The sequence below is a fragment of the Varanus komodoensis genome, unplaced genomic scaffold, assembly GCF_004798865.1.
Source record: "Varanus komodoensis strain SLA01 unplaced genomic scaffold, ASM479886v1 scaffold26, whole genome shotgun sequence".
Lineage (NCBI taxonomy): Eukaryota > Metazoa > Chordata > Lepidosauria > Squamata > Varanidae > Varanus > Varanus komodoensis.
Genome location: NW_025335684.1, coordinates 9,426,995 through 9,571,173, shown reverse-complemented (window position 1 = coordinate 9,571,173; position 144,179 = coordinate 9,426,995). Strand labels below are relative to the sequence as shown.

At 44.0% G+C, this 144,179-nt stretch overlaps 3 protein-coding genes across 4 annotated transcripts; all 3 read right to left on the bottom strand.

The window, feature by feature from the left end:
• Positions 1-29,097: 29,097 nt before the first annotated feature.
• On the bottom strand, positions 29,098-38,569 carry RPS15A (ribosomal protein S15a). The gene is made up of 5 exons (XM_044433630.1): positions 38,480-38,569; positions 34,097-34,234; positions 32,354-32,433; positions 29,613-29,698; positions 29,098-29,232 (listed from the first exon to the last, which is right to left on the bottom strand). The coding sequence occupies exons 2-5, from the start codon at positions 34,227-34,229 to the stop codon at positions 29,139-29,141; spliced, it is 393 nt and encodes a 130-aa protein (XP_044289565.1). The 5' UTR covers positions 34,230-34,234; positions 38,480-38,569; the 3' UTR covers positions 29,098-29,138.
• A 3,170-nt stretch (positions 38,570-41,739) lies between these two features.
• On the bottom strand, positions 41,740-50,682 carry ARL6IP1 (ADP ribosylation factor like GTPase 6 interacting protein 1). The gene is made up of 6 exons (XM_044433619.1): positions 50,581-50,682; positions 47,631-47,764; positions 45,361-45,480; positions 44,739-44,856; positions 44,323-44,407; positions 41,740-44,216 (listed from the first exon to the last, which is right to left on the bottom strand). Exons 1-6 carry the CDS (start codon positions 50,614-50,616, stop codon positions 44,098-44,100), a joined length of 612 nt encoding a protein of 203 aa, XP_044289554.1. The 5' UTR covers positions 50,617-50,682; the 3' UTR covers positions 41,740-44,097.
• Positions 50,683-52,825: 2,143 nt separating this feature from the next.
• Positions 52,826-128,172, bottom strand: SMG1 (SMG1 nonsense mediated mRNA decay associated PI3K related kinase). 2 transcript variants are annotated; one of them, XM_044433855.1, is made up of 62 exons: positions 127,911-128,172; positions 116,558-116,721; positions 115,273-115,428; positions 114,707-114,843; positions 112,696-112,754; positions 110,693-110,906; positions 109,840-109,965; positions 109,679-109,751; positions 108,120-108,217; positions 106,247-106,420; positions 105,213-105,437; positions 104,548-104,649; positions 103,659-103,928; positions 102,594-102,724; positions 101,828-101,989; positions 101,124-101,242; positions 100,115-100,202; positions 99,928-100,029; positions 98,013-98,153; positions 96,775-96,986; positions 95,373-95,569; positions 93,657-93,821; positions 93,113-93,267; positions 92,208-92,353; positions 91,358-91,559; positions 89,523-89,632; positions 89,217-89,364; positions 88,521-88,680; positions 87,376-87,496; positions 86,679-86,927; positions 85,556-85,840; positions 84,638-84,782; positions 83,123-83,258; positions 82,011-82,241; positions 81,730-81,907; positions 80,234-80,395; positions 78,909-79,126; positions 78,551-78,705; positions 76,692-76,914; positions 75,623-75,869; positions 74,722-74,951; positions 73,870-74,118; positions 73,057-73,305; positions 72,591-72,809; positions 72,092-72,282; positions 69,604-69,776; positions 68,943-69,222; positions 68,132-68,404; positions 67,664-67,898; positions 65,439-65,662; positions 64,097-64,247; positions 63,823-64,012; positions 62,361-62,830; positions 61,828-61,965; positions 61,251-61,403; positions 59,340-59,519; positions 58,759-58,986; positions 57,825-58,036; positions 57,293-57,399; positions 56,157-56,336; positions 55,921-56,027; positions 52,826-55,255 (listed from the first exon to the last, which is right to left on the bottom strand). In XM_044433855.1, exons 1-62 carry the CDS (start codon positions 128,006-128,008, stop codon positions 55,178-55,180), a joined length of 11,001 nt encoding a protein of 3,666 aa, XP_044289790.1. In that variant the 5' UTR covers positions 128,009-128,172; the 3' UTR covers positions 52,826-55,177. The 2 variants fall into 2 exon arrangements, with proteins under 2 accessions (XP_044289790.1, XP_044289791.1); XM_044433856.1 differs by having other exon boundaries at positions 96,775-96,974.
• Between the last annotated feature and the right edge of the window lie 16,007 nt (positions 128,173-144,179).

Below are 144,179 nucleotides of genomic sequence, written 5' to 3'. Positions count from 1 at the left end.
TGTGGAAGCTTACCTATGCCAGGCGGTGGACTGGCCGTGCAAGGACCTGTCCGTGGGGTTGCAGCCACTTTGGAGGAAGGGCTCAGTTCAGACTAAAGCCAGGAGTGGCTTCGCTGCACCCATCAGCCTCCTTTCCATCAGAATAGCAAGACTGATCTAGTTTTCATCTGCCAGGAGCAGATCTTCAGTTAAAGGTCGTGGATCTTAATTGTGGCCAGAGCTGGACGGGGTCTCCAGAGATCTGGGTTTTATTCCCCATTAAGCCGTGAAGTTGCTGGCTGACTTCAGACCAATCTTGGCTCTCAACCTAACCTACCTCACAGGGTTGTTGGGAGGACAATGTGAGCTGCCTTGGGTCCTCGAGAGGAGGAAGAGGAGGAATTGAAATCAAATAAATAAAAACAGTACTAAAGCAAAGCGTTACATTCCAACGAGGGCCAATGTTTTGTGGCCAAGAAAATGCGTCCCTGCACAACCAGCGGGAGGAGTGAAGCTGAGCTCAGAGGGGGCAGGAAAGCCTGAAGGGGGGCTGGCAGGGGGCCACAGTGCTGGTGCTGCATCCCTGCACAGGGTGGTTCGATTCTACTTCTGCCCTCCACACAAGCAACTTTCCAGGTGGAAGGGGCCAACGCAGAGGAGGCCCTTCACCTCACAGTGGGCCAACCCATCATGGCCAACCCATTATGGTATGGAGAGCCAGGCCTCCCCTGGAACATAGAAAACAGGGCAACCTCTATGGGAAAAGGCCATTTCTCAGACAAGTATTGCAAGCTCATCTCTTGGACCGATCGTCTGTCATTCTTCTTCGTGTTTTTATTCTGCAACCATCGCTTGCCGCAAGCTTCTGATCACCTCCTCTCCCTTTTAACCTACTGATTAAAAGGAAGCATCTGATTTATCACTACAGTTCATTAAAAAGAATAGTGGGGGAAGGGCTCAAAAATGGGAGAAAGAAGAGAGGGGTTCCTTATTTGCATATAAATGGCATGTTTTATGCCACTGCCACAAAATCACGTATTTTCCCAATGATCACAGCACACAAAATTAATTTTTGATAGCCCTTTGTGAGTTGGTCGAAACATTCACATTTCTTGCTTTCTTTTTTCCTTTCCTTTCCATTCTTTTTTTTTTTTTTTTGATGCATTAAGAACGCACTGCATCCATAGCTATTCACACTCAATTTTTGATAATGAAGCAATTAAAAATACATGGATTGAAGATCTTATCTCATTTTTCCTCTGGCCCATTTCTACTTCATTATTCATGAACGGATGTGTTTAATTCAGAGTTAGGAATTGCAGATATTTCTGGTACAAATTGTGACTTATATTCTTGCTCACACTTCAATTTATTTTAGCAAATAGATCTATGGGGAGAATGGAGAAACTGCATGGCCATAAGAACAAAAGAAAGAAAGAAATCCATATAGGCATTGGCAAAAACAACTGTATGGTCACTGCATCAGAGAGCAAAAGTTCTACAAAGCAAGCTAATATGGACAAAATAAATCACCTTGTGTTAATATTGCTGCAATTTTGATATCAAATGGATGAATTAAGAAGTTTGTGCCTACATTTATGTCTTTCATTCACTGATTACATTTCTGTACCTCCCAATAGCCAAAGCAGTTTACAAAGATGAAAAGACTTAAAATATAATATTATGTATAATATGAAAACGGTTTACATACAAACCTACAAACTGATAACGCACATAAGCATCCTAAATGTTTTAGGAAAGAAGAAAAAGAAGTCTAGGACCCACATTTAAAGCATGCTTATATTGACTGAGCAGGTTTTTTTTGTTTTGCTTTTTCTCTGATCCTCAGCACAGGCTAACTTTAAAAAAAAAAAATCTCTTTCCATGTAGAAAACATCCTGATTTATTTAGTGTTTTTATCCCACTCCTCAGCCAAAAAGACTTGCATGTAATTAGAAATACAAGTCAAGTCCCTGTCCACAAGCATACAAACCAAAAAGACTCAACACACAAGGAAAGGAGGAAGAGGTGGGCAGAGGAAAAAATAAACCGCTTTGCAGCAGAACTGTTGAGAAATCGCCATCTTATATTCTACTGTACAGCCTGCTGGAATGACGGCTTTTTCTCCCTCTTCCCCTCCACTCAGGAGGTTGCTGTGGGAAAGAAGCTGCCCAACCCTGATCCAAGAAAGACAAGGAGTAGATTAGAAAAGGAGTAGATTAGAGAAAACATTTCTCAGTGCGGCACTTGCAGAACCCTCCCTTTTGGTAAAATTACCTTTGGTGCTGAAAGAGGAACATGCTGAACAAGCCCTCTTCCGCAGCCCCAAAGAGTGTTACACGCCAGGAGCAAGCGGGTGGCAGGCCAGACAAGCGTTCCCACAGGACCCCGGCCCTTTCAGGGATGTTCATCCAGACTCCGTGGAGAAAGCTCTCGATGAGGATGGGGAGCTCAGGTGGCCCAAGGTCCTGGGATGAAAGTGGAGGAGAGGAGCGGGTGGTCTCAATGCCGGGTCGTTCCTGAGCGTGGCTGGAGCGGGCAGCCAGTGGGAGGGGCTCCAGGGCATGAGGAAGGCCCAAGGGCAGCTCACCCCCCTCGGAGATGGGCCCCAGGGCAAGCGGTGAGCAGGGGCAAGAGGCCCAGCCAGAGGAGCTGCGAGCAAGAGAGACGTGCTCATTCCCAGTGTGGCCTCCCGAGCGGCTGGGGCACAAATGTGCCCATAAAGAGAGTTCTGGGAAGCAATCTCTAGCTTGGGTTCAACAAACCACTTTGGGTATGCCCAGAGACTCCTTTTGATGATTTTGCATTTGGACGCAATAAAGCGTGTGGCCTGCAATTGGGGTTTGAGTGCTGCGGAGGAAGCCGAGGCTTTTATGCACGTGCACATTTTAACTCTTTGTAGGTATTTCCTGCAATTTACATGCATGGGTGTTTTGTCCGTGATCTGGGGGCATTTCTCCTCTCCATGCGTATGTTTAATTTATTACACTGATGTCACACCTTTTTTCCTGCAAGGCTTGCAGGGCAGCTGACATAATCTTCTTCTGCAGTCTCCACAACAACCCTGTGAGGCAGGGTAGGTTAGGCTGAGAGTCAGCCATTGGCTCCACGTCATCCAGGGAGCTTCTCAGCCGAGTGGGGACTAGGACTGAGTTCTCTGGAGTCCCAGTCAAACCCTGCAACCCCCAGACCACGCCAGCACTGTCTTTTCTTCTGCATCCATGATTTGTCTTCGCTGCCTGTGTTTTGTCTCTGTGCAGGGAACAGAGCAGGTTTGCCTCTTGTTTCCTGCCTTGTTAGCCAGCTTGGCTTGGAGGCGATACAACAGTTCAAAAATAAAAAAGGAATACTGCTTCAAAGAAGCACCAGCTTATGTCTGCATATCTTTTTCTGGTGGACAAGAATCAGATGAGCACCTTCCAAACCATGAAGATCTTCCATGTGGTTGTGACCTTGGTGTCATTCCTGTTTATTATGACTTTGCGTGAACTTTGCATGAAGGTTGCTTTACAAAGGAAAATGAGAACAGAGAGGAGAAAGCATCAGAAGAAAAGAAATGCTCTTTAAATCATGGGTGGACTGTTTTCCTTTCTCCTGAAAAGAGAGGAGAAGTGTGGGGGAAGAGAGGGGGAGAGGAATGGATGTGAAAAAAAAGTCATTTCAGGACAACAAAGACAAGAAAGGGGAAAGGGATGAGAGCAAACACATGTCTATTAATTCTGTCAGAAGCATTTGTTGGAGACGACAATGGGGTATTGAAAAAACGTATGATCTTTGTTTTAGTTCCTGTCTTAATACGGTGGCTGAAAATTACTCAGATGTTAGCAGGGGAGATTGTTTTAATCAAGGAAACTGGCAACATAGCTTTGTTGGACCATTGTTGCAGTCAATAGAAAATCTAGCAAACAAGAGACATTCAAGTTTTAATCAGTGTTGAACATGGGAGAGTTATGCTATCCTTTTCAAGGAAACTCAGAGATAAGACTTCAAAACATGAACTGTTATTCCCATCTCCTGAATCAAGGACAGTGCAGATAGATATCAGTTACTATATCATCACTAACAAACACCAAGATTTGCTGCTGTTTTGTGCTGGGGCGCTTCTCTCCTTTTGCATCCTGAGTCTTTCGTATTGTTTCGCTTCAAGGGATGCTGCTACGAATGGTGCCGGGTAGAATTTTGGCACCCTTTTTGCAGAGAGAAGCCCATGTGGAGGCCTGATTATTGCCGCACTGAAACTTGGGGGATCTGGTCCTTGTTCCCACCTGGCATTGGGGGTCACTGGATGCTTCCAGCAGCGGCCGACTCCTAGACTGACCTACCTCACAGGGTCGTCCCAGGGTTGAAATGGAAAGGACGAGTGGATTCTGGCGCTTGGACAGGTGTGGTTCATAACAGTCTAGGAGGAACTCCTCTGGTTCAGATCAATGGTCATTCTCAAGGGCGGACAACTACCACTCCCATGATCCCTCATCATTGGCAATGCTGGTTAAGACTGATGCTAGTTGTAGGCTGAAAGATTGAGAAGGCTGTAAGTGGCCCTCTTAGCATCCTTTTCCCCAAACTGGTCAACCTGAAGCCTCCGGAAAATCCCCAAGAAGCATGAAAGGTCAACAGCCACCTTCCCCTGTTTGCTGCCCATCCACTGGCATCCAAGGTAGACTGCCTCTGAAGCTGAAGGTTCTATTTAGCTGTTCTGGACTGCGAGAAGGTAAGACAACCCCTGCGGGGTCAGGACAAAGGCCATCTACTGCCATGTCCCGAGTCCCACAGTGGCCCACCAGATGCTTCTGAGAGGCATGCAAGAAGGCAAAGTCCGCAAGAAGCCCTCTCCCACCAGCGGGCCGCGTTCAGAAGCATCCTGGCCAGGAAATTTCAAAAGCAGGCAGTGCCCATTGGTGTGTCCCCAAGGGGGACCAAAACGCAGGCAGTGGCCTCCATCCCAGCCAAGGAAGCCGCACACCAGGAGCAGGCCTTTGATGAAGCTCCTTGTCCATCCAAGCCAGGCTCCCAAAACCTTGCATCACGACAAGACCCTTCCAGCTGTGGCAAACCGCCCAGAGAGCTTCTGCAGCTGGGAAGCATAGAGAGGACGACAGTGAGGATGACAGGTCGTCCCGGAAGGTGCAGCTAAGCTCAGGGGGAACAGGGAGCCCTGGAGAGCTGGCAGATCCCATCGGCACCCCACTAAGAAGAATTCCTGCCACGAAGGCCACCGACTCTCAGCCTGACCAGCCCCACAGGGCTGTTGTGAGACCAGGACCCTGAGAATAGCGGATGCTGGTGCATATTGAACTGGCTGTCACGGGGTTACAGGTGACCCACCTGAAAGCTGGCTTTAAGGAAGATGTGCGCACACACACACACACACACACCCCAAAGCAAAATGCAAGCATGAATTCAGGCATTATGCATACTAAGGGAAGTGTCACCCTTCACAGTGGGAAAAGGAGCTCTGCTTTCATTACCGTGTCGAAGGAACACCAACTCGGTATTATTTTCTTAATTAAGCAATTTTGTCCATTGCGTTTTCAGAACTGATCACTAAATGAGGGAGTTATATCCTCTGGATTAATTTAATTTGAGGACTATGTGCGCATGTGCTTCTGCTCCGAGACTAATTTGGAGTGCTGGGGGACATAAAAAATAAGAATTACTACTTCAAGCCATGAAATCAGTTAAGCAATAAAGTTAAAATTAGAGATAGGCTGATGTGCAGACACCCAGAATTAATCTTCTGTAATGTTGGAGCACTCACGTTGGTAGACCGGTACCCGCAGATTTATTGTTCACGAGGCGCCTCTAAAAATATCTAAGTGGTTGGACAACAGCACATTAGAGCATTGCTAAAGAAAAATGGACGCAGAAATGGAAAGGGAATGGAGCAGAAACAAAAAGCTACGTTAACTGCTTTGCTCCCATGCAGCTCGGAAGAAAGCCAGGCCAACCAAGGTTCCTGCAAGCATGGCTGGCCCAAAATATTTTGCTGGTTCCCAGACCTTGCCTTCTGCCAAGTTAAGGTGCAGCTCCTAAAATTCCACAAGTGACTCTGTCTCTGTCTCTGTCTCTCTATCTGTCTCTGTCTGTCTCTCTCTCTCTCCCCGGCTGCAAAAACACAGTAATTATCAATCAAGATCACACCTCACTGATCTGTCTTGAAACCTGAAATCAGCAGCCGGCATCAGCAGCGTCATTCTGCCCACTGGTAGGACTAACCCTGAGAGGTGCAGCCGCTCCAGTCGTCCATCCTTGATGAGCAGCAAATGAAGGAAAATGTGACTTAGTCTACAAAACCTAAGTGATCTTTCTGCTGAACACATGCAGACTTTCCCCCACAGGATCAGGCTGCCTCGGACACATCCTGAACTTCTTGGGTGGAGGGGAGGGGGTGCAAAGGATGTCTGGAGCCCCAGTTCCAAAAACCAGGGACCTCAATGGTAGGACTCCAAAGTCTAAGCCCCCAGTTTAGAGACAAGCTGTCCTGGATCCAAAGGGCGGGGGATGTGGTATCACTCAAAGGCTGTCACAAAGAGGAAGGTCAAGATCTCTTCTTGCTGATGCCAGAGTGCAGGACACGGAATGATCCATTCAAGTTGTGATAACCCAGATTCAGGCTGGACATCAGGAAAAGCTTCTCACTGTCAGAGCAATACAACATTTGAACAAGCTGCCTGGAGAGGTGGGGGGCTCTCCCACACTGGAGACATTCAGGAAGAAACTGGGCAGCCCTCTGAGTGGGATGATGTGACTTGGTGTCCTGCAACAGCAGGGGGTTGGACTCAATGGTCTTCTGGCCCCTTCCAACTCTCCTATTCGATGACTCAAAGACCACTGGGCAGGGCGGACTGATGGCCTGAATCAGTAAAAATGGGCCTCAAATGTTTCCTTCCATGACGCTGTCCCTTCAGCACACTCACATTGACACCCCCTCAGCCCTCTCTGCCTGCGCCCTGCAAGGTGTGGCAGCAACCGGCTATTTTCCCACCGACTTTGTTGAGAAAATTGCACACATTCAGCTGGACGGGGTTGTTACAACTTGTGAGCAGCGCTAAGCTTACATGCCCTTCTTCTCTTCCTTCTGAAAGCATCTCTCTGCAAAGCACCTCATCACCATGGTAATTTCCTTAATGCTTTAAAATTTCGTCGCAGAACTGAAAGGCGGCGAATGTACGGAAAAGAGACGACATCTCCGGAGGAGAACAGCGTTGTCGCAACCAGCTGCTCAGACGGTCTACATGAAAGAACGCACGGCTGCGTGTGTGGCACGAGGCAGGTGGCAGCACCGGATGGATGGAGCCGCAGCCTATTTCTGGCCTGTGACGACTGTGCTGGCGTTCATTCATAAGTCCTTGTTCAGCTGCCAAAAAAAGCCACTCCGACGTTCAGACATAATATATATTTCAAGACGTATTTTCCACAGTGCTATAGCTACGAGTAATTCTGGGCCCTGAAAGCTCTTCTTTGACCAGGGCAGTCTTTAAGGACAACCATATATAAGGTTGTGAAGTTCACAACTCACTCTTTTCTACTCCCTTCACAATAGTCGTTCCTTGTTTGCCAACCCTCATTTTAAATAAATACTCTGCACCTGGGTGGTTGTGCTTTAGGACCAATTCTCCCGCATGGTCCCGTGAGGACTGCAAGCTTCCACATCATTTACAAATGAGTTGAAAGGCTCTTTCCCCCATATCCATGACTGTAGGACCCCGTGGTTTACACCTCCAAATTGCGAACTTTTACCATTTATTCCTCCTCTCTACTTTCTGTTTTTCAACCAATTGAACCATGTGCCAGAACCTCTCCTATTTTCAATTACTGCTCCGTTTGCTCAGAAGTCTTTGGAGAGGGACATTATCTGGAGGTGTAGCCAGAAGACCCATCACGATGAGTGTCTGCCCTTCAGCAGAGACCATTCTTCCGTGTATATAGGAGAAGGGGAAGAGCATAGAGGTGGAGAACCCCCATTGCACTGGGAGGGCTTTGGGCATCTCCAGTTAAACGATCTGGTGGCTGCCAGGGCTTTGGGGAAGTGTAGCCCCTCTAGGAAGCCCCTCCAGCATGGGAGTGGGGATCCTGGGGGTTCCCTGGGATCAGCTCCCAGGTGTCCAGCTTGCTTGCTTGGAGCTGTGAGTCCTACTTTCTGGTGAGCAGACTGCTCACTGGGTGTTGAGCCCCACCCGACACCTGCACAAATGGTGTCCCACACTTGGTTTGCGCTGCTGCGTGTGATTCAGAAGAAGGTTGATGGTCGTGCCTCTGGAGCATCCGTGGACTTGCTTCCTGTGAATGGAAGAGTGATGGATTCCAGGCAAGAGCATCAGGGCTCTAACCCACTCAGGATGTCAGTGTGAGCTTGAACCAAGCTGCCCAGGGGACGTAGTCCTAGTCCCAAATAGCTTCAGCACCATGGAGAGTTCCCTGGACGTTCTGGCTGCACCATCAAACACCCTGCTGATGTTGAAGCCGGCCGGCTGCATTGGTTCAAAGGGTCTTGTGCCTGGCCCAGGACCTTTCTCTGCCCAAGGGCTCAGAAAGCCACTGCTAGATGTCCGTGGTGCCTGAACTGACATGGGAAAGGTGTCTTTTGTTCCTGTAATTCTGGAGCCAGCAATTTGGTGCCCTGCAGATGCGTTGGGTCATATGGCTGGCCCTAAGAGATCTTGGGAACCATAATCCGATCTATATACTGTCCCCAGAGAGAGAGTCTTGAAAGCCTCGCCATCATGCAGATACAGGAATTAGTAGAAACAGTTGTTCTTTTGTGTGATGCTCATCGTTATGTGCCACACAAAGTTGCTTTGTTTGCTTTGGCGGCAAAAAAGATTGGGAAGAGATCATAAGAAAATGGCTGTAAACTTGCATTGGAGGTTCAGAGGAGTCAAGCTAAAGATGCATTTGTGTTCGTGGTATGTTTTCAGTTATTTATAGTTTATATTGCTTGAAATTTTGCTATGTTGTCGCTTAATGTGCATATATTTGCTATATTTGTCATGGCCTTTGGCTAGTACAATAAATGTTGGTTGACAGAAGGGGAACTGCAGTCCAAGCCATCTGGGGGGCCTCCAGCTTTCGAGCCCCGCTGGATCTCTCCCGTTCTTCCAGGCCTGTGTCTCACGTGGCCAGGACTGACTGGCCAAGCTTGCAATCAAACGGAAGAGGTCATTTGAGCAGGGACTGCTATGAGAGCACTGAACAAATACTAGTGCAATGTACAATCAAGTGCCATTCAGCATTGTTACTTGATGACTGATATTCTGTTGGGGCATTTTCTGCTCCCATAGAGACCCGGGTAGTTACAATCAGTGCTCTTGTGAATTAAACGCCGGAATACTAATGTCGCTGGAAGAGGAGTGGAATAAGCCTCCAGGCAGATATTTTGTGGGGAGGAAATCACTGCAGAAAAACAAGAACATAAATACAGCTCTCCTAATGTGTTTGGATGTAATTGCATGACTTCGTAGTGAGCTATTTGGGTAGAATCCCGCTTGCTTTCCCTTATATAGCTCCACAACTAACAGTGGAAATGTCTCCCTATAATAAAACCAAACAGAACATCCAAATTGAACATTCAGGAAAGGGGCCTGAAATATTGCCCAGGAAAGAGAATTTCAGTCCAGCAGCCAGCTTCCCATTTCATTCCTGCCCCCTGCCTGGCAAACCGTTGAAGAAAAGGGGTCCCGTGCGTGGGAATAAAAGGGGAAGAGAAGAGGGGGAAAGAAAAGGGGGCAAGGAGAGTGAGGAGGAAGTGGGAAGAAGGAAAAAGGGAGCAAATAAGATTTGGTCTGTTCTGAATTCAGCCCCTCTCACTCCTAGCATGAGGCACCTAGACTTTGTGCAAAAGTGAAGGGGACCTTTGGGCTAAAAAAAGGCGCGTCCCACCTGCTCGAAGTTGGCCGCAGGGAATCCGTGTCTTTGCATGCTGCAGTCCAACCTTTTTCAGCCGCAGGCTGAATTCATTTCAGATTTCAAGGACTCCCAGTGGTGAGTGGAACTGAAGACAAAGTGGGCAGAGAAAATAATACAACCCACACCCGCCCCCAGTGATTTTTAGCTTCAAGCGCCTGCTGCCAGTCACTAATCCTTAGCAGAGTTATCTAGAGCTGCATAGATGCCACCAAAGGAAGAGGGACTGGGGGCAGGGTCGAAAGGAAGGGGGCTGGCCATGGGGCGGGGGGCTGGACTGTCCAGATCAAACACAGTACTTGAAATTGGAGTCAGTCTAATCAATACTTGGGTGTCTGCCTCTTTAGGACTTCTGAGGAAACACACCTGGGACTGGACTTTGCAGAAACTGGCCTTCTGCCAGGACAAATTATCTGTCTCTCAAACTCAGTGCTGTTTACTCTGGGTGGCAGCAGCTCCAGAGGGTCTCAGAGGCGGGGGGGTCTTTCTTTTCTATCTCTGCAGTGAAGTCAACCTCACACTTTTTGCCAGCAAAGCATGTGTGTCTCGCCACTGAGCTACAGTCCTTCCCACGCGATGAAATTTGATCAGCCAACTTGAATAAAAGAAAAAATCCAAGGCATCTGTGAAGGGCTTCTGTTTCAGATGGGAGGGTCAGGGGGTCCTCTGTGCTGTATCCGGGGTTTCAGGGTTCTCCACAAGAACCTGGCTGGATCAGATTCTGCGGGGAAGCGAGATGAGCAGAGATCATCACCTTGGAAGGCTCCCACTGGTGCTGGGGCTGGAGGCCGGATGGGGTGGTTTCTAGGTTGCTCCAGCAAAGACTGCACCCTAACAAGGAACTGGCCCTCTGAGCCTTCGGCTGCTGAGCTCCAGCTACACACTCGTTGAGGCCGTGTCTCTCCAAGGGGCCCGGCCTGCCTCAGTTGCATCCCACCGTGGTGATGTGGGTGCGGCTAGGAAGTGTGAGCAATCCGTCCAGACGAGCCCACTAGGCAGGGTCTGAGTTCCAGGTGAGTTCACTCAGCATCCGCAGGGCGCTGGCCAGGAATCACGCCCCACACACTGTGCAAGCCGGGCCACTCTCGTGCTGCTCCTGGCACCTAAGGAGGCGGGGGGGGGGCTCTCCAGGAAAGCACCCCCTGTGATGGCCTCACAAGCAGTGACCCTCTTCCAGCCTGGCTGCAGCCCCCTTCTGGGCAGCTTAAGCTGCCACGGAAGAAGGTCGCTGGTTGCACGCCTGGAGGCCCACGGTCATCTGTGGACCTCCTCTGGGCTCAGCTCACTTTGGAAGACCAGGCCAAGCACAAGCAGAAGCCCCTGGAAGCTTGAAGGATGGATTCCAACAGGGCTCCTCCCAACCCTGAGTGGCTGGCAGCATGCAGGTGTCCTCGAAGTCCAAGTCAGGCCAGGAAAGCTCCTCCTTTTGGAGGACTAATTTCTGAGGAGGTGAAAGCATCAGGTCGTCTTTCCATGCCGGCATCCTCACCCTGACCTCTTACCTCCGTGGAGGACCAGGGATCAATGTTCTCTGAGCAAGAAGGTCCAAAATCCTGGTCTATGACACCAAGATGCTGCTCCAGCATTGCAGATTAAGTGCTGGGTTGGACCGGGTGGCCTCCTAGGGCCTTTCAGCTCCAGATAATTCTATGGAAGGAAACACAGAAACCGAGAGGTCTTCTTCCTAGCAGGACCTTTCTGCACGCTCTCAGTGGACGTCTTGTTCTCCATAACCAGCCCTTCTGTGAGATTAGCTACCCTCAGCATCCCACCAGCTAACCAAACCATGATGTCTAAATAAGTTTAAAAGTATTTAAGCCTTTAAGCCCATAGATCTCCCTCTGAAGGTGTCCTACTCCGCTTTTCTAATTCATTAGAGAATATATCTGTGGTAAGCAAAGTAAATTAGATTCAGTGACATTCTGCTAATTGAGTCATCCCCCCCCCCCCTTCCGCATGGCTTGGCTAAGTTTTTAATTAACAGCTAATCTCATCAATATGGCGGCTGATTGGCAGCATGCAGATCACTGTACCACCACCAGAGCGAATTAGAAAGAGATGTTTACGGCTCGCTGCTTGACCCAGGGCTGCCTCCTCAAGCACACTGGGATAAACGGAATAGAATGACCTGAAAACAGAAGAATACAGGAGTTAATTGCTGTTGCAAAGAGATAAGAGTGGAATGGAACTGGAAGTGCAGCTGTAGCTGGAAGACCACCAGCGCCCCACCCCCAGCAAATAGATAAATAAATAAAATAAAGCAACATTAGAGAAAAGGTGAGGCAAGGAAGCATCATGATTTCCTGAGCACAAGGTCAGATGGGGCCCAGTGCCAAGCCATCTAAGGAATCACCCCACACCAGGTCTCCACTTGAATCTCCACTTCAGTTTTTCCTAAAGAGGCTCAGAATCTTTTAGTTCCTATCAAGTATGGGCTGAAATCTGGAGTGGATACACCACCCCACTGACATTGGGTATGAGCTCTGTGCTTTGATTCTGGCGTAATGCACCTGGCTGTAGAGATGGGGCCCATTCTCCAAGCTCAAAAGCCTTTCAGGGAAGTGGGAACAGGTTCGGAGTCACAGGAGAACTGGAATCCGCAGCTGAGATGCCATGCAGAGCCAGCCAGCTCTCACTCCTGCAGGGAGAAAGCTTAATGGGCATGCTAATAAGGAAGGCAGACCAAGCATGATTAATCTGAAGGTAATGAAGGGTCAGGCACTCCAAGCTTTTGGAGCAATTGGCCTTTAAGCAAAACGTGATGTTTCCAGTGCAGTAGATGCCACAACATCCATTTGCTAAGGGCTTGATTAAATCAACCCATTGTTGGAGGTGCAATGCAGCTAATGGCTCTCTTATTCACATGGCTTGGTGATTCCCAATGGCTGCTTCCATCTGGGAGGAGGTAATAATTTGGATAAATTCTGTGATGGAACGCTTGTCCATATTCAAGGATGCACCTGTTCTTTTGAATTAGCTCCCTGTCCCTTAGAACTTCTTTTGAATCAGATCTCTTGGAACTTAAGGCAAGGTCAAAATAAATGGATTTTGCACACCCTTTTGGCTGCTAAAAGGATGATATTATCACATTGGAAAGATAAACAGCCACCTGCAAACACATCCTGGATGGAGGACGTAATGAAGCTTTCAGTTTCTGAACAGGTGGCCTTTAGGCATGAAAAACAAATGGATAAATATGCGGATATTTGGGCTGCTTTTGTTGAAGTTTACACATATATGTTTTTAATAATGGCAGTACGTTCTGCTATATAGAAACTTATAGATATATATAAGTAAATTAGTATGTAGTACATTGGATCTTTCTACATTGCATTAAAATTACAGTAATTCAATTTTGTTCCTTTTAATGATGCAGTCTGGGGTTATATTGCCCAATTTTTAAAGAAAAATGAATAATCTTAAAAAAAAAAAAAAAAGCAGAAGGATTGAAAATGTGCTGTTTTAATTTCAGGTTTGCAACGGAGGAGAAAGATTCCATTTCAAACCAACTTCTTATCATTGGGTCACATTTCTAAAATGGCTGAAGTTCAAACCTTGCTTGTTCCACTCGTTATTGACTACTGCAAAACTGTTCTTTACAGCTAGCCTGGCTGGTCAGCAAGAACAATATAATGCCTTTTCACTAGAAGGACGAACCCCTGCAGAGGAAGGCAGGACGCGCTCCAACGGAGCAAAGCTCAGGGAGCCAAGGTTCCATTTGGATGCCAGGAAGCACTTCCTGCCAGTTGGGACCCCGAGGGTGTGGAATGGGCTTCCACGGGAGGTGGTTGAGGCCCCCTCGGTGCGGGTGTTCAAGGATAGGCTGGACATGGTGGGCATGTTGTGAGTAGAGCCGGCTGGTGCCGGAGGTCAGACTAGAAGGCCCGGGAGACCCCTTCTGACTCGCTCTGTTTCTATGTTGTCTGAGTCTGCTTGGAAGGAGTGGGAGAAGGACTTCAACAGTGGCTCAAGAATCGTTCTGGTGCCATCACCCATCATCCTCAGGCAAGAGCTGAGGCCTGGCACTTGGGAAGGGTCCTCCCATGCTGCAAGGGGCCCCACTGATCAGATATGGCGTTCCCCAAGAGCATTGCAGGAAGCACAAATGGTAACCACACACAGCCACCGCTGGTGCTGAGATGGCTGCCCTGGCCCGACACCACTAGGCAAGGTTGCCAGGGGCCACTGGAGAAGGGGAAGGAGAGGCTGGGATCTCCAAGGTCAGTGGGGCAGTGTATCCACTCCAGGTTTCAATCTGAACTTTTAGGGAGCTATTACTGATCCTCACCCTCCAGAATAAGCTCAGCACCATGGAGAGCTCCTTCAAGGTTCCCGCTGAGACCTGCCATGGATACTCCCCACTGACCTGGGAGCCCCACTGGCTGGCCCGCCAGAGACCATCCTACCAGGGTCCTCTCAAAGCTGCTAGCTATTTATTTATTTAACTTATTTAGGAGACTTCTATGCCGCCCCATTCGCCAGCCTTGCTGAAGGAAGAGCCCATGAGCGGTCCAGCTCCCAGCAGGAGCACCAGGTCCCTGCCTTCGCCAGGCCCCACCAATCACTGGGCGTTCAGGCCTTTCCCGGCTTCGGTGGCGTTTTCTCCCCATTCCCCAAGGTTGAAAGACTTCGCTGCTCCAAGAGATTTGAGCTCAAATATCCCAGCATGCTCGGCATTTTTATCCTGCCCTTTTCGGCATTTTCCCCCGTCCCTGCCCACGCCGGCCCCCAGGGCTTCCCCAGGACTGAGCGCAGCCTGCATCCTGGTGGAGGAGGTTCAGCACCGCTGAACTGGACACGAGAGGCAAACCCCGCAAACCTCCTGAGCAAACCAGTGGGCCAGTTCTCACAATCGAGCTGCCCAGTGGAGTTCAGGGAAGCCATGGCGGGCCGGCATGGGTGCCTGCAGCTATCTTGAACGCTGCAGCTGCCGCCATGACTTCTAGGACTGTGACATGAGCAACAAACCACCCCCCAAACCTCCCCCGGCCAATGGTCAGGGATGTTAAGCCATCCCCCTTGCAGCCTGCTGACACTCTGACCAGCAGGCTTAGTCCCCCCCCAATCCTGATCCTGAGAACAGGCAGCATTTTCATGGAAACAACCCCTCTGGCCACGAATATAAATCCATCCTATCCCTGTCAAACACGCACATTATTTCCCTTCTTTGTGCAAGAAAAAGAAAAAAGGGAAAGGGAACGGAAAGGAAAGGAAAACATGCGATATGAAGAGACTTTCAAAAGATTTTATAATTGGCATCTTCTGAACCAAAAGGGTAAAAATAAACCCAAGATACAAAGGAAGACTTAATGTACTAAGGAACAAATTAAGCATGCCAAAAGAAGCGAGATCAAGCCAAAATGCTTTTCATCTTGGCATCTGCTTCTCCTGATCCTGCATTGTAAAGATCAATGGGGTCTTTTGTTATTTACTTCAATGGGTCCAAAGGTCGAGCCCTTCCACTTTCTTTGGCAGGGGACTCTCCATTGTGGCCAGTGACCCAAATAGACATGCAGTCGCATTTGCCTTCTGGGCATGGTCTGGCTGTCCCCTCCCTCCTAGTTAAGCAAGAGCCATCGCCTGGCCTGACATGGGGGCAGTGGCCAGTGGGGGCAGTGCCCAGCGGGTGAGGCGCTCGGACCGCAAGGCCCCTGCCCTTTGCGCATCGCCAGGCAGCTGGAGCCGCACGACGGGGCCACTGCCTCCCAAAGAAAGCTCCGCGTTCCACTCCCCGCTGCCCTTCCTCCCCTGCTCTGCTTGGCTGCTCGCCTCTCCCACTGGTCCCGGGCAGCACCTGCGTGGCAGCCGGAGGACGGCCAGCAAGGGCCACCAGCGTGGCCAGGGCAGGGCACCGTGGGCGAGGGACCCGGGCCGTGGGAGCCTAGTCCCCCGCCCACGGTGCCTTGCTCTGAGGGTCCCTGGGAGCCAGGACTCGGTGGCTGAAGATGCCTGTGGGCAGCGACAGAAAAGGGGGAGAAGAGGAGGCCGTGCACCAGCCGCGCACCAGCCCGGCATACGTGGCCACTCCTCCGGACATGGGGAATGGCTGCGCCAACGTGCGTGTGAGTCCGTGGGGCTTACTCCTGAGTCGGGCACAGGTTCCTTTTGCAGCACTGTGTCCCAGCAGTGGTGTCATCACCCGGATCGCCACTCCTAGCTTTCCTGACCATTGGTAAGGGCTGAAACCCAAATGATCTGGAGGGCACCAGACTGGGGAAGGCTTGTGGGGCTGCCCATGGGTAGGACTGCACCAACAGTCCCCCAGCTCAGTCTGCTGCTAGATTTCCTACATCCCCATCTCCCTTTTAACAATTTAATCAGATTTTTTTCTCACCTTTGCTTCAGCCAGAAGCTCTTGATATTCTAACGAGGGAGACATACATCCAAAGGGTGCTGCCGCCTCGCCTCCGGCAATTCGACCACGCCTGCTTTGATATGAATCAAAGACGGCTATTTTAGCTTAGGACAAATATAGTCTCCCAAATTCCCCTCCATAACATCCTTGCCCTGCAACTAGTTGTCAAAAGGCCACTGTTCAGAGGGGTTTTGCTTGGAGGGCTTTGCTCCTGCTTTCCTTCTCCGTGTGGCTGGAAGTCTGCTAAACAGGTCCTGGAGAAGGGCTACCTGGAGAAATTCACGGAGAAAAGCTGCTGCAGCTCTCCATTCATTTATTCCCAGCTCTACCTATCCTGACTCCTTTATCATATGCTCTTGAGGGCTTGGGCCACATGCCCTCCTAACCTTTCCTATGAAACCCCCAGAACAGTTATTCCACTGCGTTAAATCAGCAGTGCTCACCATGGGCCGTCAAGAGAGAGAGGGAGAGAGGCAGCGACCTCCCGGCGACTGATTCCGGCTGTGCTGAAATGGCAGAAAATCGGCCAGGTATGCAGGGCACAATCCTGTGAGCATTTAGCCCGATTCTGGAGCTGGGAAGTTATGAGAACATAAGAAAAACCATGCTGGATCAGACCCAAGGTCTGACCCAAGATCAGACCAGCCCTCTGTTCACATGGTGGCAAACCTGCCCACAGGCTTGCTCAAGCAGGACGGGTGCCAGACCTCTGCTTCGCCAAGCTTCTCAGCGACAGGCGCACACGGGCAGGTCGCCTCTGGTAAAGGAGTGGCACATAGCCAGCAAGCCTAGTAGCCACAGACGGCCTCCTCCCGTGTGAACTTGCCAACCCGCTTTTAAAGCCATCCAAATGGCCAAAGCCGCCGCTTCCTTATAACATTTGGGGACTTGCAAATTCCTCACACATCAGCTTACCTGGGAATCTTAAAAGACTGAATCTCTCAAGTATCCCTGTGGAGTTGGGGGGGGGGGGGGGGGGGGGACGGTTCTGCATGCGAGATTGTGAGAGAGAGCAGAGGTGTGGATCCGGTGTTGTTGTTATTCCAGCATTGTGCGTGATTGTTGGGAACTCGGTATTATATTAATAATTGAAAGTCTTTCTTGGGTAATTTGGGGTTGATGATTTATTCATGTTTGTGAAGATCTGGATTGTTTGAGAATAAGATTGCCTTTATTGCTTTCACAACCCATTTGGTAATTACAGAAAAAGGCTGTGTAAATAACCCAGGCTTGACCTGAGTTTTGCTGCCATGAAACCTTCCCTTTGCCCGTGTCGTAGGCCAAAACCATGAAGCCCAGACACCTGAACCTTGGCGTGCCTTCTAGCATAGTGCTAGAGGAAGCATCTTGGGGTGTATTTGCTTTTAAAACACAAGAAGCCATTTTGGTTTAGGACCGGGGCCTCCCTAGCGGTGCAGAGCTGTGCAGTCCACACAGCGAAGCGGATTTTTCTATCGGACCTTTTCTAGCAGGGATCCGAAGGCAGTTTGCATAACCCTCTGCTGCGTCTCCACTTTCGCCTCACAACAACAACCCGGTGAGGTGGCTGAAGGAAAGAGTGGCCAGTCCAGTCACCCAGGCAGCTCCATGGCCAATGTGGGGACCAGAACCGGGATCCCCCAGTCCCGGTCCGATTCTCTATCCGCTACTGCCCTCTGGCTCTCTTTCAGTTCAGCCCACCTTCACCCCACATGGGCCAGGCCTACCCCCTTGTCTCCATTTATTCTTTATTATACTTATATCCCACTTTCTTTCCTCTTGTGAGGAACTTATGCAACATAGGTTGCATAATCCTGCTCTGCTGCATTTTACCCTCCTAACAACAGCCCTGTGAGGTAGGTTAGGCTGAGAGGCCCTGACTGGCTCAAAGTCACCCTGTGAGCTTCACGGCTGAGTGGGGACTCAAATCCAAATCTCCTGAGTAGCGGTACAGTGCTTTAACCACTATGTCACGCTGCCTCTGCACAAAGCAATCCGACTGGGGATGAACCACGAACGTCTATGCAAAGATTCTGGCAGTTCTGGTTCCTTTCCTGCTATGCATGTGGAGGGTGAGGATACTGTGGGGAGACAGAAGTGAAGGGGGTCAACACTGAACAGGGAGGTTTGAATCCACTAACCTGGGCCGTGTTGGTGGATTCCTGGCTCTCCCATCAAGCAGTCCACAGTCCTCCTTCCTTTCCAAAGCGCCCTTGTCAGCAGATCCCTTCCACTTCTTTTGTCTCGAAGCCTGTGCAAAATATTTTGCCGGCCGAACAGGCCTTTCCTTTAACTGCTGAGATGCTACGGTTCTTCAAGTGCTATGGCTCTTCAAGAAAGATGTTTTGCAGATGATTCCATCCAACACCCCCCCCCCCCCGGCAAGCTGGAATTCTGCTAGAATCCTACAGGCCACGTGAAAGCAGATAAGCAGCTTGGTTATTTAAACTACTGAACAAACCGGGCTTTGCATCGGTTATAACCAGCCTTTCCCTTTTTTTTTTAAGAAATTTTATTAAAATGTTAAACTAATACTAAGAACATCAATCATCACATACATCGGACTTACTGGGTCAGCCCCCTACTACCTATCTTTTAACATTCTATGATCATATTCAAATCCATTTATAATAACTTGAAAACATCTTTAGATCTAAGCCAAGTCCCATTTCTCCAGCCAATAAAAAAAAGAAGTTCCAAATTCGATAGAAGTCACTATCTTCTTTCTCCTTCATCAGTTAAGTCAATCCATCCGTTTCTTGCAAAGTCCCGTTTCTCTTAACCAGTATTACAGGAAAGAGCCAGCCTTTCCCTTTGATGGTGCAAGGCTTGCAAAGAACTGCCCACAGGCTTCAGATCTGGACACCTGGTGCCCCCGTCTGTCTGAGTGAAGGCATAGGGACTAGCCGGCCGCCGTGTCCCACTGGTAGAAATGTGAGGCACAGCTCAAAGAAATAGCTGTGCATTAGAGGCCCAGCAAAGCAAGCTGACGACGATCAGGAGGACACTAAGAAGTTCTGCAAAGAACTTCCCAGGAGCGGGGTGCCAATACATGCTCCAAGCCCCCGACCGCATCTCTTTTTAAGATGAGACATAAAGCGAGGCCTTGGAGGTTTCAGCTGTTCTGGGGTGAAGTTTCTGCACGAAATTTGTTGTACCGGGTGCTGCACATAATTTATACTTCAGCCCTCTGGGTATTTTGGCCTACAAATCCCTTCAGGTTGGCTAGAACTGATGAGAAGCCAAACATTTGGAGGGACTCAAGTTCCCCACCCTTGGTTTAAACGCTACAACTTTAAGCTGCATGTACTGCCTATATTATAGTTAGATGAAGTATTTGTTTTGTGGAGTTTATTATATTGGGCGTCGTCATTTTGAGAGTCTAATTTCATGCTTGTTTTTATAGACATTTTCCCTTGATGAAGAGTTTCCTAACAAGGCCCTGGGAACCATAGCCATCTGCGCCAGCTGCCGTTTTAAATCCTTGGTGTGTTGCTGCAGACTTCCACAGCTGTAATGGATGCTCTTTTCTTGCACTGCAAAAATGTGCAACATGTCAGAGGTTGAATGATATGTCATCGCAGGTGAGCCAATCTTCTGTGGCTCCCTCCATCACATGTTGGAGCATCTTGGAGCCTTCCAGATACTTTGGACCGCAGCTCCTAGCCATCACCATGGAAACATCAGAAAGGGATGCACAAACACTGCCGGGAGAGTCTCCGACAACTTCTCTGGAAGTAGTGGCTGGTTTTCCCCACTGTGTTGCTGCTCAGTATGAAGCACTCTGGTGCTTCCTGTCATTCCAGACTTCTCCCATCTCGGATTTTAGTGCAAGGACGGCTTCCAGATGGAGAGCTCCGAACGCCATGAGTTGGAAGACCGTGTGCATCTGTTCTGTTTTTCCCTCCTTAATGGATTTTGCAATAAGGGAAAACAAAAGATGGAGGAAGGAATGGGGAACAGTGAGACGCTTAGGGATGGAAGACTGTTCTCTGAGACCTCGTGGTCAGAGGGAGTGACTGGCACGTGGGAAATTCAGTTCCTAGCCCCTATTCAGTCATGGATCCCCCTGGGTGATTGTGGCCACTCTTGACCTCCCTCACAGGGCTGTTGTGAGGATAAAATTGTGTGAGCCACCTCGAAACCCTCGCAGAAGAAAAATGCCAGCTCTAAGGCAATGAATCAGATTTATCACCCTGCAAAATGCCATGGAGGAGGAAGGCAGGTTCATGATAATGGTCTCATCTGGAAGTGCCCAAAGTGCCGTTATGCATGGATAACGGGAAGCATTTCCCTTGCTGTATTGGCGAGCAGATACCCTGCCCTGTTCCAGCCCCAGCGCAAAAGGATTGTGCGCTTGTCCAGAGAAAGAAAAAGATGCAGAGCTGTGTTGCTCTGAAGGTTAACAGCATTATTCTAAGATCTGGGTCGGAGGTCCTTCTTCGGGAGCCCTCTTTGAATGGGATCAGAAGAGTGGCTACCCGGAGAAGGGCCTTCTCTGTGGCGGTGCCCCGGCTCTGGAACAGGCTCCCAGAGAGGTGTGCCTGGTGCCAACGCTGTTTTCATTTCATTGCCAGGCCAAAACCTGTTAATTTTCCCAGCATTGAAAAAGTTAGTATTGCTTTTAATGTTGGTTTTATATATTATTGTGATGCCGTGTCTTATTTACATTATTATTGCCCTGAGACACTATAAAGGGTGGGATACAAACATTTCAAATAAATAAATATTCTACGGCCCACCAATTTTGCCTGGGGGGCGGGCAAGTTTCTCAGCACCCCAGCCCCAGGGGCACAGGACCCGGGAGCTGCGACTCCAAAGGCAGAGCCACTTCCTGCTCTCCTTGAAACCTGCACAGGAAGGACCGCGCCAGGTTGCACCTGGGCCTCAGAGAGGACAAAAGGGGGTGTGCCAGGAGACAGAGATGGGGAGGAGGCTGGGGCCATCACCTCACCCCAGGTCTTAGCGGTGCCCCAGCCTCCTTCCCTGGTCCTCCTCCTTGCCTCTTCATCCAGGTGGCTGAGAACTGCTGTCTCGAGCAAAAAGTGCCCAGCTCTAGACTGCTCTGGAGCTTCATCTGCTGGCCAGAAGCAGGACTTCCACCACAGCATGCACAGGAGCAGTCCCAGGCCTGCAGGAGCACTCACCCTCCCGAGGAGCCCAGCTGGGAGCCCAGGAGGAAGAGCCGTACCGGGGCAACTCCCCGCTCGCCTGCCACGCTGCATGCATCCCGCCACGCCGAGCACACCCCGCCGTGCTGTCTCGCCTCCACAGTGCAGCTTTTCCTGCTAGCCGTGGCGAGGCTCAGGCCCTGGTTCCTCTTTGCCATGTCCTGGCTTGCTGACCCGTTTCAGCCAAGCAAACTCCCCTGTCAGCCGCAGCACGTTCCAGTTCTTGCAGCGCCGCTGGCCCTCGCTGAAGGGCGTGCCTGCCATGCCCTGCTGGCTTTCCTTCTCTCGTCTCGCCTTGCCTTGCCTGCCACACCTCCCGCTGTTCTGAATCTCACCCGTTTATCGTGCCACAAGGGACCTCCTCCTTACCGTGCTGCCTCCTGGCTCCTGGCTCGGCCAGCCCACTGACTCTGCCCGGCCTTCGCTATCTGACTCGGAGCAGTGCCTGGAACTCTGCCCTGCCTCAGGCCCGGTCCCAAAGCATTTGCCTCGGCTCTCGCCACCGCTTCCCGGGCTGTGACAAATACACCGCTCGGTTTGTGCTGGTGATGGCAGCCACAGAAAGCATGCGAGCCTCCAAGTCCGAGCGTTTGTGTGCACTGAGGGAAAGCGGCATTGGATTGGGCACCAAGACTAGTTCTAAGAGAGATGAGGAGGTGAATTTTTCCCCCAAGGAAGTACTGTCTCTCTTCCAAAGAGTGTTTTCCACAGTATATCCATTTGAATTTGCCTATCTCTCGCTCTTCCTTTTCTATGGCACTTTCACTTGCCATTATATAAAACCATCATGTTGCATTATAGCTGTTAAGAAATCAGGGCGGTGCTCAGCTCAGCAGCTCGGAATAAGATGATGACAAAAGGCAAATATATCAGTTCACGCCTTTACATGACTAAAAAGGAAGCGAGGAAGTTCTGACTGTCTCATCTCAACAGTACCATTGATAAGTGAGCCTGTATGAGAAAGACGGGAGCCAGTGAACTGGAAGGAGAAAAGCATCAAGGGAAAGCCAGTGTTTTTGATTAAAATGGCATTATTATTGCATCAAGTGATCTTTTTATGACTTCTCCAAGAGATGGAAGATAATACTATAAATGGTTGCGCCTCTTCTTCTGACAATGCCATTGAAAATGTGCCCCTGTGAAGCGAGATCACAATGAAGACTGACGTTATTTCCTTTTTGTACCTTAGAAATTAGGAGAAGGGAAGGAATGTATGGATTTTTTAAATTTGCAAATTGTAGTTGGAAGAGGTTTATCAGGTATCTTTCATTTCAAAGTGATGGAATCTGATTTTTTCCCTTTATGTTTAGGCATACGAAAGAATTTCATTTGCATGAGTGTATAGTAGGGTCGGTGCATCTTAGTATTAAGAAGAATTTAAGTATCTGTATTTTATTAGTATTGCATTTTAATTGTTATTAGTTTTATTGTGAATTTTTATCTTAGGATTATGAGCCACCCAGAGGTGCTGTGGCACAATAGGCAGCATACAAATGCATACAAATACGCAACCACGCAAGTGTGAATTTACAGAAATCTCTCTTCCCCAGAGAAGCTAAGGAACAGTCCACATGTTCAGAGAAGGTGCATGACTCTGAGAAAGGACAGGCTGCTTTGGAATTTTCTGGCCCAATTTGTAGGAATCGAAAGCTCATTCAAATCACTGCAGATTTCTCCAACATTCTGAGGAAGGGGAGGAGAATCTCTGGACCAGGTTGATGCTTTCTTCTAGCCCAGTGGTCTCTGTTCCCACTGGCGGTTCTCAGACACAGGGCTTTCCCTTCACCTGCCTCTCGATTCCAGGAAATAGCCTGAACATCTGCACCTGGCAAGATCCAAGAGTGCAGGGCCTAAGCACAAACTAAAGCACGGGCTTGAGCGAGCTTCACATTTGCCTCATGAGATGCCAAAACTGCACATTTAGCAACATCTGCTTTTTCTTCTTCCTTTCTTTTGTTTAGATGTCACTGCCCCAGTCAAGTATCAAGAGACTTGTGGATTTATAGGCCGGGCAACAACACCAGCAACACTTAATACAAATCTTCTTTGCATAATACAGAGCGTAATGCAATGCTGTCTTGGATGAATATTTTAGCTCTGATTAAGATAAATTGCATCAACATTGTCCTGAAGGACAATGAATTTTGCCCTCTGTTGGAAATGGTTTTAAACACACAAGCATGAATAGAATCAAAATGAATAAATGTTAGCACTGAGATGAACAATAATTCAGCAGACAAACATCTCCCTCCTTTTTAAAAGCACAACAAACACACCAAAGTTCACCGCAAGGTCATGGGAACATCAATCGCCTTGTAGAAGCAACTGTAAGGACACAGTTTCTCAATTACCTACCTACTTCCTGGAACTTAATACAAGGTCAATACAAGTGGATTTTCCGTGCCCTTTTGACAGCTTAATACTACAGTATTAACAGGACAAACGGCCTGATCTGCTTTCCACTGAACATCTCTCAGCTGGTATGCAAATGGAGGCAAAATATGAATATGCAGCCCTCATTAGTCAGGGCTCCAGTCCTCATGGAGGAAGACCTGTGGGACTTTCTAGCCCTTGAACTGATACCAAGCATGGATAGGCAGAGAGATGTGGCCATTCACTCTGTTTTTAGATCATCCAGTTGTCAGTGCTCCCCAGGGCTGTTCACAACAATTGAAGCCGTTTACAAATATACAACATGCCCATTCGCTCCTTCATTGATATTCCACCTTTTTCCTACAAGGAACCCATCATGGAAAGAGGAAAATTAGGTAAGCTGATTTCCTTGCAAGAAAAAAAAGTCAGAATATTTATTCACTCATTCATTTCTAGACCGCCTGTAGCTGAAGCTCTCAGGGTGGTTTGCACAGCTTATAATTACATAAATAACCAGTATACATGATCTTCCTCTCCATTTTATCCTGAACAACAGCCCTGTGAGGAAGATCAGTCTGTGTCAGCGATTGGCCCAAAGTCACTCAGTGACCTTTATAACTGGGTGGTGACCAAAACCCAGACCTCCCGAGTCCCCGTCCAACACTCGAATTGCTACACCAAATCTTGGCCACGTTACGAAATGAAATATACAATATATATTTGGATATTTTGTACAATATATCCTAATGCACAAAACCATTAAAACAGTTTGAAAAAGCTAAAACCAGCTAACAAGCCACCAGGATCGCATGAAAAGTTCGAGTCAGAAAGTTAAAAACTAACTGAAGGTAAAACCACTCTATCCTGTGTCATCAAATGTTTGTCGGTAGATGTGTCTTAATTTGGTGTCAGCTTGACAACATCGCCACCAGGTGGATCTCACTGGGAGTGTTCTACACAACTGCAGAGGCGGCACTGGGAGGAAGGGCTCAGGTTGTTGTCCTGATTATTATTGTTGTTGTTGTTGTTGTTGCTGTTACGTTATGGTCCTGGATTCTGCAAGGCTGGCCAGTGTATCAGCCCACAGTCGCAGTGGTTCCTCCACATGTCCAGCACGCTTGGGCTGATAGCACAAGTTGTCATCATTGCCCTTTTGCCCATCAGAATCCCTAAAGGGACCCTAACTGAAATAATTAATTAACCCTAATTAATCCCTAATTGAAAGCAAAGCAGCAAAATCCAAACCAACTCGCTATTGAACTTTCACTGGACCACGTGAGATTCCACAAGGATGGTCATCAAATGTAGGAAAACCTGGACCTCGGAAGACAGTGGATCCACACAGACCGGCACGATCTTTCGCCCAGTCCACCCACCCATGTTTTGAAGGTGCATCACTTTTTGTGGGCCCATGGACCCTCGCTGGAGGGTTTTTCTCCGCCAGCGTTGCACAAGGAATTTTGGTGGGTGGCTACTTTTCTATCTTCCTTGCTTCGTTCTGAGACAATGAACAATGGTCACAGCTATTTTCTGGATTCGTACTGAACATCTCAGCAATGGACAAACAAAAAAGCCATTGCTGATGGTGGTGGTGAGAAGGCAGATTCACCCAAGGAAGGGGCCCTTCTTATCCAGGGGCTCTCAAAAACCTGCACCCCAGCTTCAGGGATAACCCTGACCGTGAGTTTTCCAGCAGATGGTCAGCAGAGTCATCTTCCTCTGGTCCATTGGGATTTCAGTGCATTATGCCCTCCTCTTCCCAAATGAAAACCTCTCTGATCTCTGTAATAGCATGGTGTTTGTTGTTGCCGTTGCTAAGGCCAGTTTTGATACTCCTGAACGCATGGAAGCAGGATAGGTCTTTGAATCGCCTCCAGGGCAAAAGGCTGAAGTCTCTCCCCTCTCTGGGAACTTTCATATGCCAGGAGCGCCATCTGCTGGAACAGGGCCCGATCAGCAGTGGTTGCTTTCCTGAATGCTGCCATGGCTGAATAAAATAGAAACATAGAAACAGAGCCAGTCAGAAGGGGCCTCCCGGGCCATCTAGTCTGACCCCTGGCTCCCACCGGCTCTGCTCACGACATGCCCACCATGTGCATGTCCAGCTTATCCTTGAACACCCTCACCAATGGGACCTCAACCACCTCCCGAGGAAGCCCATTCCATACCCTAGGGATCCTAACTGTCAGGAAGTATAAAGGTAAAGGTTTCCCCTTGATGTTACGTCCAGTCATGCCTGACTCTCGGGGATGGTGCTCATCTCCATTTCCTGGCCGAAGGAGCCAGCGTTTGTCCACAGTCTCCGTGGTCATGTGGCCGGCATGACTAAACACCGAAGTGCACGGAGCGCTGTTACCTGCCCACTGAAGTAGTACCTTTTTATCTACTTGCATTTGCATGCTTTCGAACTGCAAGGTTGGCAGGAGCAGGGACGGAGCAACGGGAACTCTCCCCGTTGTGCAGATTCGAACCGGCAACCTTTCGATCTACCAGCCCAGCAGCACAGTGGTTTAAACCAATGCGCCACCTGCAGTCCCGGTCAGGAAGAATAGATCCACATTTTATACATTTTCTCTGCTTCAGCTGGCTTTTATTAGTCCCCAAACAGGAAAACACACTGCAATCCAACATCTGTGAGGCGGAGCAAGACCTTAGACCTTGCTTGCCCACAAGCAACCCCTGCTCCCTCTGTACATTGCAGTGAAAAGTTCAGCCTCCAGTCCCAGTCTGGAGGGCACTTGCTTCGACTGCAATGCAGGATTCAATTCATAAATTCCAATCTTTATGCCTCCCATTGACAATCATTTCTTTTGTTAAACTTGGATGACATTCACAAACATAGAAGACCCTTATGAAGACACTACACCTGTGAACTTTCAAGTCAGTGCAGGAGTTTTAGTAACACATGCCTTTTAACTTGTGGGGTTTTAAAAAAACCTGCCAGTAACTTTCTTAGCAGAATTAAATGAATTCCACAGGGATAGCTGGCCCCTCTTGCGGGATCCAAACTGCCAAGGCCCACGGTGCTTTGCACAAGAGCTGGATTTAGAGTTTGGGCATTTCCAAAGAATACATTCATCCTACTTTAAAGACATGCATAAAGATGTCCCTAGTTAAGGAAGCTTCCATTTCTGCAAATAAATGCAGTACATCTGTGGGAATTGGGGTAAGTATTCAAAAGATTTGGGGTTTAAGTAATTCACTGCCACTCACAAAAACTCCCTTGGAGTTGGTTAAGTTGCATGCAAATAGCATGCCACAAACTACCAGACAAAAAACCTACAGAGATTTCAGGACAAGTGCTAGGGAGTTATGATGAAAGAACTTCAGACTTGTTTTCTTGTCAGTTAGCACCGAAGTCACAGAGCGTCTAACATAGTGCGACGCATTCACATAGGCCCCCCAAACTCCAAACTTTATTGTCCCTGCCTCCCAGGAAAGAAAACTAGTGGAGTGTACCGAATTCTTCATTAATCCTACAATATGTTGGAGAACCATGTTAAAACCATTCACTGACATTCAAAACCAGAGATGCAATTCGTAAAACCTCCTCTCTTGCTCTCACCAGGGTACTTCCTAGAAGAAAAATGTAAGCCAAACATAGTTGTCAGTGTTCTTTGAAATCCTGAATCTTCAGGAATGGTCTATTTCCATTTGGTCATTTCCTAAACCAGCCGGCTATTGCTTGGGATTCAGCTGAATCCAAACACACCCCTACAGAGAACGGGGGTCCCCCAAACCTGTACATGGATACAGCCGTTTTGGACTCACCTCTGAACTCTGCAACAAAGCTACAACACAGCTCCTGTTCCCTTTGCTAAATGTGGAGAGCGAATGCTTTTAGGCATTGCTGCATCTCACAGCCTTGTACCAAAATGAGACGGCAGCTCTTAAAAAGCAGCCGATGATCCTAGGCACATCTCACCTCGACAGGAGTGCAGAATGAAAAATTAACCCCTCACAGCTGAGCTAATTTGGAAGATCCAAGTGAGGGCCTTGAAGAAGCATGCCTGAAATCCGTTCCATCCTTGGCTACAAGCTCAAAGGGTGATGCTGGAGGCAGTTCCCACCTCTCAGCTTAATTCAACCCACACCAAAGGTTGGTAGGATGAAAGGGAGGCAGGTATGTGTAAGGCATGAATGACACTGCGGAGCTCCTTGATAAACACGCACGGGCTTGCAAAGGCAGTGCAAACCCCTGAATTCTGGCACTGAAAGCTCCCAGAGGTCCATGCAGCAAAGCGAGCCAGAAATCCTAGCTGGCATTGCACAAAACACGTTATCATTAGATAATGGTAAGCAAAGAAGGCATGTGCTGGGAAGAGGCCGGGCCTTTTCCATCCAACCCAATCTGGCTACGTATCCCAAGTCCCACATGGTGTAGCAATACCCAAATTAACTTGGAAGCAGTTGGTAGTAAAAACACTTGCTTCACTCTGCAGGGAACGTGTGATCTAGCTGCATGCCAAAAAGAGAGATTTAAGAAAAGCGGTGCAGGAGTGCCGATTTGCTCCCATCTGAGCCGAGAGAGCAAGATAAAGAATACAGTTAGCTATGCAGAATACAGGGGGAATGTGGGCACCATTTCCTCTCAGATCCCACACAGCCTGCTCTAAGTGGCTGGAAAAGCTCTGCTGAGACACTCCTTCCCATGCTGGGTAGACTCTGCAGGACATCTCAAAGCACACACGGCTACCAAAACTCCGAAGCAAAACACGTACAAACCCAAGTTTTCATCATGCACCCTGCCCAGATCTTTCTACTAACAAAGATCTGCGTTCGTTACTTATTTGTGAAGTCCTCAACTAGACAAGTTTGTCTCAGGATTCTGGCCAAAGCACACATGTTCAAACAGGCACACATCTGCCAGTGGTAATTTGTCCATGTACATATAAGCAACGGGTTGGGTTATGCTACAGGACGGCTCACGTGTTTCTGAGCTGTGCTCCCCACTAGCATGCTTGTTTGTTTGTTTGTTTGTTTGTTTTGTAAAGGCAAGTGTCAGGATAAAGACCAGCAACTGCACAATGCTCACAGACGTCCTACAGAGGCATTCGTACAATGCAGATCATTCTTTTGTTAATGCCTTGGTGTACAGGCACCTGAGTTTATTCTACATGAAGATTCAGAAGACAAACTGAGCCATTTTAAGGAGTTAAAGCAGCACAGGTATTCACAGGTAAGGCCTCCCCTTGGCTCACCTTACAGTTCAGTGGAAAACATACTGTTGTTACCTGGGTGGTGTTTTATACCGGCAGGAAAGTATTTTAAGGTTTTAGTCATTCAGCAAGTGACCGCGGAACAAGAATTAATGTTTAAGACACTGGCTGCAGACAGTCCATTTGAACAATTTATTAGTATGCCTTTTTTTTACAAGTTTAGAAAAAGAATCCCAATATTTTCCCTCCTGTGTGTTTTCGCCTCGCTTCCTCGTGGTCCATGATGCCCGCTGAGGTTGTCAGCACAATGTACCTATTAAAAGATGAGGAAAATACACATTCAGAAAAGAAGAGTTTAACCTCAGTTGAGAAAATAAGATTGCTTAAATACTAAATGCAAATTTAAACAGTTCTAAAGCCAGCTAGCTGACAAGTGTGGAAATAAAATTTTATGTAGATCAAACTTATTCTATAAAAAGGAACAGCTTAAGTTGTTAACAAGGGATCAGATATAAGAACTCCTGTATCTAATGAGATGAATTTCCATTACAATACTTGCTACTGCACAGAATCAACAGCCTTTAATACCCACACAGTCTGCGAAGCTGAAAACGGGGAAGGGATGCCCAGGCAGAATTCACAACATCTCCTTTGTGGAAGCTCCAGCGATCGTTCTCCCCAGCTGGCACTTACCCAAACTGACGGGAAGGCAGCAAGTTGTTCTGCCACTTTTCCAAATCCTTCAGCTGGACATCAAATCTGGGACTGATCACACCACACTATCAAATAAGGGAAAAGAGGGAGAGGGTTGATCGGCTGCTGCTTGCAGAGGCACGGTGGTACTTTGCTTTGTTAAGAGATATTAAACGCTTTAAATAAAATAAATGAACTCAGCTGAGCTAACCAAGTCAGCAGGACATGTGAGGAAGTAACCAAAGTGCTCTAGTACCTGGGGAAAGCAGGAAAGGGCTGTGGATCCAGGCACAAATGTTCATGGGCAGTTCATGCAACCGTGCAGAGGGTCCTGAGGGCGCATGTGCTGGGGGTAAGTGGGCCACTATCTGGATGAGACCCCCAGAAACCCCACCTTTGCTGCCTCCATTTCCATTGTCTAAGATGGGATAGAAAAGGACTAAAGCCTTTGTCACCAGCCCCACGGCACAGACTTTCACAGTCCTGCCAGTACATTCTCAGTCGCCTAATCCCCATGGGTGTGGCTGCACTCCTGTCCAGCCTGAGAGCTTCTTCTGGAGCAGAGAACCACAGACCAGAAGTACCTCTGCTCTGGTCTCTTCGGCTTGTTTGCTTTTTTAATCTGAACTGCCATTACAGTGAAAGGAAGCCCTCTACTGATAGAAGCCCGTAGTCCCAAATCTGCACGAAGCAGCTGCGACAGCTACGGCAGACAGACCAGTGCTTCTGCCGAGACGCACGCTGCGCCCCCCTGCGCGCCAGAGGCAGGCTCCAGCCGGCATGATCAGCGGGCACCTGCGGGACTCTCTGGCGAGCGTAACACACTCTCCAGGAAGGCTCCGCTCTGCGCTTTTGCCCAAAGGTGCCCAGGCGGGCACACTCCCTGCTGCCCTTTCCCATGGGAAAGGCAGAGAACTGCAAATATGTGCTGCAATTAACATTTTTAGCCTGGCCAGTAAATTTAACTGAAAACTGAAGGCCCCAATTCCAGAACAGGGCAGAATGAGGACTCCGAGCTTTCCTAATAGCTTGTATCACAAGACCAAGCTTCTCAAAGAACAGTGAAGAAGGGGGGGTGGTACATGCAGCTGAAAAATAAATTAACAGTGCAAACTGAATCCCCCTCCTAGAAATGAGACTTATTCCAAACCTATTCCAAAATCCAATTTCTAGTTTCCATTTGGAAGCCAGCTTGAGGCAAAACAGGATTTTTGTTTGAACTGACCTGCCCGGATGTTTGTTAGTGCCAAAAGCAATTTCTGCTTAAACTCAGTAGACCTGAAACACCTTTATTTTCCACTGGATTATTAAGTAGCACTGGACTTGTAAGAGGACCAAATAACTGACACAAATACTACAATTTTTGGAGTGTTACAGAGCTCTTCCTCTGACTAAAAATACTAAAAACACGTACTAAAAACAAGAAAAAGGGGGAAGGAGGAAGAAAGAGCAAGATGTTCAGAGCTCTCTCCATTTTTTTATCCTTGAGGGAAAGCTCCAAAAGAATCCCAATTTTGTTACTTTTGTCTCAACAGATATGCTTTACTTGCTATCTGCATTCTTCTTAAACAAATCAATGTAGCTACCTAGATGTACGGATCATGACATAAGAAATAGTTTAAAACACTGACATGAATGAATAGAATTTCACCCCCTCAGTTGACTTTTGTTTTTTATTCACAGAAAACTGAGTGTGGAATGGGTATGACTGATTTGCTGCTTATCTTAGAACGTAATGCAACAAACTGACTACCTTTGGAAAAGTCTTCCAGCCAAGTGTCAGGGAACTTCATTAAGAAAAAGAAAAGAAAAACAGGAATCATTTCAGGTTCTTGCAGCAATTAACTCAGCAGTGAAAAATATTCCTCTTGGCAGGAAATAAAAACAGGACCAACATACGAAAGCAAGATTGCAAGAGTGCAATGCTGCTTTCTACATCGGATCAGACTTCATCAAGGAATAATATGTTGGTGCTACGACGTGAAAATTCTATTTTTGAAGTCACTGGCGTGTGGGGGCAGAGGCCTGGACTGAAATATACAAAGCCTAACATTTACCACTTTAAGAACACATACAATTGCACTATCTGGCATATGTATGAAGCATTATGAAATATAATCAACTTCTAAGATGAGTACAAAGAGCTGTAAATTGTTCAATGAGTTTACCAGCACTTTTTCCACAGCCTGTTCCTCTTATCTTTTTCTAGGCAACCACATTGCTAGATAAACATTCCAGTTCCTCAAAAACATGCTAAGCTTTTCAGATGTTTAGAAGTCCAAGAATCATTGGCAAGGCTAAGAATGCAGAATTGTGTGATTCAAGGCAGGGTCATGGTAGAGATCCAGCTAAAACCATCAGATTTTGATTTCTCTGTACACCCAGAAGACTTGTTTCCTTACGGTAGGACTTTATACTGTATACTTTATACAAGCTGCTTCCAAATACTCTTCTTCACAACTAACGGTAGAAGGCCAAGAGGGTCACTGTAAGGACTTTCCCACAGCCTCAATCCTAAGAATAAAAAATGTTACAACAGCACTATCTGCTAGAATTAAAGAGTCTGTAAAACAAAGTAGAGCCAAATAAGGTATCTGATCACCTGCCAAAAATTCTGCCCCCATCCAAGTTCACCTTCATTTACCACAACCAAGTCGCCAAAGACATTGAGATGAATTTAAATACATCCAACAATCTTATCACCCCAGATTCAGTTGTGCTAGAATTAAGCAGACACCTACCTTGTTGAGTCTGCCTGTAAGATTAACAACAATCTTCCCCGCTCTGTGATCATCAATGATCTCAAATTCACCTATGTAGCCTGTGGATTAAAGAACATGACTTGGTGCATTACAAACTGTAATGTGTAAACACAACTGCCAAGCTGAGAACCAAAACTACAGCCCAAAGAAACCCATTTTCTCCCATGGACTGCTGGACTATTGCACCCAGGCCTTTTATCAATGTCAAAGTTACAAGGATAGAAGAACTACTGTGGTCCAGTGAATAATGCACAACTGGGACCAGTAATGCCTGGGTTCAAGTCACTGTTCTGCAACACCACCTGGTAAACTTTGGCAGCTTCACCTGCCATCCCGTCAACTAGGAACCCTGACTGAATAAGCCACAGTGTTTATTTCTGACCAAGTGGTGAGCTGGTGTACGCAGCCTGTTTGCCCCTGCTTCTCCCCTCTCTTCATGCAAGCAGGCCAACAAACCAGGATTATGGCTACCTGCCCCAGACAAGCCAAGATAGTAAGAAAACTTTAAGCAAGGGTTTACTCTTGGCTTAGAAATCCTGGGTTGCCCAGGCACATGTGAGTAAAACCACAGCTTTGGAAGCATCATAAAACTGTTCCTTCTGGTTTGTTTACCAATTCTACCCTGTTCAAGGTGCGTTGATGGATTTATTGCACCACTTTTCTGGTTGAACTATGATATAAGCTAAGAGTGATTTTAGGGACAAAAGAAAATTATTCTTTGAGACAAGATTCTGATCTTTAGTGACAACTTGCTGGGATTACTTAAAAGTACACAGTTCCCAATCAGGATCTTATGTCTCCTCACCAGGATTTCAGCACCTTTTCAGTATTTGCAAACAGAAACGAACTATGGGGCACAACGCTGGAGCTGCAGTATGAGTAAAGACTTCCAAAACTGCAGGATGGCTTCCATGGATGAATATTCTTTTTCTTGTCCACAAATTCCTTTGGCACTGTGGCTTCTCTAGCTATTGCTGACCAACCGAAATGTTCATACAGACTGACTCAGTGAGCACGAGTACCAGCTCTGCTGATCAGACCTTGTTTCCTGTGACCTAGAAAAGCCACCCATTCTGTCCCACCCACAGAATGTACCAACAGGGATTTCCATACTTGGCAATGAATAAATACCAGACAAATTTGAATTCTTTCCAAATTTGAATCTTTCTTATGTGTCATCTTTTATGTGAAACCCGGGGAACATCTTCTGGCTTTTAAAAACCAAGTTGCTTCTATTTGTCACTCATTAGATGCTAAAATGATAAATCTAACTGCACAATCGTAGGCATATAGGATTACTTTCTTCCTCACCCCTGTAGTGCAGGGGACTACAATTTTCAGCTTGCCTTGCCCACCAAGCCAAAAACTGTAGTGCCAAGTTTTACCTCTCGGCAAGCAGCCCATTCCTGACAGATTTTTCCCCAAGGCAGAATGGGGTTTCACTGAACATATCTTGATGGGACAAACTTAGTTATTAGTTTCTTAAATATAAACTGAGCATTCCTCTCCCCCACCCCAAGTATTTTATCCTGTTTCCTTGCTAAAACAATAAGCAACTACACGCCCACAATGGTTCTCTTGAGCTAGAACACTTCCCAGCAGTTCAGCCCAGTTTCTGAACAGAAATTCAGATGCATCTTCTCCAACCAAAGCTGATTTTACGTGGCCAAGAATCTGGCCCTTTTCCAGACCATGACACCAAAGTTGCTTCCATGGACTTACCATGCTTCATCATCACAGTTAAGAACCGGACAATTACTTTGGAGCACGGTCTAATGAGAACTTGTCGCTTTCCACGCTTCTCTGCATTATTGATGCTTTTCAGAGCATCTGCCAGAACATTCATGCGCACCATGATGCCTGCGGAGATAAAATATACATGTTTAAGTGAGAGACCAAGTTCCTGGTGTACATCCGTGACTGCCAGGTGTTGGTTAACAGATAGCTGGAAGCGGTAGAAAACAGAGGGAGTGCATTAAAAAGGTCACCAACATGCACCTGCTGAACAAAGAAAGAAATCCTCACATTTTAGAACTAGCATCTGTCACTGCTGCACAACCATCCTTACCTCCACTTGCAAAACAAAAGAGAGTAAGTCCAAATCTTTCTGAGCACAACCTTATCTCCCCTGCAGGAGATGCTCATAAGCTTCTGAATACAGAGGCTGTCCCACATCCTTAAGATGCAGGAGTAAGGAAGGAGGCTGGAATCCACAGAAGTCGGCAGCGCCAGCCTCCTCCTTGCCCTGCCTCCTGGAAATCTGTGTTTCGCCCCATTTGAGGCCCAGCTGAAAAGGGCAGGGGGAGCCTGCAGTTCTTTTCATGCCAGCTTCCAGGGGCAAGGGCTTACCCTTGAGAATCCCTGCTCTGACATCACAAGACGTTAAAAAAGATGCAGAAAAGATGGAAAGGCTTCAGAGGAGGACAAAAAGGATGCTCCAGGACTGGAAACAAAGCCCCATGAGAAACTGGGTCTGTTCAGCTTCTACAAGTACATGAAAGACTGTCATAAAGAGGTTAGAACAGGGTATCTTTTTGACAATCCCAGAATGCAGGGCACAGAATACTGGACTTACATTATGGCAACCCAGATTCTGGCTAGATACCAAGAAAAATTTCCTCCCTGTCAGAGCAGTACAACAATGGAACCAATCACCTAGGGTGGTTGTGGGCTCCCCCACATTGGAGGCATTCAAGAAGCAACTGGACAGCCACCTGAGTGGGATGGTGTAACTTGCTGTCCTGCACTGGCAGGGGGTTGGACCCAATGGCCTTCTTGGCCCCTTCCAATCTACTGTTCTATGAATTAATAGCCCTCCCTCCCCTTCCTTCCCCCTCTGCCTTCTAACACTATCATCCTGGGGCTGCAACTCTGAAGAATCCTATGGCATCCTAGTCAACCAACTAGTCAATTCTGGAAGTTTCATCCCATCCGGCTCTTTACCTAAGTCAAAGCAATTTCACTTCCAGCAGTTTGGGGTGAAGGCAATGAGCAGATGATGTAAAGCATAAGAGGGTGACATAACTGCCCTAGCTGTTAGACACAATCAAGTCTCTGCAGCAAGGCTTGTATGCAAGTTCCTACCTACATTTAGATATGAAGAGTTCACACTGAAAGATCTCAGCATACATTTAGCACAGCACTAATGCTTATGGACTATAAATTTAAAAAAGCAAACACAAACAAACCTCCAAAAAAGCATCTTGCCTTAAAATCCTTTACTGAATTTCAACTAGCCAGGCAAAGAATTCAAGTACTCCTTATTTAACTGTGCCAAACCTTAGGATTTTAGGTTTTCTTGTTATTAATTTCAAACTCAACTTCCTTCAAAATGAATTCATTCTATAATCCCTGATGTTTAACAGCCAAATCAGAAGAATATTTTTATTAATCTGAACCTCTACTAAATACTATTACTACTAGATACAATCCAGCCCACCAATTTCAGTGAAAAAAGGAGGGAAGTTAAGCATGCACCTAAGTTACTTCCACCAATGTTACCTGGACTTAGTTGTTTAGAGCTGCCTTGTGCCCAAGCTCAGCACAGGAATAGTACATTTAATGGCATGTAGATTCTATATCAGGAATGCTGTAAAAACCAGAACTGCAGGGCCCCAGGGCCAAAATCCAGCTCTCAAGGAGTTTTCCGAAGACCACACTCTCTTCCCTCAACTACAAATCACTGAGCAGCTGCCCAACTTTCTGTAGTTTTCTCCCCATTTGTATAAGCTGAAATGCCTCTTCCATGGCTTAGTGATTTGCAGCAGCAGCAGCTTTAAAAGCTGGAATTTGTGGTCACTTTCAATCCTATCCTGTTGTCTCGCCCACCACTAGAGTGAAATACTCGCCAGGGCAGAATTTTCCAAGCTGTAATGCAGGCCTGTTTCAAAGAGACGCTGCACCCCTCCCATTAAACACAGAGATGATGCATTAGAAAGTCTCATCTTCCACACTAGAACAGCCAAACTGCTCACCTATTTTCAAAAAGTTTAAGCAATTCCAAGTGACAAAAAAATAGTTCTGCCTTGCAAACTCTAAGTCTCTATTTCCCACCCACCCACCAACCACATACAAACACGCACCTTTTAGTGTTATCTCTAGTACATGACATTAATAACTTGACCGCAAGGAACACTGCCTCCAATTTTTAAGAGCCGGTCCAGTTGGGTGCCTGAACACTCTTCTTGCAGATACAACCAAAAGAGCAGCTACTTGGAAGGTTAGCTTGTGCAGCACTGGTCAAAAGCACCCACCCCTTAGCACTGCAGAACAAATTAAAGGTAAATTTAAGAGTTGAAACAAGATGATTTATGGGATTATGGAATTGCTTTATCTGAACAGTAGCTGGCAGCTGGCAGGAAATAAAACTGCTCTACGACGAGATGCAAAAAATCAGAAGTATCTTCCAGCATCACACAGTTAGCTATTTAAGTTTTAAGAAGCATTCACGTTTTCTCTCTGAAAAGACCTTCACCCTAAAACGCATTTCTTGTGACTGCACTGGAGTGGAAGACGGGGCATATAGTATACCGTGTGGACATATATATGGAGTATATATACTCAAGGGGAATTGCTCACCATGCTTTTTCAGGGCTAAAGGTGGATAGCTGAAAAGAGGTTCTGGTTCAAACACAGCCCAGGGCCTCAAGTTTCTCATCCAGAATCAAGAGCACATAACAAAAACGTTAAATAAGGCTAGGATACCGTCTACTGTTACTTCAGTCTAACCAATTAGTTATGACACTAGCAATATATTAATGATAACTGCATGTACCAACACACAAACTCTGCGAGCATGTGAGATGTCTTGGACTACAACTCCCACCACCTCTGATCATTGGCCATGTTAGTTGACCGGAGCTGTATTCCAAAACATCCAGGGGACGCAGTTTGCCTACTCCTAGAATACCTAGGGAGAAATGGGGAAAGGTCTACTGACTTGATGCCCTGCGCCCAGAGAATGCCAGATGGGACTACGGGCTAATCCCACAGGGTTTTTACCTGTGCAAAGTGCTGTTTTTACTGCAAGAAACCAATATAGCAACCCTTTTGGGATTTTACACAGTTCAGTAAGCCATGCTGTTGTATTCACAGAAAGAGTCACACTAAAGATAGCTTTTTGTCCCGTTATTCATAAACTCATCTGGGGTGGACAATGTGTGCCCCTTTAGATTGTTTCACCCAGGACTCTCCTCAGCCCTGGGCAGCATAGCCAATGGCAAGCGCTCATGGAAGTTATAGGCCAAAATATCTGAACAACCAGAAAGCATCCACCCAGTACAGCCCCACGCAGCGTACCAGTATTTTGCTCATCTAACATGAAACAAGGTTTACGTCCCCATCGTAAACTCAAGAGAGAAAGCCAGCCGCACTGCTAGACTTTACACCCCTACACTTCCTTCTGTCCCAGCAAGGAACGCAGTCCTCTGCCATTCTCAACTGCAACGCAAGACTGAATGCCACCAGAGCGGATCCATTCCCCACTGACACCCCATCCGCAGAGGAACGCAAGACGCTGCCTTATACCGACCTGGACGGAACCACGCTCCAGCTAGGCCAGCGTTGTCGACACTGACAGGCAGCGGCTCTCCAGCGCTTTTTCGTTCCCTGCCTGGGAATGCTGGGGATCGAGCTGTTAACTCCTGCCCAGTCTGCGGTCCAGTTGAGGCCCCGCTCCTCCACACTCCCGGCTCTGCCTAGTAGGATGGGCTTCCAGATTTCCGTCTAGGTAAGCGCGCATGTATGAAGTCGCTGCCCGACATTCTCAACGCGCAAATGCGGAGCCACGGCAGCCGTCTCCGTCCCGGCAAAGCCCCGAAGCAAAGCTCCGCGGCTACTCCCTGCCTGCATCTGGCGCAAGGCCTCTTCCCCGGGCCAGCTCCCCCGCAGCCTCCACCGCATCCCGGGCATTCCCCCCCACCCTCCCCCCGCTCCGTTCAGGCGACCCCCGCGAGGACCAGGAACGGCGTCGCCACCCCCAAAGGAGCTGCGCCGGGAGCGCGGAATCCCGGCTTTTAGAAACCGGGCCGACAGTGGCCCAAAGACACAGGATGGATTCGATACGCGACGGATATTGGCGAGGACAGGCAGCCACTCGCTACTCACCAGGGCAGCAAGATGGCGGAAAAAGGAAGGCGGCTGGGTGTGCGCGGGGTGTTATGGGAAATAGAGGCGGCAGGAAAACAGGGAAGCGAGGAAGGCTCTCGCGAGAGTTTCCTTCTCAATTTCCCTCTCCTCACGTGAATGGGAAAGTAGACCCTTCTGTCTGGGAAATTATCCTTGATAGTTAATAGAGGAGAGAGCAGCAGCAGCGGCCAGAGTAATTAGACTGATAGTGCAATTCTTTATACTTAATACCAAATTTCACTGAGTTCAATGGGAATTAAACTGCATCTTCAGAGTATAAGTTCTATTTAACTCATACAAGCTTCCTTCTGAATAAACATGGATAGTGTTGTATTGTTGGAATACAATCCTGTGCATGTTGGCTGAGAATATTGGGCGTTGTAGGGCTTTTTCTGTATAAAGGTGCATAGGGCAGTGCCCTTAATGTGTTTTAGATCAATATACAAAGCTTGGCTTCTGATTCTTTTGGCTTTCCTCCACTGCCTGCCCTTTGAGTAGAAAGAACTGCTCATGGAAATTGGGGGGTGGGGGGATAAGGATGTGTTTTCTTGCGATGGCTACAGCTGCGCTTGGCCTTCCACAAACAGAAAGAAACAACAATGGGTACATGCTATATCCAATATCTCGATTCATGAAAGATGTTTCTGAAGTTCTGAACTGTTTAAAAGCACAACACTTGTAAATGAAAGTGAACACACTACAAGGCCTTTTTGTGTGAGAGCCCTGGATTCTGGCTAGGAAGAGGTCATTTAAATGGAGGAAATTAAAACCAGGCTCAGTTCACTTCTAATCTTAGATGACAGTGGATTACATGGCAGAGTCATCTTTATTGTTTCAGTACTATCATTGAAGCAGTTTGAAACAGAGTACATGGCTTCTCTCTCCACATTTTAGCCTCACAAATACCTTGTGGGGGAAGTTAGACTGAGGGACAGTGACTGGCTCAAAGTCACCCGGTGAAGATGTGATCCCCAGTAGCCCCAGTCAAAATCCACCACACCATTCTGCAGTTCTTGCTCAGGGTGGATTGCCCAACCTGCAAAACAGGAATAATGGAAGTGGGCCACATTGTAGGGTTGTGACCTGCAACTTGGGAAAGAACAGCACTGAACAACACTACATTGCCTGCTATTCTCCCAACCTCAGACTGACTCCCACCCACCCCAATCTCCAAGAGGATGTTATACTGCAGCATTACATTATTTCAACCACGCTTAACTTGCCCACCTGCAAAGGGAACTACACTGCAGGGCTTCCTAGACCCTTATCCTCCCAGCACAGCCCACCCAATTTGCAGTAGGACAGGACTTCATTAGGACTGGATGATGATGCAGAAGGGCTACGTCTTAAAACTGCACAGTTTTCCATCCCTACCTGAAATGTCTATGGCTAAAGATGAACACAGGAGTCTGTCTCAAGCGCACCAAGCTCTCGGCGCTGTGTCACTCTTCACTTTTCCTATCTCTGTGGCGCATGCGAAGGCGCCAGGAAGAGGCCGGGCCTTCGGAGAACAAACTCCCGGCGGCCCTTTCGGTCACGGTATCCAATAGCAACCAGCACGCTTCCGGAAAGGAAATGGGAAGAGGATGTCTCGGCCGGGCGATCTGTTGTGCAACTTTTCCCTTCTCGTTGCAGGCGGGCTTGGCGCGAAAGCAGCGGGCATAGAAGCATCGTTACGGAATGATGCATGTATAGCCTGCTTTTTCTCCAAGTGGCTCAAGGCAGCTTACAGAGTTCTCCCCTCGCCTTCGTTTTTTCCTCACGAGACCGCTGTGAGGTAGGTCGGACATGCACGACAGGACCAAGGCCACCAACGGCCCAGTCCTGTGCAGGCCTAGACAGAAGAAAAGCCTGCAGTTCTCACCTTGCCTTTGTTCAGCTTAAGCTTGCATGAGATTGCACGCCAAGTCTAAAGATCTCATCCTGCATCTCCCTGGTCCTAGGTAACACTTTAATCCAACAATTCTCTACAGCTTGTTGAGGTCAAGGCTAAGAAATTTGCTACTGTTTATGAATGTGTCTGTAAAGTTGAGCACTCATCTAAAATTGGGCCTGACAGAATTTCATAACCCAGACACTAGGTTTCCCCCTAGGTTGTGAACTGACAGTGCAAATGGGATTTAGGAAGAAGGGGCTTACAAGGGAAACAAGTATATTTAATATTAGTTAAGACCAGTGTATATCTGAGTAAGTGGCAGGCCCTTTTAAGAGAGCAATCCCATGCATGCTTACCTGGAAGTTCAGTCTTAGAGTTAGGGTCTTCAGTGGGGCTTATTCCTAGGCAAACATACATAGGATTGCAGCCTGTTCGCCATATTAATTTCTCTATACTATCCCTTATGTGGCATCATGCTGGGATGAGCCCATAGCTTTCTTGATTAAGACTGAAAACTAGCCAGAGGGAATTTGAACTCTTCTTTAGGAAAACTAGAAATGTTAGATGGTGTGCTAGATTTAAAAAGGAAGCCAAATGGGGTAGCTTTCTCATTCCCAACTGCAAATCTTTAATAATGGGATGGCCCTTTCAGAATCAGTAGAGAAAGGCGTCATTCATGAATGCCTGAATGTTTCCTCCCTTCTAAAGTCCATGACTAGCTAAGGAAACTGGCTATCTTGGGCAAGTAAAAGGCTGTTGCTTTTCTTCAGCAGTTAAAGATAAGCCTATCCTGAACAGTGCTACATGGTTGTCAGCTATCATAATGCCCTTTATTCTGGTCTAATTCCAGCCATATAGCTAAAATGCAGTTTTCCACCAAATCACTGGATACAACTCTCGTAAGTACAAATTCACTGTGCACTAGAATGGGAAACTGTCTCAGTCATGGATAGAAAAGTTACAAGGCAATTTGCCCTATTAGAAAAGGCTACTTCTCAACCCACACAATTAGTGAAAGGACTAACAACATAGCTCCTCTGTCGGCTGTGTAGCATGTAAGGTGTAACAGCCTTGCTAACTTGAGGGCGACTACAACCCACATCCCTGCAAAGGGAAAATGAAGTCTCAATCAGATGTGGAAAAGAATTCAGCCTCCAGCACTGATGCAGGAAGCATTTTCAATGAAACTTCTCCCAACAGACAATATGCAGTTTAAAATGGGATGTGATACAAAATCTAACCTGAGAGATGCCTCAAAACCTCAATGACAGCATTAGGGCATTGCTGGTAGGCTCATATTTTGCTAGCTCATTTTCCCTTGTTAGAGTAAAAAAAGAACATAGGAAGATGGATACACACTCAGTAAGATGTCAGTCTTTTTTTATTTTAGCTTTCTAGGTATACATTTATCATCCATTTGTATTACACATCAATGCAATCAAAATGAAAACAGCAATTCTGACCAAAAAGGCAAGTACATGAAACCGATTCCCCCTCCCTGCAACAGTGTCTTCATCTACCATTACACCCCATATACATTTCCATTATAGCATTATTTTCCTCACATGACACAGCATTTCTCTGAAGTCCAGTAATTGGATTTAAGTATCCTGTCTAAAATATAGATAACAAAACGGAGTGGGAGGATGAGAAAGGGAGACGGTGTTTTTGAGAATACTAGTTCCAGTAAGTCCTGCTTAGTTATTAAAGAATTCCAAAGCTGTTTCTGAATTTCATGGATGTTACTTTCTCTTCAGTGCATGCTCTGTCGCTAATACGTGTAACTGCAGGACACATGGATCACTACATAACTCCCACTGCTACTTGGCAACGATAAAATTACCACTGCAGGATACTTGTTACATTAATGTCCAACTGAAAGTGTGTTCTGAAATAGAAAAATGACAGCTCGCCGCAATGATACCACATTGCTATACTGAAACATTGACTGAAGGAGCTGTGATGGAGTGGTTCTTGTAATAAACACGCATAGGACACTGTCCTATGCATGTTTAAACAAAAGTCCAACAACTGCCCTAAGGAATGGTGAGCGGTAGGACATGCAGTGGATGGCTTTCTCTGTGTTATTACCTGAACCTCCAGGAGTAACCAGCCATTCCAGCAATCGGCAGGCTTCAAGGTATGGCACCTCATGAAGTAAGGTAGTAGTGAGGTGGATCTAATGAGTCTGAAATTGGTGTTCCTTTGGTTTTGAAAAACCAGAATCTTGATCAAGTCCAACTGTCACAAAAAGGATCTGTTACTCCATGGGCATCCTTAAATATGGCGTTATGCCAATAAGTAGCCTGAAGAACCTTGCCTTTGTGTGGCTGCCCATACTCCACAATGAAAGGATAAAACTGAATGAATTCAGCAAGTAATTGTGTGAGGGGCTGGGGTAGGAACTCCAGAATGTTTTGGCAAGTTTTGCTCTTACTGTCTTTCCAAATAAAGCCTAATGCTGCCATTTTAAAGTGGAAGCTTGCCATGGGGGAGAGAATCATCATTTTTAGATATGTTTTAGCAGATGGGAAAAAAGTTACTTTAATATAGGCCAGTCCTCTGTTTTGCCACCACTCGATTACAATTATGCATCCCTTTTAGTTCTGTGCAGGTATAATTGGACCACATTCCATTCTTTGCTAGCAGTGATTATAGCCTTTTCAGTCATTATTGGCAAGATAAAGACAGACTAGTTAAATTGTCTCTTCTTCCCCCCCAGAAAAAAGTAGAAAACTGTCAGAAATTTAGTTTGGTAAGATTAGAATGAGGCAGAGCTACTGTCTGTATGGCAGTAATGTAAGGACCAAGCCTCTCGCTACACTTTTTACTAAGCAAATAAAGGTAATGAAAAAAACCAAACTTCAAGGTTTCCGAAGTCTATATTTTCAAGCTGATAATAACACTGTTCATCCATTTGCAAATAAGACCGATGTGTGACTTTAAAACCCACATTTAAGATGCCTAGCTTTTTAACAAGTTACAACTTTTACTTATGTTTAGTAGTAAAAACAATAGAATTAAGAACACAAATAACTCCTAAGACAGACATGTTGACAAGACAGGTGCATCAAATATTTACCATGATTTTGAATACATACCACATTTAAAAAATTAAAGACCCATTTGCACATCAGAACTACAGCAATTTAAATAATAGAAACAAGAACATTCACTGACTGTGCATGCTGACTTCAGCTTCCCATAGCTTCAGTGCAATAAGCTGTACTACAGAGTTAGAGACAACTTGGATGCAATGTTGGAGTTCAGGGGCCATGTTTATTCAAACTATTGCCACAACTTCCTAAGACATTTTAATAGTCAAATTTGAAGGGTATCATGAAGTAGATCTAGACAGCCCAGTGAGCCTCAAAATACTTAACAGAAATGAAGAATTTTAGCTGGTGCCTTTCCACCAAAAACAGTAACAAAGAACATTTTCACACAAATGTCATCAGTTTACCACCACCATTACTCAACAACCTTATACTATGAGGTTCCTAGTTATGCTCAATGTAAAATACTGTCCATGTTAGCAGACAGCACTATGGTGTGATTCAGACACCACAGTGTTCCTATTTAAACAGCAGAAGAGGTGGCCATTTAAAGTTAAAAGGCAATGACCAAAATTAAGCACTGCTATACTTTTAAACATACAATAATTCACTGAATTGTTCCCAGAACACAAGTTATGCTATGGAGCGAAATAGCAAGTAAAGCTTCATTCATTTTTCTTCTCCTTTTGCTTGAGGAGTTTGTTGACCTCCCTTCTTGCCATTCCAGCATACTTTGAAATTATTCCATGCTTGTTTAATCCAGGAAACAACAAGAAGCAGTTCACTTGAAGAAAAATTAAGAACATGTTACCATCAGATATGCTATTTAAATGTCATCTAATTTATTGGAAAAAACATTGCTCTCCACTGTCACTTTATACACTGCTTACCAATAAGATAGGTGAGGAAGAGGTTGTGAACTTGCTGTCCTATCCAGGCAATCACAGCTAATGAACACAGCATGGTCATAAAATACTAGAAAAGAGAACAGAGAGCTACTTAGTCATTTTGTTCCAGGGTGGGAAGAGGAACTAAGTCAAATCCCCACATCTATGTTCTACCATACAAAGAAGTCAAGCGGGGTGGTGTGCACTTTCTAAAGTCTGCAATTCAAAAAACCGTAACTGCCAGTGCAATTCATAATCTTTAGTCAGAGCTAGCATGTTTTTAAAAAAATCTATTAAGACAATCACATAATTTCATTTTAGCAATTGAAAGCTTTTTAAAATACATATAAGGCAGTATGGTCTTATGAAGCAATATATTTGCAATAAAGCTAAAACATTCACAGAACCAGTTAAATTACCATTTTAGGTTTTTCCTCCTTAAATGTGAAGAGACGTTTCCACCAACCAACAATCCTGCGCCTTGTTTTTACCAGGTTGCTACAGATTTCATGGAATCGTTGCTGTTGTTCAGTAGTCCTTTAAAGAAAATATTTCAAACAAATCATCACATTTCATCTTCTGAAATTGCATACTTGACATTATACACTTTCAAAAAGGCATTCTTTCCACCTCCCTTCATCAACTTCTTGATACAGTGTTTGCCTCCTTCAAGTGTACATATAGTTGATTTAACCCTGTTACAGATAGCATAGACAGAGGATTGAGGAGATACATATTGTATATACACAATATATATCATGCACATTATATATTTTTCTCCATCTATAATTAAGATTAGCAGTGGTTTCATAAATTTGTTCAACATTTTAATAGAGTAAAAGTTGCATTCACTTGCAGATGGTACACACTGTGAATTACCAGATATTTTGAACAATTAATAATCATGAACTATAACCCTGTGTTTTATTAAACTGTAATATTTCAGGCCATCTCTCAGAACGTTGCAGGAGTGATTCTATTACTAGTTTTTACACTGAGATAAAATTAAAAAAACCCAGTGGCTTTAGTCCTCATACCTACCATTTACTGGAGCCAAAAATTCTAGGTGCAAGAGCAGGTACAAGGTAGTCAGCCAAACAAAGCAACATGACAAAGCAAGAAACACCTGAAAGAACAGATGGGTCCAAGTAGTATATCATCCTGTTGGGAAAAGAAGCAAAGTTGTTGCATGGATAGTACTAGAATTAGTGTGTGATCTTGGGCATGTTTAGACAGAAATGAGTTGTACAACTCTCTCCTAGGGCACGCTGGGAGTTACAGGGATTATATCTGCCTAGACATGCACAGGAACATGCTATTACATATTTACAGGAAAAATCAGGATAATCAGGCTGTCCTAAGAAGTAAGAGTTGCATTACAAATCAATTATAAAATGATTGTGTTCTTGGATCACTCTGATTTAGTCCTTCAGTAGAAACTTTACCTCACCGGTACAGAAACAGAGGAAAAGGGAGTTTGAAAGAGAGCTGGGAGAAGAAAAAGAATGAAAGTGAAAGCGAGCACAGATTTAAGTCCTGAAGAATACATCAACTAACCATCAACTTGCACAGAAAGCTAGAACCTATGGTAATCACAGCAGCATAGTTACTGCCTGTGATGAGTGACCATGATGGGTGCTTTTTACAAAACAATAAAAAAACTGGAGGGCACCAGGATGGGGGATATAAAGCGACATGTGGAGACCACATTTCTAGTAGCAGGGAGGGAGACTGGGCTAAAAGGGCCCCACCACTCAGGCTGAACAAGACTGAACAGTGTAATACCTTAACAGTGCTGCTCTTTAGAAAATGTAATTATTCTGATCTATCTTCTAATCCTGAAGAAGCAAACACATTACAGGTACGTAATGTCAAGGGGGTCCAACCAAATGTCTTAACTGTGATTAAATTTTAAATGCTTAAATTTAAACAGCAACTATGGTAGTCATCAGGAGTGGGGTGTGTTAACATTGTGGAAGACAAGTTTAACTAGTTTTCCCATGGCTTCTAAATAATTTACATACATTAATTCAATCAAGCAATTATATCACATTGGTACAGGAAGAGGGGCTGGGACTATTCAAGGTCAAATGCTAAGTTTGGGAACTGTTGTCAAGTTCTTAGATTACCTAATTTATATATTCTAATCATCTAAATGAATATACTTCATCATGTCCTAGTACTTATAGTTCTGGTGGAATTTAGGAACAGATAAACAGATAATTTCTTACATTAAGAACTTCGTTTTCATATTGCTGACATACCAGTCTTTCTTAATAGCTGACCCTTAAGCATTAGCCTCACTTTTTGCACAAGGCTAGGTGGAAGATACACCTAGTCTTGCTAACTCCTGAAGTTAGTCATGCATTCTGTCCCACTGTTTCTGCTGAGTGAATGGCTGCGTTTAAGCTCTCCCCAACTGTTACCTGGCCAGCAGCCCTGTTATGCAGAGCAGAGAGAGAGAAGGAAAGCAGGGCCATACCAGACTCTGCCTCTCCCTCAGCTGTCATTTAGCAATACTATTCTATGCAGCTACAGAGCAGAAAGTGAAAGCAAGCAGGGCCACTCCATCACCTCTGAAAGATGAGATGCCTTTGGCACCCCACAACTGCCACCCAGCAGCAGCCATTCTGTCAGAACACTAGAAATGTTTCCGTGAACTGTCAGCTTCACCAGAACTGGTTATGATAACTAACTTAAAACCTAGTGCCTGAGCTTACTTTCTCCCTTCTCCCTTCCCCATCTGCCCCCCTTTGTGCATCATACCTTACAGACAGCATGATTTACTGACATCCAAAAGCTGTTCTGGAAGCCTTTTGGGCCCAAGATCAGGGTAAATGAGCTTTAAATACACAGTAATGTAAATTTTTAGCACCAATTTCTTTTTTAAAAATTAAAGGCAAACATTTTAGTTCCAATCCTTAATCCCAATCAATAGATACCTGCTTTGAACAGGGTGACTACAAGCCGCCCCTGACATTTCTCATACTATTGAGAACTTATTTTATTTCGTGTGTGTATATATACATATATGTATATGTATATTTTAAATTATTATTATTCTAATGTGTATATTTTAATTTATGTGGTTTTAACTTACTGTTGTAAGCCGCCCCGAGGCTTCAGCGAATGGGGTGGCATAAAAATGTTTTAATAAATAAATAATAAATAATAAATAAATATTGCTTTCTAGAGGTTCACTGTATTTATCTACATAAAGCATTCCTTGTATCTTTCATACAGTACAATAGTTCCAATTACACTGTAAAGCATCCTAGAAGAAAATATTAAGGTATCAAATTGCAGCTTACAGAAAAATGGAGGAAACTACAGTGATCATGGCAGGTGGAAACCATGGTTTTTCCCAGCGCAGGATTTTGTCTGTCACCAGAATCACTTCACCCCATCCTTGCAGCTGCTCTTCCAAGCCAGCTGTTTCTGCAGCCTGTGAACATAAAGAATTAAGATATGCACCCGCAACAGGCAGAAAACATTTACACAATGCAGAGACTTTATGGGGTATAAAGGATATCTTTCTGCAAATAGTGAAATCTCATTTATGTTAACAGCTATATTATCCAACTAATTAGTTTCTTTTCTAATTAGAAGTGAACTTTTAAGTGACAAAATGCTGTTAGCCCCAACCAGGTAAATGGATTGGTTATACTATGCTAGATATGTTAAGACCCAGATACATTTTACTCTTGAAATGTTCCCACTAAAAGATGGGTGGGGGACAATATTCATTTGTTTAGCTTGTAAGACCACACACAACAGTACCAAACAGGACTTCCTGAGCAATATACATTCAACAAAGTAGTATCATAAATTAACCAAAAATTTTAAAAATCTTTTAAAAATATAAATTATGACTGCTACGTAATACCTTAACAAGATTTATCCTAAACCAGGATAATGGCTATATTTAGCCAACATTTAGCCAGTTCTTCCTGGTTGTACCCCTGAAAAGCTGCTCTTAGATTTGGGGACTTTCCAGGACATTGTGCAAGATGGCAGAGGAGCTGTAGGGGGAAAATTACCAGATCATTCAGAACAGCCTTTCCGCCAAGTGGCACTGCAGCTGATAGCTCAGTCCCTTCTGCATATGGAACGAGGCCTGCTATTCATGGAAGGCTGACTCTGGACCCTATTTTAAAAGTCCCTCCTCCTTTCCCTTTATTGCTGATAACTCATTAACCTCTTGGACCTGTTCCAATACCAGGTTTGATCATTTTGTTAGATTTTTCCAAAAAACTTGAAGAAAATGCGATCAATTTAACAGAGGCAAGGGTGTTAATAAATTTTTATTTATTTTTCTGAACATTAAATATTATGCAAGATCTTTGCAGGCTACAATTATGGCTTCTTTCAATGTTCTGCTTTGCATGTGTATATTATATTTTGTTTCTGTTACAATTAAAAAACATATACTTGTAATTAGGAAAAATAGTCAAGTCAGAGGTGAAAATATGATGAGCAGAAAAAAAAAGATGTGGTCACAGAAAACCCTGCAAACTTTAGTTTTTTTCTTAGTTTCAATTTATATCGCTGCTCTTCAGTTCAGCAAGTGATGGGTGTCGTAGCTAATAAAGCCTGGTTCTTAGTCAATTCTCTTTGGGAGTAAATGTAGCACTGTGCAAACTCTTCAAGCATGCCTTTTTGAAAGAGCAAGATCAGAAGAAAATTGGAATTGTTCTTCTAACTCAGTGTAAATGCCTGCTTGGCTATGAAAGTCAGGGAGCGCTCTTGCGTCAGCTGCACTTATCCACACTGTCCCCATAAGACTGTGATAAAAATAAAGGGCAGTTTCTTCACCCCCAGTCAGGCCCGAGTGAGGAGGGACACTGAAGGGCAGAAAATTGTTGTCTCCATTATTGCTGCATTTTTTCTCCCAAGGAGAAGCTCTCACGGTATTTTCTGCAACCAAAATAACTTACCCAGCCTAGGGTATTGGGCCAGTCATGAAGATTTTGCCCTTAAGTCCTCAGGACAAAGAAAACAAACTTGGAAAAACAGCAGCAACGAAAATGTTCACTAACCAATTTGTAGCACACACAAGGCACGCAAGGAGGGGGAATCTAGTGGCCAGAATGGATGCTACTGATCCACACTTCAAATTAAAAAGAAAGTCACACATCAAGTACACTGTAATTAGCCCCACATTGCTCATTAGCCATGTCAGCCGCCCTAAAACACTGCAACTCATCTGACAGCCAAATCCAGTGCATTTCTCCCCACCCCCATAGTTTTCCTAACTCTAAAAGAGGAAGGTGATAATGCAGATATCTGCTGGAAGAAAAGAAAAATTGAATGCAAGCACTTTTTCAAGGAAGCTTAGCTAGAAAATTTGCTTGGTGGTGAGAGGTGACCAACACTTCCACAAGGGCAACAGCTACAGAAAGCAATTACAGCATGCATAAGATATTTTGTCCGCAGGATTACCTATACACACAGATTCCTACTCCACGCTTATTTTGCAGAAAGCGCTGCCATCAGATCATCTGTTTTTCCTGCTCTCACACATTCTCTTTCTCGCTCACCACCCCATGCACTGCCCCAATGCCTTTCTTCTGAGTGACCATGTCTAGGATGCCGATGGAGGCATGCCTTGCCCTGCAAGTCCCAGCGCGATCGCCGCGTTAGCCCGGCTCAGCAGGGACACGCACACCCCCCGGGCGTTGCGGCACCTCAAGCACTAACGGACGAACGGCTGCAGAAGCGTCCACAGAACAGCCTTTCTGTAAGAAAAGCGAGTCGTGCTTCCACCACGGCATGGACATGCCCATACGGAGGTGCACCGGCCCGTTTCTATACGGACACTCAAAGACAACGAGCACGTCACCCCGATATACTCTAACTGACCGACGCGTGTGCCCGGACGCGCTCACACGCGCGGATCAGGCGGCCTCCCCCACCCCAAACCGCCACTAACGCCCGGCCAGCCCCCAAGGGCGCCGCAGCGCTCCCCGCAGCCGCTCTCCCCCCACGGAGAGGCCAGGACAGCCCACGAGTGGCTTTCCCCCCTCAGCCGGCGCCGCCCGGGACCAAGGGGTGGAATCGGGGAAGAAGATCGCCCTCCCCCGCAGCAAGCGCACACAAGGGGCAGGTGACCTGACAGGAAAAGCCCCCCCCCCCATGCCGCCCGCACGACACTTCTCGCGCTGCCGGGGCACTGGGCCCGAAGAGCCGCCCCACCGGCGCCGCTCCACAGCCGAGGCGCGCAGCCCCGCCACCCAGGTGCGCCTCGGCGCTCGCACCCACCAGCTGGTTGGTGCTCCTATTGTCGCCGTCCGCCATTTTGTGCGGCCCAAGAAGCTCGTGCCCGCGGGGCGCACCGTCCCCTCCGACGCCACGCCCAAGCACCGCCTCTCCGCCCGCACCGCCCCTCGTTCCTTTTATGCACGCGCCGCCGCTCTGCCCACTCGCTTTTCGTTTTCTATTGGACGGCAGGGACCAAAGCCCGCCCGCGAGCCCTCCAATCGATGGTGCTCACCGCGCCTCTGATTCGAACGCGGACCAATCGCCACCGTCACCGCCTCTCCTTGCTGTTGCTCAAGTCCTGAGCGCGCGAAGGGGGAGGCGAAGGAACGCTGGGAGCGAGCGCGTTCTTGCTGCTCGAGCGGTTTTTGCGGGGTGGTGGGTGGCAGACGGGGGGGGGGGGGGAGCGGCTGAGGGAAAGCCTATGGCAGCTTCGATAGGAAAAGGCCTACAACCCCCAGCATGCTCCAGGCAGACGTGCTGGCTGTGGTATGCTGGGATTTGTAGGCCTTGCTGTCATGTAAGTTTAGCGCAGAGAAGCAATGTGGGGCAGTGGTTAGAGTGTCGGAATACGGTTCGAGAAGGTGCAGATTCTCGTCCGCCGCTCGGCCATCAAGCTGAGCGGGCGGCTCTGGGCCAGCCTACCTCCCAGGGCTGTTGTGTGGATGAAATGTGGAGGAGCACATTAGCCGCCTTAGGGGTCTTGCAGGCAGGGCCCAACCTGGGCTATAACCCTAATGAAGATATAAAGGCTGCCCAAGTAGGAAAGCCCTTAATGTTTACGGGACAGAGCACCTTCTGCCGTACCCCAGTAAAGGTCAGTAATACTGGTTTTTCCCCAGCAAGTAACTTTTCTGAGGTTATATCCAACGCAGGGAAATGCTGGGTACTCGAGATTTGGGGGCTAGGCCTGCAGGACACAAATTCGCATAGAGAGTATGTGTTCATTTAGCTTTTCTTCTGTGTGGAAGTTAGCCATGGCTACTACGATTTGTTTACAGATGGCAAAGCCAGCCAATTTCTTATCCAAGTCACATCAAATGAAATAAATGAGGGTACCATCCTAAAACAAGGTTAGGCAGAAAAAAGCAGCAACAAGCCATGGGTTCTGGAGTGGGTGCAAAGCCACCCCTACCATGCACCCACTCTGCCTGGTCTGGGTGATACTGTAAGCCAACAAAAAAATGTGATGCACGCTTGGTATGCAGAGAGCAGAGAAAAGATGCCATTTTGGTCCGTTTCCCTGCCCGCAATCCCCACCCAGGTCTTTTATTTAATGAGCTGCTTTGGAGAGAGCACCCGTCCGGTGAAGATTCTATAAGAAAATAAAGTGTTCGGCACTCGGGTCATGGTGCAAGGTCAATAGACACGTCAGGAGAAAAGCGCCTGGGGAGGGTCAGAGCCTCGGCCATGCATTAGTCTTGCGTCTCCCTGCAACAAGAAAGATGTGCGATCTGCCAAGTGTACAAAACAAGGCCACTCTGAAGAATGTTGCAACCACAATGTGCCTGATAAAGGATTCTCAACCTTATTGTGTAACTTAACAGACCCGTGACTAATTGTGCTCACTCATACTTGCACTGCAAGGGGAGGGGGACCGAAAACATCACAAGGGAGGGAAGTCTAGTGATACCTACTGACAAGAAGCAAATGTCTACAGCCTAGATAGACCTGTGTCGAGTTGGTTTTGCCAAAGCCCATGCGCCCCAAATTAGGTACAGGATGTTGCCCTGTTTATTTTCCCTTTGAAATGCATCCAACTATGCTTTTTAAATGTTTAATCACCCACTAGAATGATGGTTTGGACAGAGAGCCCCCCTTCCCCTGCCCTCAGTTTCACTTGTGTTTCCCGTTTCTAGCAATCCACTCATAGCTGTGACATCATTAACCTGCTCTGCTTTCCATTTAGCCTACATACTAGATGGAACTACACACTACATTCTTCCTTCAGAATGGTAAAGTATGCAAAATGCAAACTAGAAATCTAAATTTAGATTCAAAAAGATATTGAGGTGTCTTGAATGTCCAGTTACAATTGTGCATCCCACATTCATAAGGATTGTGGGCAGTGTACCTGGACAAAAATGCTTTCAGCCTTCAACTTTTATTCCCTGGATGAAGCAATGACGTTTCCAAAATATAGTGAAGTTACGTATGTTTGATACAGAGATTACAGATCAAATTCTTGAAAGATCTAACAGTCTTAATGTTAAAGTAAAGCAAATGAATGTCATACAAAGAATGTAAGTACATTTTTAAATCTTTATTACATTATGCAGTTAAGATCCCATCTCCATACACTTTTCATTTCTGGACAGAAGTATAATAATACATGAATTGCAGGTGTACCCTGCCTGCTCCATCCCCAACTTCTGATAAATAAAACATGTAAGCTTTTTAATCCCAATTGTATCTGGATGTAGACTGCTCATCAAGGATGTTTCATATAGGAATTGAAACAAAAGCATAGTCAAGTTTTGTCAGCTGAATTTCACTTGTGTCTTTTTCTTACTCTTGCAATATATAGCAAAGGGTTTGAGAGTACTGGACTGGAATGCATTAACTCACCAACCTTAGTAAATGTATAGGTAGTGCCAAGTAATCAGAATGAAAGATTATGAGCTAGGTCTCTGTAGAAGATCAACAGCATCAACTCCCCCCCTTTATCAGATATTCTGAGGAAACCATGTTTTTCCACATTATAAAACACTGGAATAATTCCTTGTGCTGGGCCTTGACTTATATTTGATAGCTGTGCCTCTAAACAAAGGCTTAAACCTTTTCTTAGACATGCTGTCTGTATTAAAGAGTAAATAACTTACTGTTTCAGCGTGTGTGTGTGTGTTTAAATTCTCAAAAGAGAGGAAAAAGCATAGGATGGGAATCCTGATTTGTCCTCATTTAATGGCTTTTATAACTAATGCATTAAATTCACACATAGATGCAGGGTGGGGAAAGAGGGGAGCTTTTAGCGCCAAAAGTTCAATCTGGATCTTTAAATTCAAGTGATGTTAATTCTAATAACAACAGCAAAAAGGTCAGTTGTATTTTGCATGAGTCTGGAAAGAGCCTGTTACTTCCTTGGCCAAAGCTAAAACAAGCTTATAAGTTACTCATTTTATTTATTTTAGCTTAACAGGCAAGTAAAACACTGAAGACATATGGAATCCAACTGGTTTAAAGTGCCATTTTAATAGCAACTTCTCTCACACCCACCATTCAAAAGTGCAAGGTAGATTTAGGAAAACCTGCTGAGAAATTCACTATGAATGCATTACTGAATACCATCTATTGGAAGTCATATGGAAAAGTAACTCCACACAGATCTTTATACAATTTCACTTGAACAAAGCAAAAACCAGAAAAATCTATTTTAGCTTTATATGCATTTTTAAATCCCCAGACTGAACAGAAATGCTATACATTTACAAGCGTAAAATCAAAATTTGCAGTGAATCAAACAGCATAAAACTATCTCCACTAGAACTTCACTTTATTGATTTTCTGTCATCAACAATTGTAAAAGTCTACTTAGGATACTGTAATCATGTTTTTGTAAAAGGTAAAGATTACATTGGAGTAGCTACATTTACAAAAGAAACTACAGCAAATCACAATAGAATGAGCTTTGGAGGAAAAGGATGGAATTACAAAAAGGAGCATACACTGCAAAGCAGAGGGAAGTGCACATGAAATCAAATGCCTGTTAAGAGTCATTACTTTGAAATGCACAGTGAATCTGGGGGACTGTACATGATAGAATCACAAAAATCACTTTTAAAACAAAAAACCCATCTGCATTTGATCACCCAACTTAAAAATTAGTTGCTTACATGTTCAGCATTCCCTGTGCTTTTGCAAATTTGGTTTGCCAAAAAATATATTAATTTGACTGAACAGTGAAATACAAGGATTGAAATAAAAATGTACTGGAAATATACCTATGCTACAAGAAAAAACCAGAAGTGGGAAAGAACAAACAAAAAAGACAAAGGCTCTCTCTTCTTAGAGGGTTCTTCCAACATGGCTGATGTACAGCTCTGCATTTCAGTCCATTTCTGAAGTTCATCTTATGTAGCATTTTTTTTTTAAATTTTGCACTAACTGGTCAACTCAACCAGTGCTGTTGCCAAGCAACAAGAGTGACTCAAGAAACTCAATCTCTCAAATCTTCCTTTGCTGCCATTTCTTCACGGCCCCCTTTTTTGGGTCCGGTATTTCCTGGATTGTCCACAGGGTCAGGTGGAACTGGGATGCAAATCGCTCTGCGGTCTGTGGCATCCCCAATTTCCTTCCTGCAACTATTTCCCCCCGACACGTTTGCAGTTCTTCTGTTGCAGAAAGACAGCCGTGTTGCTCAGGCGGTGAGCCTTCACCCTTGACCCTGGGGGGTTCCAGGCCAGTGTGTTTTGCGTATCCCTGAGTGCAGCTACTCTGCAGGACTCACTTTCCCAGTGCACCGAGATGGCCTAGGTTTCCTCACATTAAGCCCCAGAAAGGCATCACCACCGACCGTGGTGCTGCTATGGATGCCTGAGGCCGAGTTGATTCTGCTGGATGTCTGACCTTGCTGAACCAGACTGACCTGCTATCTTTCTGTTCATACCCAGGCTGTCCAACCTTCATACAGCTGAGCCAAGTTATCTAGATTAGTTGCTTCCTTAATCACATAGTCAACCTATGGAATTCAATTTGAAAAGAAGTTAGCGCTTTAGGTTATTTTCCCACAGAGAAGTTTTAAGACCAGCTTTGTCAGAACAAACCTGTCATTGTTACTTTGCAAAAGCTTACATTAAAAAGGAATGGTTTTACAGGTAATGTTTGCAGAAGTATTTAATTCAGTTACATCACAGTGGCTTGGATCAGAGCTAATAAACCATTCTTGTTCCCTTAACGAGCTGGCGTGAGCCTCAGCCTTGCACATGCATCAAAGAAGGTTTAAATCTGTCCTGCCCATTTCTAATTATTCAAACACTGCATTTTTATGTTTATATGTAAACCAGGCCAGAGGGTCTCCTAAGAAATAAATTCTCAGCCAAGGCTCACTTCAAGCCAGAAGCCAGCTTCATCATTGTTCTGAAGGTTGGAGGGTGCCAATCATTTGCATACCACAGAGTGAACCTGGAACCTCCATACCTGGTTACTTTCAAGTGGCATAAGCCAAGCAGATCAATGCAGAAAAGCGGCAACAGGGTCACATTACCCCGAGGGAAAGGCTTAAAGAAGGAACTTGTTTATTCCTATAAACTTTGCCCACTGATCATCACCACACAAGGCTGAAATGGCACCATTATCTTAGTTTGAGAGATCTCAAGAAGGAGGTGTTTTTGCTCAATGAGTTACCTGTTCAGCAACAGACATTCTCCTGTTGGGATCCAAGTCCCGGCCCTCCAACTTGGCTTTGACACGTTTCCACACACTTACTGCATACGAATTCCGCTCCTGCACAGCTTTTAAAAAAGAAAACATATATTCCAAATCTATTCCAAGTCTATTTGATCCACATTAGGTTAAACTGATCAACTGTATTCTGCTCACTGTAGAATAGAATATTCCAGATAATTTAATGTCCTACTTACCTTTTCCTGTTTTAGGGTCCCTGATGGCCTTTTTAGGGCTAGAGACAACACTCTTTCCAGTTCCTGTAACTGCTCCTGGAGGCGTATCTGCTGACGGTGCAAGGTTTTTCTGAATTAGCTTTCTTGTATTCTGCGACATAACCTCTGGCTGAGTTTTCTGCACCGTATTGCTACGGACCGCTATCAAAATATAATTTCAATAAGGTAATGCTGAAAATGCCATAAAAATAAATTGAAATCACTTTTCCTCATATAAGCAAAGAGAAGGAGGTCTGAAATGCACACTCAATGTGCTACAACTGAACAAACATCCAAAAGTGAAAGGCACAGGTAAGAAAGAAGATCACTTTGGCTACAGGTGGTTAAGATCCATGCGTTACACTTTCCAAGCTTGCTTTTGTTTAGACTAAACGTAGGAAATAAATATTCTATTATTTTCTTCTCTGAGTAACCTTACTGGGGCATCTCCAAAGAACCCATTTCCCACCTCTGGGACTGCAGTGGTCTGGGGAAATAGGGAGTCCTGTTCTTGCACTCACCAGACCAGAAGAATCCTACTAAAGTCCTGTGATTCCCATTTAAGATATATTTGGATGTACAAGCTGACTGAAGCTGCCATGAGTCATGATACTGCACTCAGATCTAGCAGGCTAGACCCAACCTCACTCAGGCATGAAGCTCACCAAGTAATCAAGGGTCAGTCTGGTGCACCCTATAAAAGGGGCAGGGGGAACCACATACAGGACCCTACCCAAGTTAGGGAAAGGTCAGGATATAAATGCAACAAATAATATATATCCAATCTACATGAACTGCTGATATTCACCTCAACAAGCTGCAATGTTTGACCTCCACTAGTCTGACCCCTGATCATCTCTTACCAATGAACTGACAATTTCTTAAGCACAATCAAAATTGCATAACATGGTTACATGGAGAAGTTTGAATTTGGTTTAAAAACTTGGTTTGCTAGTTAACAGAGGATATACACAATATTTTGTATCACGCACAGACTGAGTGCATAATTACTTAGTAGTAATGTTTTGTAACCTGAACAGGGCAACACAGGCTTAGAACTTAAAATAAGCTAGCTTACATTCACAGAAATAAAAGGTTCAACATATTCCATACTTCACCTGCAGCAAATGTTGGCTGGCATGTAGCGGCAGAAGTTGGACTTGAACATTCATTGGGTGTATCCGTGATTAAGGGTGATGCAAAACTCACTAGATTATTGTAGACACTAAGAAAAATAAGGAAATTGATAATTAAGACAAGTGTTAGCACTGGAAACTAAAAAAAAAGAACTGTATGAAAACATCAGATTGTTCAAAAATTTGGACTCATTTTGAGAAATTGGTAGGAACCCAATTCTAGGCAGAGAGAAAAATCCTACAGTTCCCAGCAATCCACAGTCAGCATGGACAGAATTGTATTTTAAGGCTGTTTTATTGTACATCTCAATCCAATGTGATGCAAATTCTTGCAACCAAGATATCTTGGAATAGTTCTTTTAGACTGCTGGCACTCCAAATACTTGCCATAAAAAGAGCCAAATAAAAATTGTACTCTGGATTCTGTCAGATTTTGGGCCTCTATTAACTAGAATATCTTCACTGAAGAAAGTTGTCTTTGTTTCTAGTAACACTGCAATGGATGTTTCCTTACCTTTGACTTTGAGTTCTCAGTTCTTTCAAGGTAGGAGTAATTTCCTGCAGCATTTCAATATGTTCCTGACTGCGGACCTGACCCATAGCCTGAACTAATGTAAACAGAACTGTTTGAATATTGTCTTGCCATAATTTATATTCACCCAAGAACTGTCTAACACTATTCTCATAGGGAACATCTTCACCATCTGCCAGAGCTGCTTCTTCATCCTGTAATAGAGTAACATTCATTATGGCTTCTCTCCTAGAAGTAGTTGACAAAGCGCAAAAACAATATTTCTTAAAGGGACCAGAGTTACTAGAACCTGCTCAGGTCCCTCGCTTTCCCTTCCCTAGCCCAGCTCTTGTGGAACGGAGAACCAAATGAACAGCAGCACAAGTGTTGTTGCTGTCTTTATCTCCTGCAATGCAGTGAGAGAGTTAGGATGTCTGTCATTTTATATACTGCTGGGACACAGAAGCCCCACCCCTGGAAACAGTCTGGGCCTCACTCCCTCAGATCTACTTCTCCTGGCTGCTACATGTGATACTCCCCCTGGCTTCTTGTAGACAGCCTTATAACAGAGTTTGTGTAGCAGATTATTCTGGATTTATCTATCATTAGTGGATCCCTGTAAATATTGTAGGATTTGCTCCAAAATACATTAACTGCATTGTGGTTGAAACTTATAGAGCACTAGTTCTAGCTTCTTTTATAGCAGGCTTGGCATTAACTACATGTGGATATTAGCACAGCAAACAAAGGTATTTAACATTGTGCAAACAACTTTGTGCACCTGTGCAGTCCTGAGAAGTTCAACAATCCATTCTTAAATTCAAAATGCTCCAGATAGCCACAAAGCTTATAAAAGCCAACAGTAGTCCAACTGTATGTCTGTCTCCCCACAGATATTCTGTCATGAACTAATAACCAAATAAACGTAAGTTACAACCTTAGCCATGGCTTTCAACAGGTGTTTGACATCCCCAAGTTGTCTGTTGTGTCCAGTGAGTATAGTTTTAATGCTATCAACCAGATTCTGAATAGTTTCACACACAGTTTCTATTTGCTGCTCTTTCTCTGTTTGTATGGTTCTCTGGGTGGCCGTGTCCTGTGTCAGTTGCTTGTGAGCTATGATGAGCCATTCTGATGTACCAATGGGATGATCAAGATTGGTGCCCTAAAGCGAAGGAAGTTTTCAAGCAGCAGTCAAACTATGTAAACTCATCTGTAAGTCAGACCTATTTAGTTATCCCACTCATCCACAAATCAAGTAGCTTTAGTTATCATCTGTCCGCATAACCCCTCTCAAGAGTTTTTCTGAATGTAAGAAAGACCCCCCCCTCGCCCCCAAAGACACCCGAACTTCTGGGAAGAACATTGCAAACAAAAACGAAGTACACTCAAATGCATCTCACAAACAATTCCAAACCTAGTTGAAATCTGAAATAAGCCTACTATGTCTTGATTGTTATATGTAAAATGAACTCTCTTTTTCCTCCTCCCACTTCCATTTTTTGTTTTTACACTTACCACCCTGTGAAGTAAACGAAGCTCTAACTCAGAAACTGAGCTGTTAAACTGTGATGCAAATGAACACATTTGTTGGCAGCGTTTGACAAGTTCAAACAAGGCAGCATCCAGGTTTAAGGCTTCTGCTGTTCTGGTACGTAAACTTTCAAAATGAATGATGTTGCTACAGAGGAAAGTAACCTGCCAGACAAGAGAATGAGTGAAAAGGTTCAGATAATCACACCAAACTTGGTTTATGCGCTGAACGCTGCCTATTAAAATCTAGTTCTAACACATCACATCACGGTTATCTGGAGCATGTACTCAGCAAGGTGTTTTGCCAAATTTTTGCTCCATGATGACCAAAGTAATGTTTCTGAGAGTTGCAGCACATTGCAGCTGGTAAAAGTTTGGCCGGAATCCTGACTCCGTTTTTGCCTTACACAATTTAAATTTAGGTTTTAAGCTAACCTCTGTAATTTGCATATTACAATAATAGGTTGAGAGAAATTATAAGAACTACTATAATCTTTGGAGCTTCAGAAGTGCCAAGTACATTTTAATCAGTATTTGTTTGAAAAGATTAAGTTTTACCATCTTCCCCAGTCAGATGTAACAGAATTTGAACCCATTCTCCATTCATTCACAACCCACTCCAGTCCTTTCTGCATAATCTGCTAAATGGCATGAGATTAACATTCAAAGTATATCAAAATACAAGCCAGAGGCAAGAATTAGTGGGTGTATATTCCAGGGATTTTCAAGGTGTTATGACAGGGCATCCCCCACCTCCCTCCAGTAGCAAAGCCTGAGCTATTTCTGAATTACACTTCCAGAATGGTTGATTAGTCTCCTGTAGTCCAAGGCTGTTGGCTATGTACTCGAAAGGCATTATGATATGTACAAATCTAAATCTACCTCTGCAGATGGGAATAGCAATATCCAACTTGATTTCTATTATTAGGGCCTGATTTGAATTTGTAAGATTCAAATAACTTAAAAAAAAAGCAAAAACGATGCAAAACTGGGACAACTACAGTGCTAATGTTGCTATCTAAGAGGCAACCCACCTCTCTGGATGAGTATGCTTTAGGTAACAATCACAACATTACTAAGAGGCTGCCTGATACCACATGCGACGATTTGTCCTCCTACTCTGACCATCAGTAGCTATTCTGTAAGGGTCTTCCGCACTCCCCGCTACCCCAGGTCCATTTATCTGGCTGTAACTAAACTGACTGAACTGATCTAGAATCTTCTATGAACATGATATATCTATTACTCAAAAGGTGAAACTAGACCACAAAATAAAATCAGAGACACATCACTGTGCTAATGTTATTAAAAAGATATGGTTAAACTATAACTCCAAGCTGCATCACATTGATACTGAGTACTGGGAAAATCAGAAGCAATGAGTTGGGTGATCGTTCGTTGTGTATTGGTTTCATCTGTGACCATGACGTTATGCAATTTGTGATGTTTTGTCTGTATACCTATAATAAACTATAAATACATTTATAATTCCATTTGAAAGACGTTATGCAATTTGTGATGTTTTGTCTGTATACCTATAATAAACTATAAATACATTTATAATTCCATTTGAAACTACACAAGCAAAAGAACTGGATCTGGACACAACTCCTACATGGAGTTTGACCATATGCCAGTGGCACCATGCAAATACTAAAGCAGCCCCATATATTCGGGTAGCTTTTAAGTATTCTCTCAAAAAGAACCTGCAGCTCCTCAGATATGGCAAATATCATTTTAAGTCCAATATACCTAATAAAATTTCTTATGTGCTGCTTTTATCACTGCAATACATTCACTGAATTGACTGTATATAACTTCTTGCTAGATACTGGATTGCCTAAATGTGTTATTGGACATCAGCAGAAGCTCATCACATCTGATTGTCTTTAGTACCTGGTTGGCTCTTTGACTTTCTTTAAGGACCAGATTTCTTCTTTCAGCAATTGTGGCATCGAAATCTTGAAGAACTGGTGCTAATGCTGGATTAGCACCTCCAGCCCATTTCAAACGCTGCTCAATACTCGCTTCAAGTGCTGCCAGCTTCTCCTAAGTAAGCAAAATGAAAAGCAAAGGAATTAAATCTTGCTTTTTTGTTTATACCTGGGGCCTTGGACACAGTGATCTTTTCATTATGCTGAAGAAGCAACAAGCTGGGAAAACCTCCACTACACTCCCACTGCAAAAATTCAAAAGCAACCAGCAACACCACAAGACAGGGAGTAGTTTTCAGCATGATGACCAGCAGCAGCTTGGTGACTGAACATGGACAGCTGCGCAGGTTTAAATTCAGTTGTTAAAAGTGGGAAAATGTTGCGAGTTGTCAAAAGTAAGACTTACAAAAGCTGTTATCACTGCAATTTCAATATATGGTGGGAGGCTGAGGATCAGTGCTCCTCCACTGATGGACTAGCTACGTAGCTTAGGCGTGCTTTAGCACTCGAGGATTTCTATCGCGATTGAAGAAAATTACCTGAACTGCTGCAATAGAAGCTTCGATCTGGCCAAGAGTATGAAGCTTCTTTTTCATACTGGCTAAAATTGCAGAGCGAGGTGGAGGAGTAACTGTCATGGCTTGGGGGCGGCTGATGAGAAGATCTTCATGCTGCCACTTTTGAAAAAGTTAGTTCAGGGTTAGTAATACAGAAAGAATGAACAGACTGAGAGGTTCCATGAATAATAGCCACAAGCTTCAAGATAAACAGGTTTTCATACAACAATTCTACCAATGACTGCTAACAATTGCAGAAGAATAAATAGCTAACATAAAAGACACTGAATATTCTAATATAAGGGAGCCAGGTACTGACGGTTAGCTTAAGCCTGTCTCTTATTTTGTAATGTGAAAAGACAGCCCTCTTTTCTGCTCCACAGTTTGAGAACCTAAGGTATAAAATAAAATTATTTCTCAATAAAAATACTGTCAATTAAAATTTCAAGAAGCAATTTCATCTCATAACTCAGGTGTGCCTCATGGACAATTAATTTATTGTGCAGCTAACATACCTGGAACATAGCAATGTGTAGCTGCACTCTCTGAAGGCTTGTCTTGCAGGAAGAGATGCTGGTCTCAAGTCTCCGCACCAGGTCATGCTTCTTCCACGCAGTATCATAGGAACTGGCCAACACTGTCGCTCTGTTCATAATCAGCTGTGAATATTTGCCAATTTGGATATTGTGTTCTACTGCTTTCTTACACAAGTCATCCACTGAAACTTTGCTTTCAGCCCCAAAATCTTTCGCCTCTACTTGTGCAATTATATCCACACCCAGAGCACTAATAAAACTGCACAGTGTAAGTCCCAGAGCTTGATTTGGAAGGCCAATCAAAAGCTGACGGACAAAATCAGCAGTGAAAGCTTTTATAGGTTTGGCCATTTGGTCTTCACTAAAGCAAGAGTTCCTATACAGGGTTTTCATATTGACTATTGGCACTGGTCCATTCACAGTATTTTGATCTTCAACTGAACTTGCACCTTTAAGAGAAAAGAGAGATTACACAGACTTAGAACAAGTATACTTGGGTGGTGGGGTGGGGTGGGGTGGGGCGGGGCGGGGGAAATTCCTGATGCGAGTTGCCACTCTGAAATCTTAGACTCTGCAGATCTGACATCATTCCAAGCACACTTTCTGAGAGGGAAATGGGTCAGGCCCATGCCACTATGGCATCGTGATGAACCCCATTTCACAGCTTAGTACATGCAAACACGTCCACGTGTGCATCCGCAGGTGTAGCCAGCTTCACAAAATGGGCAACATGTCACTGGGATGATTGGTACATCCCTTCATTCTGTTCCTTTACTTCAGGGAGGCACAACTATACCACAGAGCAAAATGGCGCCACATATGGAAAGCAATGAGTAAATCATTTATGTTCAAGAACATCTGAAATGCACTCCTAGCGTGACAGGTTCTTTCCTGAGGAGAAATTCAATTTGGAAACAGACAACTAGTTGGTTTTGTTCTCTTCCAGGCTACACCAAAGTGATGAAATAATCAGTACACTCAGGATATATAGAACAGAGAAGGTATAGAAGTACAGGGTCTATCTGAAGATGACTCTGTTGAGGTTGCCATGGGGGCTTTTTTTCTTTTTTCTTTTTTGGTAAAAGGTGGGGTATAAATAAAATAAATCATTTGCTGTTTACAAAGGAAGTGGTATGTGCCGTCACAAGAACAAATTCACTCCACTTGCTGTTTTGGTCTTCTACATTTTTAGCTGACAGTTTTCATAACAGCAAAACACAGATATTAACTGTGGTCATTCCGAGCAGAGCAGTAGCATCCATGCACCCCAATAAGGGACGGCAATCCCGCTATTAGAAGTCAATGCATCACAGTTTTAAACCTTGTCAACATGGCAGGTCATAAGGTAGAGTCTGAAAATCAAAATTCTTCTCAACCTAAGCTTTATTGTAATTTATTCCCACTGGATGAGAAATAATATTTAAGGGATTTAAATATTTACCTGAAAGGGTTTTAGAAAAAGTACCACAGAGTCTGAAAAATTCCTTTATTGTCTGCAGCCTTTTCAAAAAGAAAATCTCTTCTAAAACTTGCCGGTTGTTATCATCATCAAAAAAGTTAGCTTGGGTGCTACGGGCTTCCCTGATTATGTCAATCTTGCGCCATGCAACAGGGATCTCCATCTTATTTAGCTGAAGGAAAATTAAGCAAAAGATTAGGTGGCTTTCCTTCTGCTTGTTTCATTTAAAGAATTAGCTCTAGCAGTAAGCCCATACCTTTTCAACTAATAAGCCAAATGCTGTTTCCACCTGTGCAAACATTCCATCAAATGCAACCAACAGCATCTGGCCTGCTGACATTTTAGGTGTTTCATCAACTGAGCCATTTCTTGGCTGAATCAGCTCACCGTACTGGGCATGAAGCATCCTAAAGATAAAAAGCAAAAATTTAGTTGAAACTGTTTAAGCTTTTCCAAAACCTAAAGACAGACGAAGAAGTAGGGGCTACCACTGGATTCATGAAATCTGAGTTCACTATTATTTACAGAGCAATCCTATGGCTGCTAGGTCGTGCCGAGACAATCAGAGGGTATTTTGGATTCCAAGCTATGAGGTCAGAAAATCACTCACCCTTATAGCTGGAGATCTGTGCTCAGATTCTCCACCCGCTGCAGCTTGGGTGCTACGGGATGCAGCTGGCATCTAACCATGGTAATAAGAGCAAACTCAGAGCAGGACTTCTGGGAGTATTTAGGAAGAGGGAGAGCGGACTGGCACCATGTTATGACTTATCCTGGTGGCACCATTGCCTCTTTCCCTCTCATTCCGCAGCACCACATTTAGATACTTTGCAGAGTGAGAAGAGTGCAGAGCAAACCTTTAACTCTGCATTTCTTGGGCTCTGGACAGAATGCCTGCAATCTACCAAACAGTTACAGGCATCCCTGATTAACCTTGCATACATTTGTACATGAATAAGTTCAAAGCTCATATGCGGGGAAGAGAATTGCCAGCTAGAGAGAGATCTAGGATGATGAAATCTACACAAGGTAGCAGCTTCAAATGACCAAAAATGGAACTGCAAAAGAAAGTTCTTTCACTCAAAGGAGCATCCATTCTCATCCCCTTTTTAGATGCTACAACCACTGTCTTCAAACGCCATCTTATTTGCTCCTCTGAATTCTTATTTCACACCACACACTGAATCCAACTGATAGTATTTATCATTTTAATGGCATTTTAGTGAAGATTTATAATGTGGATCCTTTTCAGTCTAACTTCCAAAGTATTTTTTGGAACTTGGAAAGGCTGCACCAGGAACCGGACCAGCACACTCCTGTTTTTGCTGCTAGACCTTCCCCCTTTTTCTAATACCACTGACTTTGACAGCCACCTGGGTCTACTGTTCTGTGGTTCTTGTCCTACCTGTACGGCAGGTTTCCGAAGGTTGTGCTAGACTATTTAAGCCCTTGGAATTTGATCTATATGAAGTCCCACCCAGTTTCAACTTGTCCACATCTTTCGCATTTACATAAAACTGCTCTCCCATCAGTAAAAAAATGCTTCATCTTGTTGCAGCCAACTCAATGTAAAGTGAAAGCAAGAACTGGATATTTACCTTGCAACATCAATGTAGTGAGCATGTGTTTCTTCTTCAAGCCCCATGGCTGCATTTCTTAAGTAAGCTTGAAGAGACTCAACCAGAGTTTGTAAAGGAACATCAGTAATTTGTTCAATGAGGTTATCCAGTTCATTAAGCATACTTTCCAAGGTGTATTCTCCTTTCATTAAGCACCTAAGCGCTTCTGGAAAAATAATCTGGCGGAAATTTGAGTTGAGTTCCTGTTAGAAGAACAAATGTACGTAAGCATCAAAACAGAAAACAGCAAGTAGCCAACTGGTAACTGTGCCACTGTTCTTCAAAGACTAGAATGCTGCTATTTAGTAAAAAGAAAACTAAGCAACATAATGAATGCTGCTTCATTTTAGAAAGAATTGCTCAAAACAAGCATTGTTTGCTATTATATAGGACTTGCCCCAAGGTACATACCCAAACATACACTCATTCATTGCTAATGAAATTGATGTGAGAAAACAACAATGCCACCCAACCCATAAAATGAATAGTGACTTATTCAAAATAAAGTTAGTATGGAGATAAAAGGTTATTCTATCATATGGTACAAGACAGAGAAATTATTTTGAGATGTGAAAAATAGCTCAACATATTTTTATGGTAGAGCTTACTGGCTGAAGAGAAACATGCTTCAGATGTGGACCTCCTATGTAAATATTTTCATTTTAACTTTTGTAGAATGTCTATATACAAAAAACCCTTCAACATACAATACCATTAAACCGTAACTTACTAAAAACAAGGAGGCATGCCCAAGTGCTGGGATATGTTAACCTCACCCTTGTAAAAACTTGCTTGGGCTTTTGAAACTAAGAGGAGGGCTTTAAGTGTTTGCTTCCTTAGCAGATATTTCAACAGCTCAATCTGCTTCTGGCTACAAACACAGAAGGGTCTGAAAATGTGCTCTAAAATGGTAAATGCCATAGCGGGCTGTCCAAATGTCACAGCAAAGTTAATATGCCAACTATATTTGTACAGTAACTCAAGAACTCAGGAAACAAACATATGCACTATATATACCAGCACATAAAGTGACTCATGTATATTTATTTATTTATTCGTTCATTTATTTGATTTATATCCTGCCTTTTTCCTACAAAGGGCTCAAGGCAGCTTACATCATTCTCCTCCTCCACCTTATCCCCACAACAACAACCCTGTGAGGTAGGTTGAGTTGAGAGTCTGTGACTGGCCCAAAGTCACCCAGTTGGTTCCATGGCTGAGCGGGGACTAGAACCCAGATCGTCTGAGTCCCAGTCCCATGCCCTTAACCGCTACACCACACTGGCTCTCAGCGTATATGACAAGGTCAATATTTTGGGCTGTTTTTTCTGGTCTTTGTCATATGTTGAGTGTGTAAGACAACCCTCAATTTTTGCTTTGCTATTGTTTCAATAGCAACCCTTAGTTTGAAGGGACTCTTATATGCTGGTATGTATGGATATTTGTTAGCCAGAAGCTTCTAGACTTCTGTGACATCACGTTATCCTATTCTAGCTTATATTCACATTCTTTCTCTGATTTGGAGGCTGCCTGCAGCCCGCAAGGGGGCTGGCTGGGGTTGGTCAGGGAGGACGGTCGGCGGCAGAGGGCCAGGCGAAAGGGAGGAGTCCTGCACGGACAGCAAGGCAACACAGGATGAGCTCCTCCAGTACCAGTAAGAAGGTTTTTTAAAAATTATTATTAATAAAAACAAGGTTGTAAATACAATTGTCTCTTTCTAAAAACGATGAATATGATATAAGGATGTATAGGACAACCCCCCAATTTTTGTCTCGCTATTTATGGTTTCAAGGGTCATCTTATATGCCATATACGTATATGTGGTATGTTACAATACACCTACATCGCCAAGGCCACCCATTGCACGAAGAGGAAGACTACATCCGCCATGCCTTTTAAATTGCAAGGGAATGAATTCTGTTCCACGAACAATTATTTCACTAGTTCTGACTCTGGAATAAAGTTTAGTAAACCAGAAGAAGGCTTTTCCACTGAACACTCTGCCTTAATGAAGTGTTGAGCCCTAGGAGTGCAATCCTGAGAGTGTTTACTCAGAAGTCAGTCCTGTGATTTGAATGGTTCTTACTCCCAGGTAAGTGCAGGAACAGGAAAAACTTAGTGATTTCAGGCAATTTATCAGCTCCCACTCACAAGGGGGTTGTTCATTAACATGCACTGTTAAACAGGTAGTGTAAGCATTTCACCTGAAGTGAGATGTAAACTCCATTAGCTAGGTGAATAGCTTCTGAGGCTTCAGCTGGGTTAGGAGTATCTAAATCCTGCGGGACCAGATGACACTGTTTCAGTAACTGCACAAGACATGTAACATTCCCACTCATGCTACACAGCTCTTCCAAAAACCAAGCTCCATCTCTTGAGGTGAGGTCTACCAGCTGTTCTCCAGCACTAGATGCAGCACCTTCCATCATAAGGTTACGCCTAAATGAAGAAGTTAGTTTGTCAATCAAAAGAGGAAATGTGTTCAAAAGTTTACCTTTTAAAACTCATTAAGACAATTAAAATAGTATGCTAAATTTCTCGATTCAACATTTTTATGAACTATGGTAATAAGCAAAAATGATACTTAAGAAATCCTTTGGAAATTGCTTTGCTGAAGGAATGGAAAAATAAAAATAAGCCACCATCAGTGCCAAATTTCACAAAGGTCTTACCTGGTAAGAGTGCACAGAGCAGAGATGATAACGCTGGCTAGGCTCAGTGAACCCTCTTCTCCATTTTCATGGAGAAAGACCTTGATGCAACGTTCAATTTCTTTTAACTGTTCTTCACACACCGGAACAGTGACAGCTTCTTGCTTCAATCGTTCCACTTGTCGGATAAGCCTGCTGTTTATATCTGCTGCGTATCGTTGCAAAGTCATTTCTGTAGTTGTTATGAACTGGCACACAGCTGGAGGGGGCTGAGGAGCGTACTGATGTTCATACCTGAGAAACAATAGGATTATGACCATCGCATGCATACCCTGCCACATTTTTTCTATAACCTAAGGTCAGGGCCAATTGGGGTGGGCAACTTCAACCCCAACACACACACACATGCACACCCACACCCTCTCCTTCAGGTGCCCAAGACAGGGCGGATGATGTTGATGATGATTTGAAAATGGGGTCCCAAACTGCAACAGAGTATCAAAAGGGTCCAAATTAGCTTGCAGACATAGTAATTTTAACCTTTTGAGCATTCCGTAGCAGCTTCAGACACAATTTTCTTTGTAAGTTTTAAAACTGTTTTGGGCCCTCCTGAATTTTGGGACGTCGGACTGGGAGGGTCCCAACTGGGGGCCAAGTGGTCCATTCCTGGACATTACCCAGCCCTACTATAGTATCAAGGATACAGCAGAAACGAAATATAATGAAGCCGTAAATAGTGCTATTGCTACTGGAATGAAGGCACAGGGGCACGTAAGTTACTTGTATGCCATGCTGACACAGTCTCCCTCTGTAGGTTCGGTGGAAAACTTACTTCCGGTAAAGATCCTGACAACGGTCTATGGTCATGTTAACAATGAGTTCGTCCATCCAGGTCTTCCACTGCTCAACACGATGCTTCTGAAACACTGTTTTGGGGTACTGAAGGGCTACAGTGGCGTAGTTGTGCAGCTGCTCGAGACAGCCACGCAAGACGGATCGCCTCTGCTGCAGGAAAGCGCTGACTTCTCCTTCGAGCTGCTCACACTGACTGATCAAATGAGCCTGGCCAGCGTTCTGAAGGAAGGCAGTTGCAGGTACGTAGCTTGGAGGACCTTTAAGGGAGCATCAAGAGGGACAGACCGTGTTCAGAGCTGCATACTTTGCTAAAGAAACTTCCAGAAGCTTTTCCTGGAGCTACCAAGAACCGTGCACGCAGTACAGTCACTGCCTGCTTCCTATAAAGCAGCATCGAATGCATCCCACAATCACTGGCAAAGCACCAGAATCACTGAGGTGGGCCTACAAGCAGCTGCCTACAACAGAACAATCCATCCCAATATGTTTTGGCATTAAAGCCCAAGCTCCACAGGGTATGGTGCCCATTGGAAGTGGTTTGGTACTGGCCACACTGCTCTGCCTTAAAGCAAAGCCGACACAGGGTTGGGGGGTGGGGGGGGGGGGAACGGGGGGACACATGCTGATTTGTTTCGTACCAAGATCCATTTGAGTACTAATTTCCTGGAGGAGACTTGCAAGTTGAGTGGCTTCCAAATTATTGAAAGCAGCTTGATAATGAGATATCCACTGCTCAAATTCATTCAGTTTCACCTGGATGGCTTCCTGCACAGCTCTTTGCTGAGACTGCAGCTGAGTGTGTTCAGAATACCTGCATTGAAAAGAGTTTTGAGCTTTTAAGGATATGCTATTCAACTTGGATTTCTAGAGGATCATTAATTTGGAAGTTCAGAACATAAGTTAACATACAATGTTCTTCATATATGAATGCATCCAGAGCTGCAGAAATGCACTGTGAGCCAAGCAGCCAGGATTCTTAACAAGTTTTGCTAGCTTAAATAGTTTATACCCTTGAATTTGAAATGCACTGTTATCTGTTCTTGTTATCACATACATACCTTTTGCTAGTCTTAATTAAAGAACTATTTAATCTGTTATAAGGTGCTACATGTCTGTTTAAAACATTTAAGAGTGAAATCCTATAGCTGTTTAGACAACCTCCCCCAACAACTGGCTGGCTGGGGAATGCTGTGAGTTGCAATGGGGGACGGGGCCCTTTCTAAACACGCACAGGATTCCATTGCAAATTATCTTACTACCATGACCAGAAAGGATTACTAATTGGCTCAGATTACTACACTATGATGCCATCACCCTGATCAAGCTGTCCTGGTAAGCAAATGCGCCCAGTGCAAGCAACACAGGAAGTTGCTTTAGACTAGTTAACACTATTGGTTCAAGCATAAGGCCATTTCACTGGAGACCAAGGCCAAGACCATCCACATTACTGTATTCCCAATCACTATGTATAGGTGTGAAAGCTGGACCGTGGTAAAAGCGGACAAGAAGAAAATGGATGCATTCACGGCATGGTGCTGGGGGAGAGCTCTGTGAATATCCTGGACTAACAAAGACAAGCTCATGGGTGCTAGATCAAAGCAAGCCAGAGCTTCCCCTGGAAGCAAAAGAGACAATTAAAACGCTTCGTTTTGGAATGAGCTCCCCAAAGAGGCGCACCTGGCGCTTACTTGGTATTCTTCTTAGTACCAAGTAAAAACCTTTTTATTTTCCTAGTATTTTAAGTTTACCATTTCAACTTTGTTTTTATATATTCCATTTTGTTCTATTCCACTGCGATTCTGAACTATAGCAACCGCAATACCTATTATGATTTGTTTTTAAAAAAATAATTTGTATGTGTTTAACTTTCAATTTTAACTGTTGTTAACTGCCCGGAGAGCTTAGGCTAGTGGAGGAAAACCACTGTTCTATGCACCCATCATGAGAAGGCAAGACTCACTGGAGAACAGGAAGCCACCGCCTAGAGTTTACAAGAGCTGAGCAAGGCTGTGAAGGACAGAACATTTAGAGACAACTTGACTGCATACAGCAACAAAGACTACTTGTCCATCTAACACAGTACTGTCTCCAACTACTGGCAGCTCTCTGGGGTCTCAGGCCCATCATGTCTTACTAGCCACAGGTCACTTGACCTTTCTAATGGGAAAGGCTTGGGATTGCACTGAGACCTTCTGTGTGCAAACTATCTGCCCCACATACTACAGTTCAGGGTCCCTCCTCAAGAGGCTGCTGCCTTATTTTTCTCATCCTACAAAACAAATCCTACAGATCATAGCCTAGGTGTAGCAAAAGGCTAAAAATCACTGTATTAGGAAGTTCTAAAGGCAATGCTAATGAGAACTCAGCCTGAACTGAAAAATTCCAAGCAATTAATCTTTTTTGCTTAGAGGCCTGAAGAGATGCTAGTTTTCTGTGCAATTTGTCTCAAGTTAGCCTAACGTCACTGCTCAATAATTGATACATTTCCAGAAGAGAAGATTCTTATTTTTTATTGCACATAGTGACATTTCTCCTCCTCCTCCTCCTCCTCCTCCCTTAAAACAGTGGATATTACTTGATTGCTTGAATATGATGTGAAGCATTAAATCACCAGTTCATCAGCAGACTTAACTTTGAGCTCAGCTAAACTCAATAGTGTTGAATGGAGAGTTTTTAAAATATGGAAACAAATTTCCAGGATTATAGTTCAGAAACAAGATATTTAATTCCACTAGCAAGTCTAAAATTAGTTTGTTAATATCTAGATAAGTCTGAAAAGCCATAAGGTCCTAAATTAGGATGTAAGAGTACTAATATTTATGTCAGATTAATCTAAAGCAACCAGCCCAACTTACAGTATCCAACTTCCAATTTCCATAGCTTCTACAACATAAAACATGACCTTTGCTCTTCTAAAATCTTGGCGTGGTTCATTGGTACAGACTGCAAAGAGGAGTTTCAAATACTTCTTGATGATGATGAATGTGTCAGAGAAGACTTGAACACTCTTTTATTATTTTTAACATTTTAAGACCCAAATCCAGGCCTGGCAAATGCATATATGTGAGACAATAGAGTATTTTGATAAATCATTAAAATAAAGCAATAAAAAGCAAGATGCCATACCGGTGCTGCAGTGTGTGAGATGGGTGTTCCACCCCTTCTGCTCCTTCCAAATATTCACTCTCTTCTAGTAATTTGGCTTGCAATTTTTCAACATCTGTCAACTGTTCTTGCAAATTTAAATACTCCCCCAAACTGCAATCCAGTTTAGGAAGTACAGCCAGCATTTCATCTCTATTCTTAAACCAGTTGACCTGTAAAATAAATATCATATTAGTAAAGTAGATTAAGCACTGAAAATAACAAGGATCTCTGGTCTATGTTTTCCAAGACTGCAGGATAAAGTAATCTTTATAATGCCTTTTGGTCAAACAACAAACTGAAATACCCTTGTTTCCTTCCCTCTAACTGCAGAACAAGTTAGAGATATCAGAGTATAGATTGTCTCGGTGGAAAGGAAATACTCTAATCTGAAACTATTTATAATGACTGTTGGCCACACCATTTACACATTACCTTAAATTGAACATTATTTAAAATATTTTGAAATGATGGAGCGTACCTTTATTTCAGCTACACGAGAAGAGAAGAGGCTACGTGTGATGTCTCTTTCCATCTCCCTCTTACTTTGCTTGTTTTCAGCTTGCTGCCCGCCTCCGCCATACACTGCCCCAGCAAATCCCGCTTCCCCCCCTGCAGTCCAGTCCACAAGCGGGTCATAAACAAAAGCTTCAAGTAATGTTAGCAGGGTTTCTCTTCCTCGTCGCATAATGTGCAGAACCTGTTTTTAAAACATATGAACTATATTGTGGGCAACCATATTAACAGTAATTACACACAATGCCTTAACAGACACACATCCATAGTTACGGTAGCTAAAAATGCTGCCCAAATCTAAAAGGTGTACGGTACAAGAGCCAGGTCTTTCCAGACAGGGCATCACACAAAGATAACACCAGTAGTGAAAAGCAAAAACCAAGACTCACAGGTACTCAAGTCCTCTTTAACCACCAAAACCCATGGCCTACCTGTTCGCAAGAAAGCCTGAAAACCCCTTCTACTCCTGTCACTCCAAACGCTGTTTCAATATTTTGTGTCATCCGGAATGGAACTTTCTCTGGCACGCGAAGACTTTTCCCCTTTTCAAAGCACACATTATAATCTATGTGAACAACTTCTCCAGTAGTCATATCTATGAGCACATTATCAAGATGTCTGTCTCCGAGACCGATTATGTAGCCAACCATTGACATAACTGCAGTGGATCTTGCATAAGACTTGAAGAGGGGAAAAAAGGGGATTATTTGTTACAAATTTGCTTTCTATCCTCTTAAAATAAGCAAATTCTAAATATAAAACTACTTGAAAAGTAATGATGCACCAACTTCCTATGATCCACATGTTTCTATACATACAGGAATACCAGTTAAGTATACAGAGGGGGACAGCAGCTGGAGAGAAAAATGGAGCAGGCACCCTCCCTTGCTGCTACCAATATTTGACTAATACAGGGGTGGGGGTGGGGAGTACGAGACCTGCATAACTATACATGTGACCCTCCTCCAAGGTTCCCAAACTAGGCTGCCATTTACTATGACTACCAATCCTAATACTGAAATTAAATGTCATTCAGAGCTGCAAGTGTATTATTTGTGGCTGCACTTCATAAAAAGAGGGAGAACTCTTTACAATCATCACTTTGGAGATTTTTTTTTAAAGATCTAGAAAACCAAGATGGAAAACAAATGAGGGTGCGCATGCACTGGGCTGCATCCTTATCTGCACTAGATTAGTCTCAAGCAAAAGATCTGCTGGGTAGCTTATGAGCAGTGTCCACCAACCTGCGTAACTCTCCACCACTCATCAGGCGTAGTACATGATGACCACAGTTCTTTAGCAAGAAGATTAGGGGGTGTTGCTTCCATTAATTCTTCCAAAACAGACTTCATTACATTTAGAGGCCAGTCTCGACGGGATACATCCAAGCTAAGGCCAACAGCCTTCAAAGCTGGTCCAATTTTGCTGTAATACAGTTCACTAGGTCGAGGTACTATTCCAGGATTTTGAGGAGTCTGGTAGGAATCTTGAGCCTAAAATACAATCCATTAGGTGTTAGCAGGCACTGCTCAACTAAATCTGAGGCACTGGATTATCAGATTTATTTTCCAAATATTTAAATTATGGCTGCAGGATGACAAAAAGCCTTCTGTTGTACTTGCTTTAAGTATGCAAGTAATAAGCAATCATTATCTCCCCATTTACCATTTCTATTCCAAGTCCAATCAAGATGAGCAGAAATAGCCTAAAATGGAACACATTTAGAAAACTCAAGATTTCTAACCAAACCCTATAGAAACTTAGGGTGTATATACACAATTATTTATGTATATTTAGACAGGGGGAAACACCCTAGAACTTCTATCACGCTGGAAGTTGTAGACCTTTTTTTCTGTTGAAACATGCGTAGGGTTGTAGCTTTACTTTTATCACATTGGCTCTATGGCTATAAGCATTTCCTCCCTCTAACTCACAACTTCTATTTCTACCTCCTCTATTTTTACTTCTCACCGTTGCAGCCTTCCTCAAGGAGCAAGCCCAGCACTTCAAAACATACAGCAAAGACCACTTCCCTCAGATATGAGCTGCAATGTTAAAAAGTATTCTATCCACTTAATGTAGAATAACATCTTTACCTTTTGTGCTTGCAAAGCCGCTTCTCGCTGCTGCCACCTTTTGTAAAGTCCAAATAAAGGAGTGGCTCCATCCACCCACTGAATCAGGCCTGACCTTGTTCCCAGTGGTGTAACAGAGTAATGCCTGGCATGGAAACGGGGCGTCTCTTGACGATTTATTGTGGCAAACATTGTGTTAACAATGGATAAGAACTGCATGATTCGTTCATCAAGATGGAGGTCTTCCAGTCCTACATGGAAATGTAGGCACAGAGAGGTAGGACATAATAGAACCTTCTTTCAGACTAAACTAGGGCCGTATGGAAGCAGCAAGATGGAAACCAGGCGATTGTTCACAAGGAAAACAAAAGCTCCCAATTTGGAGAAAGGTCAGGCTGAGAGCAAGTAACTGACCCAAAGTCACCCTGTGAAGTTCATGGCCGAGGGTGGACTAGAACCCAGATCTCCTTGACCCCAAGTCCAACTCTCTCACCACCAGACCTGTTAGGTTCTTAAGTACTGGCCTTGCCAGAGAACAGCTGCCACCCGCCCTTAACTGGGAATTGTAGACCTGGATGGATTTCCCCACACTATCCTCTAAAAGCCCCTGTTGGCTTATTGAAAATGCTGGAGTCCTTCTCCAAACCAAACTGAACTAAGAAGGGGAAAGAGAGGAGCACTCATAAGACAAGTCTCCAAATCTGGGCAGCTCCAATGCACAAATCAAGCAAGGCCTCTTGCTCAACACGAAAATAAACTAGTAAGGGCTCCGATCCTTGGGAAAGCAGTGCTTTGTAATCCCCTGTCACTATCCACATAGGGGATATTGTAAGAATTAGAAAGAAGCCCTTGGTAACCAATGATCATACTCCAATAAAAATATTCAATTCAATTTCTCCATGAGAAATCATCAAGTTCTTACCTTTGAAAAGATATGGGTAGTTTTTTCCATCTGAGCCCAGAAAAAGGAGCTTTTTGGGTTTAGTTTTTGTAGGAAGAATGGTTATGGTGCTCCCCACACTATGAATCGTGACAGTGTCCCTGGCAGACACCTCTCCAGGCAGAGCTATTTCAGTGTTGGTCATGGCAGCAAGCCAAGGGCTTATTTCCTCTAGACGCAGAATGTAACTGGCACGCTTCTGGGCTCTCTGCTGTAGATTGAGCATTACCTATTTTAAAAAGAGGAAAAGATGGGAAAATGGCTTTCAGTGAGGTCCAAAGCCTTGTCCAGTTCCAGTCTGTCAATACAGAAGTTGACTGCCTCATTTTACAGTCCAGGGAGGATCAAGAAATGGCAGGGTTTTCAATGAAGAGTGCCCACTCACATTTCTAATCCGAACCAGCTGTTTTTCTCTTTCTTTCACACTAGAGAGATTTCCTTTTCTTATTTCTTCACTTGATGCTCAGAGATCCTAGCACGGGCAATCAAACCTCTTAATAAGCATCTATTTTTCAAACACTTTCATCAGAAGACTATCTTGAGCATCTTGTGGGGGTTTCCCCATTTTTATGGGAAACATGTTACATAATAGATACAACTGTAGCACTAACAGTGAAGGTGGCAGGAATATATTAGAAACACGGAAGGTTGTATTTGTGGATCTGAAAATTACAGGTAGCACATTTCCGATCACCCATAAGAACACTGTTAGCCTCTAATGCAGAACACATCAAATTAACCCTGAAATTATTAGTTTATAACATTGTTCTGCAATTATGACATTACTTGAGTGCCACCTGAGCTATACAGCCCAATCCCTTTCTCTGCATCCGGTACATGCATATAAAATGAGAAATGGAAAATCTAGAGGTATTTCCAGCCCCCCTTTTGGATTTTTTCCTAAGTTCTCTACAACCACAAAAATGCTGCACATTCCAATGAATTCTCCAATATTTGAAACCACAACAGAAGCACTGGGGCGGGGGGATTCATATGTACAGGCAAAAGTACTTCGAATTCACAGATGCTTGGCAAACTAGGAATCACGTACCTCTTTAAAAGGAATCCAGCTACTTCCAGGCTTTGCGGGATTCGATGGGTTCTTCAGTTTCTCCAGGGCGTTTTCAATTGCATCACCATAGTTGTCCTGAAACCACTTCTCATGCGGCGTTTCAGCAGGAGCTGCTGTGATGCTCCGCACATGCTCCAGAGCAAACACAATGGGCTTCATGAGGGCGGTGTGCTTTTCACGCATGATGGCTATTTTTTCCTCTCTAAAAAAACACAGGGGTTGGGGGAAATCTATCAGAAGTGCTGACACGATCGACGCCAGTATTTGCACATGACGCAACGTTATGACTGGTCTTGCGAAGTATTACTGGTATGTTATTACTAGTGCTGCAACTTTTAGCAAGACGGAACTAAATGTATCTTCATATTTCTATAAATCACTACATGAAGATTGATTGATTAAAAGCTTTTGTATGTCATCCTTCATACAAATATCTCAGGATGGCTTACAGCAATTTAAAACAATTTACAAGATTCCAGCATAATCTTGCAAAAAAGATGCCTCATGGCTTGCCATTCACGTGTCAACTCATTTCAGAGCGAAAGCATTCAGCTTTAAGAGCGACTTAAAATCTCTCTGCCCCACTGTTCACAATATCAGATGGGGGGTATCAGGGACAAGGCCTTTTGTGTGCCAGCTCTGCAACTGTAAAATCCCCTTTTTAATTTTGTTAGCCACCTTATTATTTTTGAAGCATGATACAAATTATATAACATCTCAATCAGATGCAAAGCCAACAAGTGTTCACAGGGGCATGGGGTAAAATATAATTACTATTTATGTGTGGGCTTCTGTTTTTAAAAATTGTTAAAGAGCAGCCCAAAATGACAATTCATGCAAGCATATTTTGCTAGTTCCTAAGCACCAAGTAGATGCCTAAAGGAGAAAGGAAATCATTCCTAAGTTTCTATTATTCACAATTTGTTCCCTCCTTTCCAAACTATATTCTCCAAGGCACTCTAGGTACAATTCTCATTTTCTTCCAATGGTAAATATGGTCCTTAATTCTATGAAAATTCCACTGGTATGTAGCTGAAGTAGAGGCAAATTAGCACTACAGGATTTTTTTTAAAGAGATCCTTGTTTTCAGGATAAAACACTGGAGTATCTGCCATTAAAGAGCAGCACCTCGGAAGGTGGTGGATTCTCCTATTTTACAGGTTTTTAACCAGAGTTAAGAACTGTTTTGGGATAGAGGGCCCCATTTCCCCTCAGGCCATATGATACCATATGCCCCTCATGTCACATTGGATGACTGGCTCTGGCCCTGACATCACACCATTAGGCAGGCACCTGCTTGCACAAAGAGACATAGGGCTGCTCTTTGCCCTGTGGAGGCAAGTCCCCAAAACTACTACCTCTCATCCTTACTGCTACTCCCCCTCCCCACCCCCATATTGGAGATAGCAGGGATGAGATGTAGCGACAATCACACAGACGTGACCCTCTGCAGTGTTATCACCAACCACAGATCAGACTAACAACATGGAGTTCTACTGTTGGCACGTGCCAGCAAGGAAATCGCCACTGCTGTCTCCAACCTCAGCACAGAGATAGCAGTGGCAATGCCTTCCAACAGGCTGCCTCCAAAGGGTGGGGCTTGGAGCTTAATGCTTGGAGAAACACCAAGAGTTGGAGCAAGCCAGACTGGGCTGCCCCATGGGCCGGAAGTTCTGTTGTAAAGAGAGACTGGATGGTCATCAGCCAATTTCCAGCATCGGGAGGTTCGGACTAGATTGCTTTCGTGGCCCCTTCAAAACCTACACATGCAATTTCTCAGAAGAAAAAAATTCTGTTGGACGGCACTTAATGCCTATGCATTTCTATTAAAAGCTTACTTGCGAAGAGTGTTGTTGTTCTGGACTCTCTTTACTTCATCTTCAAGCTGCTGTATTCGTCTAAGGACATACATGTGCTGCTGTAAAAGGACTCCCAGCCAAAGTTCATCCCAAAGAACGGTGACTCTGCGCAATTCTGCTACAAGCATTTGTACCTGGAGTAACAATAGCAAAAACTAATTGTGCCATTTATTTCAATTATATGGCAGCAATTTCAAACGCCCAAAATGAAAGTTCTAGAATAGGCGTAATGAATTCCATGAATTCCCTCTTGCATAATGTCACAGCACATAAGCAATTAAACGTGCACCCTCTGATTGCAAGCACAAATAAGAATGAATTGCAGATCCAATTATACCTGCAATACCATTGTCGGATTCGCAGTGGACAACTTCTCTACGATTTTGCTGTAGCAGTCTTGCATCATCGCCTGGTCCTCGTTTAATCCCATTTTTGGCTCATCCTTTATGCTCTCCTGAGAAGCTGGAGGGCTTCCCCCATCACACTCACTACCCAGTAATTCTTCACCTTGAATGTTACCCAGAAAGGTAGGTATCGCTGAGGGGAATTTGCTCCCTAGGTTATAAAGAGAAAATACGTTTATTTCCGTTAGGACAACAGTCATAGGCCTGCCAGATACTACAAAACAGCAACCATGCCCAGAATTGCAGTGATATGCCGTCGACAGCATCTGTCCAAACTCTCAAGATGACACAAGCCTGTGGAGGACACACCAGTGACATTCTGCCATAGGAAAGAGTGATACGTTGTGCTTAAGCAGGTCTAGGGGCCAAAGCATTTGTAGAAACCGGTTCATCTGTGCAGTTTAAATCCAGACATGACCCAGGTATCAGTGAGGATGAACTGATTAAAGCTCAGCTGCTAAAATTTTGAATTACAAAGAATGCTAAGCATAAAATATTAATGCTTGACCATACTTTTACTAAAAGGGGAAAACAAATACATTTTGCAAGTGGGTTTGGCATCAAAATGTTACCAATGCAGAGTTGCTTTGCCTCACTGTCTGCGAAAGGCACTCTCTTCCATTCTCTGCAGCTACATATGTTAGAGTTCTGTGGACACTAAGCATGTTCAATCCTCACTGGTATGTTTTGAGATATATAAATAGAAATCAATACAGATATATAATATTTCTTTACAGACTGAAGTCCCTGAGCATGTTGATACTAGCCATTCTGTCTGCATAAGCAACAATAGTCAGGCTTAGACATAAGAAATAAAGGGAAGAACATGGTATTATCACGAAGTAAATTTCTACATAATCATTTTGTGGTTTTTCCATGGCTTTGATCCAAACCACAAAATTTGCACTACTCGGGACTATAGCAAGCAGGAGGAACATACATTGGGGGAAAACCCTCTCACGCTTACAAAAGCGGATCCTACTAACACACAGTCTTTGATTAATTAAAGTCAATGCACCCAATATAGTTAAAGCCATTTACAATCATAGCAAGGCAAATTTCCCTTATGTACACATTGTCTACAGAGTCACATCAACAGAGGCCAACAATAAAAACTTATAAGTGGGATGGTGAGGGCTGTAATGTGCCCAAGGTATTTGGCAACAAAATGACTTAATATTATGAACAAAGTGGAATACTGAGAAACACAATTAGCTTGAGAAATGAAGCACTTCAAAATTATGCCAATCAAACATACCTGAAGCTTGAGATTCGCTGCTAAGTGAAATGGTACCCACAATTGCAGGATACAGTATCAGATGAGGAGAATCCTGAGCTACCCGACAAAGGAGGTTACAAATGCTCTGCCGAACATATACTTCAGGATGATTTAGACGGGAAAACAGCTGAGGAATAATACCTTTATGAAGATAAAAGTGGATGGTGCACATACTTAAATTTATATAGTGCATCCAAAGAACACAATTGTCATTTTTGCATCTGACAACTGGAACAGAAACTTTGTTATTCCATATAAGTAATTATTATGAATGTTTCCCCCCCTCCACACACACACACACACTCCTTATTGGTCAAGATACTCATGAAATTACAGCCTAAGGATTCTGCTGAACATCGGTGGCTTTGGTCTAATAACCACTGACAATGTTCTAATCAAACAGCTAGGCTTTCTTACCTTTCCTGTGCAGCCCTTTGCACCCCCCCCCCCCCCCCAAAAACGACCTCATCAACCAGGAAAATAGAATATGAGGTTGGGATCACGGGTTGCTGCTTCAGGAAAGTGAAAAATCAATGAACCTCCTTGAAAAAGAAGAAATGCCATCTGCTCACCATATAAATCTGAATTCTACTCACACAATAAAAGTCAATGGTAGTACAGAGGTGGAGCTAACCTACCATGTCATGCAACAGTGTTTTCTTGTACATTATGAAGATGAGAAAAATGTACATGCTGTTAATGTGTTTACTATATTGCCTATGAAAGTATCGGCAATATGGAAGTGTATTAATTTATATGATGGAAAAGTTTAAGTGTTTTATGAGATGCAAAACCCACCCCAGAAGTAGCTACTGAACAATAACACAGGAGCAATCTTCAAAACAGGTCCTTCATAAATAGCAAGGCATGCTTGTTAAATAATGGATTATTTGTTAAATAATAAATTATTACACTTGGCCCCCATGCAATTTTTGAATACAGAACCATCGTACTGGCAGTGGGAAGAAAGTCTTTGTTTCAGTGGAGAATGATTCTTAATGTCAGAAAGAAATATGCCCCAACTGAAAGCATGCATATATTCTGTTAAAGGTTTTAAAACACTATGATACTCGTGTAGTATGTGTTTACGTGGGATCATCTTCTCTACGGATTGCCTAAAGGCCTCCCCTTCCCTTGACTTAACACCTACTTTGCTGCTTGCTCACTATGCTCCATGAGTTCTACCAACTTTTCCCCAGTTCTAAACAAACTAGAACCAGTAATTCCACAACTCATGAAATAAATGAAGACAAAGTCTATACATTAACATAACAATGATCCAAGGACCCTGCACAGATGCAGGGAAACATCGCTGAATTTGAAAAGTCACACAGGGACTGTTATGTATAAAGCTCCCGCTGGCTTGCAGAACTGGCATTTTGAATCACTGCCTATGAATTGAAATCCATTTTGTTTCTCTTCATCTGCTTGCAGATCAACACAACAAAATTCCAGACTGCTAATGATTTCCATACCTCGCCATGGAGCAGTTGGGGTCGTTTCCAGTCCATTTTCTAAATACTGCCTAAGTTCTCCCGCATGTTTCACAAGCAGCCTCAATAACCGCAAGGTCGCCATTACAATTACATCATCAGTGCTCTGTTCTGAAATGTTCCTTAGATGCAGCCTGGGATCATCTTCATCCAGAGGAACCTACACATTAAAGAATCAATTTTGTTAACCACAAAGCTTCTTTCATGGGCCAGAAATCCAAAGCAGCTTTGTTTGCATCACTTATCAATGATGTGTCACTTACCTGACCAGCATTGAGTTTAAGGAAAGTAAAATAGGCACTGCATGAGAGTTTATAAAGGCTGAAGATTCTGTCTACAACTTTTCTCCACACTTTGATGAGACCCTCAGTTGAGTTTTCATCAAGGTCTGAAAGCCAGGGGCAGCTCGTCAATAACTGACGCCAGATGACATCAACCATATCATCCTCTTCATTATCTTCATTCTCTGCAATCTGAAGGGTCATATCTTCATCCTAAATGCAAAGTAAACCAACATACATATTAACCCTTATTTAATTCACTTCCATCTCACCCCGTAACAGCTTAACAAATTACAAAAGCAGATAAAAGCAATGAGAGGATTATACAAGAATATTAACAGGAAATATTACCAAGGGATTACCTGCTGATGGTGGTAAGCTATCAACCAAACCAATACTTTGGCTTCTAATATAAAATTAACGTGAACTGTAGCTTTACTCCTCTGTCTCCCTTCATCTCCCAGCTTCCCTCAGAGAGGATTTACTTAAAAGCATATGTATCTGCTTTGTAAGGCAGCTTTTACTGTAACATTTAAAACCAACAATATAGTGTAAAACAGGCCCCCAAATCTAGGCTTCCTTTTATTCCCCTGAATCACTTTTTTCCAATCTTGCTTTCCTATAGCCTTGGAGGTTTTTTCCTGCATTGCCTGGTTTTCTCAGACCTTGACTTCCTTTTCCCCAAGGCCCTCGTTACCTTCATTTCTCTCTACTCCAGTCCTTCTCTGCCAACTATACCTCTGTAGAATGAATATAGCTAACTCTTTAAGGAGAATCCAGTGACAAACAGCTTTTTACTTGTTGGTCCTTTAGTGCCTTAATAATATTCTAGCTCTTTAAAATGCAGTGCAGAGGCTTTCTTTTAGCATGACCCTGAAAGGGGGCCTACCAATGTATCAAATAAATATATCCTCACATTGTAGATATCTAGGCTAGTTATGCTGATCTAAGGATTACGTAATTAGCAGTGATATTAAATTGACATTCACTCTAGTCTTGCTTTTAAAAAAGCAAGTTTCTGAATAGAAGATCTTTATAACCCATCTAAAGATTTTGGTAAGTATTCCATTCAAGTTTATTTCATTTATACTAACCTGAATTCCAGCAGGCCGGCACACTGCCTGTCCAAGAATGCCATAGATTTTCTCTTTGTCTTCTTCTGTTATATTATCTGGGAGCAGGCCTTGCACTTCAGATTTTTCTCTTGGCAGCAGACGGACACCTCCCTGACTGTAACACCATATAGTTTATCTCTTAAAAAGTAAGTAATAAGCACGGTGCTAGCATATCTTTGTCACACTGTTTGTTTTCTAATATAATCGTGTACAAAATCGTTATATTTTCTTCTCTGCACTAGCAATTGAAATACAAGCTCCCACATTACAGAACCACCACTAACAGCTTTAATTTCTCCAGATGAATGATTTCCAAACACAGAGATGAGTAACTGAAAGGTCTGTCAAAATTCCAATGCACCATTCCTGGAATCAGGGAGAAAAACGCCTTTCACTTGCCAAATCTACTTCTCATAAATCACTTATGAACAGCAAAGGATTATTACCAGTACTATTCCAGCTTAAGCAAAGTTTAAACTAGATGGAAACTGAGTTATTGTTAATTTTTTACTGGTAAATGTTAACTAAAGCGTCAATATGAAAACAATCTGGATGAAGAAACCCCACATCCATAATGCTTCTCCTATAAAATATAATTCATATGTGCATATACTTTAAAGTTATGGGCTGCCTTTTACGGTCAATCTTTGCAAGGCAGTATAAAACAAAATTTAAAAGCACAGAACATAATACAATTATTAAGAGAGAGCCAAGGAATATCTTCAATAAGAATCTAATGTACAGAGTGAAGGCTTCCACACACACACCAGTATAAATAGATCTATTTGACAGTAGGAATGTTTTACTTGTTTTTGGGGACTACATGATTAACTATTTAACAGGAACTGATATTCCCATGGGGAAGCATAAATGAGAAATAAGCCTCTTATTGTGTGGACAGTTTTCATTAAATACTGGTTCAACAAGATAAATAGAACTGTTTAATTACACAATTGTCCAAGGATGGCAGTAGCACAATCATTTGGTATTTGAAATGACATCCCCCTACATTACCGCTTAATTGCTAGTTTAATAATAAATTTCTCCCCCGAAGACAGTTGTACAAGTGGTATCTTTCACAAGTGTGAGACCGTTTGACCCGTTTTAACAAATTTTTCAAGATCTTCAGCACATCTAGATAGTCAAACATAAAATCAGAGAGAATAACTTCTATTCAGGGTAGAAATACATACAGGAAGTTAAAACCTGACCAGAACCATCTTTAAAGAGATCCAGGATTGTGAAACTTCAGGCCTGGGGGCTAAATGTGCCCCACCAGGTTCCCAAACAGCTATGCCCCCACTTCTGGTTCCATCCCATCCCCTAACCATCAATCACTTGTAGGTTTCCAAGTTTTTATGCCATTCTTCCCCCCACACCCCCATTTACAAACACCTCTCCTAAAGCTTCTTTACTGGCAGTAAGAGCTATAAGCTAAAACATACTGGTGTTCTTTGTATTTTTGGCTTCTCATTATTTAAGAAGTAGATTTACCTGGCATTATCAACTACCTTTCGGCCCCATCTGTAAGCCCAGCTAGCAAGCGCAGCCCACGATTTAGCTACTTCAGGAGCTTGTGCTGAAGACAGACGGTAGAGCTGCCCCAAAATGAAGTCGGGTTCCCCAACACCAATGTTTACTGGAATGAGGGAACAAAACAGGAAGTGGTTTCAAAAATTTTGAGTCATGACAATGCATTACATAGGATTGAACTTCGGGCTTGTAAGATCTACTTTCATTCTTTACTAACACCTTGTGATACGCCAGTGCAAAGCAAAGGCTGGCAAAAAGAACCCATGCAAAACAGGAGCTAAGGGAACACACAATTACCTACTGCACATCATGAGCCATTCACCTATGTACATATGTACAAAACCACATCTAAGTTCCTATAGTTACAGTCCTAACCAAGGAGTTTTGTGGCTTTGGGGATGGGGGGTCGGGGGGGTGCATGCGTGTATGTGTATGACAGCAGGAGGAAATAATTTTTTTACACCATTCTTAAAAAATTAGGAACCAAGCCATTGCCAATATAATGCAAATCATCCAATCAAGCACTGGTAGATACTGGTCTACCTTCTGTCCACCCTACCCTAATCTACAACAGGAAACACATGGGTCAGATTTCGCTGGGCCACGTGGGCCAACATTTTAAATACTGAATGGGAATGAGCATAGAAAATCGTTTCAGAATAAGCCCCCCAATGTGATTTTCACAAGCTATGCTTTTGAGGGATGAAAGCATTAACTGGTCCAAGTCATGAGGCTCCAGTGGAGTGGTAATTAGGGGCATAATTCCAACAGTCTGAAATATTTCCTTAAACCAAATATTTTCAATATAAGACGACTGACTCTATAATGCAGCTCTCCCATATTATGCTTTTCCTATATTCAACAGAGGACTTTTTCTACCTGTGGATTCACTTTCAATCCTGGGATAGTCCTCTTCAATGGTGTTAACAGAGGGCAGGTCAATCAAACTATAGATGTTTTTAGATAATGTGGAAAGGCCAGCAAGATTCTGTTGCTGTCGTGCTCGATAAACCTGCTTCAGCTGCCCTGAAATCTCTTTCCATTCAGCTTGGATCCACTTGGCTAATGTAAGAATAGACTTGGCTACGGCATATTCAGCTTTGGCAGATTTGCAGAAGCATATGGCACAAGAGCTCAGCATTTCCATCGCGTGGGTTGACTGGCCTGAAAAACACCACAAAATGTTAACACTGATTTCTCAGCATAATTAGCGTTGAAAATGAAGCCTCCACTTTTATTCTGCAAGTTTCACGAACAAAACTGACTTTTTAACCCACTGTTGTTACCTACAGGTAAAGAAGCCATATTTTGGGGATTAACAATAAAGTCCAAAAGCCATGCTACTTGGTCCACCTACCCAAACAGAATTGATCGTATGTTTCTCAAACAGTAATCCCCACCCATCCCATCCCAAACATGCTGCCATAAGCTACCTTGAAAGCTGCTGAGTTTATGAAGCAGTGCATAATATGACACAGGGAACTAAAGGGCAATCAAGGAAGGAAGGAAGGTCCCACTTGGTATGTGAGCATTTAGATATTATGCACTGGATGGAGAGGACAGGTAAGTGCGGTGAACTTCCACCACATACAGAAGCCAGGATAGTGTTCTGGAGCCATGCCAGGGTCTTGCATCTAGCTTCAGCATGCACTAGTAAGAAACTGCTCCAGACACAATTGCCTCAAAGCTGCCTTCTCTAATTGTACTTCTTTATATAAGTTTTGCTTTTGTAAGGAATCAATCTATCCGCTTTACTTAAGTAGCTTTCACCTTGTCTCTCAGACCTGCATAAACATTCCAACTTTGCATTCAATAAACTACATGGCACCCCTAGAGCAGTGCATATGCCTGAACTCATTGTTTATTCTGATCTGAAAAGCCATCTATGCATTAGCATGTGCACATTTTAAGAGGTGGGTTTTATTTTCCAAGTAAAGCTTGATTTTAAAGAACTCAAGATTAAATTCAAAAGTGATTTCCGACACAACTATATGGTACTCACCTGCTGTATATAACAACTTAGTTTTTTCAATTTCAAGCTCAGGGCCCCACTTCTCATCCATTTGAATTGGTGTTGACAGTTTTTTAAAATGCTGGACTAAATCTTGGGCTGTTGTGGTTTTCCCAAGTTGAACTTCACTGCACTGAGCAAGCAGACGTGTAGCCAGTGCAACATTCCCACGTTTCCTAGCAAATTTGGCAGCAGTCAGTCCCAATTCCATTAAGTGGCTTCTAACTGGAATACTTTGCTCTGAAAGTACAAACACCAGAACTGTTCAGTAAAGTTTTTTCAAAGCAATTTACTTGCAAACATTCAAGCAATTTACTTGCAAATATTCTTTGACCAGTATTGTCGCAGACTGAATTCACAAAAATATATTCCTTTTACTTAAGTGTAAAAATATATCCTTAAACACATATTGATTTAAACCCAAAAGTCACCCATGGTTTTGAATAAATCTGCTGTTCTATTTTTACTTTGAAGAGGGAAGTAAGATTGAGAGGTTTTATTACTGAATAATTCATTAGTTTCCTGTAGTTTGGGAAAAGGTTACTCTGCATACTCCAAGGAACAAATGATACAAGCAGAAAGGTTTAAATATAACATCATAGGTTATGAGCGCACACACAAATTGGAGTTTGTATCCCTACTGTTGCACCTATAGAAGAGACAGGTGTTTCTCCTTTAATGCACATACCTTTAAACTTCTCCAGCAACTGATTCTGGTACATGGTATATCTTAAGGCATGCATCCATGGTCTTACATCATGTTGCTTGCATGAACACAATGCTTCACTAAAGAGAGGAATGAGACAATCCTACAATAAAAAGCACAGAGAATGAGTGCTTGATAGAGCTTTATACCGTCAAAAAAGCTCTTTTCCCAAACTTCTAATAAAAACATTGCTGCACTGGTTTTGTGCATATGCCCAAGACTACAACTATATTTCTAAGCAGACACCATAGTTCATTTGTCTCTTAATTAGTCCTTCATATGGAGCGCTGAAAGTGAAAGTTCCTGCTCCTTAAGATCTGGAGCAGAGACCCTGCTCCAGGAGCCCTCCCTGAAGGAGATTAGGAGGGTGACTACCCAGAAAAGGGCCTTCTCTGTGGTGGTGCCTCGATTGTGGAATTTGCTCCCCAGAGAGGGTCGCCTGGTGCCGTCGCTTTATCCTTTTCAGCACCAGGCTAAAATCTTTTTATTTTCCCAATGCTTTAAGGTTTGACTGTTTTTGATATGATATTGTTGATTGGTTAAGAATTTGATTAGGATGCTGCGTTATATTTTGTCTTATTGTTAAACCATCCCAAGACTACAGTAAGGGACAGTCTAAAAAAAAAGTTTAATAAATAAATAAATTCCTAAATATCTGGAAAGGATAAGGATGAAGGTTACTGCTATCATTCATTTCTGTCCTTAGAGCGGAAAAGGCCTGAGAGGTGGAGCAGGGCACCCTAAGATGTTCATTTTAGAACATCTGCCTCTTTGTGAGTAGAGAGGAGGACCCTGGGGTCCAGACCTCCAGTGAGATGGATAGAATGAAGAATTCACAGCTAAGAAAAGTTCTCCACTCTGTGCAAATTCTCAGTAAAGCTTATCCACATAAAAGGTCATGCATAGTGACAACTTGCAATAGTAGCATTTGGCGATGTTAATTAACAAGGGATTTCACTTTGTTCCACATGGCATAAGAGAAGTATGTTTAAGAGTCTCGACGTCACAAAATTCTCAGCTGCCAGATTATCCATTTGCCAGGGAGTCCACATGTGTATGTGAGCTTTTGGGATCAACATATAGAAATATTATGTGAATACATGAAATGCTTGTACATGCAAACACACCTCTGAGGAAAGCCTATTTGACACTGTATTTTCCAGAGCAGATGAACAATACAGCTGCAGGGTACTCAATACTGGCAAAGACTGAGACACCGTCAGGGTAGCGAGTCTTAAAGGTCCAATGGCAAGTCGTGAAGTCTGTTTCAAATATTTTATAAGGTTCCTAAAATAAAAAGTTATATGAGCCTCTAATTATTCAAGTTACTATACTTCAATAAAATAAATAAATAAATCTATATATGTGCGATTCAATTCCATAATACCTCCTTTGCCATTAAAATATAAAATGTACACATAATTACAATACAGCAAAGATTAGTAACAATATTCAGGTGCAATCCCATGCACATTTATTCAGAAAGTAGTTGTACAACTCCCAGCATTTCCCAGTCAGCATGGCTGGCTGGGGCACACAGGCAGCTGTAGGATTTTTTTCTGTCTAAATATGCACAGAATTGTACCATGGCTCTATTTTAACATTCTACCCTGTCCTCAATATTAACATAACCGTGTGTGAGAGAGAAATAAAAATCTCACATTCTAACTGAATAGAAAGCACTAATTATCTTGGGGGTGGAGAAAAAGGGGAACTCTCCTCACACAACACTACTGGCCATCAGCTGAAGTTGCCTGGATAGGGAAGCATAGGAAAAGCTCTTGTGCTCTCTTCTAAATTTCAGAACTATTTTAAAAACTCACTCAGTAATAGGTTGCCACTTTTGTTCCTGCTCGATGTGATTAACTGCTGTTGCCAGACATACTGAACTTCTTAGTAACTGAACCTCGATGGCTTTCTGAAGTTCTCTTGGATCAGGAGATAGCATGTTAGGAAGAAGTTTCTTCATATCTACAAAAGGTTATTAGCACGTAAGTGTAACAATGGTTATTGACATTCATTATCTTTCACGCTGCTTTTGCCTCACAGTATACCAAAAGAAAACCACCAAAGCAAAGGTCTACATCCCTGGGAAACTTCATGTGTCTAGCATAGTTTTTGGTTGATACCTATTTTCTCTTTTGCTCCTCCAATAAGCAGGTTGATGTCTTCCCCTGGAAGCAATTCTAGCTGTTCTGTACATTCTGTTAGTTCTCCAGATCCAAAACTGCTTAGAGACCTGCAAAAAATGAATGTATCCTTATTTTATCCTAATGGCTATCTTCAAATTAGAACTGAAAAAGCCACAAGATAGACACACACACACAATTTACAAAGTGCCTAAGTTAGGAGCCACTTATTATATTAGCATTTTTGTAGCCCTCTGTTTTTAAGAATAGTAGCTGTTTTTCATAGGCAAAAAGAAAGTTTCCTCTTCCCCGATGTGTTCTTTCAGACTAAGGGAGCAATGACTGGAAAATGCTGGAATCTGTAGGACTTCTTTCTGTCTATACATGCAGAAGATTACACCCTTAATAACTCAATGAGAAGGTTGCCAGGTTTAATTTAAAAAAAACCTGGTACCTAGGCAAAGCCAGGAGGGCAAATTCCATGGCTGTTGGTTCCCAGTAGCAGAACCAGCCCGATCTAAAGTTACAAAAGTACAACTGTGAAAAGACAGGAATTAAAGCACACACATTCACCCAGGTCTGCCTCACCCCATCAGTGTCACTGCACAACTCCACTAGAACAGATTACTCAGAGCGGGAAAATAGCTAATGCTACTCATGGTTGGCACTGGACAGGGACTTCGGCCTTCCACAAAAGTGGGACAGGGCACCCACCATCCTCTATAGTGAAGTCCAGCAGCTTTTCAGCCCCAAGGATGGCATGCTGTGTCAGGTGGGAGGCTCATACACATGTACCTGCAGCACACACACAGCCTCTAATCCTGACTCCCACCTCAGCACACAGGAAAGAGGACAATTAAAAGCCCCCTTCCTACCAATGTGATGAGTGGGGGGGGGGGGGCAAAAATAAAGCCTCCTCAGAGCATCACTTCCCTGGCAATCTTAGCAGCATTAGGGTTGCTGAGGGAGAAGAGCACCTCTTCATTAACACCTTCTTCCCAGAACTGGGCAAGTGACACTTCGGCTTGGGCTACTTGTTCTTTCTGTCTGTTTTGTGCTGCTCCCCAATCTGGAAATGTCCAACTCTCTGGTCTTCAAGTTAAACACAGTTCTAATCTGCTTTAACCTCAGCATTCAAGTCTGCTCTCCCAGCTTCCCTTTTCTCCTCTTTCATGAAGCAAGTAAAAGGAAATGCTTCTTCACAGAGCATATAGTTAAATGATGGCATTTGCTGCCATGGGAAGTGGTGATGGCCGCCAGTCTGGATGGCTTTAAAAAGGGACTGGCAAGATACTTGAAGGAGGAGACTCTCACTGGCCACTGGCCTTGTAGGCTGTGTACTCTCTCCTTCACCTGAGGTGGCACGACTGCACATACCAGTTTCTGAAGAGCTTGGGCAGGTGGAGGCCCTCCTGCTGGAGGGATCCTGTGGGCAACTGGTTTATTCATTCATTCATTTATTTTTCAATTTATATCCTGCCTTTTTCCTACAAAGGGCTCAAGGCAGCTTACACCATTCCCCTACTCCATCTTATCCCCACAACAACAACCCTGTGAGGCAGGTTGGGCCGAGAGTCTGTGACTGGCCCAAAGCCACCCAGTTGGCTCCATGGCTGAGCGGGGGCTCGAACCCGGATTGCCTGAGTCCCAGCCCCGTGCTCTTCACCACTACGCCACACTGGCTCTCACGGTTTGCCACCATGTGAGCTGAGTACTGGAGTCGGTGGCGCTTTGGTCTGATCTGGCACAGCTTTGCCTGTGTCCTTAGGCAGGCCTAGCAAGCTGAAACATGCCCCTATGGACAACTTGCTACTGCACACGTCAATGATACTTACTTGATGTAGTTGAAGTCTGCTTTCAAACTGACCGAGGAACTGCTTGTGTTCTTTTTCAGCTCATGAACTGCATTCTGCCATTCTTGCACAGCAGACCAGTCAGCAATGGAGATGTAACATTCGCAAGCTTTATTACCCAGATAATTTATGACTTCAGGTGAAGAGTCACTTGGCTTAGCCAGTACTGTTTTTCGTAAATCCCCTGCAGAGGCAAAGATTTAAAAATTAGTGCCCAACAAATTTTTCACATGACTTTTCATTTGTTTGTTTTGGTGGCAAGCCAAAAACAGCAGTTGCCTTTTACTTACAGATCTACAGACCTAGGATCCATGTACAGTGAGATGTTTTTCCTTTTTTACACAACCATAGCACCATTGCAATTAGTTTTGCAAGGTAGAAGACAATGTGAAGCACTCCTGTCTCTCCTCCCGAGCTGGAGGCATCGTACAGGATGCGCTCCAATGGAGCAAAGCTCAGGGAACCAAGGTTCCATTGGGATGCCAGGAAGCACTTCCTGACAGTCAGGACCCCAAGGGTGTGGAAGGGGCTTCCACGGCAGGTCGTTGAGGCCCCATCGGTGCGGGTGTTCAAGGACAGGCTGGACGTGCTCACTGTGGGCATGTCGTGAGCGGAGGCCGGAGGTCAGACTAGATGGCCCCTTCTGACTCGCTCTGTTTCTATGGTTCTATGTACCACTCCTTACCTTGGAGTTGGTCTTTCTGGCAAGCTAAAAAAGCACCTGCCAAATAGACAGTGCCACCCCTGAAAGGAAGTGTTCAGAGGAACACACAGACTGCCTGTTTCCAGACCACACTAAAATACAATTCAGGCTACCTACAGTGAGACTTACCATTGACAGAATGCTTGGGGCTGGCATTATTGCCACTGTTCGAGTTGGCCAACTTCAAAACAGATTTATCAAAACCCGTGACACAGCAATCCACCCCTGTCATGGCACAAAGATGCTCCTGGTACTCGACGGCCGCCTTTTCAAACCTTAAAAAAATTTAAGTGCCAGGAGTTAGCAAGAGGTCAAGGAGCACTCTGGTTTATGTTGATACATTCAGTAAAGGTTTCCCATTTTGTAACAACGGAAAGAGCATATGGTGTGAAGGGAAATGGAAAAGTACCGACACTCTGATCAGAGCTCTAGGTTTTATACCACTGGACAGTTGTCCAGGATGATGGGAGCTTTAGTTCAACAGCATTTGGAGGGCCACAGACTAAATCTACTGTCAGTAATTACAAGGGTAGGGGAAGGTTTGTGTTTGACGTCAATAAAATATATATACGAATGCTGACATGATTTAAACTATGGTTTATTTCCTAATCCAGGATTTTTCAAACAAACCACAGTTTATTTTATCAGTCCTTGGGTTTATATTTCCCACATCTTCACTTTACCCATACTCTGCCTATATCTCAGCTGCCATTGTGGTGCTGCAGAACTGACACATAAAGCTCCTGGGCTGGGGTTCCTTTTTTAACTGGTACTGCCTGCAACTTGTGTAGTCTGGAGAAATAACTCATGAGTCACCATAACAACAATCCACATTTTACAACCTAAAAGAAAAGCAATGGTCCTCTCCATAGGTTGGTTGTTCCTGTTTGAAATTACAGTTAACCCACTAATTCCAGGTTTGAACATGACAACTACCCTCAATTCAGCAAATAACATCTGATTCAACTCTAGTTTGTCATTATGTCCACACCAAGTCGTACTCTCAGCCCGGCTGCATGCATGCACAAACTCACCGCCCTTCTGCTTGCTGAGCTACAGAATTAATCCAGGCAAGATTCCTTCCAATGACAGCAGATGACCAGACGGCTATTCCTTGGATTGCTTCTGGACAATGGAGTTCACAGAGTGCTTCTACCACCATCATAATTGTTACTTCTAATTCATTTCCCTGGAACGAAGGACAGAAACAACCGATAGTTCAAGTTATAGCCAAAATAATCCCAGTCTACATAACCCCTGTCGGGTTTGCATGTGCTCAGCAAGGTTTTTTATACTAATCCCTGAACTGTAAATTCCGCACCCCAACAACCTTTTACAAGCAGTATTTTAAGACTGGGACAATCAGCTCCAATTCAGGAACATTTTTATTTCCGCTGGGAATCAACACAGCTAAAACTTGAGTCGGAATTCTTATACCAGATCACTCTATGTCATTTACCCCACACAGCTGCTTTGCAATGGGACACTGATACAGGCAAAGATCAGTTTGCTGTAAATCATCTTGCACCATTCTTATTTACTCAAATAAAATAAATATTGTGAAAAGAAATGCAGTACCTGAGAGATATTATTGGTCTTCATTTCTGTCAGTAAGTCAAAGCCATGTCTGACGGTCACAGCTGGTTGCCCAGCCAATAATCCGACACGCATGATGGAAAGTCGAATTCGAGTTAACCAATCTTGGCAAGTCTGCCGATTAGTGTAGAAAAATGTCCTGATGACCTTCAGAAATAAAGAGAAAAACTCGAGTGATTTGCATGGCTCTCCATCCCTCCCTAATAGTAGAATATCAACTTTTAAAAATTTTATGCTTTCCCCCTGCCCTTGCCAGCAAACCTCATAGAACATGAACCATGTAAAGCAAGTGCACATACTGCAGCCTTACTCATTAACACAGCAACGTTAACTGATGAGGCTGGAAAACCTATCATACATTTATTTATGGCATTTCTATCCCATCCTATACAAAAGTCTCAAGTCTCATTTATCATCTGTTCAATAGGAGTACAACCTGAACACACAGCTTGCCAGTAAACAAACAGAATGAAGTGATACATTTCCAGTACCTTCAGAGCTTCACAGTTTATGGAGTACTACAACCACAAACAAATTTTTTTACAAGAAATGTTTAGAAAAATTACACCTGATAAACACCTAGGGCAAATAAACTGACTATAGTTTAGAGGGACATACTATAGTTCAGTGGTCCCAGTTTAAATCCATGGCATTTTTAATGAAAAGAAGGTCACAGATTTAAAGTCCTCCCTTTATCAAAGGATCCTGGCAAGCTATTAACAGTCAAAGTAAATAAAATCGGGCTCAGTGGATCAGTGCTATAAATCATGGGACAATGTAAGGCAGTTTCCTATAATTCCCATGCAAGGAATAAAGACAGAATGAAAATATGCAAGTGGAAAGCTTTCTGAAGGGCCCAACTGCTTGGCTGTCACATTTCAAGGACAGGTGTTAGACAATGGATAATGTAAGAGGAAGGGGCAGGGGGGCGTCATGGTGGCTTCAGAAAAATGTTAGTAAAGATACAAGCATAAGCAGCAAAGTTACATAATGCCCTCAGATCATCTGCTCCCTTGAATGCAACCGCATGCAGCAGGCCTTTCTGCATGTTATGGTGGCAACCCATTGGGTTACTGGACTGTTTATCCTCTAATCAACTCATTGGTCTGAGTTGACACATCGTGCTGATGAGCTCCAGCCGAGCTGACGGGCAGTTGTTTACTTTCAACTGAATTAATTCACAAACATTCTCATGAACCGTGAGTTAGACAACCCACAATATGCCATCATGACATGGAAACCAGGTCACAGGGCGGTTTTGCCTTGAGGGAAGAATATATGGGAATTCTTTGGAAACATCACAGAAGTTCTCCTGCACATCTGCATTACAAATTTAAGTAAAAAAAAAAAAACCCTGCACATGCAAACAAAATTAACATTCCAAGTCAAGTCAAATGGTTTCATTTCAGATTATATTTTCCAGAAACACTGGAGCAATTAACTTTGAGACTTTAAAAAAAAACCAGATGTTTGAGGAGTACAAGTCACAAAATGATTTGAGTAACAGGACTGTCATCCGATTTGCCTAACAATTTCCTTTTATGTATTGCCCCTTCTATACTGCACAATAGTCAAAGCTCTGGTCAGTTTACAAAAACAGAAACCATGCAATACAGTATGCCATGACAACACAGAGTAAATGCTAAGTAAATATCTGGGAATATATGAGAAAATGCAGCTATTGCATGGAACACAAACCTTGGGAGGAGATGTGAGCGCATTAGCGCATCCTTCGTAAGCATTGTACATCAATTTCTCCAGGTTCTCCAAGAACTGCAGAAGCAGAACCAGTCTCAGCTGATTGCTACTATGACCTTCATCATTGTCTGCTGTAGTCCACTGGCTGACATCTTGATCAGGGTTTAATGTATGGGCTGCAAGACTTCTAATGATGCCTAGAAACATCCATCGAGAACATTTCAAGGTAAAGGACATCAGACTAACATCTTCAAACTAAAACGGTTGTTTCCAAATAATGATTTGTTTCTGAACCAACCAGACGTGGAGACCAAAACAAAACAAAACAAAAACAAAAAAACCAGAACCTGAAATATTCAAGGAGCACATTACCTAGCACATTCCCTCAAGCCATTTTTCCAACGAAAAAGTTTGAAAACTGGAGGGTACAACAACAATACATACCATTTTGCCATTTAGTATATCAAAATATACTTCCATGTTTTCTATAAAACTGTAATTTCTATTTTCAACTTTTTTTCTTTCCTCTCAGACAGAGTAACTAAAATGCACACCCTTAAGCGACATAGAGTGCAACAGTTTGTGCCTCGTTAGGTTTTGAGTACATTCACAATTTTTTTCTTTTTTTTATATGCTGTCCTTTATGTATAACATCTCAGGATGGCTTACAACATTAAAATAAGAATCCAATAAAACAATACCATGATATAATAAAATATATAAACCCATAAAAATAAATCAAAAGCGACTGTTAAAACCATTAAAATACTAATTTTTAAAATAATGCTTGAATAAAAAGGTTTTGACCTGGCACTGAAAAGAATATAGGCTCAGCACCAGGCAAACCTCTCTGGGAAGCGCATTCTACAATCTGGGCGCCACCGCAAAGAAGGCCCTAATCCAAGTAGATGTCCTTTTTATCTCCTTCCGGGAGGGTTCCCAGAGCAGTGCCTCTCCTGCAGATCTTATGGGGCATGAGGGTGTATAAAGGAAGGAGACATACCTTCAGGTAACCCATCTCACGTCGTTTAGAGCTTCACAGGTCAAAACCAGCACCTTGAATTGGGCCTGGACTTCAACTGAAGCCAGTGGAGCTGGTAGAGGACCGGCATTATGCGAGAATAATGACTGGTCCCCATCAGCAGCCTGGCAGCCCTATGCTGTACCAGCTGAAGTATTTGGACGGTTTTCAAGGGCAGCCCCACGTAGAGAGCATTACAGTAATCCAACTGGGAGGTTACCAGAGCATGTATCACTGTTGCTAGGCAGTGTTCATCCAGGTAAGGACGCAGCTGATGGACCAGCCAAAGCTACAGGAAAGCACTCCTTGCTTGTATCTCCAGTTATACCACAATTTTTAAACCTTTAAAAAAAAGGCTTTTTCAAAAACATGCAAGCTTACCTTCAATTGTCTGGAATGTGTCCTGAGCCCTGCCTAGTGGTGTCCTTAACTTTGAAAGGACAGTAAATTGGGCAGCTTCCCAGATTGCCCACTGCCAAAGAACAGCCTCAGTTTTTAACAAATTGCGTGGAATACTTGATTGGTCACGTTTATCCAGTCTTTGGCAGCTGTAGAATAACCTTTCTAACCAGCTCTCTTTCCTGAAACAAAATCAGATATTAAGAGAGGTGTATGTACACATTTCTAGTTCTGCATTTGGATAACTTTCCAGTTGGAAGTGGATGGGGGAGCAGTACAATTAAAAAAAGACTGCATTACTGCTGTGTGACCATTTATCTATGTCTCCAATCTACATAACGTTCTCCACGTCCAGATGCAACACTGAACTATGGTTTACTATCACATGAATGAGCCTCAGTCCTGCCAGCTGCCCAATTCCCTCTCCACAGATGCAAGGAGCAGCCATGAGGAGACTGGAAGCTTTCGCTTCTGTTTTCAACTAACTGCAATTTCGGCTTAAGTTTGAAACTGGAAAATTGTGCCCTCTTTTCCTAGGCTCTCCGCACGCACCTGCTGGGCCACCCTCAGGAAAGAATGAAGGATTAGACAGGTCTTTTGGTCTGATCCAGCAAGACTCACTTTATGTTCATACTTTAAATTGACCGCAATTTAGGCTTAAGACCTGACGGTGAATTGTGATCAACTGAAAACCTAATCTTCTCTGTGCATGTGCCAGAGCATTATGAGTACATGAGCCTAAGGTGCTCTCCTCAAACACAGGCCCTAAGAAAACCTTTGAGTCACTGCTTACAAATTGCACTAATGGCAGAAAATTTCTGCTACCAAATTTGAGAAGTCAGGCAATCACAGTTCAAGTTCTTCCAGTGTACATGAATTATGCCAATGAACTGTTAAAAATATTTCTGCTGTTTCCCAGCCACCAATACAAGCTAATGAACATAGAGACTGGCACACACCTTTGGAAGAAAAATCTGCATCAGGACTTTGGCTCAAAGATGAATGCAGGCAAGCCAATATTCAGGTGACCACAAAGATATTTCATTTTGGAGACGAATAAAAGCTACTGAGTAAGCAACTGCCAATGCCAAATTGTGTTACATTTTCATCTCAAGATCATATATATTTTGCATCAAATTAACTAAAGTACGTTGTAAATAAAATTACAGCGCAAATGTGTATGTTGCTACTTAGCCTTTACAAACCAAAAATGTCCTTACCCTGTTCTGTGAGAGCTCCCATACAAGATGAAACTAATGATATCAGAAAAGTCTTGAGGGTGAAATGTATTACTTGGAGCTTTGCTCATATGACTTCTTATGGCCAAAGAGATTTCTTGTATTTCTGTGTGGTGATTGTTACTGCAAAGAAAATAACGCATGACTTTTATTTTTTATTTATTTGGTGAAACAATCTATACAACCATGCCCTCACTAACATCCATCATCCACATGCAAGCTCACAGAAGGACAGAGACAAGTGTCAATCCCTCCTTTCATCAGCAAGAGGCATGCATTTACCGCATACAAAAAGAACAGCCTTCCCTTGCTTTGCACAGTATGCACAGTATGTACATCCCTTACACTCCCAAAGAAGTCCCTGCTCTTTTCATCCTCAACATGCCCTCTGAGATCGTAAAGCCAAGGCAGACTGGAGAAGTGTCAGGGGGCTGCTACCGGGGGGGGGGGGGGGGGACAATATTTTCAACACCCACCTAGCTTCCTTGGGCTGCCTGTGGAGAATGCCTGTGTGCCAGCTATGGTGATGACTTCACCAGCACCCACAGATAGCAAGTATGCTAAAGCTGCTTGTTTGGGATGGTTAGCATTTTTAAAGAAGTGCAGAGTAGCAGCCTGGCATTCTCCTGCTTGCCTGCTGCCCATTTCAATCTGCTGTTTTGTTACAAGAGCAGTCGCAGGGCAGTATCAACCCAACCTGCAGCTGCGGCAACTTGACACAGCTCTCCTAGCCACCAGCTGCACAGGGACAAGAAGTACAAGGAGTTAGTAGCTGCAACCACCAGACTTTCACCACATCCTGGAAGATTCCTCTGTAGGACTGGGCCAAAATGGAAGCAAGGGGGAATGGACACAGTCTTGTTCCAGCCAGTGTAATGCAGGACCAAGTGCAGCCTGCCAACAGCTTCACTGCACAGTAATCTCCAATCCCCTCAATTTCTATCACTAGTTGGCCACACTGTTAGAAACACGTTTCCTCCCCTGCCTTTTCCCTCTCCAGGAAACTTAAACAAAACTTTAGAAGCACACTTCTCTATTGAGCTCTGCAGCTTTACAGTCACATAAATTAAGGTGACAATATCTTTGATATGTGAGAGTAGCATCTGAACTGAACCATTCTCTCCTTCCCTCTTTTTCAGAAAGGATGACTCTACCCTCAGGGTGGGTCACATCACTTGAGGGCTCGAGGCAGAAATCCCAGGCAGTTGTTAACTGGTCTGTTTTCGTGGCCTGAATCTGCTTGATATGGTCTAACAACTCCTCCTGAGTCTCTACCCCTCCCTGTTCTCTACTAACTCCCTTCTGCTCCAAGACAATTTGGTTCTCACACTGTCTGAGTCATCTTGCAGGGTGGCCTTGGCAGTTCAGAGACATCTGCTAATTCCTGCTCGTTCCCCTCCCACTCCAAATCTCAGCTGCAGAGGGTGTAACTTGAGGTCTGTGCCTCTTCTCCACACCCACACAGACTGATTTTCTAGAAACGAGACAGAGCACCTGATATGGCAACAATATGGAACCAAGGGACACAGGGCACTGTACCCAAGCTCCTTGCCCACCAGGAAGAACATCACAGAAAGGGCAAGAGCAACCTAGCCCCATAAATTGACCAGAGAAGGAACAACTACACTGAACGTATTTCACCCTTCCCTGCCACAAAGAACAGCTGTAAGAACTTTGAGACCTGGGTTTTGCAGATCTCTTTTCCTTTTGCAGTGTGTCCTTTATATACTAAGCTTGAAGGCAGGGTCTCTCTCAATATTATTTTTGGAAGCTGTTCTGGGAGAATGTTTCAGAAAAAATGTTGCTAATATATAAATTTAACAAACACACACGATTAGATAAAGCTTCCTGACAGCTTCATTCCAGACCTTATTATCATACATGCCAAGCTTCTTACCTTAATACTACATCCAGTGGAATAGATTTTAAGAGTTTCCCAAAAGCTTGCCTTATCCGAGCACCACTGTGGACTAGTTGAACACGGCATACATCGACACATCTGTGCCAGAAACAAAAACTGAATAAATATGGAGCACACGTCTGAATGTAACATTTGCCTTGAGAGCAAAAAATTAACGATGTACCTCTGCAGCAGGTCATCAGGTAGAGAAGGTGACAAAGCATGGAGACTACTACAGGCCTGAAGACAAATATTCACATCTTCCAGAAGAGCTGTATATTGAGTGAAAAGTATTACAGTATTATTTTCCATCAGAGCTATTTAGCCCAGAGAATCATTCTTCATTGTTTAGTAACATAAACTCCAAAATCTAAGGCCTTTTAAAGGAAAATAAAAAAAGATCATGAACTGTATTCTACCCATTTTCTTCAATTCCATTCATACCCCAGGACAAATGGTATCTTAAGTTCATATCATCACATCAGGCTCTAACTTAGCCAATGTATATATAGCTTATGACGTGCCTTGTTAACAGAAGCCTGTTCCAGAGCATTAGAGATTTTTAAAGTCATGCTAGCAGCTTGCCCTATCCAGGTAGAATTGCTGAGTTTTTGCCATGAACATGACCTAATATGAACATAACCCAGTAACATGTCACATTTCCCTTTTGAAATTGAAAGGAGTTTGCCATGCAGCAGAGGAGGAACAGTTCATTGTGGGGGAAAGTCATATGCCTCTTAGGTTTATGGCACTTGTTTCATGGTGCTTTGAATTTTCTGTAGTATTCTCTACCATCACTTCAATCCAGATATAAATTTTAAGTGATCTACATGCAACACAATAATTAAATGTACTGTAAAATTACCAATCCCTTCACAGCCATACTAAGCTTCAATTATTTTCACTACTTTGTACAACAATTTGGGTCACACAAGGGTATCTATTTTCATTTGAGTGCCAAAGAATGCAGTATGACTTCTTCACAGATTTATTCAGGCAGGATAAAATTTATGCATCTTTAACGTGGCACACAGGGATCTTCGTTGTTTTTAATGCAACAGGAATTACTGTCACTCTTGGATTTATCATTTAACAATGGAATGGGTTTAATGAAGGGGCAGTTATCAATGCCTATGGAAGAAGTTTTATTTATGTATCTCCCATATGGAAGAAAAGAAGACTGGGAATCTTACTGTTTGCTAAAAGTCCTTTGCAGAATTTATGAAAGGATGGGAGAGAGAACAACGGTGCGTAAGTCTCCGATTTTTTCATGAGAACAGCCACTTCCAAAGCCCAGGTCATTAGCAGTTTCCTAGAAATGTATTATACAAGAGTCACTCCAGATTGTTACAAATTACACATCTACCTTTCTTCCAAACTTTAACGTTACATATAGGGCACAGAAGAGTGGAGTGACATGACACATAAACATCAGAGATGTCCAAGCATTAGACCACCTCACCTAGTTATACCCTCGCCCCCCCACCCCAAAAAGCCAAACTTAATTGCCATGGTAGAGATTAGCCGCAGCAGCCAGGATATTTACACATGAAGACTGCAACCTTGCGCATCCTTACCAGGAAGTGCCCCCCACTGAACTCAGTGAGACTCTAGTCTAAGTGCACATGCATAGGATCGAGCTGCAAGTTTTGCTATTTCAGACTAAATAAACGGTTTGAGAGCAGTTTTGTATATGCTTAACATATTATTATATGCAAAGCGTGCCCAAACATTTTTAGAAGCTACCTTCCTGTAAGACAGAACGAATCTTGGCGCAAATTATAGGATACATAACATGTGACTAGTTCCCTCACTTTCATGTGTAAGCATACTATTGATCCTTAATTAGAACTGCCAGAGTCATACCATCTTTTGACAATGAAACCTTCCCAGTTACCTGGTATCATGTGTAAGGTTATCCTTTTTAAGTAAAAGTCCCAAGAGATTTAGTATGATAGAGAAATGTTTCTTCGTGGCCGTGGTTACAGTGCTAATGACAGCTCCATCAAACAGGGATGGAGATGAAGAGCTGAGGCTGCTAGATATGAAGTGGTCGTGCCTGGAGAACAATAAAAAAGTAACGTTTAGCCATAACTTCTGATGAGCACACAGATACAGACAGAGCGACTGGCACATGTTGCTGCAGCTTCATAATGTAAAATGGATAATGGTCACACCTCAACTTCAGGTTTTTCCTCATGTGCCTATTTTATCATGTTGCTCCACTGCCTCTTAGAGCACCCTCTCACTCAGCCTGTATACCTTGCTGGCATGGGTTTTCCTGTACCTAAAGCCACTTTTCGTGTCAGAAAACGAGAGCTCTCTGTTTTCTCAAAAGGAAGAAAAACGTCCTGTTAAGATTACGTACTGCCCACTTTTCTGTCCCACCAGTGGTATTGTTATCCCTTCTGCAAAAAAATATTCCTAAGTATCTCGCAGGTATCGCAGAATGAAACCCCCATTGTCGGATAAAGGTCATGCAGGAAAGCCCACTGACAAGGACGGAGATTGTACAGCAGCATCTGCTGTGCTGCAAGCGCAGCAAGCTCTTTCCAACATGTTGCTGCCTAAACTAGCCAGCTGGGTCTTTCTTATTGTTCAACAAAGAAAAAACTGTCTATGCATACCTGTTTCTTCATTCACATTAGACAAAGAATTCTCACCTGGTGCAATGCGAATAGAGAGTGTAGAGCACTGCATACTGAACGGCAGGAAAGTGGACGGCAATGTCACCATGCACAACCATCAAGTTCTTGCTCAGCAGTGCAAACACCGTTGGAGACAGAGCCCACATCTGCCAAGTCAAGCAAGGGTAGGGAATAATGCATTTGTGGAAATTACATTTCTGTTGGTTCTACTTTGTTTCGTAACCAGAAAGAAAATAGTTATGACTTCCTGCAACTGCTGCCCAAGGACAAGGCCAAGAATAAGCAGCTAAAGACTTCTTATAAAATGTGCTGCAAAGATATGAGGGGGTGGGGTAAATAAACCTTCTTCATGGGGGAAACAGCCATGGTTGTGCTATGATAAGTACAATAGAGGGCCATGTGCATTTGCATACATTCAATGGGAAGCACATGAGGGGACGCATTTTCCCTCTCCTTTGATGTTACCATATACGAAGAACATCAAAACTGCTCCTCTTCAAATCACGGCTGGCTGGGGCATGCGGATGGTTTTTAAGACTTTATTCCATTTAAACATGCTTAGGATTGTCCCCTAAAGGGGCTTATTACTAAACCAGCCTTTCCCAACCTGGAGCCCACTAGATGCAGTCACTTGCAACGGTCCTTGGGCCAGAAGGTTTAGGTATTACCATATGGAATTAACACGTAAGATAGACTTTATAATAGCTTTTGACCCCAGGAAAAATCATTGGCCTCCATTACTCACTCCTCATGACAATGATCATTTCCTTTTCAGACCACTGGCCCATGGACTGTGACTCCTACGGCCTCCAGACAACATGACCATGTTGCCTACAGCCGATGGAAATTGCAGGTCAATCCATCTGAGGGGCATCAGGTTGGGGAAGGCTATACTAACCCATACCACCCTAGTGACAAGTGTTCCACTGAAGTAAAAAGGTCTACCAGTATTCTTCCTTAATGCTGCCAATAAACTGACAATATATACGATGTAAACACTTTTAGACTTCCAATAGCTACTCAGGTACCTGAACTTGCAAATATAACACTCATTCAAATGAATGTTGTAGAGATACTCACGCCAATCAATGAGTTTTTTGCATTTCCAATTGTGGTCAGAGCGCTAAGGTCAAATATAACAACAAATTTTGCATTAGCTACATCAAATACATGATTCTTGAAAGCATCATGTAGAATTTCGGAACAAGCCTCTGGAAGTTGTAGACTGCAAAGAAGACTGTTCAGGGCACATGCCATTTCTCCAAGAATCAACCTGTAGGCCGTTTCCAAAACAGGAATGTTCTTTAAGCTTAGTACTGCTTGATACACAGTATGTGCTGCTGCAACAACCTTGAAAATAAAGGGGGGAAATCAACATGTCAACTAAGGCAGGGGAGGAGAACCTCTTTCAGTCTGACAGCTGAATTCAATCTCAGGGAAGATGTCGGGGGCCACATTCCAGGAGGGAACGAAGGAAAAGAGGCAGGGCTAAGGTAAAATGGGTGGAGCCAGAATACAAACAGTGACCTTTTTTTAGCTTAAAGTTCTTGCTATCAATAACTTAGTATTCAAAGAGGCACTTCAACCTTTTGGAAAGGGGAAAACAATCCAGAAAAGCCAAAAAATCACCAAATGGCTGGTGGTTGGGGAAAGAGTGTAGGACCAAGGGAAGCAGGTCTGCCTATCTCATGAACCCCAGCTTAGATTTAGAGCCAGATTTGGCCCCTGGGGCTGAGGTTCCCCACCCCTGCACTAAATTATAAAATGCTCTAATGTTAAGGCCTCTAAAACCATGTACCACACATTTTCTATATTTCATCCACACTCTTTCAAAGCATCAACATATTTAGCACAGAGTTTCCTAACTTCTGTCTTTAGGCCAGGCAAATTCCAAAGAAAGAGCAAAAGCCATAATGAAGGTTTGTCAATCTGGACAATAGTCCAAACCATATTTCAGCTTATTGCTTACCTCTTTTTCCTTGTGGTAACGGAGCACAAGCAACTTAGACTCTGGTACAAACAATTTCTCGATAAATGATGATGGAAGTTTTGTGTTTATTTGCTCAACAATCTAGACAAAACATAAATGAGGGCTATTGTATTTTGTCGTGTGAGGCCCTAATTTTTTACTCAAAAACATATCTGAAATAGCTGCCCCTCTTAAGCCAAGACATTTATAATGGCAATGTAGGGTTTCTACTTGATTTTCTGACAATTTAACAAAATATATTCAGTGGGGAAACTGACCAGTTCTCAAGGGCATAAGCATTAGCACTATCCCATAGCTGTAGCTTTTAATATTTACTACAAGTTCTACTAACTAACTGACAGAAAAAATCACCAAGAGATCTACCAGTAAATTCAGAATTTTCCCACCCCAACCTAAAAGAACTATTTAACTTTTCCTTTTCCCCTAAAACAACCCTTCAGTTAAGCCAGCATTCCCCATATTTTACTGATGGGAAACTGGGTTTGGGGAAAACACAGCAATTTGTTCAAGGCCACGAAAGCAATCTGTAACCCAAACCAATGTTGAAATATTAAGCTAGTCCATTCTTATGAGTTCTATTCTTAAACTTTTTAAAACAAAAATATTGTGTTAATAAATCCAGATATTATAAGAGTTGTATGTACCAGCATCAATAAGTTCAACACTGAGATGATATAATCAGTACCACAAATCTGACAATTTTCCAGCTGATCTAATCCATAGGTGATGACCATGTCGCAGTGTATAGTCATACTAGGGTCCAGACTACCAAGCAAGACGCCAACACACTCATTGGCAGCTGTCAATACAGCCTCAGAAAAGAAGACTTGGTTTGCTGCTGTCACACATCTCATCACCCTGTACAGAACCTGAAACAAAAAGGGGATGGGGAAGAATAGTATTTAATTGACATGCTGGCAGGTCATGCCCCTCTGAACTTCAACTGCATGTCAATTTGGAGCCATTCAGTGCATGTCAAGTAAGCAAACACAGCCAAAGACTAAAAGCTTAAAGCGCAGAAAAACGCAAGGGACCTAGTGTAACCAAACTCAAGCACAGCTGCATCAATCATTAATTTGAAATAGATTTCAGCATGTCCTTGTCTCGCTGAAACCAATGGGATTGGAAAAATGCTGAATGTTGGCTAGAGCATATCTTACAGAGATAGTTGGTATATATTCTTTTCTGGTGGTTGAAACAGAAAACAGAACGGTTCTTAAATACCATATAATTTGATTTCACATGACACCCAGCCTCCTCAAATCTGTTCTGTCTATGCTTCTAACAGTTTTCATCTAAGTAAGATGAAGTACTTAAGAGATCATCAGACAAGACAGAAGTGGTCTATGACATATCAATTTACTTGAAGTAGGAAACCACCACATTAATCATTAGAAACTGGAGCTGTAACAAAATTTCATTCCAAACACAATAGCTGCAGGCAAGAGCAGGAGGCACATCTTAATCCAATCCCAGCTAAGTCTTTCCTTGGAAAAGAAACTGCCTCCTTGTGGATGTAGAGAGAGAGGTATGAAGTACCAGGCAACAACAAGCACAGAGAAGACTGCACAGTGCAAATCAATTTTCTATCCAATTTTGGAAACATGCTGCTGTTAAGTCCTTATTAACTTCCATGGATTTGCAAACAAACTGGCACAAAACAAACAGTGAGCCTTACATCAGTTACATATGCTTCAGTAATTGGTGGCCCTCTGATAGGGCTGAATCGCTCCCCGATACTCCTCACCACTGTACTGAAAACCCGAAGTAATGCTGCTAGTTTAGGCAGCGAAACAGAAGGAGGAGGAATATCTTCATCAACTGATTCTCCAGAAGCCACATGACCAAGGTCCTAAATGAAGAAGAATAGTGTTAGCATGTGTTGTAGATCTGACGTCGCAGCTGCAGGCTGTGTATTTTAACAGGAGAGATTCATTCAGAGTTGGATGGAGCCATTTGTGTCCTTGAGTAGAAACACCTGTCCAGTGAAGGAATCTTGTTTACAGCATCCCTGACAAAGGGCCATCCAGTCTTTCCTTGAATACCTTCAACATCAGAAAACCTGCTACTTCATTAAGAATGTGATTGCATTGCATGACTGCTCTGCTGTTAGAAAGTTTCCCTGATGTCCAACCAAAATCTGCCTTCTTATAACTTAAGCACATTATTTAATGCCATACAGATTTGAATGATACAGAAGAAGCATCTATGTGACAGAGCCTCCCCCTCAGTCTTCCCTTCTCAAGACTAAACATACCCAGTTCCTTCAACATTTCCTTGCAGGACTTAGTTTCAAGTCCCCTGAGCATCTTCGTTGCCTTCTTTGAACCTGTCCCTTCTTAAAACATGGTGGCCATAACTGGACACTGTAATACTTAGGTCTGGCTGCACTGTGCCAACCAAAAATATACAAAGATGCAGAAGACCCTAGACCAGTGGTGGCGAACCTATGGCATGTGTGCCACAGCAGGCTTGCGGAGCCCTCTCCGTCAGCACGCGAGCCAAGTTGCCCCAGCATCCGAGCATCAGATAACAGCGTACAAAGGGGCCATGCGCATGCTCAGAAAGGAGCAACAGCGCCAGGCGATGCTGTCACAAGCTGCAACTCATTAGCCGCAACTCTAATGCCAACTTTCGCATGGCCGGTCAGTGCGCTGCCAAGGATATTTGCTTGGACTGGCTGTGAGCTTTAATACATTCATTTTTATTAACACAAGATTTTAGCTTTGAGTTTTCCTATAAAAACTGAAATTTAATATCTAAGATTTAACAAAGAGAATAAAAAGCTGTTTGTATCATTGAAAGTTCTGTTACTGTGTTCTTCTTTAAGACAAAAGCTGTTAATGTATGAGTTGTTTTTACTAAACTAAAACCTCAGTATTCAGGTTTTATTGCAATGTTGGCACTTTGCGATAAATAAGTGGGTTTTGGGTGGCAGTTTTAGCACTCAAGTCTCTAAAAGGTTTGCCATCACTGCCCTAGACTTTCCGTGTTTTCTGTCTGTGTATGACTCATTCATATACAGCTGGGTAAATCAGGTTGTCCCAGCAAGGGCAGTGGGGTACACTGCTTTAAACGCAACCCTTCCAAAGAGCCATGAAGCCATTACTGCATAAACAGGAGCTGTAATATAAAAATGACTGGTTTCTATAGGAATTTCACTCCCTGACTTGGAAGCCCTCATTGCACCAGTATCATTATCCTTTCGGCACAGGTGAATATGCTGTATTCTCCCAGGCTCCAACTGTCTACTGCGGAGGCAGGGGAGATACTGGTTCAAAGGAAGAAGTGAGAGGTACCTCCCAGTTTACCTCCTGGGCTAGGTCTCTCTTCAAAGAGCCTACCTCCAAGAAGATGGAGCGGGAGAACCCAAGTGTCTGGACCACTAGAAGATGACATTACAGAAGTATTATTTGAACAATGATAAAGCATTTCAGTCCTCTCTTCATTCATAACACATATAACATAGTTTATATAGAAGACCTTCAGTTCTGACAATGCCCAATATCCCACCCCTTTCCGGGTATTTATCAAGGGCAATGTTTTATTACCTCAGCATAAGCTTCCATATCCTCTAAAAACTGACCCAGAAGAGTAGTAGAAAATGCAAGGTCAGCTACCCAAAATGGTTCCAGGCTTTGTAACCACCCTGTATTAAAAAGTATCAGAACAAAAAACATGCAGTATGTTTGGTTTACTTAGAAATAAATTACATAAAAATTAAGTTTCAGAAAAGCTGGCACCAATAAACTGTACATGATATAGACTCCATTGCACCAGCTATATATGCAAGAAACAGTTTAAAGAGCCTACACCTCTTAAATGCAGAAATTAAAAAGCAGTGCATAGTAACCTATCTGAAAATATACACAAACCACACAGAAATGAAGGATCATGTTTCTAAACACAGTTTCTGTGATCCATACTGAGACATGAAGGGCACAATCTTGAGCATTTTAGCCAGAAAAAGCTTACAATTCTCAGCATGCCTCAGCCAGCATGTGCCCTAAGTACCTTAAGATGAAGTTGAATGCAGTAGCCAAACAGAAGCACCTAAAGTAAGGCAGCTCTTAGAACAGAGTGTCTACCGTACGGGACACAACATGCCTCTTGATCTGTGTGATGCTTTCATGACTATGGGACGAAGAAACTAATTAATTTATTAAATCCTGGCTAAGTGACAGCATACCAAAAAACAGCCACAAAAACATCCACTAACTGAATGGTCACAGTGAATTCTATTTTAAACAGACGAGGATGGTGTATCTTTAACAGAATAAATAAAAGGTTACCACCACCTTGCAAGAGTTCCACAACCTTACTTTCATATACAACCTTAATTTAATTAAGCATTACAACACAAAGATGCTGTATTAGTGAAATTAGAGAGGGCGGGAACATTTTAATATGCAGCAAACGGAGCCTGCAACGAACAACTATGTTCTACTCTGTGCAGGATTTAGGCGAACCCTCTGAGCCAGTTTTCCGTATTTCCCTCTCAGCAGTCATGGTCACTAAGCACACTGAGACCACAGTGAACTGCTTTCAAGGGGACCTCACTGAAGTATTTGTTTATCTGTTTTTCCTTCTGCAAATTCTGGGATTCCCCACCACAAACCTTTTGTTTGAGGATGGCACTACTCCAGCTACATGAAGACTAATACTTAGCGAAGTGAGATTGCTCTTAATATATAAGATGCAATAAATTAGACTGTGTAAAGGAACATCTTATCAACATTTTTCCCAATCTGCTAGGAAACCTTTCAGTTATTTGTCTTTCCAATAGGTATACAGTAAAGCAAGTTACAAATAAGGTAGAAAAACATTTTAGATAATTGTTTAGTTTCTAGGGAAACAGAACATCATTTGAGTTTTGCTACGTACAAAACCAGGCAGGATTATGGTAAACACACTGTATTTTAGGATAGGAAGAAATTTCTTAGTCATCTTATAGTCCAGAACTTTTAACTGCAACCTTATGAGTAATAGCATTCCTTCAACACATACATGAAGCAAGGTACACATTAGAATTAAGTCTTCATTATCCAGAAGACAGACCAGAACATGTATATGGCCATCACATGAAGTTATTTTATTTTTTCAGACTTACCTGACACTTGCTGTGTCAGAGAAGGTTTCTGAGTGTGATCAATATGCCACCCAACTAATATGTCAACTGTGTCCTTGGAAAGCAATACAAAAAAATTAATCCACTTGGAACACATGGTGTGTCTATACTGAGTGAAAAGTAAGAGCAGCAAAAGCACTTACTCTAAAATTAGTGCTGAAAATGTGAGGGTAACACCGGGACACGAGAAGGATGCACTTGACACATTTACACAGCAATTCTGGTGTATCCACATTCTCCAGGATAGACTGCAGGCTAGTCATGACGAGCTTTAAGAAAACAAAGAGCACACATGTCCCAAAAGGCCATACAAGAGAAAGAACACAGGGGTTGTTCCGGCTTTTCTGCTCAATTTATATGATAATTCACTTGCCCCTTTATTTTATTCCAACACTAATTTTCAGCCTTCACTCTTGAAGCTTTCATGTCTATCATATGTTGTTCTTCCTTCTGCCATTCCCACACATTCCTTATTCTTTTGCTTATCTGTAAGATGCCAGCAAAAGAAAAGACTGTTTACGGGAGTAGTACACTCTTTCAGAATTTAATTTCCCAACTTGTAGTAATTGTTTCCTGCATGTTACAATACTTACAGGCAGATATACTCCAGTGCAAATGTTTGAAGCACTTCATAGTGCAAAAAGTTACATACACAAGAGAGAAAATATATAACACACACATGCGCCTCAAACCTACATATCTCTCAACCATTTTGACAGAGCATTTTGATAGATCAGAATGTAGTCTCAATTGTTTTGGAACCTTGCACAAACAGTTTAAAATTCTGTGTTCGGGTTCTAGCAAAAGACCCATCTGAATTCTAGAGGACTAATACAATACAGCTATTCTAAACCATTTTTCAAGAAGCTCACTATATAACACTTAATATTTTAAAAAGACAGTTTTAATGCTAGATTGCTGACATTTCTGCTTAATTTTAAAAACATAATTCACAATCTGAAAGCTGAAGTACTCCAATTTAACTTTTATTCTTACTTGCATTACAGATGAAAATGCTTTCTTCTCTCCCACAGTCTCCAGTGCTTTGTAAGATGCACACAGATACAGAAGTTTCACTTCATCTTTTGTGGATGAACTAAATTTGCTAAAAATCCATTTAAAGATCTTTTCTGCTTCATAGCTCAGAGAAGCACAAAGAAGGCCAAGACAACAAGCTCCCTCCTGTCTCAGTTCCTGAAGCAATTTGCTGCTGCATTTACAGGAGGGAAAAAAAAGTGTTGAATAACTTGGAATAAACCTTTATCTAATACTGACAATAAAGACTTGAATCAGTGCATATGATTTGGTCATCACTTCCCGTTAAGGACATTAACATATAACCAGAAACACACAAAGGTTTCTCACTATCACATTATTTGCACAGACGTGTGCATGCTCAAATCAATGCAATGACTTAGTTCATAAGTTGCAGCAGCCATGAATGAAGCACCTGAGCTGTGCAATTGTGATTTTAATTAAGAATCCTAGGAACATCTTCCCGGGTTTCATGACACGTGAACCTGGAAAACTGAGTTGTATACATGTTTAAATGATCTAGATTTAGCCCAGCAACAAACCATAAGCAATTATTGGGTTAACTATGGGTGTTTTAGCCCATACACAACTCAGAATTCCAGGCTCACATTATCATGAAACAACCCAGGAATGAACCATTCCTAGGTTGAGTGAAAGTACAACTGACAAGCATGCAGGAGGTAGAACGTTGTTCTTGCCCCGGCCACCCCCAGCAATGTTTAGATTAAATAACTCGGGAATTTTACCTGTGACATGTGAACCAGGTCAATGGTTTCACACATGCATACATTCATATATCGCCACATATTCTCATTCACATTCTTCTACCAAACGATGGATTCCTGCCAACATATTAGTAGCTCCTCTAATCCCACTAGCAGCTGTGAGTCAGCCAGCGACAGGGAAGAAGAGATACTAATATGCCAGTGGGAATCGATTTAGCACAGGGGAGCAGCCTGGTAAGCCTCTACTGTCAAGTCCATACAGTAAATGCTGCACTTGGAATGGAGACAGGAGCGGAAGGGAGGAGCCTCCAGTTTGCACCTGCTTACCCTCCTGCCACCACCTCTCATTTCTTGCCTCCTCTGCCATTCCAGTCATCCCAGTAACTACCTGGGAGCCAGACGGACAGCAGCAACAGTGAGGCTTTCCACACTGCAGTGGAGTCGACTAGTCTCCCCTGGAGTCCAAGTGAGGTATCCCCGGCTCCGTCTTCATTTGCCTGAACCTACCATCCTGTGTGATACGGTAAATAGGGATCTGGGACCCATACTTGTTAGCTCACTCTAAGCCAAACCTACAGTGATTAGGGGCCAAGAACAGGTAAGCGCACATTGGTTGATTCCCTAAAGGTTTCAGAGTCTTGACCCCAGAGAAAACATTCAGCAAAACAGCCTTTCTTCACATTGAAGACAAACCTCCAGAGTAAGGCACTTGAGATGTGAATTTGTATGAGGGCTCAGTGCAACCCACAGTCCAAAGCTTCTCACTAAGCTGGCCTCAGTCCCCAAAAGGATGGGTTTTGGACTAGGCTATCCATAAGCAGGTAGGGCCTGCCAGTTTCCTTTATTAGCATAAACCTCATTGTGTCCCTCCTGCGGATGCCTAGACATTCCCTGGCAGCCACGCACTAACCTGATTTGCACATAACAAGTCACTTTAAAAAGCAGCTGTCTCCACTCTAGCACACAACCCACACATAGCTCCCACAGAGCCTGTACACTGCAGCATCCAAATGTGGACTAGATAATTAAGGGCTAAACAATCTAGCAGTTAACCCAATGGCTGGCTGGCCGCCCCTCGAGATTAACATCACATCATGCTTCAAACCTTTTGTGTGCTACTGAGGGAGTGGTGAAAGCACGGCAAGCAGCATACTCACTAGAAACCCATGTTCTGAAAGCAGGCTGTCATTACATGCAAACAGCCCAAAGTCAGGAAAAGTATCTCTGATTCCAACTTACCTTTCATTAAGTACATCATGTATGGCAGTCAAGATATTATCCAGTTGTTTAACAAGCACCTGCAATAGTCAACACACAGAGTTTTACAGTAATTACTACTGAAATTTCAGTCCAGCCTGCCTTGCCACTTAAAGGGTTAACACCACGGCTTGATATTCTGTTTTCACATATGCAGGCAAACACAGAAGAAGCTTTGACAGGAAGTATGCTATGCTGAAAGTCAACATGTGAGCTGTGTGCGGCTGTAACACTGTATTAATATAGGATGCAAACAATGCTAAAACGTTCTTAACTTAAAGCAAACGTATCTGAATGTATCCGTAATACCTCTTTATTGTTTTCAGAGATAAGGGGAGAAAACACTTTGCCCCATTTATTGGTTGAAGAAAGGTTACTATTACTACTCAAGCAAAAACACCAGTAAAGGGAGATCTGCCAAGTACAAAACGAAGGATGTAGTGGAGGGGGCCCTTGGGGGGTCAGAGTGCCCCCACTTATTTTGGAGTGGGCCCACCAAAGGGTTGCTGGATCCCTGAAGCCAGGGTCATGGTCCTTCCCCCACTGCCTCTCAAGAGACTTAATTTTGCCGGTTCGTGGCTAGCAGCTGCCACCATGTTGGAGCCCTGAATTTAGCAGGTTAAGAACAGGGGTGTTTTTATAACAGTTCCTGGGAGCTACCTATCAGGCGTGCACACGTTTTCCTCTGGCGAGCCTCTGCTCCTCAGCAGCATGTGCTCAGTTCGCCTTTGGTGCTCCAAAAACTACCCACCCCCAACCCAGTTAACTATGCCACTGGGGGAATAATGGCTAAGGTGGAATAAAAATGTTGTAACTGGACTATATTCATGGTAATCAATGGGAAAAGTAAGCCATGACTTCTGATAGTCTTAAGTTCCCTTTACTTCAGTTAGGCAACTTGACACATGATTCAGCATGGATCCAATAAGAGCACAATAAAAAAATTACTGGATATTTTGAGGAACTGGAACCCCTAAACTAAAAACTCATGGAGGACCTCCCACAAAAAGTTAGGAGGTTGAGGAGGCCACAGAAAATTAAAAAACTAAGCGGTGACTCTCAGTCCAGACGGCTGCTCTTGATAGAATGTAGCTACATATGTTTCTATAAGTGTGGGTAACTGGCACCAGAGTTTCCTTCTTTCCTCTTCCCTCCTTGCCCCTTTCCCCTTGTATGTCATGTTTTTAGATAGTAAGCCTGTGGACAGAAATTGCCTTATTAATTCCATGTAAGCTTCTCTGGTGGCTTTTTTTGGCTGGAAAGCAGGGTATGAATTTTTAAATATTATCCTATTATGAATTAATGATAAGAAATAACTTCTAGAAGCTGTCACTGTTTCACCTCAAAAAGAGACCCTTATCTTACATTCACTACTTAACAAAAATTCAAACAAAGTGACAAAGCTCATTTTTATTGTATAATCATAGGTTGCATAATCTTGGAAATAGGTATGGCTTGGGTTGTGGCTCTGACTAACATGAAGGAACCCCACACTTCTAAATTTGCCGCTGCAGCACAGTGCAAAACATATATAAATGCCTGCTTATGGTCAACTACCTTGTTTTGGCACTGAAGAACTCCTCTCCCTCCTTTACCTTTTCCATCTACTCCCTTTCTCTGTTTTGTCTTTTTAGTTGTAAGAATGACACCAAGCAATAGTCCTTTCCTTCCCCTGAGAAGCAAAGAGCTGCTTTATCAATGGAATGTGCAAATAGCAGGCAGCCTTTGATCAGTGCTCTCCAGACTTCAATGTCTCTAGGGACTACTGGTGGAAAAGGGTAGGGTCCCTCCTTCATATTGTAAACAGTCAATGAGGCAAGTCATATACAGGGCTGGCATATTGCATGGAATGCAATCCTGCAACTGCTCAGCCGCAGATGGGAAAGCAGGCAAGCCTTCGTTCTCTTCCCTTCCCAAGGGAGATCAATCTCACCGTATGTGGGAACACTGTATAGAGATGTTGCTAACAAAAGACAGACACATGATACTTAACCAGTTTGTTCTCTGGTTGCTGAATGAATTCTTTCAGTTGCTTTACAGTAGCCAGTCTTCGGTCTCTGTCATCTTCCCGAGTAATCCTCCGAAGAAGATTTGACAGTCGAGACTCATCAGAGTAAGACAATGATCGCTCTAGAAATTGAGATATTACATGTGTGCACACTTCTACACAAGTGTCAAGTTTAATTACTTGTTAAATAAAGTAATCCTCCACCAAGAAGCAAATTATGTCTAAGAAATGTTATCTTTTCCTCAAAACTAGTGAATAAAGAACTTGCAGCTGCTTTGCTAGAAGCTTTTTCCTCTGAAGCACATCCAAACCTGCTATTGGATATGCTGCAACAACTGACAAAGATCCAATTTTACAACATTTTCAGACCTAAGTATAACCACTTTATTATAAACTATAATGCAATTATGCATAATGTTAGCTATATTGCATCTCTCAAATACGTAATATGCTCTAATTTTGGCAACCATGCGTTGGTGCTATTGTAAGAGGAAAATCCTTGCCACCAGAGAAGTTTCAATTTTTCTCCTTCAGGCCAACACAATTCTTACCCTGTGTTTTCCTCATGTCTTTTGTGACTAAAGCACGATTCCCATGCTGAACATTGGTAAAATCAGGGTTGGTCACATTGTTAACTCTCAGCTCTTGCCCCAACGACTTCCGACCATAAGTATTTTCCCCAGATCCTCCATTGACACTGTAGCCACCTAGAAAAAAAGATACTGAAGTCATTTTAGCTTTTCTCAGAAGTGCACTGTAATTATGACAAGGATAGGCAAACTTCAGGGTTATTCAATCAGATCTTTTTTTACTAGAAACCAACAATCAGGGCCAGGTGTCAAAAGCACCCTCAACACCAAGGAATTTGGAGCCCAGGAATTTGTTTTGAGCACCAGAATTCTTGGTCCTCCCAACCAAATACCCATTCCTGGTTCTCTTACCCCGCTTCGTCTAGTCTGCACAGCAGCAGACTGGAACAGGCTGGCTTTTTGTTAGCATCAGACAAGGTCTGGTCTTGTGTAGAATGAGATGGTGCTTCTGATACCCAGGGATGCAGTTTAACATTGTATCAGGGCAAACTGAGCCTAGAGGTCATATCTCATTCCAAATAAGAATTTAGTAGCAAACTCAAGGCCATTTAATATTTCTCTCAGTCTCCCACCTGAAATAAAGAACTAATACTGATTTCTCATAGACGGTAGACGGCAGGTGTAAAGATTTATCAAAATAATTATGGTGAAGCTGTAAGAATAGCCAGGAAATACTGTAGTATATACTGTAGTACACTGTACCATGAATCCAATCTCTGGAGCAAATCAACCTAGACTACCTCAAGGCCAGCCTTTCTTCTGAAGTCTGCCTTTTATCAGCCAGAGAATGAGAACACCTAGAGTCTGTGCCACAAGAAGGGCCAACTCTCACAGTCACAAATATGCATCATGACATCCAACTGATAATCTCTTCTACCCAGAAAACAGAAATATTACTTTCCATTAAAAAGGCCCTGTACAGCATAGGAAAAGCTTGGAGAAAGGCTTAAGTCTAGCAAATTCTTCCACATTTACTAGATATGTGACTATAACTATATCATAATATTTAAATTACCTTGATGTCATTCAAAAGAAAATACTAAGAGAAGTCACTTTGATAATTAAATATGAAACAGTCTTGGCTTGATCACCTTTATCTAGAAAAATCAGCGCTATATTGCCATTTCAACACAAGGTGATCCAGTAAAACATACTGGACTGCCTTTTTGCACACACACTGCAGCAGCTGGACTATATCCCATTCATTTTTCACAACCTCCACTTCTTTTTTACATATGAAGATCACCTTTTTCTTCATTCTGTATGTCAGTGGGGACTCTGATATCATCATGTCTATGTCGAGACACCACAGCTGAATTTGAGGATTGTAATCCATAGGAGGAAGAACTACCCCGGTCTCTGGATGAAGAGTATTTTAAATTCTCTTGGTCAGCTGATGGATTATCAGTTCTGCAAGAACCAAAAAAATGTTTTAGGAGCTGCACTCAAAAAGTCAGACTTTATTAATTTCATATATCCATTTCCAGACAAGAAAGGTTGGAAGGGCAGAACAGTGGTAACTGGTGGAACTTATGAATCCTCACTGCGGCTTAGCAATGATAAATACTGGGTACGCTTCTTAATGATCTGATTTAGAACCAATTATTGGACAGGCCCCAGGGAGGCTTGGGTTTGCATGCTTCCCCATAGACCACCTTCCCCTCCTGCTCAGCTGAGAGGCACCTGTAAGTATTTGTTTGCTTAGAATAATTGCAATTAAGCATTACATCTGAACCCAAACTGAAGATCAGTTGAAATAAGCTTAACTTGTAAAGCAGTTTATGAAGCTGGCTTGTTTTAATGAAAAACCGTCAACAGTTTAGGGTTCTAATGCAACACAGCTGTGATTAATTCAAACCCACTAAAGCTTTCAAAACCTCCCCCCCTCTTCCCAATCTCAAGAGCCAGAGGCTTGTGCAATTAAGTATAAACCATCATTTGTTATATCCAAACCAAGAAGAAAGGCTCACCATGCATGAGCACTATGATTAAAGCACAATCCTACAAATATTTAGACATTTTAAAAATTCTACATCTCTCATCACACTCCAACAAGCATGAGTGACTAGGCCAGGTTGGGAACTGCAGAATTTTTGTTCTATCTAAACATGTTGTTTCATGATTTCAATACTAGAACTGTGCCCACTGGTGAGAAATAGCTCCACTTCAAGAAGCATAAATCTTAAACCCAAAAGCCCCTCTGATCAGAGTGGACTGATGCAAATGTTGTTTCTGAACACATCGGGGGGCAGGGGGGGTCTCGATTCAAAATATAACAATATTAAATTTTGGCATTCTCACATGCAATTTTACTTAAGGGTTTTAAAAACACACTGGGCTCCAGCTAGACAAGCACAATAAAGTGGGGAAAGACCAAAACTAAACAGATACTTTCCAATATGAGAGAAAATACACTACTGTGCATTGTAGAGTACTATGCAATATGACTACCTCAAACGCAACTTGAACTAAGTGCTTTGAATTATTTTCTTACATGCATAGACAATACCACTACCCAAAGGCAGATGTTACTTGTGTTCAGTGATCTAGTCTATCCATATTGTAAAAAATGGGAGATATATAGAAAGAAAAGGGTTGGCAGGGAGAGGGTGAGGAAGAGTATGAAAATGAGAAAGAAAAGGGATGACCCCACTTGTGGTGTAGTAGTGAACTCTGAAGTGCAGGTCCTTGTAGTACCAGTTTACACAGCCATGCCCCTAAGCTGATCCCAAAATGCAAGAAGCTGATGCTACCCATATCCATTAGCCAGTTCTAGCAGTTTTCATCTTCACCAGGAAATAATCTTTTGTGAAGCCAATGGGTCATAATTGCCCATTCAAGTCCAGTTAAGTGAACAGCTCTCATCCCAAGTCTCTCTGCTTGGTTTGTCCAAGCTACTGAGACTATACAGGTACAGGGCAGATAGAAGGATTCGAGCAATGCATAAGCTAGGCAAATGTCTCAAAAAGCAAAAATTAGCAGCTGCCAAGAGAAGGATGTATAAAAGGAGGAAATAGAAGGGGAAAGTAGAATCAAGAGCTTTAATTCATGACAAACAGCAGCAAGAAAAGCTAAAATTCACATTATAATTCAAAATAACCAAGCAAACTATTTGTCTGACTGTATTGCTGTTTTTGCATGTCTTTAGAATGAAGTTCTACAATAAGGTAAGTTTACACTAACCACTTATCAAAGTGTCTGCTTCTTAAAAACACCTTCATGTAAAGAAGCAGCATGAACTTAAGGCAACATTACCTATTTCTGTATGTGTAACATTCAAATGTAACCAAAAAAGTCCCCAGTAATAAGACTATGACAAGTACCACCTTCATCTATGGCATTATGTCAAGAGGAGTTTAAGGCAAAGAAGTGTATTTAGTATATTTCTATACCACCCAATACCTGAAGCTCTCTCAACAATTCATGAAACAAAACTTTGAATCACTGGATGGTAATCTCTGAATAGGGAAATGTTTTGAACTGCTAAGAGCCAGTATTTTTTTCCAGTTGTAGATGATTCCAGCTCTGAGCCAGAATTGCACAAGCCACAAGAAATAAACTACACTGGATGGGTGGTAATGAGAAACCTGTGATTGAAAGATGACAGATGCACCCCCAGATGAATCTGAAGACTTAGCTGCTGAGAGCCAAGCTAAATATATTTCTGTAATTCCTGGGTGACAAGATGACCAAGCACCTAGGATTTTTCCATCCTCGACTTGCTGTCAAAGATATTATGCAGCTGGACTTAAAACTTTTTATTTCTTTTGAAACTCTTCTTCATGCTCACTTCCTACAATCAGCATTTTCTAAATATATTAACTAAAGCACAGGCTAGTATTTCTACAACCCTCTTCCCATGATGTGTCCAATATACACACCAAAAATTTAAGTATCCTAAGGGGCACGGAAGTGCAGGGAACAAAACTCTCCAAGGACATCTCACAAAATACCATGGACAGGTGTCACAATTAAATAAAATGGAAACTCCCTCTGAAAAAAATGCTCCCAAATGGCATCACTTTCCCCTTCATGGCCCAATGTACAAAAGAATTAAAAGATTAGTAGCCTATGAGCAGCAACCCTCAGTCAGGTGCAACATAAAAATAGATGTGATGAGTCCTAATATTTCAAGGGTGTTCAAACACACCTATCTTTCTACTGATTGCACTCAATGTGTGAGCAAGATCCAACAAATGCAAAAGGTATAAAACCATTAGCATTGTCATTAAAAAATGGTCATGTTCCACGAAAGAGGTAGCACCAGCTTACATGCCAACTCTTATCTACATGTCAGCATATGCGTCCACAAATCCACACTCCATAGGTGAACTGGTGTGTTTTTACATATCCGTTTCCAGCTGTTTTTACTCAACAGGGCATGCTTTGCTAGTAGCCCTGCACTTTGCATGCAGTATCTTGGGACCTGAAAAATCGCATGCAAAAGCAGCAGTCATTTTTCACATGCTATTTTAAGGTCACACTGGCACCCATGCCCCAGTATTGATATTTAGACTTTCATGCCACTTTCGGTTCATGGGGGTCTTGCTTAGACAAAACTATATGGCCATCAAATGCATTATGACTTATTAAATAAAAATCTTAGGATGGGACACATTTCTCTAAATAGTTTCTTAATGCTATCCCAAATCAAATCACATAGTTCCTTAAATTATGCCCATGAAAAAGAATGAGCATGTAAAAACTATGTAATAGTTCTTACATAACAGGCTGATATTACTAATACAGAAAAAAAGCAGAGCAAGAGCAATGCCCTGGATGATGGGAGCTGTAGTTCAACATTTCTAGTGGTTGGGAAGGCTGCATTAGATGGTATGACAAAAGCATACAGTACAACAATGTATAATGTCAACTCAGTAATATCAACTCAGAGGTCCTACTAAGTTCAATAGGGCTTACTCTCAGGGAAGTGGTACAGGATTCCTACCATAACATTCTGCTTGAACAATATAATGTAGACAAGGAACCAAAAATGCACAGGATTGTCAAGCAATTTTCCAACTGCAACACACACATACCAGTTATAGAAAGCATATGATTCTGCAAATGACTACAGAAACCTTAAACCTTAGTACCAGAGCCTGTCTTTCGACAGGCTCTCAATCTACATTACTAACAGCACAACCCTATGTAGCTAAGTGGGAGATCCTATGCATGCTCAGCCAGGGAAAGTCCTGCAACCACTAGCATTCCCCAACATGTGTTAAGTACAATTTAAACAACAGTTTAGCTACAAACATAAATGAACATCAGAGACCACAATATCCCATGGTCTGATCTAAAACCTGTTATGTACTGCCAAATGCCTGGGAGTAGAAGAATGTTTTAACTAGGCACTGAAAAGATAAATGTTGGTGCCAGGCAGGCCTCGTTGGGGAGCTCATTCCACAGCTGAGGAGAAGCTGCCACCTCCCAGGCCTCCCTCAGAGGTGGCACTTGGAGAAGAGCCATAGAGGATGAGCTTACTGTAGTGGTATCTTACTTCAGGCACTACCATCATGATCTCGTTAAAGCTAGCAGCACTGTGTATCAGTCCAAGGGGCCAGTGTCAGTATTATATGCTTGGACCATCTTGTCCCTGTTAGCGATCAGGCCATGGCACCTTGTACACGTTGCAGCTTTTGAACAATCTTCAATGAAAGCCCCACAGAGAGCAAACTGCAGCAATCTATTTTGAAGGTTACTAGAGCAGAGGTGACAGGTTACCCCTGTCCAAATAGAGGTTTAGGTAGGCAAACAAACAAATGACAAATATGGCTCCAGATCTCCCAGACTATGAACGTCCTTCTTCAGAGGGAGTACAACCCCATCTAGAAAAAAATGAGCACCATCCATTCAGTCAAAAGAACCACTAGCTGTATCATAGTATTGTTTGGAAAGATCTTCAATCTGTTAGTCTTCTATGGGTTTGAGCAACATTCCTCTAGCACCACCTCATGGTGCCTGCCATTCAAGTAAGTGTGAAACCACTGCAATGCAGTATTTCCTGCCCAACCCAGAAAATCATCCCAAAAGGATACTATGGCCAACAGAGTTGAAAACCACCTAAAGATCAGGGAGGATTAACAAGTTCACATTCTATCACCTTTCAACCAACCAAGATAATTGTACTGACATTTTGGCTATGTCCATGCCAAAACCTGGCCTAAACCAAGACAGTGGTATGAAACGATGCCAATCCATTATCCGGACTGATATAGATCCAGATAACTCATCTCATCCTAGAACATCTAGAGCCGAAGGCATCCACTCGCTCAAGGATCTTTCCTTGGACAGGAATATTTGCCATTGCCTTAAGCTATTACAGTTTTCCAGGTCCAGAGAGGGTTTCACTGGAAGAGGTGTCAGCATGATCTCTTTCAGGAAGGCTGGGAGCCTCCCCTCTCACAAGGGTGCGTTGATCACTTCCCTGTTCCTTCCTTGCCAGTTTTTATAAGCTAAGAGGGTCAAGAATCCAACACAGCAGTGGCTGCAAAACTTTGCCCAGGCACCTTGTCAACACCCTCAAGCTGTACCAACCAAAATTCACCCAAAAAACCCAGGATGAAACAGTGTTCCAGATAGTTCACCTGATTCATCTGCTGCAACACTAAAGTCTAAGTCCCAACACATGAAAGAGATTTTATCTTGAAAATGTCTAGCAAGTATATTACGGCAGGCCTCAGATAGAATCACCGCATTCCTAACATCAGCACATAATGAGTGCAAGACAACTCTGAAAAGCTCAACTGTTTGGCACACAAGGGATTTGCCAGAGGCAGCAAAATATCAAAATGTTGCTTCTTCGACACCCCAAATATACACGACCATATGCACACACCAATATTTGATCACATCCACTTAGGGATTTTTCTTCATCTCCTATATTGCTTCATTACTGTCAGCACCACAGCATACCATGAAGCCATACAAGTTCTACTTCAGGGAGGGTACTCAAGAGTGATTGGGTCAACTGCCCAGGTCATTTCTGCAGTCCACAGATCAAAAAAGGTTTTGACAGGGGTCCCATCAAAACATGCATAGGATTGTGCTACTAGTGTACAAAATGACCACTGACTCTAATTAGCCACATTAAAACCAAATAAGAGCAGTACTGGGCCTTCAAGAGTAAAACAGCAAAAATAAAAAATGTTATTTTGGTTGCTTATTTTTATTCCACAACCCAAACCAGGTAAATCCAAAAGAGAAGAGACCACAAGTAAAGGCCTGCAAGCTCCATGAGGTTCTCAAGAGGTGCAGAAAAGAGATGAAGCCCATAATACATCAAACTAAATTCATATTGACTGTCATAGCTGTAACTCTTAAACACTGGTTGGAATCTTTTAACCTCAACTCTCTGTTGTATTATTTTGCAGCAGCTTTGCCAGCTTGGCACCATCAGCCCAACCTGGATAGGTACAGAAAGCAGAAGAGCTTTGGACCTCTGAGGGGGTCACAACAGGATGACTTGACAGGATCAAGTCACCAAGTTAACAGCTTTTCCTCTAGGTGTGGCATAGCATACCTTACTGGTTCAGATGAAATAGCAAACTAGAATTTGCAGCAAACTATGACTTTACGTTATTAACAGTATTCTGCAAGGGAAGTGAGGAGCCTGATACTCCTCAGGTCTCACTCTTCTAAGTTCTAATGCTGTATTTGAATGCACCCTATATTTGCTTATACATTTGAATCTCTGCTCATAAAGCAACCAAACACTAGAAGTTCTAGAATATCAGCAATTTTCCAGGTCCTGTCTTAAAACCTACCAAAACATTTATAACTGTGTCCATTCTTATTTTTAATTACCTGATACACATTTCCAACCAAGCTAAGATGGTTCAGTTAATCCAAGATATTCCATATTATCTGTCTAACCTGCTGCCAAAATTCCTTTATACAGTAATGTTTCTATAATCAGCAGGTATCAACAATTTCCTACTGATGCTTTAACATTCTGATGCACTACATTTTTTTCATCCTGACAGCAGTACACAGCACTTTATAGCAGTTCTCCAACATAATAAAGGTTACAAAGAACTTTGTCTTATTTCACAGAAACTGGTCTGCCGATAATTAATGCTTTTTCCCCCGATCAGAAAATCCAGCAAGACTGCAGAAAGATTTTAGAGAATATTTCAATTCAAGCTTGATTAATGGCACTTGAAAAAATGATGCTGCATCAAGTCATGAGAACACAGTATTCACAGAAGCTAACAAAAATGGATCATGAAACTACATTTCTTATAAAATCATAGCTTAGTTTAACAAAGAACTGTTATCTTGCGCAACCACAGAAATTCAGATACAGAAACTGCCTAGTTTGCCATTCCAGTTAAACTCTGTATTAAGAAGCTCTAAAGTTCAGGGGACAGTTTTAAAGCTTTATTTAACATGATACTTGCCCCAGATTTTAAGTAAAGGAAATTTTTCCTTCACATACTTTGTTTTAATTCATAGATGAGTGCTTTTTTTCCCCTTTGATTCAAGAAGAGCCCAGAAGGTCCTCCTTGCTGAAAATGAAAAAGGGTGACATGAGGAAAAAAAGGCTAGAATCCGAAAACTAGCACCAAATAGATAATTTATTCAAGTATAAAATGTGTGACTGAAGAATTTATTAAAGTATCAAATGTGTGACAAATGTCCTCAGGAACATCATTATTCATTTTCTTGAGAACAGAAACTCTCAGAAAGCTTATTTTTGGAACATACAACCATTAACCTGGAAAACAACCTCTTCATTAAACCTGGCACAAATGTGAGATGCTCCTTTCTCCCCTTAAAACAACAAAGTTCAAGCTGAGCAAGCTAGACCATGGGTCCATCTTGCTACGCAGCAGGGCCTGTCTGGGGTTTCAGACGGAAGCCTCTCCCACTCCCATCACATCATGCTAGGCCTTCCACATAAAAGCAAGTGCTCTGTCATTGCTCTGCGGCTCTTCCTCTACTTGTAGCTAGGTTTGGGCGATCGGACCCTATGCACATTGTTTGGCTGAGGGCAGCATGGGATTGGCTAACAATTTATATTGTGTCTGTTGCTGGGAAAACTCTCTGTCATACATTCAAACTGGAAGGCTGTGTGTTCCTTAGCAGTGTCATTCATGTTAACTGAAGGGATAAAATTGGTTCTAAACAACTGCAAACTAGCTGACATTGTTTGGTTTGTCACATTTATGATTTTTTTCAAGTGTCTTTTCAGTTATGGTGTGAACCCAATTTAACTGATGCAATGCCTGTAGTTTGGCTTTTCATCATTAATGTACAGGAACAAGTGAAATTGCATCTTTGCTCTTTCAGCTACCCAAAAAGATGTTAATATCATCCCCTTAACCACAGTTACTGCCTTAGTTTGTAATGCCCGGTCCTCTAGTTTAACTGTTATGTTGGTTTTAAAAGCAACATCATATCCTTGCAACGCATACCATGACAGAGTCCCAGAATTTCAGACCAACTTAGACCAAGAAATTCTGTTCTTGAAAGCTGAAGTTCTATGCACACATACCTGGAGGCAATGAATGTGCTATAAATATGCTATATTAGAATGTTATGGCATAGCCTAGATATTTGTATTATGTAGGTTGATTTGATCAAAGGAATTCAGAATTATTCTCCTCCATCCTGCATAACACAGCTACCATGGGGGGGGGGGCAGGTTGGTTGGTTTGTTTTTGGTGGGTTTTAGTTTTTGCTTCAGAAAAGAGTCCCTAAAACTGAAATGAATTTAGAGATTTAAAGGCATCCAAATAATGTTTCACAAGCAATTCCTAGAATCTGTAAAATATATTTTTTTAGGTTCCAGGTACAAGCTCCATATGCACAGAGAGGCTTTGGACTTGTCTTGCTCATACAGTATCAACCACATTGCTTGGCAAACCATTTTTGAAATGGAGGAACTTGAAAAGGCAGTGTGATATGGCCTGCAGGTCTTCTCATCAAGAAATACCAGTGGTTATATTAAAGCCTTTACAAATGAGCTTCTAAGATTTTCATTTCCCATCCGAACTTCAACCATCTATAGCATTTTATTTAGAGTGTACTTCACCCCAGAAGTTTTATTCCAAGCACTGTGCCAAATTTCATGCACTTTATGGCTTTCTTTCAAGGAGCTTGAAGCTGCTTACATTGTTCTCCCTGACCCATTTCATCCTCATGACAACTTTGAGGATAGGTTGAGGGTTATGGTTGGAGTTCTTTCAATGAGCTCCATGGATAAGAGGCTCCACCTAAGGCTGCCTTAGTCCCAGCTTAATAGTCCAACTATTACACTGCTAAATGAATGCTACTGAAAATCCTAAGAGTCAAGGAGATGAGGTAAAACCAAACCCATGCGGCCACTATCACGCATTTCTTGAACAACTTCGCATGCCATATGCCAAGCCCTTAGGAAACTAAAGGGGCTTTCCAGGGCAGACATTAGTAGGATAGCAATGTGTGTTCTTCACAGTAATGATGATATATACTGACCATGCTCATACCTGTTCATTCCTAGCTAACTTAATGTAAACATTTCTTTGCCCTTCATGATGATACCTGGTACTTTCATCCTTGACAAAACAAAATGGATGTTTCACACACATGCAAAACTTAGGGGGTGCTTGTTTTGCTGTTGCACTCTTGAAAATGTTGAACTGACTTGTTATCAGAAGCATCCATGTGTATGAAATTTAAACAGCCATTTCTTTAATATAAATATAAATGTAGACATCCAATACACACTTCTATGACAACATGTGTTTGAAGTTTAAAAAATGGACGGTGTATCTAAGTCCTCAGAATATATCAGAGCAACCATCATTACCAATTTGAAAAACTAGATCATTCTGTGTAAAACTTAGCATTATGTTAAATATCCCAGAAACAGCACATTTAAGAGTTTGGTATCAAACACTGTCATTTTAGCTAAAAATGCAAATAGGAACTAGACACCAGATTTCTGGGCTGTTGTCAGATTCTTGACAGTGACACCCCCCCAGCCTTCCTCCCTTCTAGAAAGGTATTAACAAGTTACAAGTTAGCACCCTTGCAACAAAGTTGCTATTCAAGAATACTGTGAAATTATCCCAATGGATTACAGCATTCAGGTAAAATGAATCTTAAAATCCCAAGATACACTAATGATCAAAGGAAGTAGCACTGCAGGAGAATGGGACTGAGATGTGGAGATGGACTCCTGAATATATAAATGTTTCATATTTCCAAAGATATTATGTTATTCCGATGAAGCAAAACAGTCCTGTGACACTTCTAAAGACATTGTTGTAATGTAACTTTTCTGAACTAGTGACTACTTCATCAAATGTGTTAAGAACCACTTTTAATTAGCAGCTACACATGAACATACAAATACTGTTTTGTAGAATCACACCTAGATTAGAAAAATACCCAGAGGCCACCTAGTTGAGGGATGGAAAACAGCCCTCCAGGTATGCAACTCATGTCATCCCTCACTAATCGCTTTTGCTGGCTTGGCCTGATGGGAGTTGCAATCCAACATCATCAGCAGGCCCATCTTTCACACCCCATCCTAGCAGGAACAGCACAGCCCTTAGCATTTCTCTCATGCATTCTTTCACCCCCATCCCACACCAATTTCCTATAAATAAATAATATTTTTACAAAACGCTTCCCTCCCAGTACTTTTCCCCACCATTCCTCCTCCCGCAATGCCAGAAAGCAGAAGGCTTAAAGTACTAAGCACGGAAGCTTCCTTCTACTCGCTGTACTGCATTTCCCGCACAGAGAGGAAGAACGAAAGCAAGCTTGCACTCAGCACAAACACACCCGGAACCAACGTCTCCGTAGAGACACGCACTAGTATGTGGGGTGGGGGGCGAAAAATAAATAAGAGAAAGGGTCTGGAGAAGAAAAGCGAGGAGCCAAAAAGGAGCTCCATGCACACAACCCCCTCCCCCAGATCAAACTTCACCCACGAGCACAGCACAGGCACTCGTGCTCGCGCTCCCCGTAGGCCTCTGGGGGGGAAAGATGGGAGAAGAAAAATAAGGGGGGCTGCGTACGCACAACACACACACACACACACACACGCCCCAACCCTCATTCACCAACACGGGACGACAAGCACTGTCCTCGAGACATTCGCGGGCGGGGAAGGAGCAACGTGTACACGACCCACCCAGCCTCCTATCAAGCCTCATGCACGGGGCAGGACAAGCCTTCCAGCTCGCCCCCTCTCTAGGCCCCGCAGAGCAGCACGAGCCGGAGGGCGGCAGTTCGCGGCGGCGGCACCTCCTCTCGGCCTTCCGCACAGGCCGCGGCGGGGCTCTGCCGGGGCTTCCCCAGCCTTCCTCCCGCCGCCTCCGACCAGGCCCCCCGAGCCCCGCGCGGCTCTCGGCACTAGGCCCCGGCGGAGAGCCAGCCCGCTGAGGGGCCGCTCGGTGGCCGGGCCGCGAGGGGGAGCGGAGGCGGCCGCCTAATTACCCCCCCCCGCGCGCGGGACGGGACGGGACGGGCGCCCCCCTCGCGTCAGGCCCTTCCTGGCCGCCCCCGCGCCGAGGGGAGGCCCGCCCGCCCGCCCGCTGCCAGCCCCTAGGCCGCGCCGCCCACACCCGGCCCGCGCCCCCGCGCTGCCCCGCGCCCACCTGGGTTGCCAGTCATTCCAGCTCCGCGGGTGATAGTGCTGCCTGGTGCCGGAGGAAGAAGCGCCGCTCAGCCGAGACCCCGGGGCTCTGCGGCTCATTACCTTGCCCGGGACGGCATGGCCGGCTGGGGAAGCGGCGCGGGGCTGAGGCGGCGGCGGCGGCGGCAGCCCGGAAGGGAAGGGACGGGGAGACGGGGAACGGCGGCCCCGGGGAGAGAATGACTAAGGGCGAGGGGAAGAGCGGCCGGGCGGGGCGAGGCGAGGCGAGGCGGGACGGGGCGACAGCTCGGCGGGCGCGCTGCTCCTCGGGCGCGGCGGCGGCGGCGGCGGGCGCTGCTCCTGCTGCCTCACACGCAGCGGGCGAGGGCGAGGGCGAAGGCGGCGGCGGCGGCAGCGGCTCCTCCTGCTGGCGGCGGCCCTGATTCTAGTCAGGCTGAGGCGGCCGCGCAGCATGCCGGGAAGGCAGGCCGGAGGGCTGAGGCGAGGAGCGCCCGCCGCGGAGCATCACGGGACGGCCGCGCGAGCCCGGGCGCCCGCGGGTCCCGCTCGCCGCGCGCAGCCCTCGGGGAAGGCCGGGCCGGGCCGGGCCGGAGGGAGCGAGCGAGCGAGCGAGCGGGGGACGGGCGCACGGACGGACACAGCCGCGGTGGGCTGCTGCGTGAAGGACGCGGGGTGGCGGCGGCGCCTCGAGCTGCGCGGCTCTTGGGGCACGTGCAGAGCGCTGCCTCCAGACGCCCGCGGCTGCTTCCCTCTTCAGGGGGGACCGTGTGCGTGTGGCGGGTAACTAGCGGGAAATACCGGAAGGGGAAAGGAAAATATGGGCAGTTGCCGCGAAAGAGGACCAGTGTCACAAAGATGACGGTGCCACGGCCTGCGTAGCTCTCTAAGCATGTGCAGAAGGCTGCCTCCGGGCTCGCAGCCCTATCCCCTTTCTTTTGTGGAGGTAGTTTTTTCTCGCCCCACCTCCAGCCTTGTTTTGTTTTGTTGGCTGTCTGATCAGAAATGCACAAAGGGAAAACAAGACGGTGGAATTGCTACCAAGGAGTGTTACAGAATTGCTATGAAAATGATAGTGCCTCAAACAGGGTGGCTCTCTAGGCTTGTGCAGAGTGCACCTCAAGACAGTCATGCCTCACTTGTATCCTCACTGGTGTTCCCTCTCCATTGGTGTGTGCTGCTGCGGCATGTTGGCAAACAATACAAAGAGATTAATAGATTAATATACGCCTAGAACCGTGCAGAGTACTGCTTCAAGACATTTGCTCCCATTCCCTCTGGTCCCAGATCTAACTTGTGACCTTCCCTAACCCCCTTTTTTCTGGTGACTGGCAAAAAAAAAAAAAAATCAAAACAGGAAAGGAGAGTGACTGTTGCTGCTGAAAGGAGAGCCGCTTGCAAAACTGACAGTGTCTAGAACTGGGTGGTTCTCTGGGCATATGAAGAGTGCCACTTCATGACACCCCTTCCCACTCCAACTTCTCATGGTTGTTGTTTGTGTTCCCCCTCCCTTTCTCCTCCAGTATCTGGTGAGGGATATCAAAAGGGGAGGAGGAAAACATTGGCAGCTACTAAGGAAGGCTGGCAAATCCTGTGTTGAAAAAATGGCACTTCAGGCTGGGTGTGTCTCTGGGCATATTCAGAGTGCTGCCTTAGGACATTCACCCCCAACCCCTGGGGCCTAATGAGAGGGAAGAACAGAAGGTGTGCAGAGGCCTGGCACAGCTTTTCTCTTTTTGATGCCTGATAAGATATACAAAGTAAAGTAAAGGGGGAAGAGGGGCAGTTTTCTTATTCAAAACTGATAATGTCTTCCTTGGGGGCCTGCACTGCAGACTTGACTTTTTCCTGTTGAAGAATTGTTGTTATTGTTGGTCAAGCAGTGTCTGGCCCATCCCAACCCCATGGACAACATTCCTCCAGGCCTTCCTGTCCTCCACCATCCCCCAGAGTCCACCTAAGCTCTCACCAACTGCTTCAGTGATTCCATCCAGCCACCTCATCCTCTGCCATCCCCTTCTTTTGCCATCTATTCCCAGCATTAGGCTCTTCTCCAGGGAGTCCTTCCTTCTCATTAGGTGGCCAAAGTATTTGAGTTCCATCTTCAGGATCTGGGCTTCTAAAGAGCAGTCAGGGTTGATCTCCTCTAGGACTGACCGGTTTGATCGCCTTGCGGCCCAAGGGACTCGCAGGAGTCTCCTCCAGCACCACAATTCAAAGGACTCAATTCTTCGGCGTTCAGCCTTCCTTACGGTCCAACTTTCACAGCCATTCATTGCAACTGGGAAAACCATAGCCTTGACTATATGCACTTTTGTCGGCAGGGTGAGGTCTCTGCTTTTTAGTATGCTGTCTAGATTTGCCATAGCTTTCCTCCCAAGGAGCAAGTGTCTTTTAATTTCTTGGCTGCAGTCCCCATCCGTGGTGATCCTGGAGCCCGGGAAAATAAAATCTGTCACTACCTCCATTTCTTCCCCATCTATTTGCCAGGAAGTGAGAGGACTGGATGCCATGATCTTAGTTTTCTTAAGGTTGAGTTTCAAGCCAGCTTTTGCACTCTCCTCCTTCACCCGCATCAAGAGGCTCTTTAGTTTCTCTTCACTTTCTGCCAAGAGAGTGGTATCATCTGCATATCTGAGGTTGTTGAGATTTCTCCCAGCAATCTTAATTCCAACTGGTGATTCATCCAGCCCTGCCTTTCTCATGATGTGCTCTGCATATAAATTAAATAGGCAGGGCAACAGTATACAGCCTTGCTGAACTCCTTTCTCAATTTTGAACCAATCAGTGGTTCCATGTCCAGTTCTCACTGTTGCTTCTTGACCCACATACAGGTTTCTCAAGAGACAAATAAGATGGTCTGGTACTCCCATATCTTTAAGAACTTGCCACAATTGGTTGTGATCCACACAATCAAAGGCTATAGCATAGTCAATGAAGCAGAAGTAGATGTTTCTCTGGAGCTCCCTAGCTTTCTTCATGATCCAGTGTATATTGGCAATTTGATCTCGAATTCCTCTCCCTCTTCGAAATCCTGCCTGTACTTCTGGTAGTTCCCGGTCCACATACTGCTGGAGCCTAGCTTGTAGGCTTCTGAGCATAACTTGGCTAGCATGTGAAATGAGTGCAATGGTGCAGTATATCACACAATAAGGGGAGGGGGGGAAGGCTGTCCACTTCTGCTAGGGAAGCCTGGCCCACCTTCTGTGATAAAAATTCCAACATCTCAAGGGGGGGCTCTGATTAAGTGGAGTGCCCCCTCTTTCCTTCTGTAGTTTGAGAAGGGATATCAAAAGAATAAGGGGGGAAAGGCCCGTTACTGCTGGGAAAAGCTGCCTGTTGTCCAAAATGATGTTGCCTTGAGACAGCTGCTTTGAGCATGTGGAGAGTGCCACCTTCCCCCTCTTTCCCAGCTTCGTTTACTTGGGCCACAGCCCTAGGTACACTTCTCTGCAAGCAAGCAAACATGCAGGAATGTAACCTCAGGATGTGCAAGGGATCCATTTTGGGGGTGGGAATCCACTGGGTGAGCATGATGAGCGTCCGTGCAGTCCTGTGCAGCCACAGCATGAGTGGCGTTCCTCTCCCATGAACGTGAATGGCGGCCTTTGCTTGTGCTGCACATGATAGAGAAGGTGGCCGCTAGCTGCACAGCCTTCATGCTGAGAGAGCCTGCAGACCTCCTCTCAGCTCAGCTCACTCTAACACAGGACAGAGCATGAGAAGTCCCTGAACTGAAGGACAGATTCTATGGAGCTTTATTGCCCTACATACACGTCTCTATCAGTAAGGCTGGTTAAACATATGTAGCATCAGCTTCTCCATTCCAAAAGCGCAATCTTGCATACACGCCAAAAAAGCAAGCCCCATTGAATTTAAACTGCTGTAGCTTGTTGGGTTGGTGTGGTTTTTTGCATAAGATCATTAAAGGCACAACCCTTTGTAGGCCTCAAGAGAGAAAAAACTCCCCACTTCTTTCTTTCTAACTTTGCTCAGGACCGTGCCTTAAGGCAGCAATCTTATCATGGTCACCTGACAGTCCTGTTGAACTTGGTGGGACTAACTTCAAAGTAGATATATATAGGGTTGTAGGCCAAAGTCTTTATATAAGCTGTGTTGCAATCCCAAGTGTTATCCAACCTGCTGGCGATCATTACTTGCTTGGCAAATCCGTAGCTAATGCCCCATTATGGTCAGTTGATCTTTTATCGTGGGAAGACGCCACCTTCACAATCAGTGAGTCACACAATTTAAATAAGTTTCTTTGGCTAAACAGATGCCCATAATCAGCAGATTTTTCTCGTGAAAATTATTTTAAATGCAAACTGCAGGTGGTCAGTCAGTCTTAAAAAAAGGCAGCCTTTCTTGTGTGAGGAAGTCAGTACAAATGGTAAGAGCAGGAGCAGGAGCATTTCCTGAAATGGGGAGCTTCAGGCCAGGGGCTCAAAGTTGGCCCTTGAGGGTCTCCCCAAAAGCCACACCCCTTCATCTGGCTCCATGCACTTTCCCCCAACCACCAATAATTCAATTATTTCCTGGCTCTTGTGGAGTTTGTCCTCTATTCTAAATTAAGTATTAAATGGCTTTCTAAAGGATTAGCTGCTGGCAGTAAAAGCTTTAAGCTACAGTATGCTGGGACAGGGGACGATAGTCTAGCCCTTCTCCATTTGACTTCACCACTGGAATGTGGTCCTAAGGAGCTTCTGATATTAAGTTTGGTCCTTAGGCAGAAAAAAGCTCCCAGGGGTCATCCTGGCTAAAATTTGCATGTATAAATGCATACTTATCGATGGACATCTGGAAATAATGGCTGTCATTTATATAGGAGTGCAGAACACCTCGCCCTGGCTGAGAAGTTGGTGAACTTTGTTACCGACTGATGGACAGCCTGAAGACCCCACTTCTCTCCCTTATGGTTCTTTGCCTACGAACCAGACTTGGATTAGATGGCCCTTCATATAGAGAATTGCCCCCTGTAAAGCTGGACACATGGCCACTCCAGTCATAGCTAGGTACCATCCTTAAAAATGGAGGCAGCCACGCAGCTGAAAGCCACATAGCAGGTGAGTCCCCGGATCCCTAGGCACCAGCCAGAATGCTTTAGGCTGCCTTTTCTTCAGCCTACATGAGCATCTGTTAGTCACCGTGGTGATTCTAAATACTAAATATCTGAGAATATACGTGCTGGTGGAGATACATCTCCTTGGCAACAGTTTGCAAAAATCTCGGTCTCAAATTATGCTAAGAAAATGTAAGACAACATCGCCGACCACCTCCCCAGAGAGCAATAGCAAACCATTTTGAGTGTAATGATGAAAACAGTGGTGCTTTCTGTAGCAGGAAGATGACTATACGTTAGCTATTTCTATATTAGCACATTTATTTTTTATCTATTGGGTTTTTATTCCGCCACATTAGCCAATAAGGCTCCCTGAGCACATGTGCTGTTGCTCTATTTTTGGAGATACATAGAAAAGCCTACACTGCAGGCATTCCTGCCTGCCTTTTCTAGAACATCTTACGGTAACGAGCAACTTTCCTCCCATACCTCAAGTCCAAATTCTGCCACATACCTGGCAAACAGGTTGACTGAACACTTAATTACAGCATCAATTTGTGTACCTTTGATCCTTTCCGCTTCACGATGGCCCTTGATTCAAGTACTGTGGAGAGGGAGAAAAATCTCTCCATAGCCGCTCTCTCCACAACATCCACAATTTTGTACGCCTCTTTCATGCCTCTGTTTACTCACCTCCGTCTAAGACAAATCATCTCAGTTGTCGCAGCCTTTCCACTGCAGGGGAATTGCCCCAGGCCCCTTGGCCGCCCCTTCCTGCCCTTTTCCCAACTCCTTTCCAACATCCTTTTCTAGGTTTCTTGACCCAAACTGAGCATAGTGTCCTCAGGTGGACTCAGCCATAAGTTTGTATATGGGCAGTATGATATTGGTGGTGTTATTTTCATTGCCTTTCCTGATTATGCTTACCATGGAATTTACCTTTTTCACAGCAGCTGCACACTAGGCCGACGTTTTCACTGAGCCATTCAGCTGCTCCCAGGACCTCTTCTGTGCTCAGTTATTCCTAGCTCAGATCCCAGCAGCTTACACTTGCTTTTTACCCCAACACGCTCATTTTACCCCTGCATGCGCTCACAATCACGGTTTGTTTTCACCACCTTAAATAATTTGGTGCCATCAGCAAACTTGGCTTATTTCACAGCCCACTCCTAAATCCAGGTCATTTATGGATAAGTTGAAAAGCTATGTGAAAGAGAAAATTAGTAATTGGCTGCAAAGAAGAAAGCTGTAATTAAAGCTTCTCTTTTCCCTGTCAATACAACCCACACAGGACTAATTAAGGACAGATTCAGGAATTCCAAAACTGAACAGGAGAAATACATTAAAGTGGCAGAAGCCAAGAAACCAAAGATGAGGCCGAAAAGGAAACTACTAATTACAGGGTGAGTTGTAGGGTGAAGTCTCTATACTGGTTCCAAGCCTGTATTTTAAAGCTGGCCAAATCACTGCATTTTCAGGTGAAAAATAAAATATTTAAAATGCTACACATCTCAGAAAAGATAGGTGGTCAACATGGAAAACCCTTGCATGGTGCAGATTCACAGCGGTTGGATTCCCCATAAAAACTGAGGGCTGCCCTGCCGTCATACAGAACTCTGAACAGGGGGCCTTGCAGGGTTTCAAAATGTTAGAAGCAGCTGCAAGGAGCCCAGGTTCTCCCTATACTTTGCTCCCAATTTAAACCTCCAGTAAACCAACTATTGTCCTATAGGGCAAAATGCTCAGGTGTCGTACAGGTATCTGCACACCCCCCCCACCCAGACAGCATGCAGAACAAGATGCCCATTGGGGTTCCAATCCTGGCCTTTGGAGCTTCTTTTGAGCCCAGGTAGGGTGGGTGAGACCTCCAAGGCTTGTGCCCCCAAAGGAATCCCTGCTCCAATCCCCAGTCTGAGTGCAGAGAGAACAGCATGGCCCGCCTTGGCCAGCAACGGCTTCCTTTAGCTTTTCCTTGGTGTAGGAAACGGGGTTCAGCCACTGCGGAGAAGAGCAGCCAGATATTTGGCTACAACACCCATCCTCCCCCACCATTGGCTGGGGTGCCTAGGGCTGATGGGAGTTGTAGGCCCCACATGGCCAGCCAGCTCCAGGCGGAGGAAAATTCTGAAATCCCTTATCGTCATGGCAAGCGGTGAAAGAGACGAGACGCACATCCCTCCTTCTGGTGGAATTCCTGCACTCACCAGCAGATGGCGAGATTTCACCGCGGATGCCTAATGCGCAGCCTTGCTCTTGCAAAACAACTTCAGCATTGCCTACACAGGTAAACACACACCAATACCGCGTGTGGCATCCCAGCTATCTTTTTCCAAGTCTTTTTAAGCACCCCCCCACCCCACAGCAGACTTGGCCCTTAGGCTAGCGTTCCCTGATTCGGTACCCTCTAGATGGGTTGGCAGCCGTGTGATTGTCTGACCAGCCAGGTCAGGAAAACCCTGTGTGCATGGAAACAAGCCAGGTTTGATTGCTGTGTTGTATGAACCCAACCGACATGACAAGCCACGGTGGTGCGAAGAAATCATAGAGTGATCCACTGTTTCCTATGTTCTCCAACCCACCCATTCTATGGCATTGCCAGCTAGGCACACACACTTAGAGGTGTGAAGCAACCTTGTCCAGAGTCCCTGGTTCAGGTTCCCCAGCATCTTACAAGTCCAGAAGTCCAGAAATGTGTGTTGCTCTGGGAATCTTCCCCTGTTTCACCCCAGAAAACAGAGCTTGATCAAGCTGACATTTGCCCTTGAAACTAAGAATGGTGTTCTGAGCACACGCCAGGTTTCTTTTCAACAGCTTTACATCAGAATGGGTTGGGATGTAAAAAGAGGCCACTTCATCACCTTAATTCTGCATAATGTGGATCAAACCTGCATATATGATAAAGCTTACCTGCCCATTGTAACACCTTGCCTAAAACCTTGCAGTTCTGTATGTATTGAAGATGCATATATCCTACACACCCTTAGGCAGTTCAAAGCAGGGGACAACAGAAACCATAAAATACAGTTAAAGCCAATTTTAAACATTAAAGAAAAATAAGATTTAGATTTTAAAAAAACAAATAAGACTAGCAAGCCACTAGAAATATATCCTGAAAATATTATAGGAAACCAGAAGAATTTCCCTTCGGTTATGGCACTCCTGGGTGGTATAGTCCAGCCTGTAATGTCAAAGGCCTTTCTAAACAATAAGACGGTAATGCCCAGCAAGGAAGGGGGAGGCAAAATGGACTCTTCTAGGGCAGCAATTCCCGCTAGGACTGCTCCTGCTAGCTTCTCCGAAAGGAAGAATCGGTGGGATGCTAGCGGAGCCTCCAAGTCTCCTGCATCGAGGCGTCTCCGCAAAGGCAAGCAGCCCGGAGGTTTCCCGGCTTGTCACCCTGTGCACAAGTGCCACTCTAGAGAAACCCAACCACCCCAAGGCGGCCGCAGCTGATAACCTTCCTGGGAGTGCTTTGCTCCGAACTAATCAAGCGAGTCAAGAGGTGGCTGCTAAGCGACTGAACCTCGGAGAAGAGTCGATTTGGAGATGGCGCTAAAAATAGGCCTGCAACAAGCCAGTTGGGATGACTCATCTGAACTGTGGGGAAGGGGAGAGCCAATGGGGGGTAGCATAGATCCCCCCCCCAAAAGACAAAAATAGCACTCGTGACGCTTCAGAGATTTTTTCTGGAAGTATCCGCACTTACACCAGTGTTGTCCAATGCATCATCTCCCTCTGAGATGGTGCATATACCCTGTTCCCCCGAAAATAAGACCTAACTGGAAAATAAGCCCTAGTGTGATTTTTCAGGATGCTCGTAATATCAGCCCTACCCCAAAATAAGCCCCAGTTAAGATCGTCAGCCAGACGGACGCATTTAGTATGTCTGTTGCGACACAATTCAGGGTTTGGAGAGTTATGACGAAGTTCGAGAAGAAGATGGCATAACTGTATTTGAATAAATGTAGATTTTGTACATGAATAAATGTAGATTTTTGTACATGAAAAATTAAAACATCACCTGACTATAAGGCCTAGTGTGTCTTTTTGGAGCAAAAATTAATATACGAGTAAGACCTGGTCTTATTTTCAGGGAAACACAGTAGATATATAAATACAGCTATAGAGGGACAGATTCATGCAGACAGAGATGCAGTGACGAATGGGAGGAGGAATCCTAAGTGGTGGAAGGCAGAAGCCATGAAATGACGAGGTGCAACCTGAGAAGTTGTGGGGGGGGGGAGCTGGGAGATCTGGGTTCTAGCCCCCACTTGGCCATGAATCTCACTGGCTGACTTTGAGCCAGTCCCTGACTTTCAGCCTGGCCTACCTCACAGGGTTGTTGTGAAGATGAAATAGAGACAAGGAGCAGTCTATATGCCACCTTGAACTTCTCGGAGGAAAGGCAAGCTATGAATGTATAAATGCAACAACCCAATAAAACTGCCAGGCTGGTCAGGGGATGCAAACCAGGCCAGGACGAGCCTGTTGGGAAGCGCCCATCTTCAGTGCCCCCTTGGCCTGATCCAGTGCATATCATCCAAATGATCAACCAGATGCAGCTGACCTTGCGCTGAAAAAAGATCCATTCAACAATCCATGTACAAACCACATGCAGTGCACTGGTTTGCTGGGTGCACTAGAAACCCGTTTTTGTTGTTGTTGCTGTTAGTCGCGAAGTCGTGTCCGACCCATTGCAACCCCATGGACAACATTCCTCCAGGCCTTCCTGTCCTCCACCATCCCCAGAGTCCACCTAAGCTCACACCGACTGCTTCTGTGACTCCATCCAGCCACCTCATCCTCTGCCGCCCCCTTCTTCTTTTGCCACCAATTGTTCCCAGAATTAGGCTCTTCTCCAGGGAGTCCTTCCTTCTCATTAGGTGGCCAAAGTATTTGAGTTTCATCTTCAGGATCTGGCCTTCTAAAGAGCAGTCAGGGTTGATCTCCTCTAGGACTGACGGTTTGATCACCTTGCAGTCCAAGGAACTCGCAGGGGTCTCCTCCAGCATCACAATTCAAAGGCCTCAATCCTTCTGCGCTCTTAGCATGCACTGAAATCGATCGGCTGCAGACTCACCAGCATTCCTCATTCATGTCGCCGAGAGGTGGCAGCACTCTGCCGCTTACATGAGGCGTCATGATCTAGCAATCATCAGCTCTGGAGGCAAACATCCTCCAGAGGTGAAATCGAGAACCGAGGAGGTGGGGCAGATGTTCAATGATCAATTCTTCCCTCGCTTGAGGAGGAAGGTCCATAGATGAGCACTGGGACTGGATAAGGCTAAAGGGCACACAGTGCATAGGAGCAATGCTCACACCTCCAGGCATCTTCGCTAACTCTCAAAAGGAGCTGGGATCGGGGGGACGGGGGGTGAGCCACTGCTGACAGGAGAGGACAGAGCCGTGGCGCCAGCTTCCATTTTGACCCAAGTATTCTGCCCGCCCCCCAAGCAACTTGCAATCAAAACTTTCAAAACATTAAAACCATATTTAAGAAAGAAACTTCAGAACATTTGAAAATGTTAAAACAATCTGAAAACTTTAAAAGATTATTTAAAAAAAACTAAGCTTAAGTTTTAGAAGTTTACCAACAGCAGAACTGAGAACAGGAGATAACCTTAAAAACTGGATGAGGAACAAACCAGTTTCTTTGTGGGTTTGCTCTTGGTTGCTGCTCCTCTGCTTTTGTCTTCTTCCTTTGACAGGGTTGTCTTCTCCAGGGAGTGCCGCCTTCTCACGATGTGTCCAAAGTATGACAGCCTCATTTTTGTCCTTTTAGCTTCCAGGAAAAGCTCTGGCTTAATTTGATCGAGGATCCCCTTATATGTCTTTCTGCCAGTCCAGGGTATGTGCAAAGCTCTCCTCCAGCACCACGCTGTGAAGACACCCATTTTCTTCCCTGTCCAGTTTTCACACCTATACATTGTGATTGGTAATACAATAATTTAGGTGACACGGATCTTTTCTTCTCTCTGTAAGGCTGTTGGGCAGGAAGCGCTCTATCTTTTTAGAAATAAAGAGTAAAATTGGGATGTAATAGGGATATTTGCCTGGACAACACTGAGCTAAGAATTTTATTCCTGCTCAGTATTTTCTGCTGAATAAGCCTGCCTTTGCATTCTAAGTGCTGCGTGTGCACTTAGCTAGGGTGTGTTCTCTCTTTGGCAGTGCATGTGAAACCCCCATTCCAAAATCCCAAACCTTTCAGAGGAATCTGGTGGGCAAATACTTCCTGCATCCTGTGGAAGTGAATTCCATAACTTCGTATGTGCTGTGCAAAGAAATCTAAAGTCTACAGAAGTCTAAAGTTACATGAAGGCACCTCGGCCTTTGACTCTGCTATCTAACTACAGCAAGGCTCTCGTCCTGTTTCTGCTCTTTCTAATCTGTGGTGCACGTTTTATCTGAGCCTCTGTTATTAGTGGTTTAAAATAGCCTCTCTACTTCCTGAAGAGATTCAGCTCTTGACATACTCCCTTTTAAGTTCCTTCCAAATAATTTCATCATGAAAATAAACCAACAGCCCACCTTTGGCAATTAAGGAAAGCTGGGAACCATTAAAAAGTAACGGCCAGCACACATGCTCCCACATACATGTAAGCAAGTGCTTTTGAAAATACCTAGTGCCTTCTTCAGCTTTGGGAAAACACCGACGAAGCAGAGTGGCCCTGTGGCAGGCACCGTCCGGGTGCAATTTAAAAATCATGAATGACAAGAAGGAAGAGTCCAGGACCTTGACGCTGCCCATCAACACCCGTCACTCGTTCAGCAGGCCAAGCAGTCGCACAGGGCCCAGTTCTGCCTGCCAGACTGAGAATTACTTTGCATTCGTGTAGCAATTATTTCCAGATCGGTGTCTCTCGCTTGCCCATTTTATCCCAGGCTGTGGCCCCTTCTGCCCTCTCGGCTGCTGTTTTTGGCAAGGCATAAAGAGCCAACTGGAGAGGAAGTGAATCGCTGCAGTGAAATCCAGTTTGCATAGCAAATGTGGCAGCTGTAAGACTGTTTATGACTGACCAGGAAAAAGATTGACAGCTGGGTGTAGGAAGCTGCCCAGCGTCCACGCTCTGAAAATAGCAAGTCCATTACTCAAGACAAACACATCCGGAGACTCAGCCTGAAATTCAGAGGCTCCCATCTGAACTGAAGGGATAACAGCTTCCCAAAAGGACACGCTGGATTAAGATAATCATATCTATGGTGCATTAAGACCCAAGCAAACGAGAGTGCTTTGTTTTCTCTCCATGGGGACCTCAATTACTAGAAATATACAGCACCATGCCTGAGGCTGCACAGGACTCTTGATTTCAATTCCAGGTAGAAACGGGCAACAGATTTCAGCTGAACAGGAGAGATTTCTGACAGCACAGCCCTGCAACGCTGGAGCAATCGGCCTTGGGAGATGGGGAGCCCTCCCCGGGTGGAGGGAGTTTAAGCAGAAGCTGAATGGCCATCTGTCGGGAATTGCTCTAGCCGCAGGATCCATCCCGATGGATACTGCATGGAGCAGAAGGTTGGACGAAAGGACCTCTGAAGTTTCTGTTTAGTTGCAAAGTCGTGCCTGACCCACCGCGACCCCATGGACAACATTCCTCCAGGCTCTCCTGTCCTCCACCATCCCTGGAGTCCACCCAAGCAGGCCTCTGAGCCTCATAAGTTTGTGTTCTGAGAAGTGGCGTGCTTGAGCAGAAAACTGTGGGCTCAGAAACACCAAGAAGCCCTTCTGGATCAGACCAAAGCTCCACCTGGTCCAGTACTCAGTCCACACGGTGGCAAACCAGCTGCCGTCAGAATCCCTCCAGCAGGAGGGGGGCAAGACCTCCACCTGCCCAGCTCCTCAGCAGCTGGTGCATGCAGGAATGCCACCCACCTCTGGTCAAGGAGGTAGACCGTGGCCAGCAAGGCTAATAGCCACGGAGAGCCTCCTCCCTCCTGAATCTCTCCAGTCTCCTTTCGAATTCACCCAGATTGGTGGCCATCACCACTTCCCATGGCAGCAAATTCCACAGTTGGGCTATATGCTGTGTGAAGAAGCACGCCCTCTTGTCCGCCTAACCCTTCCCAGAAGAGCGGCTTTGTAAATTCGAACTCGGGCACCGCCTCTGCCTTGCTACACAGTCACCGTGCTGTGAATGAGCAACCAGCTGCTTGGTGGTCCTTTTGTAGAACCCGCTGCTCTCAAAATCACAAAAGATCCCGAAATTCCAGATGCAGGCCCCACCTTCTCAGAAAATTCACACATTTAACAGTATGAAGCTAGGCACTAAGTGGCTTGTCTAGAATCTGTGATTTGTGCATTTCTGGGCTGTATTCATTTATATATTACATTTCTACCTACCTTTTTTTCTTTGTGAAAGAAGTCAGAGCAGCTTAGAACTCATTTCTTCTCCTGCTATTCTCGGTCTTATCCTCACAACAAGGTAGGTCGTGTTAAGCGCCTGTGAGTGACCCTAAGTCACGCAGCTGGCTCCGTGGCTGAGCAGGGACTGGAACCCAGGTCGCCTGAGTCCCAGCCCCACACTCTTCCCCACTTCCCCACACTGACTCTCACTGGGTGACTCTTTGGGCGACATTGCTGCACTGCGGAATGCAAACTGTGATGCCTGTTGCACTGCCGAAGGCAGAAATATTTAAGTATCATTCTAAGCATCAGTGCTTCTAATTCTCTTCTCTTCTGTTTTTGTTTGTTTGTTTGCAGCTTAGATATAGAAATGCCAGGAATCCACTTTGGTGGGCTCTTAGGTCTTTTCATGCAGGGGAGAACTTCTACCATGACGAAATCTGGACTGAAGACATTCCACTCTGCCGGGCTTCAAAGGGGATGAATGAATTCAAGAGAGAGCAATTCAGAGCTCAGTGTATCCCAAACTATGCCAAGTGGATCACAGCTGTGGCCCATCCCTGGCGGAAGAAGCCACCTCCAGCCGGCTCAAGGTTCCACGCTGACGTTCCTCCCCCACCCCTTCTTTTACATCAGGGTCAGTCTGATTCTTTTATTCTGAAGATGTTTGTCTCCTAATAAAGAACCCTCTGGAGCAAGTTAACAGTCCATTTGGGGTGCGGGGGAGCAGGTGGAAATAATTAATCATCATTTCATGTTGACATAATGATCCATCTCAGTAAGCTGGCGATCACTGAGTTTCCATTAGGACATGGTATCACAAACAACAGCATCACAGATCCATGGATCAGTGGTAAACCGCATGGGTTGGATCCTGCATTCAATTCCCAGCACCTCCAAGGAGGACTGGGAAGACCATTGTGTGAGACGTTAGTCAAGGTGGCCCATGGGAACACAACACCAGCCCCAGGGGCCTCGCCTAGCTCGTTACCCTCCAATGCTTCATCTAACTACCGTTCATTTTGCCCTCCCACCCCTGATTTTAAAAGGTCAAAATTCGTCTAATGGTATTTTTCCCACCTCATGTGCCTTCATTCCCCACCCGTCACAGAAAAGTAGTCCTCAAAAGCTTCTCCAAATGAAACGTGGTCCTCAGACCACAGGTGGTTCAACATTCCCAATTTGTACAGGTAGGTGGACCGGTGATGGACAGAGGAAGGCAGGGCTGGACAACTAGTAGACTTCCAGATGTTTTAGCCTACAGCTCTCATCAGCCTTAGCCAGCTTGGCTGCTGACAAGGGATGATGGGAGCTGAAGGCCAAAACATCCAGAGTTTCCTTCCCTAGTATAAGCAAACAAGAACTGGATCAGTCTTTGAAGGACTTGTAAACTAACAAGGATGGTCAACTTGTCAAGGGAAAACATTGCAAAGCCTCAAGTTCCCTTTACAATGGAAAGATTTCTTATAGCTTACTATTTTTTCCCAGGCTAGAGAACACAGTTCTTCTGACCTATCTCTAGGGCACCAAACTTTATGCCACAATAAATGGGTTAGCCTTTAAGATGCTGGAAGATCCTTGGGTGTTTCTCCTTTGAGGAAGCTTTCCCTTGGTGGCTCATGACCAAAATCCCTTCGGAAGGATCTGAGCTAATATTTTAAAACTCCAGTGTATGGAGAAGACACTGTCTTGGATCTTTCCAAGGCTATACATTGCCAAATATACTAGAAATGGCCTTGCCAAGACATTCAGGAAAGATGTGCAGCATTTGGAAGGCTTAGAGATTTAGGGTAGCACAGAGATCTAAAAATTAAACAGGAGTGGAGAACCGCTGAGGATGCGCCTTGCCAGGGCCACCCCAACTGGCCCGCAAGCTGCTTTTGCTGTGCTCATCTCTGCTTTTATCTGAGATAACTGTTGAGCAGGGCCTTTTGCAAGCAAGAGAGCTGATGCACAGGTTGTGGGTGGGGGTGCTGCAAACAGGAGTCGCCCTTACCTCTGAGCAGAGTCTTGGTTTTGGGATGTTCTTCCAAGGCTTATTTCGGAAGGGACTTACAGGCATCTTGCCTGGCCTACTTCTTAATAATTCCTTACCCCATGCTCTGCTGGCTGAGGCCGACAGGAGTTGAAACCTAAAGTTTTTGGAGGGCACCAGGTTAAAGAAGGCCACCCTAAGTAGACAACAGGAAGACACTGTTGGTGAGCGAAGGCAGCTCACGTATCAGGTCACCTTTGCCAGTGCCAGAGGACCTGGGTTGCAGGTTCCGCACTTCAAGCAGCGGGGGAACGGGCTGCTGGCACCTTCTGGTGGATGTCCTGGGTTATGCCTGAGCAGTGTGTTAACAAGGCATCCCCCACCCGCTTCCTCTGCGCTTCATGGCTGACATTTCCCTGCTTTTGGAAGACCTGCCGTGCCCCCGTGGCCAGTACCAAAGTTCAGTGCACTTGATTTCAAAGAAGGCATGCTGTGAAAGCCACCGAGTCCCGCCAAAACAAAACCCCAATTACTGGTCCGATGCTGCGTAACGCCTATGTGCGCACTCCCTCGTTAGGAAATATTAGCTTGACAAACCACTCGAGTGGAAACCCGCCATTTAGTGGCCTATTAAAACAAGTACCTCCAAGTGATTAGGGGAAGGAGGGAAGGAATCCACCCAGGCTTTCCTCAGAGGCTGCCTTGCAGTTGTAGGTTCCTCCGTAACCCTTGCGTGTGGAAAAGCACTCGGAGCATTTCTCTCCGAGAAACGAAGCTGTCACGCATGGCTCATTGCATCTCAGTTTATGAAGATACAAGCAAACCGTTTCCCTATTCATACAGCCCCTCTTGGCACAAGCCAGGCGGCCTCCGACTACCCAGTTGCCTGTTTCAT

Bases quoted from the DNA above. Each gene is read 5' to 3' on its own strand.
- RPS15A (XM_044433630.1), bottom strand. From the start codon at position 34,229: ATGGTGCGCATGAATGTTCTGGCAGATGCTCTGAAAAGCATCAATAAT. The intron at 32,434-34,096 runs GTAAGTCCATGG...TTTAATCCACAG, and splicing joins AACTGTGATGATGAAGCATG to GCTACATAGGTGAATTTGAG. The intron at 29,233-29,612 runs GTAAGTGCCAGC...ATCTTTTAATAG, and splicing joins CTGCCTTCCCGTCAGTTTGG to GTACATTGTGCTGACAACCT.
- ARL6IP1 (XM_044433619.1), bottom strand. From the start codon at position 50,616: ATGGCGGACGGCGACAATAGGAGCACCAACCAGCTG. The intron at 44,408-44,738 runs GTAATTTAACTG...TCTCTTTTCTAG, and splicing joins AGGAGGAAAAACCTAAAATG to TATTTTATGACCATGCTGTG. The intron at 44,217-44,322 runs GTAAGCAGTGTA...TTTTTCTTCAAG, and splicing joins CTTCCTCACCTATCTTATTG to TGAACTGCTTCTTGTTGTTT.
- SMG1 (XM_044433855.1), bottom strand. From the start codon at position 128,008: ATGAGCCGCAGAGCCCCGGGGTCTCGGCTGAGCGGCGCTTCTTCCTCC. The intron at 91,560-92,207 runs GTAAGTCTCACT...TTGCCTCTGCAG, and splicing joins CCCCAAGCATTCTGTCAATG to GGGATTTACGAAAAACAGTA. The intron at 57,400-57,824 runs GTAAGGAAACAT...TATTTTTCTTAG, and splicing joins CTGAGAACTCAAAGTCAAAG to TGTCTACAATAATCTAGTGA.